We start from the raw sequence: 141,778 nt of genomic DNA, 5'->3' as shown, positions 1-141,778 counted from the left end.
GCAACCTGGGGTGTACAACCTCAAATATTAAGAATAGCAGAACTCGCTCTATGCTGCTCCATGGGAGAATATGGACTGCCCATTGGTCACGAGTCCATCCATGCCCTCAACAAGACCTGCCGAATTATCACTAAGACCAGCACCGACAGAAAACAAGTTAGCAATGGATGTGTGGTGTAACATTCAGGTGGGCTTTGCAGGTGCTGTAGCCCTTAATGTGCTGCTAGTCCAGCACAGGGGCCACTCACCCCATGTCCACGTACAGTGACAATTTGCAAGTGGTGATTAACATAACTTTAAAAGAAAACTTGAGTAATTAACTCCTTCTTTGCTTGGAGCATGTCTAGCCATTGTCATTTTCATGGAATGAGACATGCAAAGCTGTTCAGTTTCGACAAACGTTAGGGTATAACAGAAGTGAACGGTAAACTTTATTACAGTGAGTGGCTCATGGATACCTGGGGAAGGTGGCACTCTGATGGTAAATTATAAGGTGAATAGATTTTCAAAGTTCCAAACTGGGACACTTGTGTAGAATGTATGGCCCTCGTTAGTTTAATGTCTGCTTTATCTCATTGTGCTCTGACAGCGATCAGGGTGCAGAAAAAAAAAACCTTTGACACAATGAACTCCTAGGAATCCACACAGTGCTTGATGTGGACACAGATAAATGACAGTGCTGTTTGTCTTTGTCTGCTTTTTAGTCATCCTCGCCACGCTGTTCAAATTCAAAACAAGTTGTTAATGAAGCTTTTCTTGTCAGAGTTTTGATTGTGCTATTATTCATTTATAACATGAGGGGATTATGGGGTTTCATGCCCCTTCTACATGTATCATGAGGATGCTTGTGTCAGCAGAGCAATGTCTTATTAGGAGGGCAGACTGTTCAAACGGCGACATTTTGATATTCTTCAGTCATTTATCGGGACGCGCAGCCTGAAATTGGGACTGTCGCTGTCACTGGGATGTCTGTAGTAAATTATACTGACTGTCATGGTCATCCAAGGGAATGACAGTCTCGACAAAATAAATGTTGGGGTGCCAATCCAGCCATCCCTCTTTACTTCAAAGAAAAACAAAAGCAAATGCTTGGTGGTGTCAAAAAACTGAACAAAATAACTAATTCTCGCGGTATCTCCAGGTTATAGAGGAGTTCCGCGTCTCTAGTCATTTGGGGCCTCATATATACTGTAAATGGTGCGTACACATAAAAATTTTGTGTATGCTGTTTCCATGCACACATTGAGATGTATAAAAACTAAACTTGGTGTAAAGCTGCACACATTTTCACTGTAGCCCCCCTCGCCCCCAACTTGCATACGTACTTTTCTGCTCAGTTTTGCAAACTGGTGGCACCTTAGCATTAAAGCAGTGCTGCTGTTTCTGTGTGTTCTCCCTTTTTTCAGATTCGCACATTGGCGCAGGATTTATCAAGTATATCGAAATTAATTGCATATTTTTTACAAATGTAAAGCACTTGATTGTATTCATTCTGTAACAATATAATGGTGCACAGAATGGCCAAACTATTCCAAATATCATAGCTGGTTTAGCGTTGTTACTCTCAGTGCACCACTCAGAGTATTTTAACCCATTGTATCTGTGCGTGGAATCACAACTGGTTTGACATTTATTACAGAACTAATATGGTGCCAATTGGTTAATTGGAGAAAGAAAATGGAAGGACAGGGACTGGGGGTTGGTACGTTTGATAGACACAGTACTGCTGCATTAAATTATTTCATCCAGGGTTGCGCACATCCCAGCAAGAATCTTGCAGGAGGCAGGAACAATCCCTGGACAAGGCGCCAGCTCATTGCTACCACTGCGCCACCATGCCCCCATGTTTGATACATGTTTTAATGCATTTCATCATGAAAATGATATCAAGGATACATCTTAGTATTGTAATATCGTGAATATAATGTATTCTGTGTGGTGATCACTGGCTGCGTGCTCATGTCAGTGAAAGAGAAAGCCTATTTAAGAAGCACATACTGTTTCACACACATAATATACACAGAATGCGAAGCATTTTACATGCTACTTTAATTATGATGGGATTTAAGAAACTAGTAAATGAAACATCAATTTTAGAGATGATGTTTACGATGGTCTACTTTAATGACAAAATAAATTATGAGATTAAAGTGGAGATTTTGAGATTAAAGTCTGCATTTTGACCTTTTTTTCTGTCTTTTTTCTTTTCTCTGTACCCTAATACGCTTCCGTATGACACTCAGACAGTGGGCTACGACTCGCCTTTTCACATCGACGTTAATATCTGAACACTTCTTTTTTATTTCAGCACTGTGTGACTTTCTGAACTTGAACTTTTGAGTGTCATTCCATCAGTTTCCTTTTGTTGCTCATACCACTGCCTAAGCCACCAAACAGTTTGTTTTTCCTTGACTCCACATCACTGAGTAGGACCTCCACTTCATATTCAGTGAAATTATTTTTTTTTCCATGTGCTTTTACCATTGTCTTTTAGCAAAACACCAAACTGAAGAGGCTATTTATATTTATTTGCATATTCAAATACACAGTGGCGCAGTGGTAGCGCTGCTGGCTCGCAGTTAGGAGACGTGGGTTTGCTTCCCGGGTCCTCCCTGCGTGGAGTTTGCATGTTCTCCCCGTGTCTGCATGGGTTTCCTCCGGGCGCTCCAGTTTCCTCCCACAGGCCAAAGACATGCAGGTTAGGTGGACTGGCGATTCTAAATTGGCCCTAGTGTGTGCTTGGTGTGTAGGTGTGTTTGTGTGTTTCCTGCGGTGGGTTGGCATCCTGCCCGGGATTGGTTCCTGCCTTGTGCCCTGTGTCGGCTGGGATTGGCTCCAGTAGACCCCCATGGCCCTGTGTTCGGATTCAGCGGGTTGGAAAACGGATGGATGGATGGATATTCAAATATGTGAAATTCTGGGAGGAGTTTGGGTGAGGCTGTAGGCGCATGCTCGTGCGTTAAATGTGACGTTCATTGGGATTTATAAAGGGGAAGTGCATGGAACTTGGCATATGCACAGTTTTAATGCATCTGGATTGTTTTGTGCGTACTCACATTTCTGTCTTAGTCCGTATACCATGTTTTAGTGTGAACTCTACGCACAGTGTTATACATGAGGCTTCTGGTCATGAAGTGACACCTCTGTCTGGGCAGTCATGCTTTTTTGGCCATAGGACGGAAAGGGGCAGAGTCAGTTGCCCTCAGTGGGCAGTTTCTCAGTACTATGGAGGAAAAAGAAGACACATACACAGAAGGAAGACTACATACCTGGAGGGTGACTCTCTGACACTCATGACACTTTGAAATAATAAATCATTCTAAACTGCAAATAATGGAGCTGTTTGGTTGGTTTAGTGTAAGGTAAATAATAAGTAAATAATTATTTGCTATGTGCACAATGGCTTACACACCAGAAGGCACCTCATTCATTTCTAGATAAAGTTCTTATTCTCCATACTTGCATTTCATACTTTTATGGTTAGGAAAATTATTTAACTTACCTGTTACAACTTAATGCATCCAGTGGATTGAGATGCTGATGCACTGCTTCTCTTCAGTTTGTACTCAAGCCACTGGAAAGACTTCAGAAAGCAGAAACAATCTATGGATGTATATGTTTCCCTGTACACATCCATCTTGACTTGTCAATGGAGGACTATTGTCCCATGTGCGTGCAAGTACTCACTGACAACAACTTCCTATCCATTTACGCAGTGTGCTGGTGCTTCACTAACTTGTACTGAGGATCTGTTTGCCATCAGTAGTGGCTATCGGAGGTGAAAAACAGGAATATATATAAAATATACAAGTTGGTGTAACCACTGTCAAGGTAAAATTGAACTAATATGTAGATGAAGTTCCAGGGAATGTTTTAAGATAGATGAGCGTGCAAAGTTGTTAATGCTTTTCAATGGGAGAACTTTAAAAATTGTGTACGTCGCAATATCTCAATGAAAAATGAACTGTCTTAAGAAAATTGCGTTGTAGAATAAGTGTTTCAACAAAATTAGTCCACAACAGATGAGTTGTTTCACATGGAAAGACCGACGGATATGGGCTACTGCAATAGGTGCTTGATGCGATTTAAATTGGAACACACCTAAAAACTCACATTTTAGTAGGAATGGCATGAGGTGATACATAAAGAGAAGTAGCAGCCAGTAATGAACATTTAAAAGCTTCAGAATCAGATATGCACCCTACCTGTAAAACGGAAAATTGAAGTCAAGTCATTGACGTGCTTTGATGGCACCATCGAAAACTCCCAGGTTTCACCTGGACGGGAGAGAACTACATTCCTCTGTAACTGGATACTTTCATTTGAATGTCTTTCTCCTGGCCACTGGTTGGTGTTGGGGTCACGAGGTGTCATCTCATTTTAGAAGATAGGGTCTTCTAGCAATTTCAATCCTGAGATTGTGGTGAAGCACAGATTTGTTAACTTGCTTTCAGAGGGTGGCAACCCTTTATAGTACTAATCTTCCAACATGCACTGACCCCGCTGACTTTTATTAGCACAGGTAGGAGAACTCATTAGTGGTCTGCTTCAATACTTATTCCCTATCTCTTTTCAATTAATTGTGCACAATATTTTTGTTTTTATGGATTGGAATGTTAAGATTTTTTTGGCTGTGTCATTTTGCTGAGTTAATACCAATGCCTGGCCTAAATATCATGTATATACTTGAATTGGAAATATGTGAGAAAAGGAGAAAAAAATTGACACCATGAATACTTATTCCCCTCGGTATTTGGATGTGAATCTTTGCTTTCAATAACTGGTGTGACCCTCTTGTGCAGCGAGAACTTCAGCTAGACATTTCTTGTAACAGTTAATCAGCCCTGTATATCAGCTTGGAGGGATTTTCTTCTATTCCTATTTACAGAACTGCTATAGCTCAAAGATATCAGTGAGCTTCCTTGCATGAAATGCTTACAGTACACATTTCTATAGGACTAAGGTCAGGACTTTGAGTTGGCCATTCAGTAACGGCCGACCCCTCACCTAGCCGGCAGCTACACTACCAAGACCTGTGGCCTGGATAAATTACTTACATATACCAAGCCGTACCTCTAACAAATAATATTTTCCCCTCAATCGACGGTGAATCATGAGCACACAAAAGCAGGTATGTCAAATAAGTGAATAAATATATTAAATGAAACAATAACAAAATAATACTGCACATTCCCCACGTAGAAAATATATATATATATATATATATATATATATATATATATATATATATATATATATATATAGATATGTATATCCCTCCACCAAAACAGCAACGTTAAAAGACCATATATACAATAACAAACCCTCCCTTGCCCTTGTAACGTATAACACACACAACACAAATAACAATGGATGAATAATGAAATGACAATGATTGTGAGCTTGAGTCTGGGTATATTACTGTCCTGAATACGGATGACTGGTCAACAAAGAATGAATGTGTTTGAATCTCCCGGAAAAATGGAACAATCTCACCATGTTTCCTCGGCATTTGGTGGATAATGAAGTCCAACCCCAGGGTCTCTGGTGATGATTGAACTGATGTAAATACAATGGAATGAAAAACAAACTGGATACAAAGCACGATGTGAAAAATAGCAGGTAATGGTGGTTCATTGTCGTAAAATGAAATCTCCGTTTTTCTCCTTCCTCCTCTCTTTTCCCTCCTGATCGTTTAAATAGTAAAGAGCCGGACGTAATTGATTGTGAACAGGCGCTTTCCATCTTGGGGCTGTGGTCTCTCTCCCTAATCCGTCCCCTCTGTATTTACGGGGACAACATTCATTGACACACACATTATAAACAGCAAACAGGAAGATGGAAACAAAACAAACTCAGCACATACATTGAAAACACTATTACTATGTAGCCCCGCTACAATTCTAAAACATGAAATGTCTTCTGCTTTAACTATTCCTTGGTAGAATGAGTTTTGTGTTTAGGGTCGTTATCTTGCTTCATGACGAAACTTTCTCTTGAAAAGATTACCAGTTCATTTGAAGCCTGCTGTTTGAATCAATGGGGTGACAATGAGGTGTGAATGTGGGGGATACTGCCCTGAAGAACATAAGTCTGGGTCTTCACTATCAAAGTCTTATTTTCACCATACAGGTTTGTGGAACTGTGTCATGGCTCGATCAAAAGAGATTCCTGAGGACTTTGTGGATGCTCACCAGGCTGTAACCTTATATTTGAGGTCATAGTTATGCAGAAATGGAGAAAATTATAAAAAGATGTTAATGCTCACCAGGTTGGAAAAGGTTGCAAACCCATTTCTAAAATGTTTGGATTCCCCCAGTCCACTGTCAGGTAGACTGTGTACAAAAGGAGCAAATTCAACTCCAGGAGTGGTGGACCACAATAAAGATCAATCCAAGAGCAAGGCGTGTAATATTCTGGTAGGTCACAAAGAACCTCAGGATCATTTCTAAGGAGCTTAAAGCCTCTTTTGCATTGACTACTGATATTGTTAAAGAGCCCAACATCAGGAGATCACTGAACAATAATGATGTGCATGGCAAGGTTAAAATGAGACAGTCACTGCCCTCCAAGGAGAATGATGCTGCCCATTTAAAGTTTGCTAGACCACATAGTAAGCCAGAAGTTCAAAAGAAGACATTTTGGCTTGAAGGAAAAATGTTATGTTTGACAAAAAGCAAACATTGCCATCCAGCATTCTAATTTTATTCAGTCTGTGAAACATGGTGATGGCAATATCATGGGTTGGGCCTGCTTTGCTGCTTCTGGACCAGGACAGGAAAACATCAGGGCATTCCTCCTTGAACTGTAGCTTAAGAGAAAATAGACTAGTCAGCCAGACACCTTCCTTAGAAACACAAGTCATTCTACCAATGAAGAAAGTTCATGTTTTGGAAAGGTTGAGTTAAAGTCCTGACCTTAATCCTTTAGAAATATTCTGGAAGTACCTGACACAAGAAACATTCCCATAGTTGATGCAGTTTTACAAGGAGGAATGGCAGGAAATTCCTCCAAGCCAATGTGCAGGGCTGATCAACAGTCACTGGAAACATCTAATTGAAGTAATTGCTACACAAGTGGTCACACCAGTTATTGAAAGCAGAGATTCATACATTACAATGATTATTTCATCAGAAAAATAAATGAACACGTATAATGTGTTTGGGTCATTTGTTTCATTGGGTTCTTTTTAGGTAGTTTGTAGGAATCTGAATACGTTTGAGGTCATAGTTATGCAGAAATGAAGAAAATTCTAAAAAAGATGTGAATGCTCACCATGTTGGAGAAGGTTGCAAACCCATTTCTAAAAAGTTTGGACTCCACCAGTCCACGTTCAGGTAGATTGTGTACAAATTCCCTTTCCAGGAATGATCCACCAACAAAGTTCACTCCAAGAGTGAAGCTAATTCAACATGCAAGAAACAGTTTCTTTTCACACCATGATGTCGACTTTTGTCGACAACCATCTCGAAAGTCGTTATGGTGCAGCACTGATGACATTTGTTCAGTTTTTGAATGAACCTAACCAGCAATAACAAGAGACATTCATATTCTTTTATTTACCGATGACATATTTCTCTAAGGTTTTCATGTCTGCCATTGCACTGCCCCACAAACCTGAAACAGAAAAAAAGGGAAGAAAATGGAGATCATGATTTCTGGACTCATTTCCCTTTGCAATGTAATGACTTTTTATTTGTTAACAGGTTACAAGCAGATAGAATCAGTGCAATGCACCCACATCTCTTTTGCTTTTGACAGATTTCATTTGGCTATGCAGACTGAGGTTGGACAGGTTGATTCCTGAGTACCTAATTCAGATGATTAAAGGCTGACATCTTACCTTGCAGCAAATACATGCTTGGTTCAGGATGATACTCCTTCATTTCCGACCCCTCAAATTTACTCCCAAACATCTTGGTTTCAACAAATGCTCCATAACTTGGAAACCCGCATTCATACGGTGTAAATTCAAACCAGATCTCTAAGAGAGGAGAAAAAAAAGAAACAAGAAGAAGAAGAAGAAGAAAACAGAAAAACAATTACTAGATGGTTAGTGAGGATTCTGTTAACTGGTGTTGCCCAGATGTTTGGCATTGGTGCTTGATGCTCCCTCTACCCCAATAACATTACTTTATTTCCAATTATGCCTAATGCTCTTGGATATTCCATATTTACATACTTCAAGAAAAGCTTCCAACGGTGCATTGTTGTGTAGGATACTGTACTATAAAATATTCAGCTGAGCAGTCACTAAATGTCACCTCTGCAGGCTGCAGTTACTTGGCTTGTACTTTAGTGATGGTAATGAGGCTTACAAGCAAAAAGAAAGCAAAATAAATTATTTTTGGGTTGTAGGTAACTTTTCCTTGAATATACGTATAGTGTTCCCCACAACCATGGATTGTCCACTTGCAATTTCAGTTATCCACATTTTGAAAATACTGCATAAAAAAATCAAGACATTAACTGTGCACCCACCTGTCGTACAGCATTTAGCATGAATGATGCCAATGTCCGCAGTTTTTGATGTCACCCACTCCAGCCAACTATCCAACCTCCCTCTCCCTGTTAGTTTTATCAAAATATCCGAGGTGATTTTCTTTATACAGTAACCTTACCCGCACCTACAAAAGTGTAACCAATTTTGTGAAAACCGCAGTTTCCTTGTTCCAACTCGAGGCTGTGCATAGCAGAAAAGAAAATTCAGAGAGGGCTTGCAAGCAGCAGTGATAGCAGGTCTGTGATGTCTTTAGATCTCCGGGGGCTACACGGGTCAACATGTGATATGGGTAGATTGTTGAACCCCATTCGTTATGGGTACAGGGGCTAGCAAGTGTTCCTTACGAATAAGTAATTCCCAGTAAGTGTAGGTCATACGTTCAGTGATTACGCCACTACCCTCTGTATACACCACCTGTCATTACTACTGATTGAATGGTTTACTGAGCTCGTCAGATTGGCTCTGCCGCTGTCACTCATGGAGTGAATAGAAGCCAATTAAACTTGACTAAACAGAAATTAAAAAGTCGAAACAAGTTTTCTGTAGGTGAACGTGCACAAGGATCATTACCAAGTTTTGAGAGGAGCGAGAGCAGAGGGCTGATTGTGTCCATTTGATCCCATCTCCCCACGCCAGTCCTCCTCCCAAGCCTGCATGCCACCAGAAGCTAACCCCATTTTTCCCATAGGATCAACACTTCTTTAATACCTGCACGCAGTCTTTCAGGAACACAACCACCATGGATTGACTACATATAGGGTTCACTTATCTGCAGGGAAGCATGGAAAATGGGGGACTATTGTATATTAAAGAGAGATTCCACATTTACTTTTGAGACTTAAGTACAGGGCGGCACGGTGGCGCAGTGGGTAGCGCTGCTGCCTCGCAGTTGGGTGATCTGGGGTCCTGGGTTCGCTTCCCGGGTCCTCCCTGCGTGGAGTTTGCATGTTCTCCCCGTGTCTGCGTGGGTTTCCTCTGGGCGCTCCGGTTTCCTCCCACAGTCCAAAGACATGCTGGTTAGGTAGAATGGCGATTCTAAATTGGCCCCAGTGTGTGCTTGGTGTGTGGGTGTGTTTGTGTGTGTCCTGCGGTGGGTTGGCACCCTGCCCGGGACTGGTTCCTACCTTGTGCCCTGTGTTGGCTGGGATTGGCTCCAGCAGACCCCCGTGACCCTGTGTTCGGATTCAGCGGGTTGGAAAATGGATGGATGGATGGATGGACTTAAGTACACTTAATATGAGATACAGTACTTTAAAACTTGTACTTGAGTAGTTTTTCTCATGTGCAAATGTTGCTTTTTCTTGAGTCACTTTCCAGAATGGCACCTCGACCCATATCGTTGGGTACTTTATACAACACTGTCACCCACTTAAGGTAACAAATTCAAGTTCTGTTAGTAAGTCACATTGCACCACTTTATAGATGTTTTGTAAGTGTTATTAAAGGGACCACGTCCAGGGTCCTGTTACAGTTACAGTATGTTACTAATTGATGCATTATAGACAGACAGTGCCTGAATTTAAGAGAAAATTGTGTTTGAAACTGCCTTGCAGTTTAGCAGGGTCATCCTAACATTGCTACCATGTCACTTAAATTAGTAAGATGAAATCAGTCATAACATTTCACTTTATATTTTGCTTTCTTGATAACAGTTTATATTTAAGCTGTCTTATTTCTTTAAACCAAGTATCACCCTTAACACCTAATAATGAACTGTTTTGGGACCTTATATAATACTTAATAGCAGAGGTGTGTTTCTTGTCCATACCATTTATCTCTATGCTGATTGGTGTGTTTGAAATGGTTTGTACTCCTTATATATAAATGAAAGTAACTGATACAAGGAAGCTTTCTGTTAGATTTCTTCAGTCTGCCATGATGTATTTCACTGGTATGAGGTAGCTCAACCTGTAATATGTTAATTAAGGACTTCAGCATTTGTAGTTCATATATATACTGATCTGAAGTTTTATCATTGCAAATTATACAGACAGGTGTTCAAGCTAAATTATACCCAAGAACCATAATCAAAAAGCAAAACGTCAGGAGCTGCGAAGTCAAATTACGAAATAATGACAGCAAATGTGCAAAGTTTTTATCGAAACCTGTCAAAGTCAGATAATTATGGTTCTGTCATTCTGATCTATTGCTTCCTTAGCGTTACATTTATCACCCAGAAAAATTAGCCAAAAATGTTGAATTTTTTCAACAAGAAAAAGCATTATTACGTATAACAGAAACATCCATCCATCCATTTTCCAACCCGCTGAATCCGAACACAGGGTCACGGGGGTCTGCTGGAACCAATCCTAGCTAACACAGGGCACAAGGCAGGAACCAATCCCGGGAAGGGTGCCAACCCACCGCAGTAACAGAAACATGGAAACACCAAAACATAACATAAATACAGTAGGAATGTCTGACTAGTGTTCACTGCTGAGCTGATGCACACTTAGTACACGTCCTTTGTGTGACATGTTTAGAGGCATTCAAAAAACAGTCCAATATTGCAATCGTCATTTTGTCCCTTCTTATGGCGCTATTGTTGATTCCTTTTGCCAGGACAATCCCAGAGTGAGCACGTCCTCAGATGTCATGGGACTGTCAAAAATGACGCAACAGGATTAAAGATAATCAAAGGGAATATTTCTTCATCCATCTACACAGATTCTAAAACCATTTAAACTTTGCTAACAATTTTTCTTTGTTTTCTTTTTCCAGTTTTTAAACTCCCTGTGATCTTTATTGACTTAAATTTTGTTCTCGCGATTCTTGGCTTTGGTTATTGAGAGTTGTTCTCCTGGATTTGACCCTCACTTTGCTTTTTGGACTATGCCCTTCTTGTCCAGTCGCCCTCTGAAATCTTTTGTCCACTGAGCATGACAGACATAAGGAAATAATTAAACCAAATGCATTGAATTTTTATCAGAATCTGTCAAATTCAGATAATTATGGTTCTGTTGCACCAATTTATAAATAGATACATGAATAACGAGATACACGTAACTCCCTGACTCTCTGGCTGTCGTGAGACATAATTACTGCAATTTGTAGGTAAAGGAAACAAACAAATGATTTGAAAAATAATTAAAACTTCTAATTATTCACAATGAAAAACATGAGACAAGTCAAGAATCATTTCACAAAAACAATAGGTAATAAATTAAAAAAAAAAACACACCATGTTCTCATTCAAATTCTATGACTATGCTGACAACTGAGTTATTGTTTAGTAAATATTTAAAATAACGGGAATATTTGCATGCCAGGATACTTCATGACGTATATTGAATCACCTGGGTGTTTATTCTTCTTGTCACAGTCAAAGTACTCCTTATTGATAGCGGCATACACCGGGTAAGGATTGTGCCCATTCTTGACGGCTTCTTGCTGCTTTGAAAGTTTTTGATTGTGTTCCTGCAAATAAACATGAGATTTTATTCTTCTGTTACAACCTGTCCACGTTGTTGCACATGAGTGATCACATTTAAATTAACTTGAGTGGAAATGTAAATGTATTTTCTATCCACATACAATAAATAGGTCAGTGGAAAAGACGAAAGAATTGTGTTCAGTGGTGACAGCAACCCAGTATGCCATGGAATGGTGGGCAGTCCTGATACTTGTGTGGCTTCAAAATGTGAGCGGAAGTATTGTGCCGTATCTCAGTCATTGACACGTCACATCTGGCATCATGCAAAAACACTAAAGGTCTTTACAGCAGTGTGCCATGTCTCCTTCTTTTCACCTTTTTGCGTTGGAGCCGTTTCGAACACTCAGTTTCTATTCTAACTACAAGTTAGTTGCTCTATGTACTATACAGAATGAAATTCCTTTTAAATAGTATTAAATCTTCAGTTTTTATTATTTCACAGCATGTCCTGTGTTTTCTGATGGGGTGATTCCTTTAAGTCTTGTTTGGGGATCATCACTGGACACATTTGCATGCATAATTAGCCATGTAGTGTGCTCTGTCACAGCACAGGGATCAGTGTTATATATCTGGAGGCAGTACTCCTAATATTCCCATTATGGCCAACTAATGTACCCCTCAAATAAAACCACTGCATATTTCTCATGTATTTATTTATTTATTTTTTATGCATGTGAGATGGAAATTTGACAGTGTTTCTAAACGTTTGAAGCTTTGGGTCCCATTTTTATCTTTAAGTTTACTGATGACCCACATACAGCAATTGAAGAACCGGGGAGTGGGTTGATTTGAAACGACCACAAGTGGAAGAACGCGGTTTCTCATTGTAAAGAGACAGTTAGAGATATTACTCAGAGCTGTCAAGTGCTTCACTAGCTTGTGACTAAGTGATTGCCACGTTGTTGGCAACAATATTACAATATGTATGCATGAAAGTGTTGCGCATGCATGTGATGTCATGCTGGGCTTGTGAAGCACCATGGTTTGCTTGGAAAAAAAAATGTTCACCTAAGCAGCCACACGTCCAATTCACAGGAAATTATTTGGCAAACACAGAATATTTGCTGCAAAAAAATGCTTTGGTGAATTTCACCGATCAACAATATTCGCCACTATGAAAGAAATCCAGAAACAAATAGCAGGAGTCTCTAGATACTGTAACAAAAAATGAGTACAGGAATTTGGAAGACGCTCAGGGCCAAGTGTGTTGCGTCTCAAGTGGTGGCTAAAATGGATTTGGTGTAAATTGTATGATAAGTTTTTATTTAATCATTTCTGAGAATTTCCCCTCGTTTACAAAGGGCACCTTACATTTTGTGTGACAGATACTTTACACCAACATCATAATGATAACAAAACGATTACAATCGTATGCCTTAGCACATTCCATTCCAAGTTTATGATGTCATAGGCTAACTGTTAAACTTATTGGGTGAAAAGGAACACCTGTCCTGGAATGACAACCCTGATCAGCAGAAATCAACGATATCAGGTCCACCACAAGTGCAAAGAAGTAACTCTGTACTGATAACTGAATTCACAGCAAAACGTTTGATTTTCACTTCAAAGAAAAAAGCGTATTTTAAATTGTGTAGCAAATGAAATTTGCACTCTTAGCACACTCACTTTTAGCTTGTTTGTATCCTTGTTTTCTCAATGCAAAAGTGAAGGAAAAATTATTCTGGTGCAGAGATCGGAAATAGGGGACACAGCTACTTACCTGAAAGCACTTTGGAGGCTCTTCCCCGTGCTAAGATCGATTTGTGAGTATCTGGAAGGATCCTGGCTTGGATGGGCTTATGGCACTAATGCATAAGAGCACCAAGGATGTTACTTCTGATCCCAAAAAAAGGAATGAGAGGCAAAAACAAAGTGCAGTGCACGAGGCAGATGAGAAAGCATCAAGTTATATGGAAGAAACCATGAACGATGTGGGTGGCGGTAACAAAAATATCTCTTTTGACTGTGAATAACCATCCATCCATCCATTGTCCAACCCGCTGAATCCAAACACAGGGTCACGGGGATCTGCTGGAGCCAATCCCAGTCAACACAGGGCACAAGGCAGGGAACCAATCCTGGGCAGGGTGCCAATCCACCGCAGACTGTGAATAACCCTTAGGGAAAATATCCCTTCCTTTTTGCCTCCATAAAACTAATTTTAGTGAGTTTTGCATAGCCCAATAGTGAAATGGTGGACAAAACAATTTTCGCTTAACTGTATGCGAAATGTAATTTAGTTGTTTCAATAATTGCTATGTGCAATAAGATCAAAATTTCAAGAAGACACCAAACATGTTCATGGCAGAAGTTACCTTTCCAAGAACTCTGCTAACCACCGTTCCCCAGAGGTCTGTGGCTGAGTAGTCTTCCTTGTAAGCAGCTGCCTCCAGTCTTTTCAGGAGATGATCTTCTCTCTTGAGGACATCGATGATATCATCAAAATCAAAATTCGCATCCTCAAGGTTACTGCAGATTTGACTAATTGTGGCAGCAAAGTCACTGGACCATTCCACATTTTCGTACAATGAACTGATTGTCCTGAAGAATACAAAAATTGAAGTGAAAAGGTGAAGGTTATTTGTGCAATGAAAACAGACAAATGATTTGCCTTCTTCAGGCATAGGATTGTAAGTCAAAAAGCAGGCTACACAGAAAGGGGAGAATAAAGCTGCTAAGATGAATAGTGCTGTGTTGACATGGACTCACACACACCATGAGCCATCTCAGTTCATTGATTTGCATTGTGGTAACAGACTGTGGCTAGGTGTAAACCCATGACATCTGGATTACAACAGCCTTCAGAAGCTGTTTCTTATCAGCTGAGCTAAAAGATTCTCCTGGCTTTGCCCGAGCAGTCTCTGGTTCTGTACACTGCAAGTGCTGCTCAACCCTCACCATCCTGTGCAGCACCCTCACCACATGCGCAGAAGACAAGAATAGGCGTGAACTGGAGAAGATGAAGGGAGTGATCAAAAAGTCAGCTGGTTATTGACTCCTTGAGGAATGTGTGATCAAAGTTTGACCGTGAAGTTAGCTTCTGTTGGCCTCATTAGAGGTCAGTGTGGTTTGATTAGGTGTTTTTGATTTTTCACACATTACTTTTGAGTTACTGTTTGCATTCATGTCATGTTTGTGGTAACATCATTTTGATGCTTTTTGTCAGATTCATTTCACTTGTCTTGGTGCCAGTTGGTTTCAATTATAATGGTGGTGCCCATGCTGTTTACCTGTTGTGTGAGTGGCTGCTACTAGACCTCAAATGTCAATGTGATGCCATTGTATATCAGCTATTTGAGATGTTGGTGCGGTATGCAGGGTGTCCTAGCGATTAAACACATGCAAAGCCTGTGTGTGTGCTGTCTGTGATCATGGCTTTTTATTTATTTATTTTGGATAAGGATCTCCACTTTGGTCTGACTATTGCATTTTGTTCTGTTTATCTAGGTACAATTTTCACTTAATTACTTGATTTACTTTACTGGTTTTGCCAACTCTCTGGTGTTCAACCGTATCTAGTAAGCTGACTATTGGTTTGCTAATCCAAAAAAAAAAAATCTCTTTTATCTCTTGAACTTCGTTTGGCCAAAAAATATTCAGTGGTTCAGCTTGCCCATCAATCTGATCCTCACACAAGTTCTGTTCTATGGTAGGACTTGTCAAGTCTTTGGTCTTAATGGCTCAAATATTCTCATTTCATTGATGTTTTTTCCGTAATTCACAATTTCACTTCAATTAAACAAGTATCACTTCTGTTGTGATTTTGGTTCTTTTATTGTTCAATATTTAAATCTCTGTATAATTTTAGTTATTTTAGTCCTTTCCTGTGGCATTTTGTATAATTTTATTGTTATTATAGTGATGTGACAGCGGCCTTTCTTGAAAGGGTTTCTCCTGTGGTTTTCAAGTAGGCAAAGACACGTTATCTGTAGTGACGATGTCTGCTGCTAGTCACGTTCAGATATATTCACTGCATTTAAGGTCATCACATTAACCCTACGCATTACAAACTGCACTATCTGTCTATCTGTCTGTCATGTAGTGCCCCTTATGTCAAGCATCTATCAGTTATGTAGTGCACAGCCTATCTAGCTATCTATATAGTGTTTCTTTACTGTCTATCCAGATATATGCTGTCAGTTATATTACACATTTCCTATCTTTATAAACTATAGTGCCTTTCCTGTCTATTTTATAATCTGTGGTCAATTATACAATCTATCTAGATATCTATCTATCTATCCATCCATCCATTTTCCAACCCGCTGAATCCGAACACAGGGTCACGGGGGTCTGCTGGAGCCAATCCCAGCCAACAAAGGGCACAAGGCAGAAACCAATCCCGGGCAGGGTGCCAACCCACTGCAGGACACACACAAACACACCCACACACCAAGCACACACCAGGGCCAATTTAGAATCGCCAATCCACCTAACCTGCATGTCTTTGGACTGTGGGAGGAAACCGGAGCGCCCAGAGGAAACCCACGCAGACACAGGGAGAACATGCAAAATCCACGCAGGGAGGACCCGGGAAGCAAACCTGGGTCCCCAGATCTCCCAACTGCGATGCAGCTGTGCTACCCACTGCGCCACCGTGCCGCCTCTATCTATCTAGTTATCTGTAATATAGTACCTTTCTTGTCTACAGTATAGAACCATCAGCTAAAACATTTACATTTATTTATTTGGCTGACAACTTTATCCATGGTGACCTACAAAATCTGAGATACAATTAGTTGCATTTCTGTTTGTTTGTTTTCTTTTTCCAATTGGAGAACATGCAGGTTAAGTGATTTGCTTATTGTCACTCAGTGTCAGTAGTGGGATTACAGATTGTATTTTCTTTCTATTTTTCTATTATGTAGTGCCTTTCTGGTCCATCTAGCTCTTACCTATCAGTTATACAGTGCATTTCCAACTAGCTATTGATGTATTCTATAGTGCCTTTCTTGTCTATATAGCCATCAGCGATCAACACATTTGATTGTCTGTTATATAGTGCCTTTCTGCTCTGTGTAGTTTTCCACATTTCATATGATCTACATACTGTAGTGCCTTTCATATCTATCTATCTATCTATCTATCTATCTATCTATCTATCTATCTATCTATCTATCTATCTATCTATCTATCTATTATATAGTGCATTTCATAATTATCCCACGCTTTTATTTTATGAGTGATGTATGACAGACTTATTTTTTACTTTTTATTACACTTTTTAACTTAATATAAACGTAGTTTTTAAAAAGTATTTTTTATATATATACAGTATATTTTTTGCTTTGTTCTCTCCTCCCAGACATCGAACCTTACTTTATTCTTTGTTATTTAGTATTGCCTAATCTTATAATTATTTTTTATAAACTTTCTTCATCTTGTAAATCACTTTGAGCTACATCATTTGTATGAAAATGTGCTATATGAATAATTGTTGTTGTTGCTCCATTGCCCCACCAAACCCACTGTACTGATGAATCAAAAGAGTAAAAGCAATTGATTGACTTTAACACGGAAATTACAAAAGAGAATTAAATCAGTAAAGTGAATCGTGCTGCCCATTTCTAATCTACATGTGGAATTTTAGCAGCACACCAGCGCCCTCACCAGGTGGATCCTGACACTCCGCAGAGGTACGTCACACAGTCCAGCAATCCCGCCTCGAGGAATCCTGACATCGAGCCCAGAAAGCTAATCATGGCACGGAGACCCCCTCCAGAGCCCAGGACAGCAACAGTGGGCACCTGCCATGAAAATGGAAGCAGTTAGGGTTCAAGTGTTTGAAATAAATGGGATTAGTTCATCAGAGGACATCTAAAACAAAAGTCTGAAAGAATGTTCATGCCAGTCAAATCTTCAGGATTTCTACAGATTCTCTTACAGAATTTTACTTTGGCTGTTGCTTTGACTGTACAATCATATTTGTCACCTCCTAAAAATATGCAATGAAAAATATGTTTACAATTCTGCAAGCATCTTAGAAATAATAATGGGATGCCTTAGGGATTTTGCAGTTGTCCTGGAGTAGAAAATCATCAGTTTTTGAACTTCAGGCTTCTTATATTAAGTTTTCATTTTTACACAGACAAACCAGAATGGAGAATTTGCAGGACTCTTAATAGCAGTTTGGCTACAGAGGCAATTTACAATGAAAGAATTTCTCTCTCACACATACTTCCTGTATTGTACTATTAAATTATAACTTCAGTTCATCTGTTTCAGTTGGTTTATAACTGTATCTCTATTCATTAGTTTAAGTACCAGACGCCACATAACCTGGGGAAGGAAAGAAGTGTGAGGTACGGAAAAAAGGTCAACAGGCGTTGAGCAGAGACATCCATCATAAGGACAGCCAGCCAGCCAATCAAATGAGTGGAACCCCGCATGTGCATTTTAACATAAATATGGCATGTCCAAGGGACAGTAGAAGGTGACAACAGAAGGGCAAAGACAGAGGTAGCAATGGAAGAGATTTGATCTCAACATAGGAGAACATAATCTATGAATAACAACAACAGCTAAATCAAAATCCACCCAGAACAACATCCCCACCTTGACATCTCTGATTTTCAGTAAGCGTTTCTAAGATTTTTTATATCCAGACTTTGCTATATGTGTTATCTGTTATACCTTTCTTTTATTTGGTATTTTTATACATTAATAAATGCCATGTTGCTTTTATATTTTCTATACTTTGTCTTTTCTTTAGAGTGATTGAAATAATAAGAGGGCACCTAGTGTGGGGAAGATTGCTGATTTCATGGCCATGGGGTTAATTAAAACTATTGAGGTAAATTCTCAATAATTAGAACAATTGCATTAAAAGTAAGACATAGTTTGGTTAGTAAGTGGCAGATGACCAAAAGAGTTGCACTTTTTTAGTGCTGGTAAATTCTTTCAGTATTTTAATAGTAAAAGAACAGTCAAGGAGGAGGTGAAGTGCATCAGGAATAGTAAAGGGGGATTAAAAGATACAAGCAGTGAAATAGCGGACATTCTAAATAAGCATTTTTCTGAGGTCTCCATAAGTGAGGAATTGGATAACCTCCCACTGGTAACAGGGACTTCTAAGGAGGCACTAAGTGATTTAGAAATTGTAGAGAGAGAAGTGCTGCTCAGATTAAATGGCTGAAATCAAACAAATCACCCATAACAGATCATTTTAACCTTCAAGTTTTTAAGGAGGCTAGAAAGTACAGATATAAAGCCTTGACATATATTTTTATCATTGTGCACTGGGGAGATTCTAAAGGACTGGAAAATAGCAGGGTGACCGGGTAGTCCAAACAACTACAGGCCAGTAAGCTTAACATGCATCACAGGAAAATTAATGGAAGGAATTATTAAGGATAAGATTGAGCAACACCTGGCAAGGACAGGAGTCATTAGGAACAGTCAGCATGGGGTCAGATGAGGGAGGTCATGTTTTACTAACATGCTGGAATTCAATGAGGAGGAAACAGAAGTGTAAGATCAAAGTGGAGCATGTGATATTATTTATCTGGACTTTCAGAAAACATTTGATAAAGGCATCAAACTAAAAGAAGTGGGAGTTCAGGGTGATGTTTGTAGAAGTAGATAGCATTCAGAAACCATTTAGAAGGCAAATAGAATGTTGGATTATGTAGCGCCCTGATGTGTGGAGTACAAATCCTTCTGAACACTGTCGGGAAGTTGACGGTGTAGAGCAGGGGTAGGCAACGTCGGTCCTGGAGTGCCACAGTATGTGCAGGTTTTTGTTCCAACCCAGTTCCTTAGCGAGAACTCAATTATTGCTGATGAAGCACATATTGCTTAAGTGACATTTTAATGCTTCATTTTAGTGGTCTCGCTTGTTAAGGTTCTCCAACCTTAATTGCTTGTTTCAATCTTAAACTGCTGCATTCAGTGTTTTAATTGCTCCTTATTAGCAATAAGATGTAAAAGACAAAGCAGCCAGCAGTTCTCCAGCTAGCTTTTTTCTAATTACATCTGTGTGTGTTCATCATGCACGGTTTGATTTAATAAAACACTTAATAGGAAAATGTGACAGACTGAAAATGATCTGTTTTAGGCTTCAAATCATTTGGATGATATCCTTGGAAAGGAAAAAAATCTACGATATAAAAGCCTTACATTGCACAGACTAACAAGCCATAAAATTAAATAAGGTCTGAGATTGGCAATGATTGGTTTCTAATTAAGCAATTGGGTTAAATGAAAACCTGTAGCCACTGCAGCTCACCAGGACCGACATTGCCTACCCCTGTTTTACATCTTATTGCTAATAAGGAGCAATTAAAACACTGAATGCAGCAGTTTAAGATTGAAATAAGCAATTAAGGTTGGAGAACCTTAACAAGCGAGACCACTAAAATGAAGCATTAAAATGTCACTTAAGCAATATGTGCTTCATCAGCAATAATTGAGTTCTCGTTAAGGAACTGGGTTGGAACAAAAACCTGCACATACTGTGGCACTCCAGGACCGACGTTGCCTCCCCCTGGTGTAGAGTCCTAAATCTTTCTCATAAAGCAGACCCTTGATTTTCAGACCTCCTATTGTGTTTTCAAACCTAAAAGTTTTACTTCCTATGTGTAATACTTTACATACTTTACATTTACTGACATTAAACTTCATCTACCACAAATCTTCCCAAGTTTGTCTGCTGTCCAAGTCCTTCTGTGATGATTTCACGAATTCCAAATTATCTGATAATCCACCTATCTTGGTGTCATCTGCATACTTAACCAACTTGTTACTTTTATTCTTGTCAAGATTGTTTTTGTTCATTAAAAACAGCAGCGGCCCCAGCAATGACACCTGCTGGACATAATTTTTAATATCACTTTATAGCTCAACCCTTTGCTTCAAGCATTTAAACCAACTTGTATTAACTTCTGTCACAAAAGTGCGACTAGGAGCGAGCTGCGTGGACCAAGTGAAGGTAATCATCCGCCAGGCCAGGGGGTGGCGGGGTGCTCTAAACCCTTTTCTGTTATCTCTGTAGGCCAAATACGGGAAAACCTGCCTGGTTTAACAACACTTCCTGTTCTGGCGCCCAGACGGACGTCACTTCCTATTCCGGTCTAATGACATCACTTCCAGTTTCCAGTATATAAAACCTCCCTTCTGTCAGATCAGTTCAGTTCATTCTGGGAACTCAAACAAGCAACATCGTTGTGTTAACTTTAACCCTTTTGCAGCCAGGAACAATATTCAGGTGGCTGCCCCGAACCTTTTTCAGTATGTTGAGACTCATTCTTTTAAACTTCACACAGTGTATTGATTGTCCACTTCTTTTTTTTCTTTTGATTACTGACCTTTCATGTGGGGCCTTCTCCAAAGACTTCTGAAAATCAAGACAAATGATCTTACAGGTATATGCACTTCTCTGATCATCTGCTTTTTTGCTTCCTCATAGAATTCCAGTATATTAGTGAAATGCAAACTCCCCCAAGTAGACTGTTTACTGTTGTTGAGGTATCTAAGTGCTCAGAGGAAAGCCCACAGGGTTAGGGGGGAAATATGCCAATTCAAACTCGGAAAGCTGAATCCTTAAAACCACTCCATAATAAAAATATGAAGATTATTAAAGGTCCATAATGAGGCCAAAAACACTACATGAGATGTTTGGAAAGGCCTTCAAATATTTCTGGTGGTTGTCCATCTCTTCTTACCTCACTTTTGGAGACACTTCTTCCCAGTATTTGTCCCAGGGCTTGAGCGGCCTGCATCTTTCGGGCGTCTACTGCACAGAGTTCTCCATCAGAAAGGTGACTTGAGAAGCGCACCTGTTGGCTAAAATAGGAGAAGACTTCATAAGGAATCTTGAAGCAACAATGGTGTGAAATTATTGCAAGTTCGAGTGGGAATGTGAAAAAAGAACACTTGGCATGTTTGAGATATTTGTTATTCAATTTATGGGAAGCGGGTAACATTTGGGAAACTGTTTTCTTCAGGCACCAAACAATGGCATTAAATTAATGACCACCTTTTTTATACAGTCATGTGAAAAAGTATTTTCCCCACTTTGGAAATTGTTGACTTTTTCAATGTATTTGAACAGGGAATCAGTAGATCTGCATTCAAACAGTAGTAGCAGATACAGTGCCTTGCAAAAGTATTCATCCCCCTTGGAGTTTGTCCTGTTTTATTGCATCACAACCTGGAATTAAAATGGATTTTTTGGGGGGTTTAGCATGATTTGATTTGCAACAACATGCCTACCCCTCTGAAAGCGCATAATATTATTTATTGTGACGCAAAGAATAATTAAAACAAAAATAAACAGAAATCCTGAGTGCGCATAGGTATTCAGGACCAAAAGTATCTCCTTTGTAGAGCCCCATTGTGCTGCAATTAAATGTCTCTATTACCTTAGCACATCTGACCTCCATTAATCACCATACCCGACATTTTCACCCATTCCTCAAGGCCAAAACTGATCCGACTCCATCAAGTTTGGTCGGTTGTGTGGGGGTCTTCAAATCATGCCACGGATTCTTCGCTGGATTGAGGTCTGGGCCTTTCCACATCATTGAAATGTTTCTCTTTAAACCACTCCAGTGTCGCTTTAGTAGTATGTTCAGGGTCATTCATTGTCCTGCGGGAAGGTGAACCTTCATCCCCATCTCCAAACTCTGGCAGACTGAAGCAGGTTTTCCTCAAGAATTGCCCATGTATTTAGTACCATCCATCTTTCCTTTAATCCTGACCAGTTTTCCTGTTCCCACAGAATGATGCTGTTGCCATCATGCTTCAGTTTAGGAATATTGTTCTCAAGGTGATGGGAAGGTTTGGGTTTGCACCACACATGATATTTCCGATGATGGCCAAAAAGTTCAATTTTAGTCTCATCTGGCCAGAAAACCTTTCTTGTTTGGGGAGTCTGCCACATGCTCTTGGACAAACTCAAAATGCGTTTTCATGTTTTTTTTTCTTTAAGCAAAGAACCCTGCTCTATGGAGTGTTAGGTTAATTAGTAAATGAAAATGGCATTGCTGTACCCTACAATGCACTAGCTTTCCATCCAGGATTGGTTTCTTTCTTGCAACTAATTAGAACACTCTAGACGAGAACAGGCCATTCAGCCCAACAAATTTCGTCAGTACGATCCACTTATTTCTTCCAAGAAAACATCAAGTCGAGTTTTGAAAGTCCCTAACGTCTTATTGTCTACCACACTTATTGGTAGCTTATTCCAAGTTTCTATCGTTCTTTGTGTAAAGAAAAACTTCCTAATGTTTGTGTGAAATTTACCCTTAACAAGTTTCCAACTGTGTCCCCGTGTTCTTGATGAACTCATTTTAAAATAACAGTCTCGATCCACTGCACTAATTCCCTTCATAATTTTAAACACTTCGATCATGTCACCTCTTAATCTTCTTTTGCTTAAACTGTAAAGGCTCAGCTCTTTTAATCTTTCCTCATAATTCAACCCCTTAGCCCTGGAATCAGCCTAGTCGCTCTTCTCTGGACCTTTTCCAGCGCTGCTATGTCCTTTTTGTAGCCTGGAGACAAAACTGCACACAGTACTCAAGATGAGGCCTCACCAGTGCATTATAAAGGTTGAGCAGAACCTCCTTGGACTTGTACTCCACACATCGCGCTATATATCCTAACATTCTGTTAGCCTTCTTAATGGCTTCTGAACACTGTCTGGAAGTCGATAGCTTAGAGTCCATTATGACTCCTAAATCCTTCTCATAAGGTGTACTCTCGATTTTCCGACCGCCCATTGTGTATTCAAACCTAACATTTTTACTTCCAATGTGCAATACTTCACATTTACTGACATTAAATTTCATCTGCCACAAATCTGCCCAAGCCTGTATGCTATCCAAGTCCTTCTGTAATGATATAATGGATTCCAAATTATCTGCTAATCCTCTTATCTTGGTATCATCTGCAAACTTAACCAGCTTGTTACTTATATTACTATCTAAATCATTTATATATATATTAAAAATAGCAGTGGCCCTAGCACTGACCCCTGTGGAACACCACTCTTAACATCAGCCAGTTCTGATGAGGTTCCTCGCACCATCACCCTCTGCTTCCTGTGTCTGAGCCAATTCTGCACCCATCTACAAACATCACCCTGAACTTCCCCCTCTTTTAATTTGATGCCCAACCTCTCATGTGGCACCTTATCAAATGCTTTCTGAAAGTCCAGATAAATAATATCATAAGCTCCACTTTGATCGTATCCTTTTGTTGCCTCCTCATAGAATTCCAGCATGTTAGTAAAACACGACCTCCCTTTTCTGAACCCATGCTGACTGCTTAGAATAACTCCTGTCCTTGCCAGGTGTTGCTCGATCTTATCCTTAATAATTCCTTCCATTAATTTTCCTGTGATGCATGTTAAGCTTATTGGCCTATAGTTGCTTGGATCTGCCCTGTCACCCTTTTTATATAATGGGATGATATTTGCCATTTTCCAGTCCTTCGGAATCTCTCCAGTGCGCAGTGACTTCCTAAAAATATGCGTCAAGGATTTATATATGTACTCACTAGCTTCCTTAAGAACATGAGGATAAATATTATCTGGTCCTAGTGATTTGTTCGATTTCAGCTTATTTAATCTGAGCAGTACTTCTCCCTCTACAATTTCCAAATCCCTCAGTACCTCCTTAGTAGTCCCTGTTACCTCTGGGAGGTTATCCACTTGCTCACTTGTAAACACCTCAGAAAAATGTAAGTTTAATGCATCCGCTATTTCACTGTCTGTACCTTTTAATTTCCCTTTACTATTCCTGATGCACTTGACCTCCTCCTTGACTGTCCTTTTACTACTAAAATACTGAAAGAATCTCTTAGGGTCTTCTCTCACCTTATCTGCTATATTCCTCTTGTGGTGCCCGGCGGGTGTCCATGCCCGGCCGGGACGCCTAGGAGGAGTGGAGGAGGGCTTGTGCCTCCTCCAAGACACGAGGGGGCGTCCTCCCTGGTGGCTTTGGGGACCACGGGTACGGAGCTTAGAAGCTCAACCCTGTAGGGGCCCGTGGTCACCGCCAGGGGGCGCCCCGATGCCTTGGGAACATTGTCCCTCAGTACTTCCGCCACACCGGGAAGTGCTGGGGGGAAGAGACTTGAGGGCACCCGGTGGACTTCCGGCTTCTCCTTGGGAGCTTCCGCCACACAGGGGTGTGGCTACGGAAGTCCTGAGGATGCACCTGGAGCCCATCCGGGGCACATAAAAGGGGCCGCCTCCCTCCAGTCAGGAGCAAGAGTCGGGAGGAAGAAGACGAAGCGTGGTGGAGAGGAGTGGAGGCGGACAAAAGACTTGAAAGGCATTGTGTTGTGGCCAGGACATTTGAAGGGGTGATTGGTGCTTTGTGCACTGGGTTGTGCACCTTTATAGAAACTATTATGAATAATAAACGTGTGGTGGACGATAATATGGTGTCTGTCTGTCTGTGTCCGGGCTGCGTATCACAGTGGCATAGTCGGCAGGAGGCTGCACTTGGTTCAAGGTGCGGACCTGTATTTATTAAACATTCTGTGAGCAGCCCGGCGCAGCAGCGGCACCCCCACACGTGCCGCGGGAGCGACGCAGGCACAACCCCGCGGGAGCGATTCACCTCACGGTTCGCTACCGGTTCCTTCAATGGCCATGTTCTCCTGGTGCGGGGAGAACAACAGGGACGTCGCCGGAGTGCAGCGGGCTCCAGCAGGCACACTGTCGCCGACGACGGCCGGTTCGGCAGCGCGGCGAAGACGGCGAGACAGGAAGGCGAGTCCCAGGAGGTGAGTACCCTGCCCAATGGCGTTAGGCCCCGTGGGGGCAAGTTTACCTTTTGTGCTGCAGGCAGGGGCTACCTGGGACTGCGTCAGTGGCAACGTAAAGCCGTGCCTCAGGCTGTCGACGGCGCCGAGGTGGCAGTAAGCAGTGCCACGAGAGAGGAGCCGCTGCAGCTCGATAAGCAGCAGCAGCCGCTGCTGGGATCCAGGAAGGCACGTCGCCGCATCAGGAGACAAGGAAACAGCCAAAATGGCCGCGGACCGGAAGCCGCTCCCAGAGACTGGTCCGGGATTGGGCGGTGTGTCTGACGTGTCCGCCAATGATTGGATGGAGGCGGGCACACAGAATGTCAATCCCGGGCTGAGAAAGGACCCGACGGGGCCGGTTGGAAGGACCCCCAGAGAGCAGCCGGCGGATTTGCCTGAAAAAAGGTAAGGCAACCGCTGACTGGCAATCTGTCTTTGCTCGCGGCGCTGTGTGAGTTGGAAGAATGCCTGCAGCCCACAGCGTCGTTATTTCAGGTATTACGCGTCCTCCGAGGTCGATTGCAGGAGCTGGAGATGAAGGCGGCCGCGACCCTGACGTCGTTGCGACAATGGACAGATCGGCGCGGCGCTGGAGGCTTCAGCCGGAGGGACGCTGCGGGAACGGTAAGCCAGACCGCCCCCGTAAATAAAAAGGGAGATTCTACCGATGGGGACCGTGATATTAGTGATCGGGACTGTGTCGGTAGGTCTCCGACAGTGGATGCTGCGGGGCAGGCTGCGCGCGTGGTGAGGGGAGTAACAGTGAGAGAACAGGGCGGACAGGGGCTGACAAGTGCCCTGGGTCCTAGCCCCGACGCCCCGAGCCCGCGGCAGTCTCCCGTCGCTCTGCATGGACGCAGACGGGAATGGGGCTGCACGTTTGTCATGCGCAGACTCAAACCGTCAGGGCGTCCAAGAGGGAAAGGAGGGATCGAGGGCTGAGTGCTGATTCCTCCAACAGGAAAGGATGTGCTGCTGGGTGCGCACATCCAGTTAAGGGCCACTCCCCTGAGCCAGTGGATGGGAGAGAAAAGCAGGCGGTCCCGTCAGCCAGAGGGACACGCAACCCGCGGAAAAGGGTCCGATCAGGCAAGTTCCGGGGTCCTTGTGAAAGGGGGGAGCGCTGCCAGTGCGTGGCGCAAAGGGACACCAGAGAAGGGTGTCCAGGCAGCGTCTCTGCCCCTATGTTTCTGTCTGTTGCAGGATGGGACCCGGGACAAACAGTAGGACCTGCTTCGTGGGAATCTGTCCCTCATCAGATGGACCGTCTGGCCGGACGACACTTCGCTGGCAATGGGGCAGCCTCTCAACCAGCGGAGGCTGCGAAGGCACGAGCGGCACTGAGCAGAGGGGCGAGGAGATCTCGGAGGGGGTGCCGAAGAGGAAAGTTCCAGGGTGCTGGTTTGGACCCTGGATGGAGAGTTGGACCCTCTTCGGGGTTGACCCGCCCTAACGGGGTGTGTCGCTCGGACCAACGGGTCTTCGCTGGCAATGGGGCACTGTGGTGCCCGGCGGGTGTCCATGCCCGGCCAGGACGCCTAGGAGGAGTGGAGGAGGGCTTGTGCCTCCTCCAGGACACGAGGGGGCATCCTCCCTGTTGGCTTTGGGGACCACGGGTACGGAGCTTAGAAGCTCAACCCTGTAGGGGCCCGTGGTCACCGCCAGGGGGCGCCCCGATGCCTTGGGAACATTGTCCCTCAGTACTTCCGCCACACCGGGAAGTACTGAGGGGGAAGAGACTTGAGGGCACCCGGTGGACTTCCGGCTTCTCCTTGGGAGCTTCCGCCACACAGGGGTGTGGCTACGGAAGTCCTGAGGATGCACCTGGAGCCCATCCGGGGCACATAAAAGGGGCCGCCTCCCTCCAGTCAGGAGCAAGAGTCGGGAGGAAGAAGACGAAGCGTGGTGGAGAGGAGTGGAGGCGGACAAAAGACTTGAAAGGCATTGTGTTGTGGCCAGGACATTTGAAGGGGTGATTGGTGCTTTGTGCACTGGGTTGTGCACCTTTATAGAAATTATTATGAATAATAAACGTGTGGTGGACGATAATATGGTGTCCGTCTGTCTGTGTCCGGGCTGCGTATCACACTCTCCAACTGTCTTTTAGCCTTCCTGATATCCTTCTTAATGGTTGCCCTCATGTTCTCATACGCTCTACAATTCACTTTGCAGTCATTAGTCTTATATGCCTTATAAAGCAGTTTTTTCCTTTGCAACTTCTTTTTTAAATCTTTATTAATCCACCGTGGAGTTTTTTTTCGTTTCCTATTAATTCCAAATTTAGGTCTGTATCTGTCCTGCATTACATGTAAAACATTTTTAAACCTGTTCCACTGCTCCTCAACTGTCTCCACACTTAAAAGCTTATCCCAGTGTATCCTACTTAGACTTTGTTGCATCTGCTCAAAATTAGCCCTACCAAAGTTCAACTTAACAAATTTAGTCTTTGCATCTGCACTCTTACAAAATACTGAGAATTGTATTACATTATGGTCACGTGACCCTAGTGGCTTAATCACCTCTACACCCTCAATTCTATCCTGATTATTACAAAATACTAAATCCAGACAGGCTTCACCCTGTGTTGGTGCTTTAACATGCTGTGTTAAAAAACAGTCATTGATTACTTCTAAAAACTCCTGCTCTTGTACTCCGCCATCTGTAAGGTTATCCCAGTTAATATTTGGATAATTAAAGTCCCCCATGACTATAATATCTCCCTGTAAACTTGCCTTTTTGATATTACTAAAAAGATGTGTGTTGAAATTACTGTCTGAATTGGGTGGTCTATAACACACTCCTAAAATAAGACCCCTTTCCCTAATATTTTCCAGGCAAAGCCACATGTCCTCACTAAGATGGGGCTCATCATCCAACTGAAGAAGACTTACATTTAAATCCAGCAACCCCACCTCCTTTTCTGTTCTGTCTCTCCTTCCTAAAAAATGTGTATCCCTTTATGTTACACTCATCCCCATCTTTGTTATTTAGCCAGGTTTCCGTTATTGCTATAATATTATAATTATGCTCTGCTACATATAACTCCAACTCACTTACCTTATTTTTGATACTTCTAGCATTAAGACAAGCTATTTTTAATGTATTACTCCTTCTACATTTAAATGTTTGCTTAGAATTTACATTACTATGCATTCTTGTTTCTATACCATTGTTTGTTCTTCCATGTATAGATCTAAACCTGGCCTGTCCTAAACTCCCTGCCCTCCCCCCCCCCCCCCCCCCCCCCCATTCCCTAGTTTAAACAATCCTCGACTAGCCTACACATACGCCTCCCCAATGCATTGGTGCCCCTCCAGTTCAGATGTAACCCGTAACGGCGGAACAGGTCCCATCTGTTCCAAAAGGAGTCCCAATGCCCCATAAACCTATACCCTTCTACCCTGCAACAAGATTTGAGCCACGTGTTAAGCCTTCTAATCTCCTCAATCTTACCTGGACTGGCACGTGGCACAGGCAGAACTTCGGAGAAGACTACCTTGTCAGTTCTGCTCCTCAGCTTAGCACCTAACTCTTTGAATTTGGATTGCAGAACTGACAGACTACCCTTATGTATGTCATTTGTTCCAACTGGATCCACCCCCGCTCTGGCCAAGAGCCTATCCACCCTTCTAGGGAGGTCCCCCACCTGTGCTCCCGGAAGGCAACACACCGTTTTAGGTCTTTTCAGATGTAAGTCTATCTTCGACTGACTCCAAGATTGTGGTGGAGCCATTTTTGAGTCTGAAAGACAGGAAGAGTGGGGTTCAGGTGGTTGGGAGATATAGGGCATTCAGCAAGAAGTCACAAGTTATAATATCCATGACTTTCTTGGAGTCATTGATCGCTGGTTCCAGCAAACACCCCTTTTCTTCCACAGATCAAATGCCTGGGAGCATAATAACCACTCTGGATCAAAGTACCACTCCCTGTACTGCCTCGTCTGCTGGTCCACTGTTAGTCTGTACCTGACCAAGACCTCTCTTCTTAAGGTGTCATAATTCAAGGGGGCTTGCTTGTCAAGCTCATAGTAAGCGCACTGAGCCTCCCAGTGATGTCTGTAGCTGTCTGCTCTTAAACCAAGAGATAAGTTTCAATATTATCATTAGGATGAAGCAGTAACAGTACTGGGGAGGGTCATAAGGCTCTCACTTGTTGTTCTGTTTCGTATTTCAGTGGGATGCATCCATTGTTCACCCTGTACCCATAGTGCCTGTACTTCGGCTGTGAGGGTAGTCACGGTTGTTGCTAGGTCCACCAGTTCAGTTATCTTCCAGGTGTAGAAAATCCTGCCAACTACGCCACAGTGATGAAGACAAAAGAAACAGATAAAGAGTTGGAGCAATGCAGTGATCCCCTTATAAATGGCAATTCAAAATGTAATTGTAAAAGCAAGTTTTAGATCATTCCAGAAGTGAGTGTATCTTTGACTAACTCCAAAATGGCAGCAGAGCTGTTTTTCAGTCTGGAGGGCAGGAAGAAGTGGTTTTAGGTGGTCAAGAACTGAAAGTGACATCATTAGTCATCTCAGTCTCTTCTTTAACAGAGGGAGGAAAAGAAAAGTCTTTAGGCAACAGTGCAAACCCCTGGTTGGGAGTGTAATTACATTTATATGAGCTCTAACATTGTCTCCCAAGCGCACGTGGGTGACACTGGGCAATGCTGGGTACTTTAGCTAGTGTAAAAAAATAATTTAAAATGCAAGGTGACATGCATAGTAAACGGATGGTGAAACAAATGAATTATCAACAAGTAAAAGTTACATGTCAACCGTCAAAATAAAAAAAAAATAATGAAAGGACACCTCATTTTTAATGTACCACCTTTTTCAGATTCAAAAACTGATGGACGGATATTATAATAGCTTGGAGGAATATTTTGGACAAAATAAAATAAAAAATAAATATGCAAATGCATAAAAGTACAGTAAAATGTGACAATAAATTGTAGTGGCACTGCCTAAATTAACTACAAATCCCAGCAGCCCTTGTACTACTTTGTCATTGGTCAGCTTCATTTGTTGCTGCTGGAGTTGCAGAGAGAAATAAGGTATGGGGCGAATTTTAAAGGTGCACCAGTAGATGCCAGAAGAAGAAGGTCAATTGTCCATCTTTTGTGTTTCCACACTTCAACCCTACCTTTAGATTTCAAATCACCCATTGGATTGCAGTTTGTTTGTGAATTTATGTTCTTGGCCTGTGCTTGCTTGTTCATCATGTCTGGTAAACATCTTCATCTGGGCTACGCTTCCATTTTTGTCCAACTGGAACTCAGTAGGACAAAACGTTCATAGCTTTCAGGAAACTGTTCACTTGGCATCTCATTTTTTTTTTTTACCATCATCACATCTGTGAAACAGGGTTTATTGTATCTCTTGTAACTGCTTGGTGCTTAATACTTTGTTGGGTGTTGTTTGTCTAGTGTTTATTAATTATCACCATCTGGAATCTGGATGGGCTTTTGCGCACACACTGTTAATTTAATAATTGTCTTTTTGCCTTCTTTATTATTTAATTATGCTATTATTAGTTCATTTGGGTGGCTGTTTTATGTAGCTGTGTATGTGAGAAGGACTTTCAAGTCACAGTGGTTATGGGAAACTTCAAAACACAGCAAGAGAGGTAAGAATGGGAAGCTAAACTTGTGCTAAAATTTAACACATTACAACATGGTTTAAATAGAGACAAGAGTTTTGTAACCAGATATGAGGATTGTTTACATCTCTCTGACTGACCCAGACAACCTCTCTACAGAACCACATTGTATTGAAAAACTCATCAAAAACTTCAAAAGACTTTGTTGAACAGCTATCTTATCCAAAGATCTTGACTAGACATTGTTCTCCTCTCTTGCTAAATGAATTTCAGCTTGGAGAGATCTATTAATTTTGTATGTCTAAGATATCTCACTTAAAGGTATTCCAATGCTGTATCTGTCCTAGTGTCTATATAAACACAGAGAATTTCAGTGTCTGTATTACATCTTGCCTGAAGAAGGAGCCATAGTTGCCTTGAAAGCTTGTGTATTGTGTAATCTTTTCAGTTAGCCAATAAAAGACGCCATTTTGCTTGACTATTCATTACATCCATAATGGCTAACATAGTACAACACCCTAGTCTTATAAACTTAGACCGTTTCTAGAATAACAGGACTTTTCTTTTACTCTTATAATACTTAGCACCACACATGATTGGGCTGTATTTTTTTAAATAAATGAATATGTAAAGAATTGTTTCTCTTTTGTTTAGAAGTTACACATTTTCAGAATTTTTATCACACTGTGCCCAATAGGTTTGCCATCACTGGTGTAGAGCATAACCATATAAAAAATACATCTATCCAATGTTACTTACATTGCATCATACTGTTCTCTATTGCATCAAACTGTTCTTATATATATATATATATATATATATATATATATATATATATATATATATATATATATATATTGTGATGGACGACCGGCTACAGACTCCGGTCGCCACCCCCAGGCCGCCAGGAGGAGCCCTCCGGATAGCATGATGGTGCCCCGAGTTCCAGCAGGGCCTCATGGACTTTGTAGTTTTTATACACAGCCCTGCTGGATACCTTGGGGGCCACCAGGAGTCGCTGTAAGGGGGCTCGTGGGCTCTTATGTGCCCTATAACCCGGGAGTGCGTCATCATCACGTGACCGGAAGGAACGACGTGCTCCCGGGGTGAATAAAAGGACTGTTTACCCTGACCCAGAAGGAAAATGGACTTGTGGGTTTGGCCAGGAACCACTTCCGGGTCAGGGGATATAAAAGGACTATGGGAAAGCCCAGACACTGAGTTGAGCTGGGAGGTAGGGTGGCAAAGTGTCTGGGCGAGGAGGATTGTTTAGTGAGAGAGAGAGAGAATTATTGTGTTTATGAGTGTGGTGTGGAGAGTGCTTTGTGCACGATTTAATAGTAAAATAAATACTATTTATACTTTTACCTGGTGTTCAGAGTGGTACCTGAGGGTTCAAGAGGTGGACAAAGCCTCTATCTGTCACAATATATATATCTCGAAGATCATGTGTTAAATAAAGCTGATGTCAATTGGACTTGCCTCAGGACTCCTATTAATTTTTTGTTGTGAGTGCTGCCCTGCATAGAGATACTTACCTGAGACACAATATGATGGCAAGTAAACAATAGCAGAATCACTACCACATCCCAAAGTGGCCTCGATTGTCAGGCTTCTGCTGGCGACATAAAGTCAGGGTAGGGAGGTTCTGTCTTCAGATCATTACCCTGGTCAAAAGACACCTCCATTCAATCTGGCTTTTATGTAAGTAACATATAAATGTTAATGTTTTGAGCAAATGCACTGTCCTTACATACACCGTCCTTTGTATGTAAGAGCTAGATTGAATGTTATTTACCTATTTACCTTTATTTAAGTACTTACTTCCTACAGCATAAAGTCACAAGTAGAGTGCAGAGCTTCCCATGTACATATACAAAGTACAGTGATGGCAAAAGTGCATTCTTGCTCGATGTAGAACCGTTGTCATTATCTGAGTTTACCTCTGTTATAGTGCGTCTATGTGAAAACAGCAGTATCAAATGCATGGGGGGGCGGGGTTGGGATCGAGAACACGGCTGAGAGAATAAAACTGAATAAAAAAAACCCAAAGCTAACCCTTACAAGTATCATAAATTACACCGACTGTTACAGACTGGAATCAAATGTATGTTTTTATTATAAAATAGTAAGAATATGAGCAGCCCACTTCTCAAAACGGACTTGTCGGGGATCAAACCCGTGAAGTTTTGATTACCAGTCAACAGTTGATACCGTTGCGCCACCAAAGAGGTTGTAGCAAATGCGTGTCAATGTCGCACCCTAATGCACGTTCTTTTTCTGCAGTTATATTTTTGAATATAAGTGCATTTGTTCTGTTATATTTGTACCTTTTGTGAAAGTGTTTCTTTGATATTTGGACTTCAGGCTTCACACATTATACACTTCATGTCTATATTTTGTCAATTATTACTAAAACATGAAAAACTTTTCTGTTTTAACAATGTGTTTACATAGATCATTGTAGACATGGAACACACATGAAATGCAAGTGTTCCAAATAACAATCTAGTATTTATAAAAGGTATCATTTTGACTTCTCACTCTATACAACTCTAAGCAACTGACATGCAAGTAAACAGACTTGAGCTGAGAAAACTGTGTGGGGTCACAGGACAAAGGACGCTGATGGAGAAGTGCGAAGCGACTTAAGGTGGGACCAATCTACGAGTTTTTTCGTAGGCTCTGGTAATTCGATTGTTAAGAACCTTTTTCAGCTGCCATTCTCTGATGAGGTCTGTAATTTTCACAGAGTAAACCAAAATGTTAACGTTGTTGCTTTACACAAATAATGTTGTCCTCTTTGCCTCATCTCTGGCTGTGACCTTCAGCAAATGTTTGAGCAATTTGCTGCCGAGTGTCAAGCAGCCAGGGATCAAAAATCAGAACAGTTCAAATAGGACTAAGCTTTTCAATTGAAGACAGGACCCTTGACCGATAAATGAGGGAAGGACCTCAAAAAAGAGGTGAGACTAATTCAAAGGCTTAATCCTGAATTAATGTTTTTCATCTGCATGTTCCAATTTTCTAAAAGTATTTATTTAACAATATTTTAGCAAAAAATTGCATGTGTTTTGCCTATTGCAAGCATGCTACTGGATGGATTATATGACATGAGTAACATAAGATTTTAAATCATATGCTGTTGTCTGGCATCTGGATATCTATGATGACTTTCTATTAGAAATTTTGTTATCTCCATTCCCAAGAAAAACATGAGATTAAAATATAAACCACATGATGTAAAAAATTCTATAAAAAAGCATACTTTTTGACTGGAGTGTTACTTTGAATTTGTAAAGTGAAGCTTGGAATCATGAATCACCCTATACTGTACTGTATATTGTTCCTATTCCTGCTCGGGGTTTTTCTTTATCGTCTATGTATTTAACTCCAATCCAGATGCGATGAAGCAGTCATTTGGTTTTATTTGGATACGTTGTCATGCGCATGCACTTGGAAAGCAGCTAAAGGGCTAAGGTGATGGTAGTTACATGCTGAACCAAGAGTTGACACTGTGCACTAATGCCTTTTCTCTTCCTCCCACTGTAGAAGTAGTGGTTGACAGGCACATCCCTAAATACATCACCTCTGGTTCCCAACTGCCTGAACCTGCCTCTTTCTGCCCTCCAGATTGAAAAATGGCTCTGGTACCGTTTTGGAGTCAGTTAAAGATAGACATCTGAAAAGTCCTAAAACTTGCCTTTTCAATTGCCAGTTATACGTGGATCACTACAGTACCCCAAATCTTTGTCTGTTTCTTCTGTCTTCATTACAGTAGCATAGTCAGCAGGATTTTCTACAGAATGGAAGACTGGCAGTCATTCCACAGCTGACATGACTTCCATTGTCTGCCCTTGTGGATCCGCCCCTTCCTGCCTGGATCCCATATGACCAGAAGGTCAGCCATGCTTAAGTTAATTCTGACTTTGGCTTCCATCTGAAAAGAAGTCATTGCTATCTTTGTAAAAATTCTTTTTTTATTATTATTATTATTTTCATTATACAGGCTCACGGACATGCCCACAACTTTTTTTTGTCTTGTTTTTGTCAAACCTTGTTTAGTGTAACATTTATTGAGCAGCAATCCATAAAAGCTCATTCTATCTGAAACTTTGTCGTCTTGTTTCTCCATGAAAAGCATAATTACGTTTTTGGAATAAGTAACACATAAACAAATATTTTTGAGCAGAGAATCCCTATCAGTTTATTATAATTCATTTGAATAAAACAAAACCAAAAGCACAAAAATTGAAACCAAAAATCAGATGTAGTCTTAATGAACATCCCAGAGGTTTTCCTTCATCTATTGTAAGTTACTTTCAATGGCTTTCAATTCTTTTTGCCTGGGGGAAAAAAACAAAACCTTATGTTACTGTTAAGAATCCAAGAATAAGACTGAATTTAAAAAAATTGTTCAAATGACATGTTGATATAGGTGAGGAAAAGTAACATCTTTTACAAGTACCATAAATTTACACAGGATGTTACAGACTCACATCAAATGTATGTTTTTGTTATATGATGATAATAATACTACTACTCAAAGTGCTAAATACAGAGAAGATACAAGATTTGAACCTATTACCTCACCACTGCTAAATGGTAGCTTAATCACTGTGTCTTTTGCGCAAATCCGTAACGGAGCAGCGTTACTGCTGTGACAAGTGGTTGAAAATGAAATGCACAAATACACCATCCATCCATCCATCCTCTTCCGCTTATCCGAGGTCGGGTCGCGGGGGCAGCAGCTTGAGCAGAGATGCCCAGACTTCCCTCTCCCCGGCCACTTCTTCTAGCTCTTCTGGGAGAATCTCGAGGCGTTCTCAGGCCAGTTGGGAGACATAGTCCCTCCAGCGTGTCCTGGGTCTTTCCCGGGGCTTCCTCCCGGTTGGATGTGCCAGGAACACCTCACCAGGGAGGCGTCCAGGAGGCATCCTGATCAGATGCCCGAGCCACCTCATCTGACTCCTCTCATTGCGGAGGAGCAGCGGCTCTACTCTGAGCTCCTCCCGGATGACTGAGCTTCTCACCCTATCTTTAAGGGAGAGCCCAGACACCCTGCGGAGGAAACTCATTTCAGCCGCTTGTATTCGCGATCTCGTTCTTTCGGTCACTACCCATAGCTCATGACCAAAGGTGAGGGTAGGAACATAGATCGACTGGTAAATTGAGAGCTTTGCCTTCTGGCTCAGCTCCTTTTTCACCACAACAGACCAATGCAGAGCCCACATCACTGCGGACAAAGCACCAATCCGCCTGTCGACCTCACGCTCCATTCTTCCCTCACTCATGAACAAGACCCCGAGATACTTGAACTCCTCCATTTGGGGCAGGATCTCGCTACCAACCCTGAGAGGGCACTCCACCCTTTTCTGGCTGAGGACCATGGTCTCGGATTTGGAGGTACTGATTCCCATCCCAGGTTCACACTCAGCTGTGAACCGATCCAGAGAGAGCTGAAGATCATGGCCTGATGAAGCAAACAGGACAACATCATCTGCAAAGAGCAGTGACCCAATCCTGAGTCCACCAAACTGGACCCTCTCAACACCCTGGCTGCGCCTAGAAATTCTGTCCATAAAAGTTATGAACAGAATCGGTGACAAAGGGCAGCCCTGGTAGAGTCCAACTCTCACTGGAAACGGGTTCGACTTACTGCCGGCAATGCGGACCAAGCTCTGACACCGGTTGTACAGGGACCGAACCACCCTTATCAGGGGGTCCGGTACCCCATACTCCCGGAGCACCCCCCACAAGATTCCCCGAGGAACACGGTTGAACGCCTTTTCCAAGTCCACAAAACACATGTAGACTGGTGGGGCGAACTCCCATGCACCCTCCAGGACTCTGCTAAGGGTGTAGAGCTGGTCCACTGTTCCGCAACCAGGACGAAAACCACACTGTTCCTCCTGAATCCGAGGTTCAACTGTCTGATGGATCCTCCTCTCCAGAACCCCCGAATAGACTTTTCCAGGGAGGCTGAGGAGTGTGATCCCTCTGTAGTTGGAACACACCCTCCGGTCCCCCTTTCTTAAAGAGGAGGACCACCACCCTGGTCTGTCAATCCAGAGGCACTGTCCCTGATGTCCATGCAATGTTGCAGAGGCGTGTCAACCAAGACAGCCCTACAACACCCAGAGCCTTGAGGAACTCCAGGCGTATCTCATCCACCCCCGGGGCCCTGCCACCAAGGAGTTTTTTGACCACCTCGGTGACCTCAGACCCAAAGATGGGGGAACCCACCTCTGAGTCCCCAGGCTCTGCTTCCTCATTGGAAGGCATGTTAGTGGGATTGAGGAGGTCTTTGAAGTACTCCCCCCACCAACCCACAGCATCCCGAGTCGAGGTCAGCAGCGCACCATCCCCACCATATACAGTGTTGACACTGCACTGCTTCCCCCTCCTGAGACGCTGGACGGTGGACCAGAATCTCCTCGAAGCCATCCGAAAGTCGTTCTCCATGGCCTCCCCAAACTCCTCCCATGCCCGAGTTTTTGCCTCAGCAACCACCGAAGTCGCATTCCGCTTGGCCTGCCGGTACCTATTAGCTGCCTCCAGAGTCCCACAGGACAAAAGGGACCGGTAGGACTCCTCCTTCAGCTTGACAGCATCCCTCACCACAGGTGTCCACCAACGGGTTTGGGGATTGCCGACATGACAGGCACCGACCACCTTACGGCCACAGTTCCGGTCAGTCGCCTCAACAATAGAGGCACGGAACATGGCCCATTCGGACTCAATGTCCCCCACCTCCCTCGAAGTTCTGCCGGAGGTGGGAGTTGAAGCTACTTCTGACATGGGGCTCTGCCAGATGTTCCCAGCAGACCCTCACAACATGTTTGGGTCTACCAGGACTGACCGGCATCCTCCCCCACCATCGAAGCCAACTCACCACCAGGTGGTGATCAGTTGACAGCTTCGCCCCTCTCTTCACCCGAGTGTCCAAGACATGTGGCCGCAAGTCCGACGACACGACCACAAAGTTGATCATCGAACTGAGGCCTAGGGTGTCCTGGTGCCAAGTGCACATATGAACACCCCTATGCTTGAACATGGTGTTTGTTATGGACAATCCGTGACAAGCACAGAAGTCCAATAACAAAACACCACTCGGGTTCAGATTGGGGGGGCCATTCCTCCCAATCACACCCTTCCAGGTCTCACTGTCATTGCCCACGTGAGCATTGAAGTCTCCCAGCAGAATGAGGGAGTCCCCAGAAGGTATGCCCTCTAGCACCCACTCCAGGGACTCCAAAAAGGGTGGGTACTCTGAACTGCTGTTCGGTGCATACGCACAAACAACAGTTAGGACCCGTCCCCCCACCCGAAGGCGGAGGGAGGCTACCCTCTCGTCCACCGGGGTAAACCCCAATGTACAGGCTCCAAGTCGGGGGGCAATAAATATACCCACACCCGCTCGGCGCCTCTCACTGGGGCAACTCCAGAGTGTTACAGAGTCCAGCCCCTCTCAAGGAGATTGGTTCCAGAGTCCAAGCTGTGCGTCGAGGTGAGCCCAACTATATCTAGCCAGAACCTCTCGATCACGCGCACTAGCTCAGGCTCCTTCCCCTTCAAAGAGGTGACATTCCACGTCCCAAGAGCCAGCTTCTGTAGTCGAGGATCAGACCACCAAGGTCACCACCCAACTCACACTGCGCCCGACCTCCTTGGCCCCTCCCATAGATGGTGAGCCCATGGGAAGGGGGACCCACGTTGCCTCTTCAGGCTGTGCCCGGCTGAGCCCCATGGGTGCAAGCCCGGCCACCAGACGCTCTCCATCGAGCCCCACCTCCAGGCCTGGCTCCAGAGGGGGGGCCCCAGTGACCCGCGTCCGGGCAAGGGAAAACGCCGTCCAAAGTTTTTACTCATCATAGGAGGCTGTTTTGAACCGCACTTTGGCTCATCCCTCACCTAGGACCAGTTTGCCTTGGGTGACCCTACCAGGGGCATAAAGCCCCAGACAACAGAGTCCTAGGATCATTGGGACACGCAATCCCCTTCACCACGATAAGGTGGCGGTTCGAGGAGGGGTGCACAAATACACATGAATGCGAATGTCTTTTACTGACTGATAGTGGGGCTTCAGCAACATGTCAATTGAGCAATTTCTTTTTCTTTGGTTTTATTCTTGAATAAAAGCATACTTGTTTTGTTACACCTTTTGTGAAAGTGTTTCTGGGATATTTGGGCTTCACATATCCTACACTTCACATCAAAATGATGTCATTATTACTATAACATATGAAAACATTTTATGTTTTAGCCATGTGTTCAGCATTTCTTGCCTCACATTTCCTCTGTCATTCTGTATTTACACAGATTGTTGTAGGCACAGAACACACATGAAATGTATGTATTTTCAAATCAAGATTTTTCGTTACCTATATATTTCCTTACAAATGTATCGTCAGATAAACACTTCAACACACTTCAGCTGACTAAATTGTAGCAGGCTGTATTCTGCTAATCCACACATTTGCAGAACAAAAGCAGGCTATTAGTGCAGTGATAAGGAGCTACAAGCTTCTTGGTGTATGTCAGGATAATTTAAGGAGGTCATAGACAAAGAAAAAAATCGTAAGGTTCAGGGATTCTAGTGTTAGATGGGTCAAGCTGTGAAGGAGCTCGAAATAGTCGGCTAACTGGTCAAGAAGTGACACTTCCATCCAGGCCGTTGTGCTTTTATGACCCGGGGACTGAAGGGGTGGAGTCAGTTGCCCTCAATGGGCGGTTTCTTGGCACTGTGGAGGAAAAGGAAGACAGCACACTTAGCAACATCGCCCCCTCTTAGACATGGTGGGATTACATACCTGGGAGAAACCTGGAGGGTGACCCTCTGATGCGCATGCGTGACGAGGATTTAGGATTAGGTTGTATCATTAAATTTGTTGGATATAACTCAAGAGACTACATTATGTGCTAGTGAGAATTGTGTGCAGTTCTGGTCACCAGAATACAAGAAAGACATAACAGCACTTGGAGCTGTACAGAGAAGAGCAACCAGGTGTATCCCAGCACTGAAGAACATGTTCTGCTGAGACAGACTCAGAGACTTTTTGTTCTTGAGAAAGGGAGACTGCATGGGGAGCAAATCCTGCTCTTCAAAATCTTCAAAAGCACTGAAAATGTAGTTCCACTAGAATTCTTTCAGCTTTGGGGGGAATCACACACTCACTGACACCAGTGGAAATTAAGGGAAAGTTCATATAAGACTGAAGCCAGGAAGCACATCTTTATGCAAAGAATTTTGGCAATCTGGACCAAACTACTGAGTCATGTACTGCAAAACAAAAAGTGGAAAATCGTTTATATCATGATATTAAATCTTCTTTTCCTTATTGTAAGAATTTTGGACTTATCAAAAAAAAATGTATTTACGATTATTTAGCTTACTTTAAGAAATCTTCTCAACTTTTGTTTGTTTGGTCTGGCATATTGTTGCTGAGCTGTTGTTGCCCCACAACACTTCCATCCATCCATCTTCCAACCCGCTGAATCTGAACACAAGGTCACGGGGGTCTGCTGGAGCCAATCCCAGCCAACACAGGGCACAAGGCAGGAAACAATCCTGGGCAGGGTGCCAACCCACCGCAGGACACACACAAACACACCCACACACCAAGCACACACACTAGGGCCAATTTAGAATCGCCAATCCACAACATTTCCACTTCACAATAATAGTACATACAGTTTACCAGAAAAGATCTAGAAGAGAAGAAATTTCATGTACTGACTTGTGGCAATGATGATACATCCTTCAAACCGTGCCACATTGAGCTCTTCAGTACAACTGATTTACTGACAATGTTCACCAATGGACATTGCATGGCTCTGTGTTTGATTTTATGCATCTATTACCAATGGGTGCAGCTTAAACACCTGAACTCAAGAGTTTGGAGAGATAGCTACAGTCAGGTCCATAAGTATATTAGGGCAGTAATACAATTTTCAGAATTTTGGCTCTGGGCACCACCACAATGGATTTGAAATGAAGCAATGAAGATGTGATTGAACTATAGACTTGCAGGCCTTTAATTAAAACATTGTATGAGCCATTTTTATACATGGTCCCCCCATTTTCAGCAGCTTAAAAGTATGTGGACAAACAAACAAATATAATGATCTTTTTCAAAATTTGGTTGAAAATCCTTTCCAGTCAATGATTGCCTGAAGTCTGAACCCATGGCCATCTCCAAGTGCTGGGTTACCACCCTAAGGATGCTTTGTCAGGCCTTTACTGCAGGCTTTCTTCGAGTACTGTTTGTTCGTTGGACTTTCTGTCATCAGTTTTGTCTTCAGAAAGTGAAATGCGTGTCCAGTTGGGTTGAGGTCAGTTGATTGACGGGCATTGAAGAATATTCCAGTTCTGTTTGTTGAACAGCACTTGGTTTACAGTCACAGTATGTTTCAGCTCATTGTCCATCGTACTGTGAAGTGTTGTCCTATCAGTTTTTCAGCAGTTGTCTAAATCTGAGCAGACAGTACAGTATAGCTTTGTACACTTCAGAAATAATCCGGCAACTTGACTTCCATTCGCAGTCACATATGGCCATGCCATAACACTGTCTCCACCATGTTTCACAGATGATGTAGTATTCATTTGATCATGATCCATTCCTTCTCTTCTCCATATTCTCCTCTTTCCGCCATTCCAGTACATATTGATATTAATTTCATTTGTCCAAAGAAAACTGTTCCAGAACTGGACTGCTTTTTTAAAAAACATTTTCTGGAAAAGTCTAATCTGTCCTTCCTATGCTTGAGGTTTACCAGTGGTTTGCTCCTTGTAGTAAATCCTCTGTCTTTACTTTCATGAAATCTTCTCTTGATTGTTGACATTGGTAATGATAGCTCTACCTCCCGGGGAGTGTTGGAGTGTTCTTGGTTTGGCTAAATGTTGTGAACTGGTTCTTCTTCACCAAGGAAAAATTTCTGCCATCATCCAGCACAGCTGTCTTCTGTGGTTTTCCAGACCTTCTGATGTTGCTGAGCTCACCAGTGTGTTCCTTCTCTTTAAGATTGTACCAGATAGTTGATTTGATCTCTCCTCGTGTTTCTCCTCTGTCTCTCTGATGGGTTTGTTTGGTTTTCTCAGCCTAATGATGGCCTGTTTTTACTTGCATGGACAGTTCTTTGGGCCTCATATTGAGAGTTCACAGTGATAGCTTCCAAACCCCGGACCTTCTACCTGCTTAATAGTTAATGAAATAATGAGGGACCGTCTCACATTTGGCTATGGAACAGTTTGTCAATCAAATGTCCAAGTACTTTTGGGGGGACCATGTATAAAAATGGCTGTCATTCCTAAATGGCTCATATGACATCACTGGTCAACAAGCATTTTGCTACTGGGATTCTTTCATCTGTACTTTAACAGGTTTCACTTGCTGACTCCAAATCTGAAAACCGTTTTCATCCAGCATATCCCGTTTTTTACTGGACAGTAAAGGCGTTGCATTTCAGCATTTAAGAAATAAGTTTGGTCTTGAGAAAAGTGAAGCCAAAATTAAGGATGATGTTTTTGTTGGCCCTGAAATCCGTGAACTGATGCTTGATGATGAGTTCAAAAGGAAACTGAAGCTCACTGAATCAGCACCCTCATTCGTGCGGGTTGTCCAGAATGTTCTTGACAGTCACAGAGCAGAGAATTATGCTGAGCTTGTGGAGAATATACTGAAAGTATATTAGCTTACGGGAACCAGAATGTCACTGAAGACGCATTTTTTACATTCTCATCTCGACTTTTTTCCACCAAATCTAAGCGATGTCAGAGATGAGCATGGGGAAAGATTTCATCAAGATACAAAGGTGATGGAAAACCGATATCAGGCAAAATTTACTCCAAGCATAATGGGTGACTACTGTTGGTTCATGCAAAGAGAGACGGATGGAAGTACAAGCGCAAAAGCGAGTGCCTCAGACAATTTTGAGCACACTGACCTCGCTTTAATATTAAGGTAAATTGACATAAACATGTTTTAAAGTGTCTCTGGTTTCGTCTTCTGGTTTGTTTTCAGAATAAACACATTCAAACCATTTTGGTGGGACAGAATTCAAACTCTAGATATTGTGTTGATATACTATATTGATATTCAAAAGTGTCAAAACGACAATGATGTATAACTCAAAAATCTGATGTGCTAGCTTAATTCCAATTTCATATATTTACTCAGTTTAAACTTAATAGAGAGCTGGTCTGAAGTTCCCAGTTTCTTCACTTTATATCCAGTGCTGTAGTACTAGGGTGTTGTACCGTGTTAGCCATTATGAATGTAGAGAAAAGCCAAGCAAAATGACACTTTTTATTTTATTTTTATTTCACCTTTTTTTTTAGTTAGCCAATAAAAGGTGTCATTTTGCTTGGCTTTCCTCTATATCCATTACTGTGGCATTTAGAGCCAAAGTTATGAAAATTGTGTCACTGTCCACACACCTATGGACCTAACTGTACATTATTTTGGATATATAGTTTATCCATCCATCCATTTTCCAACCTGCTGAATCCCAACACAGGGTCACAGGGGTCTGCTGGAGCCAATCCCAGCCAACACAGGGCACAAGGCAGGAACCAATCCTGGGCAGGGTGCCAACCCACCGCAGGACACACACAAACACACCCACACACCAAGCACACACTAGGGCCAATTTAGAATCACCAATCCACCTAACCTGCATGTCTTTGGACTGTGGGAGGAAACCGGAGCGCCCGGAGGAAACCCACGCAGACACTGGGAGAACATGCAAACTCCACGCAGGGAGGACCCGGGAAGTGAACCCGGGTCTCCTAACTGCGAGGCAGCAGCGCTACCACTGCGCCACCGTGCTGCCCTATATAGTTTATCTAGCCTACTAATTCCACTAACACCAAATGGAGTTTTCATTTTAACCCAAAACAGAAATAAGGCAAAATTCAAACCTTGGAAGAAAAGCTGAAATCTTGTACTAATAATAATCAATAGACCTCCATCGAGCATATGTGTCATCTGTGGGTGGTGCTTGGACTCGATTTTAAAAAAAGAAAAACATATGTGCAATGTGAAAAATTTTGTGAAAAGAGCATGGAAAGGACAATGCATACATGTATTCTTACCCTCAGTAGTACAGTAGCCCCAGAGTTTATCCTCATCGTAATTGGTGGTGATGGAGCACCACTCTTGACTGCTGGCCACTTTGGTGCAGGAGTTGTAGGTCACATTTTTGTAGATGAAGGGAAAGACACATTCTGGCCTGTCAGCAGTTCCACCAAATGTTTGAACTCCTGGAATCAGAGAAAACAATTTTGTAAAATATTTCAACTTTACAATAAATTTCTTCCATTAGTTGTCATGTTTAATTGTCATGTTATATTACAACATTAGAGCACTCTATTGAGAGCAGGCCATTCTGCCCAACAAAGCTTACCAGTCCTATCCACTTAATTTTTCCAAAATAACATCAAGTTGAGTTTTGAAGGTCCCTGAAGTCCAACTGTCTACCTCATAACTTGGCCACTTATTCCTATGCTTCTATGGGTCACTGCATGAAGAAAAACCTAATGTTTGTGTGAAATTAATCCTTAACAGATTAACTGTGTCCCTGTGTTCTTGTTGAACTCAGGTTGAAATCACCGTCTTGATCTACTGGACTAATTCATAATTTTAAACACTTTACCCATGTCATCTTTTAACTCTTTCAGGGCTGATGTCGACTTTTGTCAAAATTCAGGAGTAGAGAAGGGTAATCGGCTGTAAACTGCAACAAAACTTGTCCTTATGTTTTAGTTCGACTCTCTTTGCTAGAAGGAAAGTTACATATCTTTGTTGATTTAACCTCGATTCCCTACATGTGCATGAGTAACAAAGAGACAAACAACCTCTAAAATGGCACGGACATCTGGCGAGGGACCAAACCAAATGTGCAAAGCAAAATACTCCATGAACGTTTTATGTAATTTTGCTGAATCGGACTCTGACTTGTCAGACTCTGAGTTTGATGCAAGTGATCTGGAGATCAAAAACGAAATTGAGGTATCAGCATCATCTGATCGGTCCCCAGGTGATCATGGTGCTGAACACTTTCGTGTAGCTGATGCGCCTACAGCAGTGTTTGCCGGGAGGACCACCACTTATGATGACAAGAGGTACAAACCAGATTGTGTCACACTGTGACCATCACCGCCACCCACCTGCTGTGCGAAGACAGCCAGGCAGCTGGACCACCGTGCATTCCTGCTGACCACTGAGGTGCCCCCAATGCAGCCACTGCTACCAGAGATCCTGAACATGCGCCAACAGCACCCACAGCACATAGCAACAGATGTTTTATGTTGACTTAAGTGTGAAATCATTGCTCTGTGTGCTTTTCAGAAAACTGTGTTTTTTGGAAAAAAATAGTCAGCCCTCAAAGAGTTAATCTCCTTTTTGCGTAAACTGAAAAGGCTCAGCTCTTTTAATCTTTCTTCATAACTCATCTCCTGTAGCCCTGAATCAGCCTAGTCGCTCTTCTCAAAATACTGTGCCTGCAGTCCTAACAGCACTAACAGAATTTCAAAAGATTTCTGGTCTCAAAATTAATTTGAACAAAAATGTGCTCTTTCCAGTGAATTCTCAAGCACACAATATTAGATCGGACACCTTTCCTTTTTATCATCGCAGATCAGTTTAAATACTTAGGGGTAAAGATCACGAGTAAACATAAAGCTCTTTATCAACATAATTTCGCCATCTGTATGGAAAAATTAAGCAAGACTTGCATAGATGGTCAAGCCTTCATCTTACTTTAGTTGGAAGAATTAACATTGTTAAGATGAATATCCTTCCGATGCTTCTCTTTCTATTTCAAAACATTCCAAAATACATTAATAAATCATTTTTAAGAAATTAAATTCAACCATAAACTCATTTATTTGGAATACAAAACATCCACATATCCAAAGGGTGACCCTACAAAGACCTAAGGAAGAAGGTGGCATGGCTCTACCTAACTTTCAATTTTATTACTGGGCGGCAAAGAGACAAGCTATAAAAACCTGGACATGGACACAAATAGGTGAGCAGACACAGGCTTGGTCAGCAATAGAAATAAAATCCTGCAGTAATTTTTATCATCCTTGCTTTGTACCCCAATAAATGCAAGTCATCACCAATATACTAATAACTCAGTTGTGCTTCACTCACTCAGAATGTGGAACCAATGTAGGAAGTATTTTAAGATAGAGAAGTTTTTATCTGTGGCACCTCTGAGAACCATCTTTTTCATCCTCACAAACTTACGCAGTTTTTAATGCATTTGGGATTAAATCACTTACAGATCTGTACATAGACAACGTCTTCACATCCTACAAACAACTACACTCCAAATTTAACTTCCCAGCAACACATTTCTTTCACTACCTTCAAATTAGAAACTTTGTTACACAGAACCTGCCCAACTTTCCTCACCTCCCACCTACCTCTATACTGGAAAAAAAGTTTGATCAGTTTTGAGGACTCAAACAGCATTTCTGTAATATATAAAAACATTCTACAGTCCCTCCCTTACATTAGAGTACCGTGTGAAAAGGATCTCTCACTCAACATCTCAGAAAAGGAGTGGAAAGTAGCAATGCACAGAATTCACTTGAGCTCCATATGCGCAAAGCATGCAATTATTCAACTTAAAATTATATATCGAGCACATCTCTCACTTAAAATTGTCCAAAATGTTTTCCCGGAAAGATCCAACCTGCGAACGTTGCAATCAAGTTCCAGCTGGGCCATTTGTTTTGGGCCTGCACCAAATTAACATCATTTTGGACAAAAATCTTTGAATGCCTATCAGACAGCCTTGGTGTCACAATCCCTCCTAATCCACTAACAGCTGTGTTTGGTGGGCTCACAGAGAGGATTAAAGTGGAGAAGGACAAACAAACTGTGATTGCCTTTACTAAACTATTGGCATGTAAACTTATCACGCTCAACTGGACTCCTAACTCACCTCTTTTAAGTCAGTGGATAACTGATGTTATATATTATCTAGGGGCGGCACGGTGATGCAGTGGGTAGCGCTGCTGCCTTGCAGTAAGGAGACCTGGGTTCGCTTCCCAGATCCTCCCTGCGTGGAGTTTGCATGTTCTCCCCGTGTCTGCGTGGGTTTCCTCCTGGTGGTCCGGTTTCCTCCCACAGTCGAAAGACATGCAGGTTAGGTGGATTGGCGATTCTAAATTGTCCCTAGTGTGTGCTTGGTGTGTGGGTGTGTTTGTGTGTGTCCTGCGGTGGGTTGGCACCCTACACAGGGTTTGTTTCCTGCCTTGCGCCCTGTGTTGGCTGGGATTTGGCTCCAGCAGACCACCGTGACCCTGTAGTTAAGACATAGTGGGTTGGATAATGGATGGATGGGTGGATATATTATCTAAAATTGGAGAAAATCAAATTCTCACTTAGAGGATCAGTACAAAACGTTTTAAAAACCTGGCAGGATCTGTTAAATAACATTTTAGAATAAGCATTTAAACCGAGGAAGTGGATTCTCTCCCCTGTTTTTTTATTCGATCTAGTTTTATTTATTTAACGTACATATTTTTACTATTATTAAAGTGCCACTGTGCTGACCTAGCTCTCTTTTTCATGGGTGGGGTTGATTTATTTCAAGCCAATGTTTTTTGATTTTAATAAAATAAAAAATATAAAAAAAAGTAATCCTATCAGTGCAAATTAATATCAATGGGTTTAGTCCTAATTGATGGCCTATAAAAAGGTTTCTCATTACCATGGTGTCACACAAGATGCATTTCATGATGGGTAACAGCAAAGAGCTCTCTCAAGGCCTTTGCAACCTTATTGTTGATGGCACTGGTGACAGACGTATTTCTAAACTTCTGAAAGTTCCAGTGAGCACCGTTGGGGCCGTAATCTGGAAGTGGAAAGAACATCATTTCACCATAAACTGGCCATGACCAGGTGCTCCTTTCAAGATTTCTAACAAAGGAGTCAAAAGAATAATCAGTAGAGTTATCCAAGAGCCAAGGACCACTCGCGGAGTGCTTCAGAAAGACCTGGAATTAGCAGGTACAGTTGTTTCAAAGAAAACAATAAATAATGCACTCAGCCGCCATGGCCTCTATACACGTTCACCACATAAGTCTCCACTTCTCTAGAAAAAGCACATTAAAGCTTGTTTAAAATTTGCAGCACAACATTTGGACAAGCCAATGAAATACTGGAAAAATATAGTCTGGTCAGATGAGACCAAAATTGAACTCTGTGGATGTTGTTGCACACATCATGTTTGGAGAAGAAATGGCACTGCACATCACCCTAAAAACACTATTCCAACATGCTGTTTTCAGCATATGGTACTGGCAGACTTCATATATTTGAAGGAAGGAAGAAGGAATAGAGAAATGCACCAGGACATTCTTGATAAGAATTTGCTGTCATCTACCAGGATGCTGAAGATGAAATAAGGGGGGGGGGGTTCGGGGGGGGATATTTCAGCAAGACTATGATCCCAAACACACAGCCAAGGAAACTCTCAATTGTATTCAGAGAAAGAAAATCAAGCAACTAGAATGGCCCAGTCAATCACACAACTTGAATCCAATTAAAAATCTATGGAAAAAACTGAAGATCAGAGTTCATAGGAGAGGCCCCTGGAACCTTCAAGATTTGAAGACAGTTTCTGTGGAACAATAGGCCAAAATCACACCTGAGCAATGCATGCAACTAATTTCTCCATACAGGAGGTGTCTCGAAGCTGTCATTACCAACAAAGGCTTTTCTACTAAGTATTAAATAAATTTCAGTAAGCGTGTTCAGTACTTATTCCCTGTGTCATTCCACTTTATTACACATAACTTACTTTATGGACTTATTTGTTTTGATTTCTTTGTATGTGTGGATTACTTGGTTTGTTACTGACATTTGGTGAAAATTTCATGTCAATAGCCCCATTAGAAATATATTTACTGAGAAAAACGTTGACGCGTTCAATACTTATGTTCCCCGCTGTATCTATTATACTTGATTGCATGAATTGGTGGTTTTGGAGCAATTTTTGATGGTGTTAAAAATTGAATCCCACATGGAGGGTGAAGGTGGTTCCAGTTCTGAGTCCCACTTTAGTCAGATAAAAGGAGATTTCTTGCCCATATCACAATGATGTATGGAGATTGGTTGGACTGAAACCTGATAGCAGAAACATAATTTTATAAAGGATAAATGAGACAGGACAGGACGAGGAGATGACACATACTCTGAGGATTGTCCTGGGTTGTAGTTAAAAGAAAAAAAAGTATAATGAGAAAGTGAGAATGTAGAATGAAAGGAGCCCTGACGCCCCAAAAAGGGTTGTCTAGTGTTCAGATTTCTAGAATGGACCAGCACTGAAATAATTTTGTTACGGACCAGGATTGAAATGATTTTGTTCCTTTTGACTGCATTTTCCTTTTTGATGTATCTGAAATGACCACGAAGATTGTCTGTTGTTAACCCCCCTTCCTTAAGTCAATTTCCCATTTGTAATCTTATACAATATGGATACATCTCCAGACAACATACTGTAGTTCTGAAGAATATCGAGGGACAAGAAATCCAAAGTCATGAGCTCTGGCTTGTGACTGGAACAAATAGATTGGGAGCACAAGTAGCTGAAATGAGGGTCCTGAGCAGTGGTTGTTGGGCCACCAGTCCGTGATATCACTGAACATTTCATTCTAAATTAGGGCCATGGTGAAGAACTGCTGCTTCTCATGATAAAGAGGAGTCAGCTATGGAGATTTGGATAGTTAGTTATAATTCTCTTGGTGCCTCCCACAGAAGTTAACCGAGAAGAAGACCTGAGACAGACCCAGAGCATGATTGGGTAGGGAGGGTTGTATGTTTTTCATCTGGCCTGGGTTCACCTAGTAGTTCTTAAAAAGAATTTGGAAGAAGTTGCTAAGGAAAATGTGGCCAGGTCAAATCATGTCAGCTCAACATTATGCTACCACAGTCCTATCAGGATAAGCAGAGTGAAAATGAGGATGATTAAGAATAATGATGCTGACCATCAACATATAATTTCATATTTATCTCAATGTTGAAAATTCAAAATCAATACATTTCATTTATACATTCACAATATTACGAATCACACTTGTTCTCACCTGAAGTGGGGCAATACTTCCATCTGTTGTTATATGTAGAATCTAAAGAACACCAAGGACGACCTTGAACCCAGTTATTAGTGGTACAAAACTTGTAGTCTTCATTTTTATAAGTAAAAGGGAAAGCACAAAAAGGGACATCAGCTCCTGAAAATAGAAATATAATCTCTCATATCATATCAAAACTATGGTAATGCAGCAGCTGTTAAGTTGAATTCTAGAATATGGTGCCTTCATTCAAGTGCTGTGGAAACAGACACTAATGAGTTAAGAGATTCTTGGATGTATTTTCAGCCTCCTTTGTATGCAGAGTCAAGGGAAATGTTTTGCTTAATGTCCTAATAATAACAATAATAATAATAAATTACATTTATATAGCACTTCATACTCAACCCCACCGATGTGTAGCACCCACATGGATGATGTGACAACAGCCATTATTGTGCCAGTAAGCTCATTGACATTACCAATTAGATGGTGAAGGAGTGAGAGAGATAATTAGCGAGAAAGACCAAGCTATGGTGGGTAATTTAGCCAGAACGTCGAGATAAACACTACCCTTTATGAAAGAAGATGAGGGATCTTTAATGACCACAAACAGTCAGAATTTTGGTTTTACGTGTCATCCAAAGGACAGTGCCATTTTTACAGCACAGTATCCCCGTCACTACTCTGGGGTATTGGATACCACAGCTTAAGTATCCATGATGGCTTCACTGAGACGTCTTCCATAAGTAACCCAAACCTTTCCTATATGGTCTCCTATCCACGTACTGGTCAGGCACAAACATGCTTAGCTTCAAGTGGATGACCTGCTCTAAAGCACAGGGAATATGGCTGCTAACAAAACATCATAAAAGTCTGACAAAACCTCCAAGTTTTCCAATAATTGCCTCATTTGATTGTCCTAGCTAAAACCACTCAATCTTCTCCAAAATGGTTCCTGCTAAAACTACATAGATGGCTTTGTCTAACTTAACAGTTTACCTCATTAGTGATATGTATTAACAGGTGTTCAATGGATGTAGTAATGCCATAGGGTGGCAGCAGTATCGAAAGGATATGGAATCATAAGGAAAGGAAAAGTACAAACTAGCCATTGTCAACTACTAGGAGATTGATAATTTAGAAAGCAAGCTCAATGCACAAAACCAAAATCGTTGTTAGTCAAAACCAGGATATGTATGAACTCTGAGCCAAAAGTCAAAAGTTTTTGTCAAAAAGAAAAAAAGATTTCATAACCAGGGATCAAAATGAAGTATCTTTATATATTGTTAAAATGCTGTCTGAATCTTCATCAAGACTAACCAGTATGGCCTCTGGGATTGATATGGGTGTGAGATGTGGAAAATTGGTAGGTTTCTTTTAACAAAAGATCTAAAGAGGATGGTGGCATGGCACTTCCTGACTTTCAGTTTTACTATTGGACAGCAAATATATGCATAATAAAATCTTGGAAATTGGCAGAAATTCTAATTTACATATAGCTGGAAAGGTAAATTTGGAAATTTTGACCCCTCCTTTAACCACCATCTTATCGTGATGGAGGGGTTTGCGTGTCCCAATGATCCTAGGAGCTCTGATGTCCGGGGCTTTATGCCGCTGGTAGGGTCACCCAAGGCAAACTGGTCCTAGGTGAGGGATGAGACGAAGAGCGGTTCAAACCTCCTATGATGAATGAAAACTTTGGACGACGTTCTCCTTTGCCCGGACGCGGGTCACCGGGGCCCCCCTCTGGAGCCAGGCCTGGAGGTGGGGCTCGATGGCGAGCGCCTGGTGGCCGGGCCTGCACCCATGGGGCTCGGCCGGGCACAGCCCGAAGAGGCAATGTGGGTCTCCCTTCCCATGGGCTCACCACCTATGAAATGGGCCAAGGAGGTCGGGTGCAGTGTGAGTTGGGTGGTGGCCTAAGGCGGGACCTTGGCGGTCTGATCCTCGGCTACAGAAGCTGGCTCTTGGGACGTGGAATGTCACCTCTCTGAAGGGGAAGGAGCCTGAGCTAGTGCGTGAGGTAGAGAGGTTCTGGCTAGATATAGTCGGGCTCACCTCGACGCACAGCTTGGACTCTGGAACCAATCTCCTTGAGAGGGGCTGGACTCTCTACCACTCTGGAGTTGCCCCCGGTGAGAGGCACCGAGCGGGTGTGGGTATACTTATTGCCCCCCGATTTAGAGCCTGTTCATTGGGGTTTACCCCGGTGGACGAGAGGGTAGCCTCCCTTCGCCTTCGGGTGGGGGGATGGGTCCTAACTGTTGTTTGTGTGTATGCGCTGAACAGCAGTTCGGAGTACCCATCCTTTTTGGAGTCCCTGGAAGGGGTGCTAGAGGGCATACCTTCTGGGGACTCCCTCGTACTGCTGGGAGACTTCAATGCTCACGTGGGCAATGACAGTGAGACCTGGAAGGGCATGATTGGGAGGAATGGCCCCCCCCGATCTGAACCCGAGTGGTGTTTTGTTATTGGACTTCTGTGCACGTCATGGATTGTCCATAACGAACACCATGTTCAAGCATAGGAGTGTTCATATGTGCACTTGGCACCAGGACACCCTAGGCCTCAGTTTGATGATCAACTTTGTGGTCATGTTATCGGACTTATGGCCACATGTCTTGGACACTCGGGTGAAGAGAGGGGCGGAGCTGTCAACTGATTACCACCTGGTGGTGAGTTGGCTTCAATGGTGGGGGAGGATGCCAGTCAGGCCTGGTAGACCCAAACGTGTTTTGAGGGTCTGCTGGGAACGTCTGGCAGAGCCCCCTGTCAGAAGTAGCTTCCACTCCCACCTCAGGCACAACTTCGACCACATCCCGAGGGAGGTGGGGGACATTGAGTCCGAATGGGCCATGTTCCGTGCCTCTATTGTTGAGGCAGCTGACCGGAGCTGTGGCCGTAAGGTGGTCGGTGCCTGTCATGGCGGCAATCCCAGAACCTGTTGGTGGACACCGGCGGTGAGGGATACCGTCAAGCTGAAGAAGGAGTCCTACAGGACCCTTTTGTCCTATGGGACTCTGGGGGCAGCTGATAAGTACCGGCAGGCCAGTATGGCTTAGGTGGTTGCTGAGGCAAAAACTCGGGCATGGGAGGAGTTTGGGGAGGCCATGGAGAATGACTTTCAGACGGCTTCGAGGAGATTCTGGTCCACCATCCAGCGTCTCAGGAGGGGGAAGCAGTGCAGTGTCAACACTGTGTATGGTGGTGATGGTGCGATGCTGACCTCGACGGGACGTTGTGGGTCGGTGGGGGGAGCACTTCGAAGACCTCCTCAATCCCACTAACATGCCTTCCAATGTGGAAGCAGAGCTTGGGGACTCAGAAGTGGGCTCCCCCATCTCTGGAACTGAGGTCACCGAGGTGGTCAAAAAACTGGATGAGATACGCCCGGAGTTCCTCGAGGCTCTGGATGTTGTAGGACTGTCTTGGTTGACACGCCTCTGCAACATTGCATGGACATCAGGGACAGTGCCTCTGGATTGGCAGACCGGGGTGGTGGTCCCCCTCTTTAAGAAAGGGGACCGCAGGGTGTGTTCCAACTACAGAGGGATCACACTCCTCAGCCTCCCTGGAAAAGTCTATTCGGGGGTCCTGGAGGGGGGAGTCCGTCGGATAGTCAAGCCTCGGATTCAGAAGGAACAGTGAGGTTTTCGTCCTGGTCGTGGAACAGTGGACCAGCTCTACACCCTTAGCAGGGTCCTGGAGGGTGCATGGGAGTTTGCCCAACCAGTGTACATGTGTTTTGTGGACTTGGTAAAGGCATTCGCTCGTGTCCCTCGGGTAATCCTGTAAGGGGTGCTCCGAGAGTATGGGGTACCAGACCCCCTGATAAGGGCTGTTCGGTCCCTGTACGATCGGTGCCAGAGCTTGGTCCGCATTGCCGGCAGTAAGTCAAACCTGTTTCCAGTGAGAGTTGGACTCCGCCAGGGCTGCCCTTTGTCACCGATTCTGTTCATAACTTTTATGGACAGAATTTCTAGGCACAGCCACAGCTTTGTGGGGGTCCGGTTTGGTGGACTCAGGATTGGGTCACTGCTTTTTGCAGATGATGTTGTCCTGTTTGTTTCATCAGGCCGTGATCTTCAGCTCTCTCTGGATCGGTTCACAGCCGAGTGTGAAGCGGCTGGGATGGGAATCAGCACCTCCAAATCCGAGACCATGGTCCTCAGCCGGAAAAGGGTGGAGTGCCCTCTCAGGGTTGGTAGCGAGATCCTGCCCCAAGTGGAGGAGTTCAAGTATCTCGGGGTCTTGTTCACAAGTGAGGGAAGAATGGAGCGTGAGATCGACAGGCAGATCGGTGCGGCATCCGCAGTAATGCGGGCTCTGCATCGGTCTTTCGTGGTGAAAAAGGAGCTGATCCGCAAGGCGAAGCTCTCAATTTACCAGTCGATCTATGTTCCTACCCTCATCTATGGTCATGAGCTATGGGTAGTGACCGAAAGAATGAGATTGCGAATACAAGCGGCTGAAATGAGTTTCCTCCGCAGGGTGTCTGGGCTTTCCCTTAAAGATAGCGTAAGAAGCTCAGTCATCCGGGAGGGGCTCAGAGTAGAGCTGCTGCTCCTCCGCATCGAGAGGAGTCAGATGATGTGGCTTGGGCATCTGATCAGGATGCCTCCTGGACGCCTCCCTGGTGAGGTGTTCTGGACACGTCTAACCGGGAGGAGGCCCCGGGGAAGACCCAGGACACGCTGGAGGGACTATGTCTCTCGGCTGGCCTGGGAACACCTTGGGATTCTCCCGGAAGAGCTAGAAGAAGTGGCCGGGGAGAGGGAAGTCTGGGCATCTCTGCTCAAGCTGCTGCCCCCACGACCCGACCTCGGGTAAGCGGAAGAGGATGGATGGATGGATGGTAAATTTTGAGTGTAACTGTTCATAAGATGCAAATACATTGTCTAAATAATGATCTCTAAGTGTCTTCATCTCTAGTGTTTTCCATAAATTAAACATTTCTTTTCTGGTTATTCTGTTGTGGTGTTCTGCACCACCAGCACCACCTGATCAAACTCCTGTGTAGTCACCTATGATTCTTGAATGAAAGTGGATACCACATCCTGCCATTTATGTTAGGTAGAATATCCAATGAGAGTTAGGCGGTCTTTTGACCTGGAAGCCCTACAGATTTTATTTTCTGCAACTTAATAAGAGTTTTAAAAATTCTTTTAAAATCTTATCATCAGACTAGAGACTTGAAAAATTAAAACAATTCTACATTCAATATTTGAGGACTCTTATTTCTCTTAAATATGTGTTTATCGTATGCAATTGTGCATTATTTCATTAGTTTTTTATACTATTTATTCATTATTATTCTTATCTAAATTTAATTTCATTTCCTTTGCTTGCAAGTACTTCTTTGGCATCTTGTATAGCACATTGTTTGTTTGAAAATGTGAGTTAGAAATATATGATGTTGTTGTTACTTGAGAAAGTGAAAAAATTGATTATCATGCTTAGTGAGTCGCAGATAGGAGCTTCACCACCTCGAATATAAGTCCTGCATCAGCTCAATAATTTCAGTAACTGGAAGACGACTGGATTACTGGTAAACTGACAATAGTTACTACTGATTGGAGCCCAGAGCAGGGCAGACAAGGTTAAGACTTAGAACAGGATTTGTTTTTCATTGCAGTCCAGGCCGGTGTGGACTCATGGATTTCTGCCAATTTCCAAGATTTTATTGTCTGTATATTTGCTGCCCAGTAGTAACATTGAAAGTTAGGTAGTGCCATGCCACCATCTGTTTTAAATCTTTGTAGAGTTGCTTTTTGGATGCAAGGCTTTTTAATATTCCAAATGAATGATGTTATAATTGATTGTCATTTTTTAAAGAATTATTGTTTTATGTATATAGGGATATTCTGGAATAAATAGAATAGCTTAGGAGGCTGTTCAGTAATTCTCCTTGCTAAGTTAAGATAGAGATTGGAACATCTGTTAACATTTTGTTTGATGTTATTGATATATCATCCAAAATTTTAATGGAAGAGATCTTTATATTTACTTGTGATGGTTATCCCCAGATATTTTAACTGTTTTGATGTTTTAAACAAATAGTTATGATGGGATCACTCATTTCCCAGGGCATTATTTCACAGGTACTGAGGACAGACTTTTGACCAATAGACCTTGAGGACACAAACAAGCAAAAGTTGTGCAGCATGCTTAGTGCAGTTTTAATCCAAACAATTTAAGCAATGTACAAAGAGAGAAGTGTAAAAATTTTCTTCAAGAAATAAATGATCCACAATAAAGCAATGTTTACATAGATATTAAAATCCCTAAATGAATGAGGCTATAAATGTGTTAAAATCAAGAATTAAAACACAGATCAGCTATTTTTTCCTTCCTCTAGATCTCGGGCTCCAGTGCATCCATCTCTTTAATCTGTCTCCTCTGCTCATCCTTTTGGTCTGCTGAACAGACAAAGAGGTCGGTGAGTTTGATCAACAATCTTCGACTCTTGTCTCCACCACCATCCCTTGTCATATGTGGGGACCACCGAACCCTACTCCCTTGTCCCAGAACCATCCTTCGGTGTCCTTGGAACAGTTACTGGAGAGATCACCCACTCCTGCTCCTCTCCAATGTTCAGTAGGAGCAACTCTACACCTGGAACGCTTTTCTTCTCATGCCACACAGAGCTTTCCTGACTGCCTAGCCTCCTTTCCTCTGCAGGTGGTTCAACCTCAATTCTGGTGTATACTCTATTTCTTTGTTCTTTCTTGATTTCATCTCTTCTCTTTCAATTTCCCCTTCACTCTTGCTTGCTTGTTCCTTCAATCTCTCGCTCTCAGACCCCTTTTAACCCCATGGAGTGCAAATATGGCAAATGACCAACAGAGCCCAGATGATGGACAGCTGCACTAACTGCCTTGTGCATGTTACGCACAATTAGCAGCTTCTTTTATCAAGACCTCTGAGGCTACATAGCTTTCTTCTGACACACCTACACCTATGGAACTGCCTCACCGTTTTCATTAAAAACCCTGCACCACCACAGACCCCTGACACACTGCACCAGACATGCTAGAGAAATTACAGAAAAAATCATGCTTCAGATTAATTTTGAAAAAACAGAAATCTTATGAAATTAACCCAGAACATCTAAGACTAATATTAGAGGAAATTGTGTGTCTGATATAAAAGAACTGACTTTTTATCAATAGCACCTGATGACCCCGACTCTGTAGCTTCACTAACACAATGTCTTACTTTTGTTTCTGAATGGATGAGTAGTAATTTTCTCAAGCTAAATAAAGAGAAAACTGAATTTTTAGTGATTGGCAATAATGGATATAATGAGGTTATTAGAAATAAACTTGATGCATTAAGATTAAAAGTCAAGACGGAAGTAAAGAATTTAGGGGTAACTGTTGACTGTGACCTGAATTTTAAATCACATATTAATCAGATCACTAAGACAGCATTTTTTCACTTAAGAAATATAGCAAAAGTTAGACGTCTTATAACATTGCAAGATGCTGAGAAATTAGTCCACGCTTTTGTTTTCAGTCGACTAGATTACTGTAACGCACTCCTCTCAGGACCACCCAATAAAAGACATCAATCGATTGCAACGAGTGCAGAATGCAGCTGCTAGAATCTTAACTAGGAAAAGAAAATCCGAGCACATCACACCAGTTTTGATGTCACTACACTGGTTACTTGTGTCATTTAGAATTGACTTTAAAATACTGCTTATGGTTTACAAAGCTTTAAATAATCTTACTCCGTCTTATATATCGGAATGTCTGACATCTTATATTCCAAATCGTAACCTTAGATCTTCAAAAGAGTGTCTGCTTAGAATTCCAAGAGTTAAACTTAAAATAAGTGGTGAGGCAGCCTTCTGCTGTTATGCACCTAAAATCTGGAATAGCCTGCCAATAGGAATTAACCAGGCTAATACAGTGGAGCACTTAAAAAAACTGCTAAAAACTCATTACTTTAACATGGCTTTCTCATAACTTCATTTTAATTTAATCCGGATGCTCTGCATATTCAATTAATTATCATTACTATTCATGGTGGCTCCAAAATCCATACTAACCCCTACTTTCTCTTCTGTTCTTTTTCCGTTTTTCTGTGGTGGCGACCTGCGCCAACACCACCTAATCTAAGCACCATGATGTCCCTACATTGATGGATTAAAGACCAGAAGTCCACGTGACCGTCATCATCCAGTCCCTCCAATGAGAACCCTGATCCTTTTTAGGCCTTAGAAGAAAACTGATCTTTTTAATACTTTAATAATCAGAATCTTTTTCTCAAAAGAACAGACAAAGTTATCTTACATAGAAAATTATTCAGTTGCCATTCCCATGGTACACTCACAAATCTGTAAAACTTGTGTTAAGTTTGGGCGGTAAATATGTTTGGAAAACATACGGGGATGAATGGTGTATTTTTGTCAAAATCTCTAGTCCTTACCTGGACAGGTGCTCCATCGATTGTCTTTGGCATAATCACTTGTTGTGGCACACCACAGACCATTATAGTCTTTATTAATGCAGGAAGTATATGTTTGTCCATCATATTTGAAAGGGAAAACACAGGGAGCTCCATGAGCATTTCCCTCTACGATTGGTAAAGCTGCAGGAGTATAAACAAGAACATAAGAAAAGTTAATTATTGATGAGAACAGGCCATTCAACTGAAACTACTTCCATTTTTATTCACCCAACTTTTTTACAAATACCCAAATGAAAGTAATAAGTACTGCCATTTACTAAACTGCTTGGCAACTCATTCCATAAATGTATAGTTCTTAATGTGAAGCAATACTTGCATTTATGTGAAATTCAACTGCCGTCCATCTGTGCCCCTGTCTTCTTGTTGTAGGGCCCATTTGAAAGTAACATCATGCATTCACACAGTCATTCCATTTAAGTATTTCTATCATGCCACCTCTTAGTTTGACTCTTTCAGTCATTTCTTGTAATCCATATGCTGCAATCTAGTGGTTCATTTCTGGAGTTTCTCTAGGGCAGATGTGTCTTTTTGCACCATGCAGATGAAAAGTGGATATTTTACAGTTTAGGAACACCCTCACCACAAAATGCTATTTATGCCAACATTTTGTCTTCTTGATGACTTCTGTCTAGAGGTGGACAGTGAATAGTTTGCTAAAACTAACCAACCAACACAGGAGCGCTGCAGGGGACTGTACTTTCTCCGGTCCTGTTCAGCTTATATACATCGGACTTCTGATACAACTGGGAGTCCTGCCACATGCAAAAGTTCGCTGACAACACTGCTATCGTAGGCTGCATCAGGATTGGGCAGGAGGACCTCATCAAGGACTTTGTTAAATGGTGCGACTCAAACCAACTACACCTGAACACCAGCAAAACCAAGGAGCTGGTAGTGGATTTTAGGAGGCCCAGGCCCCTCATGGACCCCATGATCCTCAGAGCTGACTGTGTGCAGAGGGTACAGACCTATAAATACCTGGGAGTGCAGCTGGATGATAAATTGGACTGGACTGCCAATACTGATTCTCTGTGCAAGAGAGGACAGAGCCAGTTACACTTCCTTAGAAGACTGGCGTCCTTCAACACCTGCAATAAGATGCTGCAGATGTTCCATCAGACGGTTGTGGCGAGCACCCTCTTCTATGTGGTGGTGTGCTGGGGAGGCAGCATTAACACTAGAATTACCAGAGCCTACGAAAAAACTCGTAGATTCGGCCCACGTTAAATCGCTTCTTAAAACCTTTCTCACCTCTCCGCCAGCGTCTTTTGTCATCTAAATGTACTGATAAAGACAAGCTGCCAGCAGCCAGCTATTCCATCCCCCCAATGACTTAGAACGTAAACAGGCTTTTCCCAGCTCTTGCCTTGATTGATTATCTGGGAGTGAAGTGGAGTTTTAGAGTAGAAATAATAAGATTGTTATTTGAAACACACGCATTTCATATGTGTTGCATTTCTACAGTAATCTGTGTAAACACATTGTTAAAACAGAAACGTGTAATATATTCTAGTAGCAATTGACAAAATGTAGGCATAAACTATATAATGTATGAAGCCTGAAGTCCAAATATCAAAGAAACACTTTCACAAAAGGTACAAAAAAAAGCCACCGCCCAAAAAACCTGACTTAGTGTGAGACATTGACATGAATTAACTATCACTGCTTCTGTGGCGTAACAGTATCAGTCGCTGACTGGGAATCAGAAGGTCATGAGTTCAATCCTGCACAACTCCCATTTGAGAAGTGTTCTTATTTTTACTATTTTAGAATAAAAAGATACATTTGATTTCAGTCTGTAACAGCTGGTGTAATTTATGATATTTGTAAAGGTTAGCTTTATTTTTTTTAAATTCACTTTTCATTGTCTCAGTCGCGTTCAGGATCCATCCCTACCGCCCCCCACCTGACACTGCGGTTTTTACATAAAGACGCGCTATAGTTCTGCAGTGTGTCACGATACATACGACCGCGTGTTTTTTTCCCCCAGTATTGCCAGTCCCCACGTGTTGCCGTATGCTGTTTCTATTGTACTCTGGACATGCAGAGGAAAGCATAGTAAAGAGCAGTAACTTCAGCGCTATATGCAATCATCAGACACTCCCCATCTGATGCTGTTTTCACATAAAGACGCGCTAAAGCTCTGCAGTGTACTTGTGACGGCATTGTCGTACCAATGCTTGCGAACTGAAGTGTCTGCATGCACTTTTCGTGGCATTACACGTGTATTTTTTTTTTTTTTTTTTTTTAATATTTTTATTTTATTAATTTTCATTGTAATCATTCCATACAAACAGATCAATTTATAACCCAACAAATTTGAAAACAAATCAAACCCCACCCCTGAGAAGGAGAGCTTAGCTAAAAGAAAATTTCTTTAAGCTTTTTAATAAGGCAACATTAGACAAAAGAAGGGGAGAAGTAAATATCTATATAAATAAGAGATGGAGAAGGGAGTTAAATGCAATAATAGTTATTTCTCTTATTCTAAAATAATATTGATTAAATCCTGCCAAGTTTTGAAAAAATTTTGTACAGATCCTCTAACTGAAAATTTGATTTTTTCCAATTTCAAATAATATAAAACATCGGTTTCCCACTGACTTATAAGAGGAGAATTAGGATTCTTCCAATTTAACAAAATAAGTCTGCGTGCCAAGAGTGTAGTGAATGCAATCACAGTTTGCTTGTCCTTCTCCAATTCAAGTCCATCTGGAAGGACACCAAACACAGCTGTTAGTGGGTTAGGAGGGATTGTGATACTAAGGCTGTCTGAGAGGCACTTAAAAATTTTTGTCCAAAATGATGTTAGTTTGGTGCAGGCCCAGAACATAATAATAATAATAATAATAATAAATTTTATTTATATTGCACTTTATATTTTAGAACATGTGACCCAGTGAGGCAGGAGCTTGGTTGCAGCGCTCGCAGGTCGGATCCTGGCCTGGAAACATTTTGGACAGTTTTAAGCGAGACAGATGAGCTCGATATATAATTTTTAGTTGAATAATTCTATGCTTTGCGCATATAGAACTCGAGTGAATTCTCTGCTTTGCTACCTTCCACTCCTTTTCTGATATATTGATTAAGAGATCTTCTTCCCAATGTCCTCTTGGATCTTTGAAAGGTAGGGACTCTAATAAGATTTTATATATTGCGGAAATAGTGTTTGTTTCCTCGGAATTGAGCAGTATTTTTTCCAGCATTGTGGAGGGTGCAAGGTGGGGGAAATCGGGCAATTTCTGTTTAACAAAATTTCTAATTTGAAGATAGTAAAAGAAATGTGTAGCTGGGAGGTTAAATTTTGAACGTAATTGTTCAAAAGATGTAAATATGTTGTCTATATAAAGATCTCTGAGCATTTTAATCCCAAAACTTTTCCAGGTATTAAAAACTGGATATACTTGCGAAGGTTGAAAGAGGTGGTTCCCTTGCAGAGGTGCCACTGATAAAAGATTTTCCATCTTAAAATGCTTCCTAATTTGGTTCCATATTCTGAGTAAGTAAAGCACAATTGGGTTATTAGTATATTTGCGATAACTTTCATTTATTGGAGAGCAGAGCAGGGAATATAAAGAAGTACTACAGAATTTTACTTCTATTGCAGACCAAGCCTGTGTATGTGCATTTATTTGTGTCCAGGTTTTTATGACTTGTATGTTTGCTGCCCAGTAATAAAACTGAAAATGAGGTAAAGCCATGCCACCTTCTGCCTGAGGTCTTTGTAGGGCCGCTCTTCGGATACGTGGGTGTTTTGAGTTCCAAATGAATGAGGTTATTATTGAATCTAACTGTTTGAAAAACGATTTATTGATATATATTGAAATGTTTTGAAATAAAAAGAGAAGTTTAGGAAGGATATTCATCTTAACAATGTTAATTCTTCCGGCTAGAGTGAGATGAAGGGTTGACCATCTATGCAAGTCTTGCTTAATTTTTTCCATATAGACGCCAAAATTTTGTTGATAAAGAGCTTTATGTTTACTTGTGATATTTACCCCTAGGTATTTAAACTGATCTGCTATGGTAAAAGGTAGGGTGTCTAATCTAATATTATATGCTTGTGAGTTCACTGGAAAGAGTATACTTTTATTCAGATTAATTCTAAGACCAGATATCTTTTGAAATTCTGTTAGTGCTGTTAAAACAGCAGGGACAGTGTTTTCTGGGTCCGATATATATAAGACCATATCATCTGCATATAGAGAAATTTTCTGTTCCAGTCTTTCTCTGACAATCCCCTTTATCTGATAAGAATTTCGGCAGTGAACCGCCAGTGGTTCAATAGCGATTGCAAACAACAGTGGCGACAAGGGACATCCTTGTCTGGTACCACGTTCTAGTTTAAAGTAGTCTGAGCAAATGTGTATTTTTTTGAGCATGCCCATGTAGCTCAAACACAGGAACATATGTTGATGTAAAAGTATAACAAAACAAGTGCACTTTTATTCAAAACTATAACCGAAGAAAAAAGAAAGCAAGTTACAGTAGGTGGAATGCTAAGACCTGCTGATTTCCATTCTGTGCTATATAACTGTTAACATTTCAATCTGATGATTGCATAGAGCGCTGTCTGATTTAGTGTGCGCAAGAACATGCAGGTGGCCAGTTGCTGAGTGCTACAACGCACATTTTAAAAAAAGAAAGAGACAAATATATGTGACGTTTTGAAGAAATCATTTTATGACGCGAATAGTACCAATCAGAAAACATCGTCGAAGTAATGCAATATTATTTGAAAACGAACAGCGTCAGGTCGGGTGTGAAGTTATACTGGCGCTGTTTGAGTCAGATCAGAAGCTGAATAAGCTGAAAAAGCTCCTGTTCTGACTCTAAGTAAAAAAGCATGATATTAATCAACAGAAATAACCGCGATTGACATTTTAAAGTTAACGATTTACAGTGCATACCAATTTATAAATTCAATGTCCGTTTGAGGAAAAAAAAAAACACTTTCTTCAAAGCTGGGAATCGAACTCGCGTCTCTGTGGCACAGTAAGGCAGTGGTGCTCCAAGTCAGCAAACCGTCCTTATAACTTATTTTTTTCAAGATCCATAACACACAGACGGACAGAGCACTGCGTAATACAGAGACAGACAGGCAGAGATATACAAATAAGTTATAAGGACAGTTGTTCATGTTAATTGCAGTCTCAATTGTTAAAAAAATATTTTAAAAGGAGCATCCCACATGAAAATATAACGATCTCATTAACTGACAGTGCATACCAATTTACAAATTTTATGTCCGTTTGAGGTTAAAAAGAAAAAAAAGAAGTAACACTTTATCCCCAGCGGGAAATTGAACTCATGTTTGTGAGGCAGAGAAAAGCTACTCGGTCTGAGAAGTAAATCTTAGCGCGCTACGCCACGTAAACTGTTATATGATGTGTGAAGCTTTTGTGGAAGTGTTTATTTGATCTTAGGAACTCGGGCTTTACACATTCTATAGTTTATGCCTACATTTTGTAACATTTATTACTAAAATATGAAAAAGTTTCTGTTTTAGCAATGTGTTTACACAGATTACTGTAGAAACGGAACACACATGAAATGCATGTATTCCAAATGGCGATCTATTATTTCTATTCTAAAACTCCAGCAGTTCAGTCACTCCCAGATAATCAAACAAGCCATGAGCTGGGAAAACTTAGTGAACGTTCTGCGACGGTGGGGGATGGAATAGCCAGCTGCTCGCTGCTCCTCCAAATCGGCACATTTAGAAGACAAAAGAGAGGTGAGAACAGTTTTAAGGTGGGCCGGATCTACAAGTTTTTTCATAGACTCTGGTAATTCTAGTGTTAAGAAAAAGGACGCCTCACGCCTGGACAAACTGGTGAGGAAAGCAGGCTCTATTGTAGGCATGGAGCAGGACAGCTTGACATCTGTGGCAGAGCGACGGGCGCTGAGCAGACTCCTGTCAATCATGGAGAATCCACTGCATCCACTGAACAGGATCATCTCCAGACAGAGGAGCAGCTTCAGCGACAGACTGCTGTCACCGTCCTGCTCCACTGACAGACTGAGGAGATCGTTCCTCCACCAAACTATGCGACTCTTCAATTCCACCCGGGGGGGGGTAAACCTTAACATTATTCAAAGTTATTGTCTGTTATTACCTGCATTTTTATTACTCTTTAATTTAATATTGTTTTTTTGTATCAGTATACTGCTGCTGGAGTATGTGAAGTTCCCCTTGGGATTAATAAAGTATCTATCTAAAACTCTTAGGTCTTTTTATGAGTTATATGTTCATGTTTCATAACTCTTCCAAATGAGTATTATAATGTTTCACTTTCTACATGTAATATGGTGCATTCACAGATATGGCTAGGATGAAGGATGATTTCTTGCCCAGCCAGGCAGCCATAATGGAAGGACGGCGGGAGTGGAAACTTAACCTGCTGAAAACACCTTACAGTCTTCATCCTGGCTGAAATGAAGGATTTTAAAAAACTGCTAAAAACTCATTATTTTAAACATGGTTTTCTCATGGCTACATTTTAGTGTATCTCTGTTAAACTATATGTGCATTGAAGGCTCAGCAATCTGTACTAATCCCTACTATTTTCTGCTGTTCTTTACTATCTGATCAAAGCACCATGCAGTCTCTGCATTGATGGATTGAAGGCAGTACCCCAGATATCCACATGACCATCACTATCAAATTCTACCATGAGGATTGATTGAGATCATTTATGTTAGGTAGAATGCCCAGTGGGGGCTGAGTGGTCTCTTGGCCTTAGAACCCCTGCAGATTTTGTTTTTTTTTTCTCCAGCCCATGTGGAGGTTTTTTTTTTTTTCTGTCTTGGCCAACTGACCTTACTTTATTCTTTGTTACTTAGTATTACCTAATCTTATTTTTGTAGATAAACTTTTTCTTTCTTAATCTTGTAAAGCACTTTGAGCTACAACATTTGTTTGAACATGTGCAAAATAAATACATGTTGTTGTTGTTTTGAGAAGTATAATGGATGGACTGGGTAAGTATTGATGCTGTCAGCCATTCATTCCCGGTTAGGACAGTGGCCTAGGAATTGAAGTCTGGAAGCGCAGCCCTGTTGGGGTCCTTGGGTTCCACTACAGGGTGCTGCCAGGCAAGGATTGCCTTGGTTTCCACATGAAGTACTGTAAGTCGTCTCGACTCACTGATTTTATCGGTTTACTCAATACACTATCACGTGGCTGACGTGTGCTTTGCAAACGCTAGAGGCTGTTGAGAGTTTTTGGTCTTTTCTGTGGTGTGAGATTTAAATAAAAAATACACTTTGCTCTTAAAACTTGGGTTTTGGTTGCCGCTAAGGAACCGTGTGGGAATTTTTAAAGCTTTTTTTCCCTTTAGATAGTTTTTTTTTTTTTCGCCCACACAAGAGCAAAAGTAGTTGGGTGTTTGGAGGTGCGCTTGGAAAAGTTACTTGTACCTGTTTTTGTTCTTGTTATCTGTATTGAAATTAGCATCGAGGAGGTAGGGGAGAAAGCAGCAGTAACTGATATCGGCATTTGTAAGCAAATAACTGCGTCGTTCTAACAGAGATTCCTTAAAGGAAAAGGAAAAAAAAAAGGCCGCGGCTGACTTCAAAGCAGTAAAAGGCTCAGCAGTGCGCAGGTCAGCGGCCAGCGATAAGTCGCCGAGCAGGCACAAGCGGCTGTAGGAGCAAACAAGGTAGTAAAGTTTTATTTATTTTGTTTATTTTAGATTAAACAGTCCTTAGCGGTCCAGAGGTAGAACAGTAAGTGCTCGACAGCGTAAGAGTTAATTAATAAGGGGGAATACAAACAGTGCGAGTGGAGAGCTTATAAGAAAGAGGAGTGCAACATTAGGAGAAGAGACAGAGAGAAGTAAAGTTAACCTCATAGAAAGACAAATAGCAGGCAGCTGAGAGGGAGAACAGTACAGGAGCTTAAGGGGAAAAGGTGTAAAATATCTATAGTAGATCTTAGTTATACCATTTAAGTTAAGGAGCAGCCGAAAGAAGGAGAAATTTAATTAAAAAAAAAAAAAAAACTTAAGGCAGTTTACTAATCCCAAATCAAATTTTAATAATGAGGCCCGTGCAATGCAAGTCCTGTTGGATGTTGGACTTTTTAGATGATGGTTTGGAAGAGCCAGTTGTCTATGAGGGCTACATCTGCAAGAGATGTCAGCTGATCCAGCACCTCGAGTTCAGGGTCGCTGAACTGGAGGAGGAGTTGGCTGACCTGCGTTGTAATAGAGAATTGGCGGACTTGGCCCAGGTGTCCTTTAGAGAGATAGTGTGCACCCCCAAGGTGGCGCGGGAGGAGATTCCAGACCAGACAGGTAGAAACAGGTGGGTCACGGTCACAAGGCGTAAGGCAAAGGGTGCACACTGTCCGGGGGCATCAACCCCAGAATTAGAAGTGGCAAACCGTTATCATGTCCTTGCGGAGCTGGACAGTGTCTCTGATAATTCTGAGGTGATAGGCAGGGACGAGGAGCCCCAACGGGCTACCTCAAAACCAGTTCCCAAAAAGAGAGAAGTAGTGATAGTTGGGGACTCAATAATTAGGGGGATTGAAGCGCAGGTGTGCTCCAGAGAGAGAGTCTCACACGGTGTGTTGCCTTACAGGAGCACAGGTGGGGGACCTCCCTGGAAGGGTGGATAGGCTCTTGGCCAGATCGGGGGTGGATCCAGTTGTCATTGTCCATGTTGGAACAAATGACATACATAAGGGTAGTCTGTCAGTTCTGCGATCCAAATTCAAAGAGTTAGGTGCTAAGCTGAGGAGCAGAACTGACAAGGTAGTCTTCTCCGAAGTTCTGCCTGTGCCACACGCCAGTCCAGGTAAGATTGAGGAGATTAGAAGGCTTAACGCGTGGCTCAAATCTTGGTGCAGGGTAGAAGGGTATAGGTTTATGGGGCATTGGGACTCCTTTTGGAACAGATGGGACCTGTTCCACCGTGACGGGTTACATCTGAACTGGAGGGGCACCAATGTATTGGGGAGGCGTATGTGTAGGCTAGTCGAGGATTGTTTAAACTAGGGAATGGGGGAGTTTAGGACAGGCCAGGTTTAGATCTATACATGGAAGAACAAACAATGGTGTAGAAACAAGAATGCATAGTAATGTAAATTCTAAGGAAACATTTAAATGTAGAAGGAGTAATACATTAAAAATAGCTTGCCTTAATGCTAGAAGTATCAAAAATAAGGTAAGTAAGTTGGAGTCGTATGTAGCAGAGCATAATTATGATATTATAGCAATAACGGAAACCTGGCTAAATAACAAAGATGGGGATGAGTGTAACATAGAGGGATACACATTTTTTAGGAAGGAGAGACAGAACAGAAAAGGAGGTGGGGTTGCTGGATTTAAATGTAAGTCTTCTTCAGTTGGATGATGAGCCCCATCTTAGTGAGGACATCTGGCTTCGCCTGGAAAATATTAGGGAAAGAGGTCTTATTTTAGGAGTGTGTTATAGACCACCCAATTCAGACACTAATTTCAACACACATCTTTTTAGTAATATCAAAAAGGCAAGTTTACAGGGAGATATTATAGTCATGGGGGACTTTAATTATCCAAATATTAACTGGGATAACCTTACAGATGGCGGAGTACAAGAGCAGGAGTTTTTAGAAGTAATCATTGACTGTTTTTTAACACAGCATGTTAAAGCACCAACACGGGGTGAAGCCTGTCTGGATTTTGTATTTTGTAATAATCAGGATAGAATTGAGGGTGTAGAGGTGATTGAACCTCTAGGGTCATGTGACCATAATGTAATACAATTCTCAGTATTTTGTAAGAGTGCAGATGCAAAGATTAAAATTGTTAAGTTGAACTTTGGTATGACTAATTTTGAGCAGATGCGACAAAGTCTAAGTAGGATACACTGGGATAAGCTTTTAAGTGTGGAGACAGTTGAGGAGCAGTGGAACAGGTTTAAAAATGTTTTACATGTAATGCAGGACAGATACAGACCTAAATTTGGAATTAATAGGAAACGAAAAAAAACTCCACGGTGGATTAATAAAGATTTAAAAAAGAAGTTGCAAAGGAAAAAGCTGCATTTTAAGGCATATAAGACTAATGACTGCAAAGTGAATTGTAGAGCGTATGAGAACATGAGGGCAACCATTAAGAAGGATATCAGGAAGGCTAAAAGACAGTTGGAGAGGAATAGAGCAGATAAGGTGAAAGAAGACCCTAAGAGATTCTTTCAGTATTTTAGTAGTAAAAGAACAGACAAGGAGGAGGTCAAGTGCATCAGGAATAGTAAAGGGAAATTAAAAGGTACAGACAGTGAAATAGCGGATGCATTAAACTTACATTTTTCTGAGGTGTTTACAAGTGAGCAAGTGGATAACCTCCCAGAGGTAACAGGGACTACTAAGGAGGCACTGAGGGATTTGGAAATTGTAGAGGGAGAAGTACTGCTCAGATTAAATAAACTGAAATCGAACAAATCACCAGGACCAGATAATATTTATTCTCGTGTTCTTAAGGAGGCTACTGAGTACATATATAAACCCTTGATGCATATTTTTAGGAAGTCACTGCGCACTGGAGAGATTCCGAAGGACTGGAAAATGGCAAATATCATCCCATTATATAAAAAGGGTGACAGGGCAGATCCAAGCAACTATAGGCCAGTAAGCTTAACATGCACCACAGGAAAATTAATGGAAGGAATTATTAAGGATAAGATCGAGCAACACCTGGCAAGGACAGGAGTTATTCTAAGCAGTCAGCATGGGTTCAGAAAAGGGAGGTCGTGTTTTACTAACATGCTGGAATTCTATGAGGAGGCAACAAAAGGATACGATCAAAGTGGAGCTTATGATATTATTTATCTGGACTTTCAGAAAGCATTTGATAAGGTGCCACATGAGAGGTTGGGCATCAAATTAAAAGAGGTGGGAGTTCAGGGTGATGTTTGTAGATGGGTGCAGAATTGGCTCAGACACAGGAAGCAGAGGGTGATGGTGCGAGGAACCTCATCAGAACTGGCTGATGTTCAGAGTGGTGTTCCACAGGGGTCAGTGTTAGGGCCACTGCTATTTTTAATATATATAAATGATTTAGATAGGAATATAAGTGACAAGCTGGTTAAGTTTGCAGATGATACCAAGATAAGAGGATTAGCAGATAATTTGGAATCCATTATATCATTACAGAAGGACTTGGATAGCATACAGGCTTGGGCAGATTTGTGGCAGATGAAATTTAATGTCAGTAAATGTAAAGTATTACACATTGGAAGTAAAAATGTTAGGTTTGAATACACAATGGGCGGTCGGAAAATCGAGAGTACACCTTATGAGAAGGATTTAGGAGTCATAGTGGACTCTAAGCTATCGACTTCCCGACAGTGTTCAGAAGCCATTAAGAAGGCTAACAGAATGTTAGGATATATAGCGCGATGTGTGGAGTACAAGTCCAAGGAGGTTCTGCTCAACCTTTATAATGCACTGGTGAGGCCTCATCTTGAGTACTGTGTGCAGTTTTGGTCTCCAGGCTACAAAAAGGACATAGCAGCGCTAGAAAAGGTCCAGAGAAGAGTGACTAGGCTGATTCCAGGGCTAAGGGGTTGAATTATGAGGAAAGATTAAAAGAGCTGAGCCTTTACAGTTTAAGCAAAAGAAGATTAAGAGGTGACATGATTGAAGTGTTTATAAATTATGAAGGGAATTAGTGCAGTGGATCGAGACTGTTATTTTAAAATGAGTTCATCAAGAACACGGGGACACAGTTGGAAACTTGTTAAGGGTACATTTCGCACAAACATTAGGAAGTTTTTCTTTACATAAAGAACGATAGAAACTTGGAATAAGCTACCAAGTAGTGTGGTAGACAATAAGAGGGTCTTTCAAAACTCAACTTGATGTTTTCTTGGAAGAAATAAGTGGATAGTACTGGCGAGCTTTGTTGGGCTGAATGGCCTGTTCTCGTCTAGAGTGTTCTAATGTTCTACTGGAAGCAGTTCCGGGCCCATTTAAAAAGAAGCCTACAGCCACATCTTGGAAAGTCAGAGTTGGGAGGCAGCTGGTGACACTCACTGAAGAAATTGCTTATTTGACTTTCTTGTGTTGATTTGGCTGGTGCTCAAGTGGAAATGTGTTGTTAACACGTGTTTTTTAAGACTGTAAGTGTGTTGGGTGACATAGTGATTTGGGGCTCAGTGATGGCCCCTAGTGGTTACAGTGTAAGTACTGAATGCAGCTTTTGAATACTTGTGACATTTAAATTTTGCTATTTTTAACAAATTTACAAAATTGTCTAAAATCCTGTTTTCATTTTGTTATTCTGGGGTATTGAGTGCACAATATAAATTTAAATATTAGCCAAATATGTAGGGGTCTGAAGATTTTTCCACTGCCTATACCTGCATAATAGATTTGCTTTATAATAATTCCCATGTAATACCAGCCAAAAATCTCCAAAAGTTGGTGGCTTTTTGTGCTGCTCCAAGGTTATATTGGGAATGTTAGCCACGCATATAGAGTAAAATACAGTTCACCCAAGCTGCAGAAGAGCATAATTTATAACCAAAATTTTTAGCCCAGGACAAATCAGATTAAAAAAATAATCATCTTCTTAATGCACTTATTTAGGATAGGGTCTGAATACTTTCTGAATCTACTGTTTATCTATGACTAGCAAAATACCCGCGCTTCGCAGCGGAGAAATAGTGTGTTAAAGAGGTTATGAAAAAGAAAAGGAAACATTTTAAAAATAACGTAACATGATTGTCAATGTAATTGTGTTGTCATTGTTATGAGTGTCGCTGTCATATATATATATATATATATATATATATATATATATATATATATATACACACACACACGTAAACATATATAAACTGTGTATATATATATATATATATATATATATATATATATATATATATATATATATATATATATATATATATATATATACAGTAATCCCTCCTCCATCGCGGGGGTTGCGTTCCAGAGCCACTCGCGAAATAAGAAACTCCGCAAAGTAGAAACCATATGTTCATGTGGTTATTTTTATATATTTTAAGCCCTTATAAACTCTCCCACACTATTATAAATATTTCACGCACAATTATACAGCATAAACCCTTTGTATTCTCTTAGATATTAGGTAAGATTCGTTGAAATTATGTATGTAAACACAGTGTACATACAGTAAAACCTAAATATTATTTTAAAGATATCGAGCGTCTCCGATATCACATATGTTACAGCCTTTACGACAGACAGGCCACCAGCAATAAATACGTACAATGCAAGAAAAATTGTATACAATAAAATGTGTGTACAGTGACACTAAACTATGTACATGTAATAAGTATTGTACGTAAATAATTAATTATGGTTACTGACCAACAATGACACGACGACTTGTCCGATAACGATGAGTTTAATTTTACTGCACAACAAAGGAGAGCGTTACAGCTCTTCTAAAGGAGCCTCTTCAGGCGACTGTTTAGCACCGCCGTTGTTCTTCTTCCATCACTCTTCAATCCAAATCCCTAAAGCAGGTTCCATCCAGACTACTGCCTTACAACGTCCACTTGCAACTCATTTTGCGCCCTGTTTAAAAGACACTGCGGCCGTAGATCTTATATGCTTTTCCTCCTTTTTAAATAAAAAGAATCGTGGACTCATTTATGCTGTAATGGTGTCCTGCAGCGGTGTAGCCATTTCCTTCCTTCAACATATCCAAAACTTTTACCTTTTCTGCAATCATTTGCATCTTCTGTTGGCGCTTGTGCACGTTAATTCTGAATGAGTGAGATTAGTACTTTCTGGGTAATGCAGCACTCCGTCGCTGAGCCAATCAGCAGCACACAGGAACTTAACCGCATGCTCTGATTGGGTAGCTTCTCAGCCATCCACCAATAGCGTCCCTTGTTTCAATTCAAATGCGTCCCTTGTTTCAATTCAAATAGGCAAATCAACTGAGGAAGCACACGTACTGTAGACCGCAGACATCCGCGAAGCAGTGAAAAATCCGCAATATATATTCACACATGCTTACATTTAAAATCCGCGATGGAGTGAAGCCGCGAAAGACGAAGCGCGATATAGCGAGGGATCACTGTATACATATACACATCCATCCATCCATCTCCCAACCCGCTGAATCTGAACACAGGGTCATGGGGGTCTGCTGGAGCCAATCCCAGCCAACACAGGGCACAAGGCAGGAACCAATCCCGGGCAGGGTGCCAACCCACCGCAGGACACACACAAACACACCCACACACCAAGCACACACTAGGGCCAATTTAGAATCACCAATCCACCTAACCTGCATGTCTTTGGACTGTGGGAGGAATCCGGAGCGCCCGGAGGAAACCCACGCAGACACGGGGAGAACATGCAAACTCCACGCAGGGAGGACCCGGGAAGCGAACCCAGGTCTCCAGGTCTCCCAACTGCAAGGCAGCAGCGCTACACACTGCGCCACCGTGCCGCCCACATATACACATATATACACATATCTACATATATTATATATATATATATATATATATATTATATATATATATATATATATATATATATATACACACACATATATACATACATATACACACATACATACACACACACATATACATATATACACATACACATATATTATATATATATATATATATATATATATATATATATATATATATATATATATATATATATATATACACACATACATACATACACACATATATATGTATATATACACACACACAGACACATATATTTACATATCTACATATATAGACATACATATATACATACATAAATTCACATATATATATCAAAATCCCCGCGCTTGCAGCGGCAATGTACTGCTTTTAAATTTTTATTAAGAAGAAAAGAAAACCTTTTTTAAACTGGGGGTAAATATACCAATAACAATTTGTTAAGGATCTGTTTTTTTGTGAAGCTGTCTTTACACAGCTTCTCTGCTGTTGTATAAATGAACGCCATATAAGGCTGTCCTTTCTCCTTGCTTTGCAGTTCTGTAGTGTTTTATTGTTCATTTATTACGATTGTTATAGTTATTGTGTAGCTATTTGAGACTGAATTTTCTGTTCAGGTACCCATTTCCTTTATGTAATCCGCGGATTCTCCGCTATTTTTTGTTCGTTTATTACGATTATAGTTATTTATTGATTCCGTTCTTTAGCTGATTGCCTGCTCATGTAAGGCGCTCAGCTGTTTTTTTGTGAAGTAGCCTTTACACAGATTCTCCGCTTTTTTATAAATGAACGCCATATAAGGCCATGCTTTTTCCTTGCTTCGCCAAGGAAGCAGCCTTTTTATTTAATCCACGGGTTCTCCACTGTTTTATTGTTCGTTTATTACGATTGTTATAGTTCTCTTTGTATACCACGTTGTTAGTTCAGCTCTCCGGTTGTAATATGACCATGCCGTGCAAGCTTCCTCTTGAGAATGCAACATATAGTTGTACAGGATAAAAGCAATCTTGCCTCAAATCAATGGCAACCTTTTGTAGGTCTATGAACTTAATTTAAACTTTAGGTTTACACGGTGCTTTGTTTCTGAACTACCTGCACTCATGAATATGCCTGTATGCGTCAGTCGCTTCATCGTGCTGCGTTCAGTCAGTTCACGTGAGCCGCTCTCTTGTGTGATGTTGCGATGTCCACAGCTTTATTTAATGTTAGCTAAGACCCAGCAGTTAAAAGTTTCTCGCTACAGCAATTTTAACTCTGTTACAAAGTGATCCAAAGTCTCGTTTATACCTCGTGTCTTCCCATTAAACTTGTATCTCTCGAATATGGTATTGCAAACGGCAGCGGGAGCGTTTGTATAAACTTAATTTAAACTTACGGTTTACACCGTGCTTTGTTTCATATTCTTTTCCTACCTTATCAATTGTGTAATGTGTTTTTTGAACAGGTTTGATTCATCGAAGTGATCACTCGTGCTGCGTTCAGTCACTTCATGTGCGCCACTCTCTTGTGTGATGTCGCGATGTCCATGGCTTTATTTAATGTTAGCTAAGACCCGGCAGTTAAAAGTTTCTTGCTACAGTAATTTTAACTCTGTTACAAAGTGATCCAAAGTCTCGTTTATACCTCGTGTCTTCTCATTAAACTTGTATCTCGCGAATATGGTATTGAAAACGGCAGCGGGAGCGTTTCTATAAACTTAATTTAAACTTACGGTTTACACCGTGCTTTGTTTCCCTTATGAATATGCTTGTATGCGTCACTCGCTCGCTTCTTATTGTTTCGCTGCCTTTGTTCACAGTCAGTTCACGTGATTGCATGGAGGCGTGATGACGCGATACGCAACTCCACCTCCCACGGCCATTGAGCTGCAGTCTATTGCAGTATATGGACAAAAAAGAGGTTCCAGTTATGACCATTACGCGTAGAATTTCGAAATGAAACCTGCCTAACTTTTGTAAGTAAGCTTTAAGGAATGAGCCTGCCAAATTTCAGCCTTCCACCTACACGGGAAGTTGGAGAATTAGTGATGAGTGAGTGAGTGAGTGAGTCAGTGAGGGCTTTGCCTTTTATTAGTATAGATGAAGACATCAAGACACTTTTTAGTTCATTACTGATAGCTTTGTTTTACACATTTTGTTGCCTGATGATTTACATGAATAGTTAGACATGGCCTGTCCTAAACTTCCTGCCTTAACTGTCCTAGTTTAGACTGTTCTCAACTATAAATCCATCCATCCATATTCCTTACCTGCTTATCCAGAACAAGGTTGTGGAGAAGCTGGAGGTTACAAGCAAGCATTGGGTGCAAGACATTAACAATTCTTGGATGGGGTGTCAGTCCATCACAGGGCACACTCACACACCTAACAATGCCAGTTCACCCCTGTATATTTTTGGACTGTGGAAGGAAACCTGAAGCAGAACATACAAACAGGCTATGCAGAGAACTTTTCAATATGTCAGGGCCCATCGGGTTCAAATGCAAGCCTTGCCTAGTGGTATTGTGTATGTGCCAACTGGTGCTTCAATGTCCCATACCCTCTGAACTACGGCCCAGGTAGCACTTCAGAGAAGACGACCATTACATGAGTCGTATGCACAGTAAACAGTCACACCATACAATGAAAATTTTACTCTGCATACTCTCCCAGCCACAAATATCCATCCATCCATTTTCCAACCCGCTGAATCCAAACACATGGTCACGGGGGTCTGCTGGAGCCAATCCCAGCCAACACAGGGCACAAGGCAGGAACCAATCCTGGGCAGCATGCCAACCCACCGCAGAGCCACAAATATACACAAATTAAATACAAAACAGTACAATTAACATGATAAAAGTCAATAGAAAAGAATAACAAATATCCCATAAATACAGAAATGCAATGTAAGCATATATATAATACAATACAATACATTTTATTTTTGTATAGCCCAAAATCACACATGAAGTGCCACAATGGGCTTTAACAGGCCCTGCCTCTTGACAACCCCCAGCCTTGACTCTCTAAGAAGACAAGGAAAAACTTCCCAAAAAAAACCTTGTAGGGAAAAAAATCGAAGAAACCTTGGGAAAGGCAGTTCAAAAAGAGTGCACATACTGTGAGTTGTATGTAAAAATATAAACGAGACAGTGAAATTGAAACAGATAATTAAAAAAATGTTAGTTCTGTTCCTAATCCAAGTAACAGTTTAGTTGAAGTCGGTTGTGCAAAACTGGCAGACCACCCGGCTACCCTTGTGAACGGCCTAAGTCTTGAAGTAGATAACAACTGAACTCACGCCAGCTATTTCACAAACTTATTTTGGATGTCATGCTATTCACACATAAACCCACACCACTCTATAATTATTAGATAGATAGATAGATAGATAGATAGATAGATAGATAGATAGATAGATAGATAGATAGATAGATAGATAGATAGATAGATAGATAGATAGATAGATAGATAGATAGATAGATAGATAGATAGATAGATAGATAGATACTTTATTAATCCCAAGGGGAAATTCACAATATAATTAATTAATTAAAAAAAAATACAATATATATTATATACTTATTATTGAAACCCTTGGAACTGTCTTTCATACTTCCTGCAAAAATTAAATAAACAACTGTATGGGACAAAAGCCTTCAAGAAAAAGACAGACATGACTCCTATGAAAAGTTTCTGGAGGACTCACCCACATCTGCACAGTACGCCCATTTGCCATCTCGGTCGTAGTCACTGGTCACAGAGCACCACTTCTTGTCACTGTCTTCTTGGGTGCAGGTGAAGTACCATTTCCCTTTGTAGACAAATGGAAAGACACACTGGGGGCCAGCCGTTCCATTCACTGCCTTAATACCTGCATCCAGGAAAAAGCAACAACGAAATTTATGGCAAGTTTGATACTTGGCCAAAGTAGGCTGTATTTCCTATGAAGCCTTAGATCTTTTAGGGTCTGCAGCACTATGCTGTGGATATTTTATTAGTGTGTGGTTGCGTTACCAGTGTGATTTTATTGCTGTGGCATGCTGGGTGCAGCATGAAAGTGGCAGACATTAAGAGGGTAAACAAACTAAATCAGAAGGCTGGATCTATGGTAGGAGAGAAAATGGATGGCTTGGAAACTGTGGCAGATCAGAGAATGTTGTGTAGACTTCAGTCAATCATTGCAAATGCTAATCACCCACTTCATTGTGTTGTGGTTGGACAGAGGAGCGTTTTCAGCAGTAGACTGACCAGCATAAAGTGCTCCCCTGAACGCCACAGGAAATCCCCCCCATTGCTATCAGAATGTATCAGACTCCTCTTCTGGTCAGTCATCCACACTATAAGCTGTTTCCTTTTTCACTAAACACTTCCCAGTACATTTTCAACTACTTAGATATGCAATAACTTGTCTGTTTCTAGCACTTGAATAACTTTTTGTCAGAATGTGAAATATTTTCACTTAACATGCAATATTATTATGAGAAATACTTCGAGCTCAGTATGCTATTACTGTCTAGTATACTAGAGATTATATAAAATACTCACATGCATAGTATTTCATTGTACCTGCAGAGCTAGTGAATGATGATTTACTTTACTTTATTTTGATATTTATATTCTATGTATATTTTTATTGTACATGCTTATTTTTTACACTTGATCTTAGTGTTAGTTGTGCCTTGTCTACATTTACAGTTGTAAAATTAAATAATTTCCCTCAGGATTAATACATTTTTCTGATTCTAATAATGCATGTAACCCACATACTTTTAAACTCAATTCAATCTACACTTGTTCACATCCCAGTGCAGGAATGCAGTACGTTTTATTAATAATATGACTTGCTGCATATTTTCCGCATGAAGACACAGTAAAGCACACCATCATGCACATTGCTGCTTTTTTCCATTGGAAAACTCTGTACATGTTCTCCTCTGCCAAGACCCAAGGATCTTTAATGACCACAGAGAGTCAGGACCTCAGGTTTTACATCTCATCAAAAGGATGGCACCATTTTTTATAGCACAGTGTCCCCGTCACTGCGTTAGTGCTTTGGGTTCCACCTTCAGACCACAGGCTAAGCGTCCCCTGCAGGTCTCCTCAAGACGTCTTACAGCAACAACCCAACCTTTTCCTAAATGGACCGAACATGCTTAGCTTCAGGTGGATGAACTGTTCTAAAGCACAAGTGGTATGGCTGCTCATTTGTTTCGCACATTTTTTTGTAAAGTGAAAACACAGAGTTTTGCTGTGAATTCAGTTTCTTGCAATGAATTTTGTTCATCACTAATGATGAATGAACTATGAGTTTTAGACTTCCTGCTTCAGTAGTGCAAAACAAAAACAACAAAATGAATAAGGGCGGAAAGCTCCTTGGCCAATGTCCTGCTTGGTACTCACATACAGTAATCCCTCCTCCATCGTGGGGGTTGCGTTCCAGAGCCACCAGCGAAATAAGAAAATCCGCAAAGTAGAAACCATATGTTTATATGGTTATTTTTATATTGTCATGCTTGGGTCACAGATTTGCGCAGAAACACAGGAGGTTGTAGAGAGACAGGAACGTTATTCAAACACTGCAAACAAACATTTGTCTCTTTTTCAAAAGTTTGAACTGTGCTCCATGACAAGACAGAGATGACAGTTCTGTCTCACAATTAAAAGAGTGCAAACATATCTTCCTCTTCAAAGGTGTGTGTGTCAGGAGCACAGAATGTCACATAGATAGAGAAAACAATCTCTAGCAAACAAATCAGTGGTGCTGTTTGGCTTTTAGGTATGCGAAGCACCGCGGCACAAAGCTGTTGAAGGCGGCAGCTCACACCCCCTCCGTCAGGAGCAGAGAGAGAGAGAGAGAGAAAAACAAAGTCAAAAATCAATACGTGCCCTTTGAGCTTTTAAGTATGCGAAGCTCCGTGCAGCATGTCCTTCAGGAAGCAGCTGCACACAGCCCCCCTGCTCACACCTCCCTACGGCAGCGCAAGAGAGAGAGAGAGAGAAAGTAAGTTGGGTTTCTTCTCAGCCATCTGCCAATAGCGTCCCTTGTATGAAATCAACTGGGCAAACCAACTGAGGAAGCATGTACCAGAAACTAAAAGACCCATTGTCCGCAGAAACACGCAAAGCAGCAAAAAATCCGCGATATATATTTAAATATGCTTACATATAAAATCTGCGATGGAGTGAAGCCGCGAAAGGCGAAGCGCGATATAGCGAGGGATCACTGTACACCTATTTATTTCACAATTTAGCTCTACTTATTTGTGAAAACCCTATCCCTTCTCCTCCTTAGATCCATCAGAGTATTCTAACCCTTGGGATATTGATAATGATACTGGGGTCTGGACCTTCCAGTTCCTGAGCTCCATTTATAACTTTTCTTAATCTTTTAACTTCTATTTACAAGTCAGACTTGCTTTTTAGGTGACTGGTATACCACTTTCTTCTCCCGTTCCTTCCCACCATCTTTATAATTTTCTTTTCTTTCTTTCCCGCATCATAAAACAAGTGGTAGCCTGTTATGCATTCCTTTGGAAGACATGCAGTATGGTGTAGTGATTAAGGCTTTGGACTTCGAAACCCTGAGGTTGTGGGGTAAAATCCTTCTTCTGAGACTGTGCGACCATCAGTAATTCACTTCACCTACCTGTGCTCCAAAAGAAATGTAACCAATAGTCTCTCAAATGTGGTAAGTCACCTCAGATAAAGGCATTGTTCAAATAAATTAATAATAATAATAAGTAATAAGGCATTCTACAGGCCCTTATCTATAATTTCAATCTGCTAGTGCAATCTTTACTGAGTCCCTCCTATCTCATGGAAATCATTTTTTAAAAATATATTTTTTTTCTGCTAAGAACCCAAACTATCAGCATACTCAGTTCAAATATGTACATTGTTTATATTTTACCGCTCCTAAGTGCTATGCCATGGGTCTGACTGTGGATCCTAAATGTCATCTTATAACAAAGAAAGCTCATAGTTCATTTTTACACATGTTCTGGGATTGCCCACCGGTTCACACTTTCTGGTCTTCTATGTTCAACTTTCTGTCATCTGTTCTTTCTCCTAATATTCCCATAGTACCTCAAATATTTCTTTTGCTAGACCTTTGTACAACTTATTTTTGTATACCACTCTTCATTGATTGTAGGCCTTTCATCTCTTCCCCTTACGATTATCCAGCAGAGGTTATTCTCTTAAGGAGCAATTACTGCAAAAGCAACATTAGCCTCTCCCTGGAAACCCACCGACTCACTTACTTTTAATTTTTGGAAAATTTCTTTCCATAATCTTCTCTTCTCAAACTCTCCACAGTATGGACCAGTGGGTCACAAAATTGACAGGTAGGATTCAGCGCCGAAGCTGATTCAAGATTTTATGGCGGTTACCTGGCTGAGCCAACATTTACTGTTGATATTTTACTTTTCCATTGTCAAATGATTTTTTCTCCTTCTTTCCAATGGAGACTATTTATGGATAGTGTCCCGTGCTACTCTAGGTGACAATTGCATCTGGGTAACAATCGCAATCTATCTGATCTATTTCTATATAGTATTTGGTGTATTTGGGTGGGGGTGTTTACAACTTTGTTGATTTTCTCAAAAGTTTTGTTCTTTGATCAATTTCTGTATTTGATATTTTGTATGTATGGGACTTTCAACAAATAGAATTGCAGACCCGGCATATATTTATATTTAAATCCAGAGGTGGAAAGTAACGAGTTACATTTACTTGAGTAACTATTTTAAAAAATTGTACTTCTAACAGTAGTTTTACTGCACCATACTTTTTACTTTTACTTGAGTACATTGAGAAGAAGAAATGCTAATCTTACTCCGCTACATTGGGCAACACTTGAATCGTTACTTTTTTTCCATTAGATAACGCTATATTTTTGCCAGAGAGAAGCCGCCAATGGAGCTACTGCATGACTGTTTCACAGACGTAGTAACAGTAATCACAAGACTCCGTTTCACCAATCAGATGTAGCAACAATAATCATATGGCTCCATTTCACAAATCAGATGTAGCCATGCAGTTACATGACCACACACAAACTGTGGTGGCCATAGACACAGAATTACTAGACGCTGCATGACCAGCAGCATCGTACGTCAATGTTGCCGCCATATTGCGAGTGGCACTGCTGTGGAGTGAAGTAATGGATAAAGATGCCTCACACATGTGCTGTTTGGGATTGTACAAACCACTGTAAGCTCCAAACCAGATCCCGGGGAATTACATGTCATAAGTAAGGCTAAACAATTGTTTTGGTTATATTTGGCCATTAGTAAATCCCATTTTATAATCTTAACTTTAGCTACGCCAGACTAAGCTAGCAAAGCTATGCATTTATGTGCTCAAGTGAGCTTCCAAACAACATTTTGGCTAAATGTATTTAGTCACTAACTATGTAGATTGTTGTTAGCTGTTAACATTTCTCAAACTTTGAAGGTTTCACAAAGAAATCCACCCCAGGAAGCAGTGGGAGGTAGCCCTTAGACGGGATTTTGAGAAAGCTGTCCTGTGACGTGTGCCGTGCTAGTTTGGTAACAGATGCTGTACCGGCATCATATGATCAAAGCTACCACTTGCTCACATTAAAAAATAAAGGAGGTCTGATGATTCCTTCTGAGGGTCCAGTCAAGGTAGTCAAGGTAGATTAGTTTGTTTGGGCTGAGATTGGTTCAGATGATGTGTTTTTAATCAAGGAGCACATTGAGGAAACACAGTTTGAAATTGACAACCATCGTTTTATGCTCATGTCTTTAGTTGTGTCTGTCTTTCACAAACTAAGGCTGCACCATATTGCCAGACTGAATACTCTCAAATTACAGAGTGGCAACACACGGAAAAAGCTATGGAAGACAGTTCTGTTTCAAGTATTTTAGATCCTATCCTGTAAATGTTTAAGTAACCACATTGTGTATGTGTTTTAGAGAGAGAGGGTGAGATTGAGAGAGGAATGAGTGAAATGTTTTCAGTAATTTTTAAGCCAATTTGTATATAATAAAATTGTTTATTTTTGTGATTGAGTGGATCATTTCACTGTTAAAAGAAAGACCAGACTGCCAGTTGCAGTCTTACTATTTTGACTTTCAGAAATTGGTCAAGTTTTCGTCTCAATAATTAATAATAATAATAATAATAATACATTTTATTTAATAGGTGCCTTTCTTAGCACTCAAGGTCACCTTACAATAAAATTAAACAACATTAGTAAAATTAAAACAAGAGAATGATAAATCAAAAAGCGATAATTAGAAAACAAACAAAGATAACTGACAGTAACAGTGCAAAATTCACAATTGATATGCTAGTTTTAAAAGATAAGTTTTGAGGGCAGTTTTAAAATGTGTTATTGAATTGAGCTGACGTATATGAGAGGGAAGAGAATTCCTGAGTTGAGGAGCACTACAAGAGATGCTCGAGCTCCCATAGAACAGAGTCTGACGTGTGGTACAGAAAGTCGAGCTGCAGATGAGGATCTGAGTGAGTGAGAGGAGTGCAAGTCTGTAGGAGATGAGCGAGAATGGGAGAAGCAAGGCTGTGGAGAGCTTGAAATGTTAAGAGCGGTATTTAGTATTGTATTCTGTAGTTAACAGGGGGCCAATGAAGTTGAGAGAGAATAGGTGTAATATGTTCAGTGGAGTTAGAACAGCAGGTTATTATCCTGGCAGCAGAATTATGAAGAAGTTGTAAGCGATGCATACGTTTTTGTGGGATGCCAGATAGAATAGCGAGGTGACTCAGGCATTAACCAATACTTCAGTACTGTGTTGCGTTAGAACAGGACGAAGTCTAGAAATGTTTCAGAGATGGAAGGAGGTAGTCCGAGAAATGTTACTTATATGGGAGGAATTATTTAATAATATAACATTTCCATTATTAGTGTATAAATGGATATAAATAATTGCATTTAAACGATTCGTCAAAATCTGTTGTATGTAAACGATACTGCTTTAAACGTTATTGTTTTTTCATCAGAAAACCCGGTTTCCATGTCTACCTGTATTAGTTTAAATGGCACTTTTGCCACTCGCAATATGGCAGATGCGCTGACGTATCGTGTCGACTGGGCAACACAGTGAATGTGGCGTCTGCCTATATATGTCTATGGCGGCGGTTTAGCAGTACAAACTCCTCACAGACAGCAGACAGGGAAAGAAAGATTACATGAAAAATGAGAGCCAACTCCTGCTGAAGCTTAACCATCACTTCACTGAGTGAAGAACAAGCACGTTTTAACCAAACATGCACAAACACAGACAGTCAGGGTAAAGTGAGACTTCTTGTACGTGCACAAGCTGCCTTGTTCTAATGTTATTTTCTATCAGCTGTGCTATTTGGAGGGCAAGAGAATATGCAGTATTATACTGTCAGTGTACAGTATATCTTGTCACTGTAAGCACTTTGCACTGTTCAAACATACATGTTACCTACTGTAGGTATTGGCTTCAAAAGCTTTGCTGTGAAACACTGAGATTTGGGACTTTGTGTTATTTGTGCATTTTTATTTTGTAAAGATGTTATTTATTTGTTCTCATTTTTTTATTTTATTTTTTGGAAATAGCAGAATTTGCACATTATTTGATATTTTTGTCGGTCTTTTATTTCTAAAAAATAAATCATTTATTATGATCAAACAGTTACTCGGTATTTGAGTATTCTTTTCACCAAATACTTTTTTACTCTTACTTGAGTATTTTTGATGACTACTTTTTACTTCTACTTGAGTAATATTATTTTGAAGTAATGCTACTCTAAATCAAGCTACAGATAACTTCAATGTTCCAAACCATTATTGAAACCTCATCCCTGAACACCAGACCACAGTTACATTTTTGTAATCAATGCAATGTGGCTCCTGGCACATTCTGAAGTGACTGGCTGTTTTGCAGTCCAGCAATACTGAACATACTGACATCTTTCATGTTCTTTGTCCACTTTTGCTTCTGTTAGAAGCTGTCTCAAGTGATGTGGCTTGTGCTGTTTCACTACAGCTCCTGTACCTTCACTTTTAACCTTTTCCTTCTCATTTGATCTCTTGCCCCTCTAAAATTCCCTGCAAAGAACATTCATGATTTGATGGCATCAAAAGTGTCACTGTGCTCGGCCTTACTCTGTTGTTCATCATTTGTCTCCCTGTTGCATCTCGTCGAGTCTTTCTCTGACTCATCATCTGCTCTTAACAACAGGGAATATTTAAAGGGCTTCCTATACTGATTAACTCTATAAACTCATAAATACTTAAATAATGGGCAAAACAATAGAAACACAGCTGTACTGACACCTCTCTGTTTTTATGTCCACTTTTGCTTCTGTAAGACGCTGTTTCAGGTGATGCGACTTATGCTGTTTCACATTGTGTAGCTTCTGCAGCTGCTGGCCCCCTTCACCTTCAATGTCCTCCTCGTCTGAGCTGTGCCCCTCTACAATTTCCTTCCCACAACATTCGTGATCTGATGGCATCTGAAGTGTTACTCTGCACTGCATCGCACTTTGACTCATTCGTAGGCTTCCTATGCTGATAAGCATCCATGACACGTCTTTCTTTATCTCTTATCTCTCTAAACTCATAAATGCCTAAATAATGAGCAACGTGATAAAAACATGGCTGTAATAACTCCTTCTATGGATTGTGTTAGTCCACTTTTGCTTCTGTAAGAAGCTGTTTCAGGTGACATGACTTATACTGTTTCACTCTGCGAGGCTGCTTCCTACCTCCACGTTTATTTTCCAGCTCCTTGTCTGATCATTCTATGATCTGATTGATTCAGAAGTGTCACTCAGCAATGTGTCTATCTCTAACTAGTATCTGCTATCAATGACAAGGGCTCTTTCAATGGCTCACTGTATTGATAAGCATTTCTTTTCTTATTTCTTACCTCTCTAAACTCGTAAATGCCTACATAAAAAGTAAAAAGATGCAATGAACATATAAAGATACAAAGAAATCCTAAAAAAGCGCATTCTGTTCAAATCCTTTTTTGCAAACACAACACTTAAAATGTGCAGGAGTAAAAACTAACACTTCACTGCTTCTAGGGCTTCTAGCGACCCTATACATTTTAAGCAAATAAATGATCATAATAAAATTACTTTTAACTATTTTAACATATTTTTGGTAGTAAATTGCTACAGATGAAATGAATGAGACATATGTGGGGAACAGTGACCCCATTTAGTTAGATAGATAGATAGATAGATAGATAGATAGATAGATAGATAGATAGATAGATAGATAGATAGATAGATAGATAGATAGATAGATAGATAGATAGATAGATAGATAGATAGATAGATAGATAGATAGATAGATAGATAGATAGATAGATAGATAGATAGATAGATAGATAGATAGATAGATAAGCACACATACAACATAAACTTTTTACTTACCTGAGGTTGGGCAGTAGCCCCAAAGTTTATCTTCATCATAATTTCTTGTGGTGGAGCACCATGGCAGTTGACGGTTTTCATCGTAGGTAATGCAGTGTTTGTAGGGTTTTCCCTTGTAGGTGAAAGGAAACGCACAGGGTGCACCATTGGCATTCCCACCTGTTGTCCTAAATTCAGCTGGAGAGAAAGATCAAACAATGAGTGGCTTTCAGAATTTAGTGAGGAACAACTCAAAACAAGGAGAACACCAACAGCTCTAAAGTAGCTCATTAATTCCGTTGCTCAACTGTTGTACATTTTTGCTGAATTACAGTCATGTTTGGAGTGGACTTTCATTTTGCAGGAGCCTGGATGGGGGTCAGTTGGGATGAATGTGTCCACTTAGGAGTCTACAGTTTGTCAAATGCAAGAAAACACTCAAAAACACTCTACAAATCTGCATATTTACAGGACCATTTCTCTTTTTTGACATTTGGGTTTTCCAATACAGGAAATCAGCAGTTCCCTTCACTTTTTAAACATTTTTTTCTGCTGCAACATTGTGCTAAAATCATTGAATATGTTTTTCCTCACATTAAGCAACACTCAATATCCAAACTCGATTTTTGAAATTTCTGCAAATGTATTAAAATTCCATGAAACGGCTGCATGGTACAAACTGAGGAATTATTGGAAGAGAGCCATGGTAGATGAGGTGACCATGAACCCAATGGCCAGTCTGGCAAAGCTCCAGGGAGATCTGTGGAGATCAGCGAGAGAATCTTTCAGATAGATACCCACCACCGCAACACTCCATCAATCTGGGCTTTATGGCAGAGTGGCCAGATAGCAGGCTCATCTCAATAAAAGACACATGGAAGACCACTTGGAGTTTGCAAATGGCCCCTAAAAGAAATGAGATTCTTTGGTCAGAAGAAACCAAGATTAGTGTGATTTCTGAAGGAGCCATTCAAACAATGTATCAAGAAGGTGGCTATTTTTCAATAAGAGAGACTGGAAAGGGAGATGAAACAGGGTTCAGTGAAAGCAGAATGGAGCAAAGTAAAGCAATATCCTTAATGAAAAACTGCTACAGAGCACTCTGGGCTGCAGACTAGGCCAAAGGTACACCTTCCAAGAGAACAATGACCCTAAGAACAAAGCAAGGATAACACAGAAGCAGCTCATGAACACCTCTGGGAATGTCCTTGAGTTACCAAAATAGAGCTAGGAGAGATCTCTGGAGAGACCTGAAAATAGCTGTCCTGTCCAACAATGATTTCCATTCAACCTGACAGATCTTGAGAAGATCTGTAAAGAAGAATGGCAGAAAATCCCCAAATGGCTACAACTAGGACTGGACAGTATGGAGAACATTGATTAATATCACATAGAAGTGGGGAAAGATGAAGAGTAACACAGTGAAGAAAAAGAAGATGAAGATTTAAAAAAAATCCTGTTTTCACTATGCCCCTCAAGGGTATTGGATGTTGTTTGATGAAGGAAAAATAAATTTAAATGATTTTAGCACAAAACAGCAAAATAGCAAAATGATTTTGAAAGGATCTGAATTCCTTCTGAAAGCACTGTTGTAAAAGTAGTCACTTAAAATTGATGAAGAAAATTTGAGAAAACATTTATAAACGCACAATAAGAAAGATCTACTTAATACTGGTCAAAAGTTCCAAAGCTGCAGTAAAGTGGCTGATTTATTTCACAGGCACTTTTCACACAATGTTTAAACTGATCTTTGTAACTCCTCTCCTCAAGAAGCCGACTCTTGACCCATCTCATGTAGGTAAGACCTGTGTCTCTCCTCTCCTTTCTATCCAAAACTCTGGAATGTGCTGTCCCTAACCAATTCTCTTCTTTTCTTCTACAGAACAGATTGCTCAGTCCTAATCAGTCAGGATTCTAAAGGGAACGTTTCACGTGTATGCTTCTACTGACCATTGTTGATACAGTATGTTACAGCATGCTAGAGCTACCAGTCTATCATCTGTTCTCATCCTGCTACTGTAGATCTCTCCCCTGCCTTTGACACAGTCAACCACAAGATCCTGCTATGGTTTGAGTCCTATCTCTTTAGCAGATCCTACCATGAGTCCTGGCGTAGAGAGTGGTCAGGCATGCATAGGGGTGCCCCAAGGATCGGTGCTGGGCCCTTTCCTCTTCTCTCTCTACACCTCTTCACCAGGCCCTATCATTCAGTCCTATGGTTTCTCCTATCAGTGCTAAGCTGATAATACACAACTCTACCTATTGCACCCTCCAGAGGACCACACAGTATCAGCTAGAATTTCTGCATGTCTCACTGATATTAGAACCTGGATTAAGAAACACCATATCCAGCTCAGCCTGGCAATGATGGATCTGCTTGTTATTCCAGCTTGTCCATCTATTCAGCACTCCATCTCTGTTCAGCTTGGTTCATTATCATTAACTCCTTTACCAAGCAGGTACATAACCTCGGGGTGATTGATGATCAGCTGTCCTTCAGGGATAATATTGCTCTGTTCTCTTAGTCTTGTGGATATTGTACAAAGTAAATCTATAAGATCAGACCATATCTGACAAATATGCAGAATATCTCCTGGTCCAGGCTCTGGTCTTCTCAAGGCTGGACTACTGCAACTCTCTGCTGGAAGAAGCACTGGCATGTCTCACCTAGCCACTACAGATGATTCAAAATACAGCAACACATCTGGTATTCAGTCTGAAGAGGTTGGCACATGTCACTCCTCCATTCAGACCACTACACCGGCTTCCTGTAGTGGCACATATTAAGTTCAATTCCTTGATGCTTGCCACAGAGTATTCAGTGGATCTGCACCTAAATATATGGAGACACTTGTGAGGTCTTATGATTCTTCTCGACCATTCAGATCTGTTGGTGAATAGTATGTGGTGATGCCACCTCTGTTTGGTATCAAATTTCAGTCCAGACTCTTTTCATGTGTAGCTCCTGACTGGTGGAATGAGCTGCTCACCTCCATTTGAAACTCTATCTCCCTCAATGTGTTCAAGGAGCCCTGGAAGATTCTCTTGTTTGGCAAATATCAGTTGGCTGTTAGTTTCATCAATCTAGGCTTTGTAACTCGCTTATAATTTGTTTGGAGTTTTTCACTTATGGCAATCAATTTTGCCATCTTGCCCTGTCACACTTGTTCCCAAACATTCCCCAGACTGATGTTACTTGATTATGTTGAAACCTTTTCTAAGCCACTTTGGATCAAAGTGTCTGCTAAGCAAATAAATGTAAATTAAATCTGAGTAATTTCAATTAAGCATGAATTTGTACCAAAAGATAGTTAAAAAAAAAAGTAAAAATAATTGAATAAAAAACACACACACACATAAATGACCTCATTGTGCTATGTATGTGGCGATGGTGACCTCCCTGATATTCTCGATATTTTCATTTCAAAGTGTATGAATAATTACAAAGGTTTCTTACATTTAGTTTCACAGTAACCCCAGAGCTTCTCTTGATCATAGTTAGTAGTTATGGAGCACCAGTCTTCATGGCTGTCCACATTGGTGCAGGAGTTGTAGGTTACCCCCTTGTAGATAAAGGGAAACACACAGTCGGGTCTCTCTGCATTACCGGAAAATGTCTGAACCCCTGAAATCAAAAGACATAATGCAAAGTCATTGGTGTGCAACTTTCAAGAGAGAAACTGGCATAATTTCACATCTTGGGGATGCCACCGACACAATTCAACACTCCTGTTTGTTTCAGATGATGAAGACAAGAGGGTTTGTCCTCATAAACCGTGGTGTCACTGAGTGGCAACATGTTGCACGTTGAGTACCACATGCAAGACAGAACTTCACTGTACTTGGCATATGTGACAATAATCCACCTTAATATTAGGATAAGTGTCTGAGAGTCTGTCTGTGTGTCTGTTCGGTTACTGTGTATCAGTCATTCCAAAAGTTGGCTCATCACAAACATTTTTAGTAATAAAATGCATTGCATGTGTCATTCCAATAATTGACACACCACAAACATTAACACTCCTTTTATGAATTCCATGCCAAAAAAGAGACACGTGCATTACATTTCTCATTCCAACAGATGATGCATTACAATCAGTAACACTGCATTTACGAATACAATACCAAATAGTATATAACAGAGAAGTGTTCATTGTAAATGTTACTGTTGAGGTCTATGTTGATTACTTAGATGTCAACCCATCTTCGACGGGTAGCAGAGCTAGTAACCCTATGAACCTATTAACATCCATCCATCCATTATCCAACCCGCTATATCCTAACTACAGGGTCAAGGGGGTCGGCTGGAGCCAATCCCAGCCAACACAGGGTGCAAGGCAGGAAACAAACCCCAGGCAGGGCGCCATCCACCACAGGGCACACACACCCACACATCAAGCACCTGCCAGGGACAATTTAGGATCGCCAATGCACCTAACCTGCATGTCTTTGGACTGTGGGAGGAAACTGGAGCACCAGGAGGAAACCCACGCAGACACGGGGAGAACATGCAAACTCCACACAGGACCCGGGAAGCGAACCCAGTGTCTCCTAATTGCAAGGCAGCAGGGCTACCCACTGCACCACCATGCCACCCCCTATTAACATTGACCATGTTATTTATTTAGCACTAAAACTGTAAACAGGTATTTTTTTCTTTTTAAATATTGTTTTTTTCTTGACTCTGTTTCACATTAATATGCCTTCCCTTCCTCACATGTTTCTTTTTCTGGACCCCTCGTCCCTCTCTTTTTAACTTTTATTCAGCAGAGGCATTTTTTTCGAGGCACAACAGCTGCAAAGACATTTTTAACTTATTACTGGAAATCTGATTATTCTGTGTCCTTTGCATCTTGGTAAGCCTCACTTTTTAGTCTTACTCTCCTAGACCTCTCAGGAGGTGGAGATCAATATGTCACCCATGTCATATGTTACAAAATAGCATGCTCTAGTAGATAGTGGATAGTGGAGTCAGATAGCCAGAAGTTGCTGTTGCTCTTTTCTTTCTGGTTCTTAAATCCTGACTCGGTGAGGTCTGACATTTGGGCTGATTCTCCCTGTTTTATGTGTTGATCAGGTTTATATTTTTACTAATAATCACTGCCTTTATAATTGTTTTCTTTTGACTCTTTATTTTATGAGAAACCATTATTTCTATTTCTCAATAATTTTATTTAAACTTGTGAAATAAAATTGAACTGCTTGTAAGCTACTAAGAGTTAAAAGCTGACAAAGCTGTTTTGCTATTACAGCAGGTTATTCATACAGGTGTCTGTCATAAGACAGGGTGCAGTACGCTGCAACTTCCTCTTTCATAAACAGATCTGTTAGACACAGGAAAGATGACCTTTCGTTCTTTAGGGGTCCTCTGACACGTACACAAAAAAGAAAGGGTTGGCCGATTTGCGCAATATAAAATGAAATGCTTAGATGCTGTTTCATTAGTAAGGGGCAGAGAGGGAAATAACTATAAAAAAGTCCGACCAAAAACAGAAATGTGCTCTTCTGCTTTGCAAAGCATGAATCCTATGTACTGTGGAAGAAATTTATGAATACAGACACCACCCCCCCACCCAACCCCACTGGAATGCCCCTATCTAAGAAATAAAACACAGGCAGGAGAAAGCGTCAATCGCTATTCTTTATCTAAATCTCAGAAGAGGTAACAAGTGTATTATATGTTAGCCACATGTTAGTCACATTTCTACAAAGGAAAAATGTCCTCAGGCTATATTTATACAATTCATTGATTAGGTCACTTTTCTTTAAAAGCAATTCATTACAGATTTACAAAACTTTTAACATTGGTTACACCTAGTTGTTAACAGGATATGGCAGATGTTGATACCTTGATGACCACAATTTGATTGATAGTCCTGTTTGTTTACGATGTACGTGACTTTTTGAATGTATATTTTTCATTTTGAGGAGCTGTGTGAACCTCAACAAGAAGGAAAAAGAACAATTGCCTATATATATATATATATTATATATATAATATATATATATATATATATATATATAATATATATATAATATATATATGGTTGAAAATAGTTTTACTGTCAAATAATGGAAAGAGTACGCGACACGTGTTTCGCCCTAATTCTGGGCTCATCAGGCGTACACACTCACTGCACTCCCTCTCGGGAATTGAACCTCGGATGTCAGCACTAGAGGCGAAGCCCCTAACGTTGCGCCATGGCGTGTGGTTCGTTCATTTGACAGCATGTAGAGCAGGGTGATTACATTCATGGCATTTGTAGTCTGAATCAAAATCTGATTGTATGGGTGGTTACCTATACGGTTATGCTTGAGGTAACCACCCATACAATCAGATTGTGATTCAGACTACGAATGCCATGAATATATATATATATATATATATATATTATGAATCCAGCTAGGTACAAAACAGGAAACAGTATTGTAAGAGAAAGGTTATACCATAAATATAGCACTTCTCTTAAGGGGTTATATAAAGGACAAGAAATACATTTTATCATAGTGAATAATAAAATAACAGCGTCAGCTTTTAAGCATAAGCTCAGAAGGATATGAGACTCAGACACATGCCAGGTGCACACATAGAGCAGGATTCAAATTTAACTCTTACAGTACTCATCTGTGCCTGAATAAAAGCTGATTGATTGAACTACTCCTGTCTTTCTCAGAGATCTCCTTCCACAAACTTTAATAAGATCACAAAAAAAGAATACTGGTAGTATGCCTTAGTAATGACTTCAATTAATTAAAATTAAATAAAATATGTATGTGGAAAATTTTAAATACTTCTTAATTTTTCTTCATCAAACATAAAAACACTGGCAGGTACACATAATTTCTGCTAAAATGTTAGGAAGTGAGTCTTGAAATTTATCATAAGGAATTTTGTAAATGTTTTTAATTTAGGAAGTTTTAAAAGAGAAACTGATGAAGTTTGGTCAACCATCAGCATCGCTCACACAAGCTCACATCGACATGACGAATGCCTTCATCAGAGAAGTCCAGCGGATTATGTCATCAGCTCTCGCTGCACATTTGGTAATCAGCTATGGATCTGCACACACTGTAGTGTATGATGACTTGGAATACCGAACATTTTGCACAAGATGAGAACCCCAACAGCTTACGGCTTTGCACAAGTCAATGTCCTTTGGTGAATTTCAGCAGGATTCACTCCCTCTGGCAAAAGAAATCTCACTATGGCACGTAGTTCAGCAATGGTGCAATCCCACAGTGGAGTCTCCACGTGCATTTGACGTTGGCTTCTACTACAGTAATGGTAGAACGGTGCGCTGTGAGTGTTCAAGACACCCATAAGCCATGTCAATGTGTCCTACTGCATCAGCTTCCTTACACTGTGATATTTTGAAATTTCAAATTGCCTTTACTTTTTGATTTAACCTCCTATTAGTATTGTCAAGTGTACAAAATTTGGTTAAACCCATGTTCTATACCAGAGAAAACACTTACTCCTGAATTCACATAATGAGTTGACCTTCTCTGGGGGAAGACGCATATCAGGTGATATCACCATTATCTTTTATTCCAAAAAAAATGCATAATATATTTAAAAAAAATATTTATATACAGTGGTGTGAAAAACTATTTGCCCCCTTCCTGATTTCTTATTTTTTTGCATGTTTGTCACACAAAATGTTTCTGATCATCAAACACATTTAACCATTAGTCAAATATAACACAAGTAAACACAAAATGCAGTTTTTAAATGATGGTGTTTATTATTTAGGGAGAAAAAAAAACCCAAACCTACATGGCCCTGTGTGAAAAAGTAATTGCCCCCTTGTTAAAAAATAACCTAACTGTGGTGTATCACACCTGAGTTCAATTTCCGTAGCCACCCCCAGGCCTGATTACTGCCACACCTGTTTCAATCAAGAAATCACTTAAATAGGAGCTGCCTGACACAGAGAAGTAGACCAAAAGCTAGACATCATGCCAAGATCCAAAGAAATTCAGGAACAAATGAGAACAGAAGTAATTGAGATCTATCAGTCTGGTAAAGGTTATAAAGCCATTTCTAAAGCTTTGGGACTCCAGCGAACCACAGTGAGAGCCATTATCCACAAACGGCAAAAACATGGAACAGTGGTGAACCTTCCCAGGAGTGGCCGGCCGACCAAAATTACCCCAAGAGCGCAGAGACGACTCATCCGAGAGGTCACAAAAGACCCTAGGACAACGTCTAAAGAACTGCAGGCCTCACTTGCCTCAATTAAGGTCAGTGTTCACGACTCCACCATAAGAAAGAGACTGGGCAAAAACGGCCTGCATGGCAGATTTCCAAGACGCAAACCACTGTTAAGCAAAAAGAACATTAGGGCTCGTCTCAATTTTGCTAAGAAACATCTCAATGATTGCCAAGACTTTTGGGAAAATACCTTGTGGACTGATGAGTCAAAAGTTGAACTTTTGGAAGGCAAATGTCCCGTTACATCTGGCGTAAAAGGAACACAGCATTTCAGAAAAAGAACATCATACCAACAGTAAAATATGGTGGTGGTAGTGTGATGGTCTGGGGTTGTTTTGCTGCTTCAGGACCTGGAAGGCTTGCTGTGATAGATGGAACCATGAATTCTACTGTCTACCAAAAAATCCTGAAGGAGAATGTCCGGCCATCTGTTCGTCAACTCAAGCTGAAGCGATCTTGGGTGCTGCAACAGGACAATGACCCAAAACACACCAGCAAACCCACCTCTGACTGGCTGAAGAAAAACAAAATGAAGACTTTGGAGTGGCCTAGTCAAAGTCCTGACTTGAATCCAATTGAGATGCTATGGCATGACCTTAAAAAGGCGGTTCATGCTAGAAAACCCTCAAATAAAGCTGAATTACAACAATTTTGCAAAGATGAGTGGGCCAAAATTCCTCCAGAGCGCCGTAAAAGACTCATTACAAGTTATCGCAAATGCTTGATTGCAGTTATTGCTGCTAAGGGTGGCCCAACCAGTTATTAGGTTCAGGGGGCAATTACTTTTTCACACAGGGCCATGTAGGTTTGGATTTTTTTTTCTCCCTAAATAATAAAAACCACCATTTGCAAACTGCATTTTGTGTTTACTTGTGTTATATTTGACTAATGGTTAAATGTGTTTGATGATCAGAAACATTTTGTGTGACAAACATGCAAAAGAATAAGAAATCAGGAAGGGGGCAAATAGTTTTTCACACCACTGTATATATATATATATATATATATATATATATATATATATATATATATATATATATATATATGTAATCTTTATATATAATATGCTGCCGTGGCTGTCCGTTTGTCTGTCCAGGATTTTAAATCACCTATAGCTCACAAACCCATTGACCTGAAATTTGGTACACATACTGTATATTACATGACATCTACTAACCACTTTCGGGGTAATGACTGACCTCCAAGGTTATTGTACAATCAATCTCGGCAGCAGCCAGCAGGGCAGCCATGTGGCGCATGCCTACAGGCGCCTTTCCCATTCCCTACCACCTTCGTCTTCCCCTGTGTCTTCATATCTTAATTCAATCTTGAGGCAGATTGAAGACTTAAGTGCCAGCTAAAGTGAAAAACTAAGGAAGATGTACTAAGTAATTGCAACACAAACACTGACTTAATCAGTTTTAATGCGAAGAGAAGAAGCGGGCCGCCAGGGTGGAGAACAGAAGAGCAGCTCAGGAAGCAGCAAGCACATCAACCTCTGAGCAAACGAATGGTAAAAGTACAGAGGGAGTTTATGAAAACTAGGAATGCTCAAGTCAAGTCTATTCACTGCATGTTATCATTATAGCAGTGCACCATTACAGCATCACTGTATCTTGCAAGGTCAGTCAGTCAGTCATTCTCCAACCCGCTATATCCTAACACAGGGTCACGGGGTCTGCTGGAGTCAATCCCAGCCAGCACAGAGCACAAGCCAGGAAACAAACTCTGGGCAGGGCGCCAGCCCACCGCAGATGTTGCAAGGTGCTGAAAAATATTGTAAAATATGCAAATTACTGTTGGTTTGTATATTACAAAATATTTTCCAGAAATATAAAAATATATTTCTTAATTTAGTTAAAAATAGTAGGAATTGCATACTGTAAGATACATTGTAGAAAACTATTGCAATATGTTTTTTATACTGTAAATGCTATTTATAATATACTGTACAATATATTTTAGAGGGGCAGCCCGGTGGCGCAGTGGGTAGCACTGCTGCCTCACAATTAGGAGACCCAGGTTCGCTTCCCAGTCCTCCCTGCATGGAGTTTGCCTGTTCTCCTCGTGTCTGCGTGGGTTTCCTCCGGGCGCTCTGGTTTCCTCCCACAGTCCAAAAACATGCAGGTTAGGTTGATTGGCAATCCTAAATTGTTCATAGTGTGTGCTTGGTGTGTGGTTGTGTGTGTGTGTGTGTGTACGCCCTGTGGTGGGCTGGCGCCCTGCCTGGGGTTTATTTCCTGCCTTGCGCCCTGTGTTGGTTAGGATTGGCTCCAGCATATGTTGTGAATTTCCCCTTGGGATTAATAAAGTATCGATCTATCTATCTATCTATATAGTGCCTTTCACATCTATCTATCTATCCATCTATCTATCTATCTATATAGTGCCTTTCACATCTATCTATCTATCTATCTGTCTATCTATATAGTGCCTTTCACATCTATCTATCTATCTATCTATCTATCTATCTATCTATCTATCTATCTATCTATCTATCTATATAGTGCCTTTCACATCTATCTATCTATCTATCTGTCTATCTATATAGTGCCTTTCACATCTATCTATCTATCTATCTATCTATCTATCTATATAGTGCCTTTCACATCTATCTATCTATCTATCTATATAGTGCCTTTCACATCTATCTATCTATCTATCTATCTATCTATCTATCTATCTATCTATCTATCTATCTATATAGCGAAATGGATGGATGGATATATTTTAGAGTTTATATTTCAAGATATTTGACATTTTTTATATTGCAATAATTTAAAGCTGTATTAACCTGCCATTGAAAATATTATCCAACAAATATTTCCTAGTTTCTGATACTGAGACACATTCTACACCAAGTTGTACTGTGATTCAGCTCAAAAAAATGAACCAATTATTAACAGAGTACAAGTAAATTGGAAGCCTATGTTGATAGGAATTATTGTGTTAGAAGCAACCGATCATTTCCCTGTATTGTTGGGCCTCTGTTTTTAGGATGTATTATGTATTATAGGAGTGTCCAAAAAGGTTGCAACCTGATTAATCCAATACAACAGAAATCTAAAAGGTATTCCAGAGCAACCATTCACTATTTGAGGTGTGGATTAAAACAAATAACAAAACAAATCTATTGCTCGTTAAAATTCTTTCTGCTTCATTTGTTTGTGGATCGAACTTTTGCTTACATCCTGGACATTTTTTCGTACTATTTGTTTTGGCCTTGATGCTTGGTTTGCTTTGATCTCCCTGTTTTGACCAGTTTTCATTTCAAACCTTCTCCTGGTCACTCCAAATCTCATCTGCCCTGGCAAAGCATCCGACTTGAACAACTTTTAGTGAGATACAGGGAGTTGAAAATACATTTGAATCACTGGGAAGAGGTTTCACATTTTTCCAGGTAATCAGATAAGCCGTGAATGATCTGCTGTGGGTGTTGAAAAACAGTATATTGATTTTTATTTATTTTTTTGGATTTGATAAACTTTTTTATTCCCAGAGGGGAAACTGTCTTTTTGCAGGACACCTGTGGGTCAGAGTCCAGGGCCAGCTATTGTATAGCACCCATGGAGCAATTTTCAGGCTAAGGGCTTCGCTCAATGGTTCAGTGGAATAGGAACCTTTCTGGCAGTAATGGGATCTGAACTCGAAGCCTTCCAAACACTAGCACACAGCCTTAGCCATAAAGTCATGTCTTATATGCAGCATATTTGGAAATGTGTTTGTTACAATATATTAAGGGAAATATATGTTTTCTTATATTTCAGACATAATCTTTAAAATATATATTTGAACTTCCATGAGAACCACTGACACATGGAATAAGCTACCAAGTAGTGTGGTAGACAGTAGGACTTTAAGAACCTTTAAAACTCGACTTGATGTTATTTTAGAAGGATTAAGTGGATAGGCTGAATGGCCTGTTCTTGTCAGGATTGTTTTAATTTTCTAATGTTCTAATTTTACATATCTGTGATGTTATATTGAAATATTTCTCTTTGTATTTTATGTGTATTTTGTAATATATTTCAATTTTATAAAGGTAAGACATCAACTTCCATCATCCTCATTCTGTGGTCATCACCAAGCCCTAAAACGTTATAGATCTAACCTCAGAGGAAACATAAAGGCTTTTTACTGGATCATTGTTAGGGGTGTCCTGTTATATAACACCATAACCATATTTTTCAAATGATTGTACTGCATGTAAAGACAGCAGAAAGAAAGCACTTACAAGTGAAGACAGTCAAACTCGGAAAGGTTAATGAGAGTGACAGTACACAAGATCGAAGGATTCCATTGTGGGAAAAACTATAATATGGTTGAGACTGAGGAACATGTAAAACTAACGTGAAATGTCTAAACAAGAATCATGCAAACAAATTCAGAAATGAATGCACACATTATGGAGACCCTCTGCTCTCACCTGAGGTCGGACAGTGTGTCCATTTGTTATCATACTGGGTGTTGAGAGAACACCAGGGTCGTCCTACATTCCAATTAGCGGTGGTACAGAAGTTGTACTCTTTATTTTGGTAAGTAAAAGGAAAGGCACAAGATGGGACAGCAGCACCTGTCAAGAGACATGGAAAGATAATGTTAAGCACAGAATTAATCCATCGGAATAGCTATCTGCTTTTTGATTAAATAAGGATATAAATTACAAAACCAGAAAGGCCATTGTGTTTCTAATCCTCATGTATGTCCATTTTCTGCTACTTTGATTTAACTGGCTAGAACTTCACTCAATATTCATGTCCCACCCCTCAAAATAAAGGTCAGACATTATTCTTTCTGAATATGTTGTACACACACAGTATTATACAGCAGAATTCAGTAATTTATGTAATTGTTTTCCAAAAAATGCACTTTGAATCTTATAGTTATGTTCATAGGTGTTGAAATAAACTTCCAAACACTACAAAAGTGTCAATGAATATGTGAGGAACACCCAGGGAAATAAAATTATGAAATACCTACAAGTAATAGTTCTAGTTTTATTATTTTGAAACAGTAGCAAAAACAGGATTCTTTTTCTCTGCTTGTTCTGATTTCAAATAAGTTTCCAAAGGAACCCCTGCCCTGTGTAACATTTTAAAGGGCAGATCTTACACTACCAGAATATACAGAGTTGGTAAAAAAAAGTATACCATTTATCCAAAATTATGGCACCAATAGTTGTAAGATGCAAAAACATCTTTACAATAAATAAATACAATTCTGAAATATAGTAAGTGGGAAACATAGAGAGTGGAACTTTACATCTTGCCTGAAGAAGGGGCTGGAGTTGCCTCAAAAGCTTGCATATTGTAATCTTTTTAGTTAGCCAATAAAACATGTCATTTTGCTTGACTTCTCACTACATTCATAATGGCTAACCTAGTACTTAAGAAAGACAGAGAAAGAACTAAATAATGGAAAGAATAGGAAGATCGAGCTAGCGTAGTGGAAGGGAAGAAGGGCGGTTGGTGGCCTGCAAGGGAGCGAGAGGAATGGTGCTCCAAGGGTGGGTTGTTCCCAACGAATAACATGGAGGAACTGATGATGAAGAATCACAAGAACCTACAATTTTCACATCATCATCTTGATCACTGTCATTAGCATCAAAATATTCATCTGGCAAAAAAATCAAGTTGTTTCAAAACATCAGCAACTTTATATATTTCTCACAATGGCAGCACTATGGTAGGTAACTGAGACATGGCAGCGGATATCCCTAGCATGCTGGTTGCGTCTACATCGGACATTTAGTGAATAGCCATAGAATTGTTTTTTTTGGTTTGTTTTTTTTTTTTTTATAGCAAACGCTTGCAGAAAAGAGTGTTATAAATAGACAAGTGCACAGTTATGTTGTTGCGTCCCCACAATTAGATTTTGGAGCACTTGGGATCAATTTGATGAGATAGCCAGTCCTGGACAAAAACAGTCATTTGAAATCGATGCCACTTGTAGATGAATTTCCTTACAGTGGAATGATTAATTTCAAATTATTTGGTGATTTTTGAAACCCCTTGTTAGACTCCTAGGCATCCACATCCTTCTTTCTGAGGGCCTTATAGAGCACTTTTGATCTTGGCTTGATGACACCAAACATATCAATAGGAAAGAGAACACCAGATCCTTGAAATTTGTTGTTTGAATAAGAGAGGATCCCCTTAATACTCCATAAGGAGGTTCTAATCATTTGCATATATGTCTGGAATACCCATTTGTAATTTTCTGGATTTGAGGTGGTGATAAATGCAGGGGTGGGCTATTGCCATTTAATAAATCTGAATTTTTTTGCACTTAGATAATGAGTGTATAGATCATGTAATTTTGATGTGTCATTTGTTCACATACTGCGGTGGGTTGGCACCCTGCCCAGGATTGGTTCCTGCCTTGTGCCCTGTGTTGGCTGGGATTGGCTCCGGCAGACCCCCGTGACCCTGTGTTCGGATACAGCGGGTTGGTAAATAGATGGATGGATGGATTTGTTCACATATACCACCTTTATCTGTTGGTACTGTCTGCATGAAGATCTGATGTTTGCCAGTTAAAATATGTTGAAAAAGTCAACCATTTCCATTGGGGTTCTTCCAATATCTCATGACTGTAAGTCAGACCTTTCTTCTGTGTTGTGAACACAAAACATGGTAAAGGGGAAACATAAGGAACGAGCTCAGATTAGAACTTGAGTTTTACTGTCCAACACCGCCAGACAATAGTGAAACCCCTACTGTCAAACACCTTCTCAGCTCTCTGAGCTCAGAGTTCAGCTCCTTACCTGGACAGGTGCTCCACTGAGTGTCTTTATCATAGTTGCTTGTTGCTGCACACCACAGGCCCTCAAAGGTTTCGTTAATGCAAGATGTGTATGTTTGTCCTTGATAGATAAAGGGGAAAACACAGGGGGCTCCGTTGGCATTTCCACCAACTGCTGGAAGACCTGTGTGTAAAATTAAAAATAAATTGATCAATTAAATTAAATAAAAGTAATACATCACAAACAAATATGTGTACAAATGAAAATATCCATACATTAATCCATTTTCAAATACACTTCCAATTTGGGGTCACAGGATGCTTAAGCCAATGAATAAATAAAATGAAATACAGTAATCCCTCGCTATATGGCGCTTCGCCTTTCGCGGCTTCACTCCATCACGGATTTTATATGTAAGCATATTTAAATATATATCGCAGATTTTTTGCTGGTTCGCGGATTTCTGCGGACAATGGGTCTTTTAATTTCTGGTACATGCTTCCTCAGTTGGTTTGCCCAGTTGATTTCATACAAGGGACGCTATTGGCAGATGGCTGAGAAGCTACCCGGCTTACGTTTCTGTCTCTCTTGCACTGACTTTCTCTGATCCTGACGTAGGGGAATTGAGCAGGGGGGCTGTTCGCACACCTAGACAATACGGACGCTCGTCTAAAAATGCTGAAAGATTATCTTCACGGTTGCTATCTTTTGTGCAGCTGCTTCCTGAAACGACATGCTGCACGGTGCTTTGCATACTTAAAAGCTCGAAGGGCACATATTGATTTTTGATTGAAAAACAAACTCTCTCTCTCTCTCTCTCTCTCTCTCTCTCTCTTCCTGCTCCTGACGGAGGGGGTGTGAGCTGCCGCCTTCAACAGCTTTGTGCCGCGGTGCTTCGCATACTTAAAAGCCAAAAAGCCCTATTGATTTGTTTGCTTTTTTTCTCTATCTCTCTGACATCTGCTCCTGACTTGAAGAGGAAGATATGTTTGCATTCTTTTAATTGTGAGATGGAACTGTCATCTCTGTCTTGTTATGGAGCACAGTTTAAACTTTTGAAAAAGAGACAAATGTTTGTTTGCAGTGTTTGAATAACGTTCCTGTCTCTCTACAACCTCCTGTGTTTCTGCGCAAATCTGTGACCCAAGCATGACAATATAAAAATAACCATATAAACATATGGTTTCTACTTCGCAGATTTTCTTATTTCGCGGGTGGCTCTGGAACGCAACCCCCGCGATGGAGGAGGGATTACTGTACCCACAAAAGCTTCTATATTAGGCCAACCTGCCCCTCCTATGGATTATAACTGACTTTTATGTAATGAAAACCTGTCATCTCCATGCAATGTTAAAAGCCAAATTTACACCTAAGGACAAATAAAGTTCTATCTATCTATTATATAGTCTCTTTCATATACATCTATCTGTCATTCTATCTCCATGTTGTGCTGAAAGCCTTCTATTGATTTTGACCCCAATGCATCCCATAAAAAGTACAAACACTGCATATTTCTAACATGTGTGCAGAGTTATGAACTGAGAGTCGTGAAACACTAAAGTCCTAACCCTAAACACTTTCAGAATCTCACTGGAGCAGATTTACCATGAAACCCTGGCTAGATATAAAGGTAAACGCGGGATCTTTACAATAAATAAATAAATAAAAAGGCTCTATTACAATGAAGCTTCAAAGAGCACAAACAGGCAATTTACCAGTAAAGGAAGTCCTACTTGAACAAAATTCCAATACAGTAATCCAAGGCAAGGTCAAAAAACAGAGGACATAATTACAAGACACAGTAGAATCACAAGAAACGCTCACCAGTCCCCAGCTCATTCAAGATGAACCACCATGAGCTGTGGGAAACCCTTGCCTTTACATTGCCAAGGACAAACCCTGGTGGTGATGGGCAGGTGGTCCCACCTCTTATGGAACCAGTCAAAAGAAATGAGGCACATAACAAAGTCTTAGAGAAGAAATCAAAAACAGTACATAATGCAAATAATCAACAAAATAGTATTAACATAAATTAAAAAATCACAAAAATGAACAAGATGGATATAATACAAGGAAATGAACCCCAGCCAGGGGAGGGACCCTGGCTGAAATGTAACATGCAAGGTAAGTTGTGCTGCCAAGACAAACAAAATGATCACATAATTCAGAAAATTATAGGCTTACTCTTGTAAAAGTATTTGTAAATACTTTTGAGCATGCAGCTTTTTATAGTTGAAAATTTGACAATAAGTTTGCATACACTGTGTTCACAGATTAAAATTCTCAAAAAAAAAATTCATGTGGCCATAAAGAGTAGTCGAATGACCTACTGGCATTAGAGCAGTAAGCCCACTTCTGGTCCTCATCGTAATTACTGGTCACTGCACACCACTTCTTGTCTCTGTCCTCGTTTGTGCAGGTAAAGTACCACTTTCCTTTGTAGACGAAGGGGAAGACACACTCGGGACCTGCTCTCCCATTCACTGCCTTAATGCCTGCATTGAGGACAAAAACAAAAAAGAATAGTTTGATAGTAGGCATGCGCGCAACAAGGGAGGAATCATAAAGCATACGGGTATGGACAGCATGGCATGAAAACCTGGAAAAACCAATATATTGATAAGCTATAAAAATTTGGACTGTAAATTTACAGTAAATTACTGGCTACTAATTATATTACTTTTACGGTACTTGACCGTATCATATTTGTGTATATTACAACAAAAATACTTTGCAGTGCCTACACAGAAAACTGGCCCACAAAAAATTAATTTGATGTAGCACTACGCTACTGTCGATTTACAGTAGTTTCCTGATTTTTTTACATGTTAACTGTAATAGTACATCAAATTAGTAGCCAGTAATTTACTACAAAAACAATTTTAGTTAAAAGACTAGGTAACAACAAGAAACAGTTAAATGACTTACAATTGAGGTACCAATCACATTGCCATCAGACGTACAGATCATCACTTTTATTCACTGATACAATGTCAATGTTTAGTAAAACTGTTTCATGTTATCAGATAAAAAAGGATTGGCTGTGTTTATGATGCTGGGTATGTAACAGGTTCACCAGTTTATCCAAAAAAAACCACCATAAATCATCTTCCATATAATAATAATTGCTTACATTTACATAGCACTTTTCTCACTACTCAAAGTGCTTTTCATAGTGGATCTGCTCTTACCACCACAAGATCCATCACAACCTGGCCTGTTGATTCCTCTCTGCAGCTGCAGGACTGCTTGAACAGGACTAACTGGGACATTTTTGAAAATCCAGACCTGGAACTCTACACCGACAGTGTATTGTGTTACATCAAAACCTGCATTGACACTGTCACAGTGGAGAAACGTATCCATGTCTATCCAGAAGCCCTGAATGTCAAGAGAGGTTCAACGGATGCTAAAGGAAAGGAACACTGCCTTTATATAGATAGATAGATAGATAGATAGATAGATAGATAGATAGATAGATAGATAGATAGATAGATAGATAGATAGATACTTTATTAATCCCAAGGGGAAAGCAATTTTTAAAGTAATAAATTTATCTCTACAGCACAACACGGTCCAACCTGAAGAGAGGCATCAGAAAGGCTAAGAGGGACTACAGGAGAAGGATTGAAGAGCACCTGGACAGTAGTAACAGCAGGCAGGTTTGACTGGGAGTCCAGCACTTTACCAACTACAGGAACAGCCATGGAGCTGCCTCAATGGCAGTGGAGATTAACCACTTTTTTGTTCACTTTGAGGTGGAACTACCAGAGGCAGCTGTCACACATGCAGCAGCAGCTCACAACAACATCACCCCCTGCCTTAGGGTGGAGGAACACGAGGTGAGACGCTCATTCCAGGCTGTCAATCCTAGGAAGGCAGCAGGTCCCGATGGTGTCCCTGGACGTGTGTTGAGAAACTGTGCAGAGCAGCTGGCTGGGGTCTTCACAAAGATCTTTAACCTGTTACTGTCCCAGGCTTCAGTTCCTCCCTGTCTGAAATCCTCCATCTTACTCCCTTTACCAAAACAATCACCCATAACCTGCCTGAATGACTATCGGCCAGTAGCACTCAGTGTTGATGAAGTGTTTTGAGAGACTGGTCCGGAGTCATATAATGTCACCTTTGATGCACACCAATTTGCTTACAGGGCTAACAGGTCTACTGAGGACGCTGTTACTGCTGCTCTCCATGCTACCCTGTCCCATCTGGAGCACCAGGGGAGCTATGCACATCTCCACTTTATTGATTTTAGCTCTGCTTTTAACACCATCCTCCCTCACAGATTGGTGTGCAAGCTGTTAGCCCTGGGACTCCCGTATTCCACCTGTCTATGGATTAAAGACTTCCTGACAGACCGCACACAAAGGGTTAGGGTGGGCCCTCACATCTCCTCGGCCATCAGCATCAGCACCGGCTCTCCTCAGGGCTGTGTACTGAACCCCCTGCTCTTCACACTGTACAAACATGACTGTGCCCCCACCCACCACAGCAACACCATCATCAAATTTGCAGACGACACCACTTTGGTGGGGCACATCTCTGGGGAGGATGAATCCACCTACAGGGATGAAGTGGAGTGGCTGACAACATGGTGCACTGACAACAACCTGCTCCTGAACACAAGTAAGACCAAAGAGCTTGTTGTGGACTTCAGGAAAAAGAAAACGGACATCAAACCACTCTACATTGAAGGGGACTGTGTGAAGATGGTGTCAAACTTCCGCCTCCTGGGAGTCCACATCATGGACCTGGGGTGTGAAAACAGCTGAGCTGGCGAAGAAGGCTCAGCAGAGGCTTTATTCCCTGGGAGTCCTCAGGACAAATAACATCCCCCAAAAACTGCTGTTGTCCTTCTATCGCTGCTGTATTGAGAGTATCCTGTGCTACTGCCTCTGTGTTGGGTTTTCCAGCTGCACAAAAGTGCAGAGGAACACACTTCAGTGTATCGTAAAGATGGCCCAGCAGATCATCAGCTGCTCTTTACCCTCTCTGGATGAACTGCACAGCTCTCACTGCCTCAGGAAAGCAGAAAATATCTTAAAAGACTTCTCACACCTCCTCACACCCTGCTAATGACATCAAGCAAAAGATAGAGGAGCATCAAAACAAAGACTAACAGACTGAATAACAGTTTCTAGGTCACTGAATGCCACCTCATCACCTCCAATGTAGCAGGACATCTTGTGCAATAGTGTTTCATGTGAAATTAAGGTCTTATGTTGAATGTTTGTGTTCTACCTCATTTCTTCTTATTCTTTTTTATCTTTTTGTAATTATATTTATTTATATTTTGACACTGCAGGGACTGCACCTAATTTCATTGTATTTGTTACAATGACAATAAAGATATTCTGATTCTGATTCTGACTAGATCACCACTAACGTATAGCATCCACCTGGATGAGGCAACTGCAGCCATTCTTGTGCCAGTATGCTAACCACGCATTAGCTGTTAGGTGGTGAAGGGGTGAGGGATAGTTAGTCAGTTAGATACAGTGGATGATTAGGGGTCCAGAATGACCAAGCTTGTGGTGGGCAAATTGGTCAGGACATTGGGATACAACCTACTTTTTATGAAGGATGCCCAGAGACCTTTTATGACCACAGAGAGACAGCACCTTGATATTATGTTTCATCCGAAAGACAACACCATATTTACAGCACAGTGTCCCCATTGCTGCACTGGGGCATTGGGATCCACTTTCAGACAGGGTAAGCGCTCCCAGCAGGCCTCACCTACACCTCTTCCAGCAGCAACCCAAGCTTTGGTCCGCATTGCCGGCAGTAAGTCGAACCCGTTTCCAGTGAGAGTTGGACTCCGCCAGGGCTGCCCTTTGTCACCGATTCTGTTCATAACTTTTACGGACAGAATTTCTAGGCACAGCCAGGGTGTTGAGGGGGTCCGGTTTGGTGGACTCAGGATTGGGTCACTGCTTTTTGCAGATGATGTTGTCATGTTTGCTTCATCAGGCCGTGATCTTCAGCTCTCTCTGGATCGGTTCGCAGCTGAGTGTGAAGCGGCTGGGATGGGAATCAGAACCTCCAAATCCGAGACCATGGTCCTCAGCCGGAAAAGGGTGGAGTGCCCTCTCAGGGTTGGGAGCGAGATCCTGCCTCAAGTGGAGGAGTTTCTATCATCTCGAGATCTTGTTCACGAGTGAGGGAAGAATGGAGCGTGAGATCGACAGGCGGATCGGTGCGACGTCCGCAGTGATGCGGGCTCTGCATCGGTCTGTTGTGGTGAAAAAGGAGCTGAGCCGTAAGGCGAAGCTCTCAATTTACCAGTCGATCTATGTTCTTACCCTCACCTATGGTCATGAGCTATGGGTAGTGACCTAAAGAACGAGACTGCGAAAACAAGCGGCTGAAATGAGTTTCCTCCGCAGGGTGTCTGGGCTTTCCCTTAAAGATAGGGTGAGAAGCTCAGTAATCCGGGAGGGGCTCAGAGTAGAGCCGCTGCTCCTCCGCATCGAGAGGAGTCAGATGAGGTGGCTCGGGCATCTGATCAGGATGCCTCCTGGACGCCTCCCTGGTGAGGTGTTCCAGGCACGTCCAACCAGGAGGAGGCCCCGGGGAAGACCCAGTACACGCTGGAAGGACTATGTCTCCTGGCTGGCCTGGGAACACCTCGGGATTCTCCCGGAAGAGCTAGAAGAATTGGCCGGGGAGAGGGAAGTCTGGGTATCTCTGCTCAAGCTGCTGCCCCCGCGACCTGACCTCGGATAAGCAGAAGAGGATGGATGGATGGATGGATGGTTATTGATGGTTCTTTACTGTACATAATATAAAAATATACTCTTTGTCTTGCGGTTTACTCCTCATATATCCAGCCCCATATCTGAGCATACGAGAAAGTCTAGGGGAGACCATTCCTGATTTTTAGATATCTGCTTTGTGGTGACAGGGTTTACATTGAGGAGAACCCAGAGTGACAGAAGACAAACCAGAAAATGTGGCAGTGCTACGATCTTTACATTTTTGTTTCTCACAGTGTAAAGGTACAGTGAGGCTGTACCTGTACTTTTCTGTGTCATTGTGATTTTAGAGCAATACAATAATTATTCACAAAAACAGTCTTGTGCGGTAAAACAATTAATTGATGCTGACACATAAATAACTGCTTGAATGTAAGTTTATGTTGATTTAATGAAGTAAAATCATTGTTTTGGCCATTTATTGTATTACAAATTTTGACTTTTGATGCTCACTATTAGTCATAGCTGCTGCCCTAACAATTATGATGCTAGCGGTTACGTTTTTTTTCTTCCATTTCACAATTAAACTTCCTCCTTTCAATAATTTCGTGTTCCAAGTTTGTTTCTTTTGTTTTCCGTTTTGCAAAGCAGTCTGGCATCTCCATGTTTGCTTCTCTCTCAGTCCTTCACATTGCTTCCCTGTTGTTGTTTCCCTTCAGTCTCAGCTTTTAAATACCAGCTGAAGATTCACAACTTCAGTTGAGCACACCCTGACTAGAGCTGCTGATTAGCTGTGCATACTGCATCTTTGTGGTTGGTCATTAGTACTAAAACATAAGTAATATGATATTTATAATCTGTTACTAACCACTTGCCTGCTCTCTTTCTCGGTATTCTCATGTGGCACTTGGTGCCACAGCCCTACTTCCAAGTTATTTGCCTGCCTATGGAAAAGTCATCTCAGATAAAGGAGCACTGAAATCATCAGGTAGAAGGGTCCTTTCATCAGATTGGCTGGCCCAGCACTGACTCAGTTGTGGAATGGCCAGTAGGGCTTGTTGGTTGAGGTTTTCAGGACTCTGAACAAATCTGAATCCTATTATGTGATATCATCTATCCTTTCATTCTGTTTTATAGCTTGTACTATTATTATTGTACTATTGTTTTATATTCCCGAGGTGGCCATCAAGCTCTGTGAAGAAAATTACTTGTGTTCTGTTTTGTGTGTTGTATTTACCCCATTTTCTGACACTCATTGCGTACCCAACCTACTTGGAAAGGAATCTCTCGCTCTCTCTCTGAATTGACTTTCCCAAGATTTCTTCTGTTCTTGTTTTTTTCTTTACAAAGGTTTATTTGGAGATTTTTTTCTTTTCTTTTTAGGGAGTCAAGGCTGGGGGGAGGGGGGGGGGGGCTGTCAAAAAAACAGGGCCTGTTATGGCCCATTATGGCACTCCTTGTGTGATTGTGGGCTCTACAAAAAATACATTGTTGTAGTTATTCTGTCTGGGCTCCATCTCTGCTAAGTTCATTTTAGCCTCTCACTGGAAATCTCCTGACTCACTGTCTGTAAACTTCTGGAAATTTTGTTTCTTTACTCTAATCCTACTTGAACTTTCAGTAGTACAGATCAATGGTGTGGAAAATTAATTTTAGGGTAACATAGCCTTTCATCTTAAAGAAATAGCATCAAGGGTTGATAAATGTCAGAAACCTTTGCAGGCCTATCAGGAAACCAGATAAAGGTGAAGTAAACAGCAAATTGTACTGAAAGATGACTAAGAAATCAGCAGATGTCCTGTAAACAACAGAATGAACAGTTGTGATATGCACAGAAATTTCAAGGATGGTGGCTGAACTCAAGGGAAAAACGAAGAACTACAATATTATATAATAAACTTTTATTTTATACTAGTTGTGTAAGCCCGTGCTGTAAAAAGCCTGGGCTCCTAGAAACTATTGAAATTGTCAGAAAAAAAATTGAAACGCAGAGTCGGCGGTTTTATTTTGCAGACGTGCTCACCCCCCATGTTTATCGGCGGCTAAGCGAGTTTCTCTTTCGTTTGTCTTTCCTCAGTGGTTTCACTTTGGAGACGGAGTCACTTTCTTTCAGCTTCATGCTGTAACCTCGTACTTCTTTCTTTTTCTGACTCGTTAACTTCGAGCCGCCTTACCAGCACTTTGAGCTTCATGCTGTGGCCTCACACTTCCAGGTCAGATAGACAGACACACACACTACCACACAAAGATGTTTATATATAAGATAAGTTGTTTGGGTGTAAACCAACAAACCAACCAGAGCAAATGTATGCATTGATTGAAACTGTATGTAAATTCAGTAGTTTATAAAATTAATCTCTATTCTTTGCTTCTCTGATCATTCTGACCAGGCTGTAACAGGCTGCTTTTGAAGAATGCTCTGTGTAAGGCATTTTGCCGAAGAGTAATTAAATGATACCATGAACAGCTTTTCTCCTGCCTGATTATGGATTTGTCCTGTTACAGGATGTTTCTTTCTTTATTAAGATGTTAAATTTCTACCACAATGGATCAGCTAACTCCAATATAGAGAAGTGGAAAGCTGCTGTGCACTTGGTTCAGAGCTGGTTGACCTAGCGATCCATGTCACATCACTAATCTTCATTTCTAATTCTCCCCTTTTGCTTTCTCTTCAGGGGTTTGCTGTGTCTTTCTGGTTTTTCTCACCAATCTGTGTGTGCATCAGTAGTTTTTAGTCCAATATAGAGCTCTTTTCACAGGGAATTTACAGGATTTGGGTAGCAATAAGAGTAAATGTAGGATCTGTATTTAAAAAAATTAAAAAGGCTCTGTTACACTCTGAAGCTCTGAAGAGCACAAAGAGGAAATTTACCAGCAAAGAAAGTCCAAGTTGAACAAAATCTCAATACGGTAATCCAAGGCAAGGTCAAACACAGAGCAGAAGTTTAAACATCCAGAAAAGAAAATAAGCCAAAGGCACAACAAAATGCACAAGAATCACTCATCACTCCCTAGCGCATTCAAGATGAACCACCAGGATCTGTGGGAAACCCTCGCCTTTATAGAGCTGAGGGAAAACCCTGGTGGTGATGGGCAGGTGGTCCCACCTTTTATGGAACCACACAAAAGAAACTACGCACATGACAAAGGCTTAGAGAAGAAATCAAAATCAAGAAATAATGCAAATAATCAGCAAAGTAACATTGACATAGGCTAAAAAACATAAAAACGAACAACTAACTGAACCCCAGCCAGGCTGAAATATAACATTCAGGGAAAGTTGTGCTGTCAACACAAACAAAATGATCACATAATTCAGAAAATGATAGACTTACCCTTGTATGCACAGACATCTTTGTAAATATTTGCAGATAATGTGTTCCTTTTTCAAAATTCCTATTTTTTTAGTGATTATTGAACTTAAAAAAAGATTTGATCACATCAAAAAAAACGCTATACCACATTAAATGATTTTCAGTCAAAAAGCTTCATTTACATAATCTAAGTCAGTCGGAGGCAGTCTGCTCCCATGAAGCAGATCCCCTATTGTGACATCCTCAATGAAGTCTGTGACTCGGTCAGATAACATCAGACAGGTTGGATTTTGTCTTTAGTCGTCGGTGGGGATGCTGTGTGCAGAAGATCTGACAACCAATGAATGTTCACCCAGAAGTACAATGCATAGAATGAAGTGATTAGGAAAAAGGAACACACGTATTTTGAACATCACAAATAAAGGAGAGGCTTGCCATTCTGACATCTTGTTTTTATATTCTAAAACTGAAGGGTGGAAAGAAAAAAGGGCTGAGACTGCAACTGAACTCAATGTACCAGTTAACCCTTCGTACCGCGCCAACTCCACCAGGCAGCACAGGGGCTTTGGACCTCACAAACAGAAGAGATGCCTCTCTGCCTAATATCTTGTGTATTACATATCATGGCAGAATGGAAAACAGAAAATAAAAGGCAGAGATTGCTGCTGATCTCACCCTTTGTACAGTGCTGCTTCAAGCAGCACATTATTGGCAATTATAACAAGGCGTAAACACGACTGAGCTGGAAGATCAATGCTGAGTTGATAGGGTAGAAAGGGGCAGCAATTTTCAGTAAACCGGTAACAAGATCAGTGACTGTGGTTGGCCAATCTGACATATCCCACAACTAGAAGTTACATAATATAACATGAACTTTAGGTTCACATCACAAGTGATCCAATAACATGATAAAACACAGATGTTCTTCACCAAATCATAAAATAGCTTCAAAATAGCAGAAGAGACTGAAACAAGCACTCAAGTGCTTACCTGATTTTGGGCAGTAGCCCCACTGTATGTCTTCATCAAAATTACTCGTGGTGGCACACCATGGCAGCATCTGGTCATCATTATACGTAATGCAGTAGCTGTAGGACTTTCCCTGGTAGACAAACGGAAACACGCAGGGGTTACCCTTAGCATTTCCACCTGTCGTCGGAGTCGCTGTTAAAGACAGAGAGAGCGAAGGAGAGAACAGTCAGGGCTTTGTAGATAACAGTAACATTGTCTCCTTAATGAAAGAAATGGTGAGAATGTAGTTTGTTTTAAAAATGCTTAAAATCTAAAGCTTTCAATATCTTTATATCTGTTTTGTTTTTAATTTGACCCACTTACCTTCAAAATTCAAATTGACCATTTGCAGTCTCAGGCTTGGTTACTCATAAATGATGTATTCCTCTCAGCTGTGTATAATTTAAAATATGCTTATTGTTTTATTTAAACTTCTAGACTTTTTCTTGCACAGCCAAGTGAAAAAGTAAGTTGAAAATTGTTGACTTTTTCAGAATATCTGGTTAGGCAAACATCAGGGGCCTTGTTTATAAAAGTTTGCATGGATCTGAATGTAAAAATATGTGCACACCAAAAAAACAGTAAAATGAGCATACCTAAAACTAAAAAAAAATAAACATAAAAACTTATAAAAAAAACTTTATAAAATTATAAAAAATGTCTGTATGCACATTTCTATGCAATTTACCATTTATAATTCACAATGCCTACTGCATTCACCTCCAATGTATGGAGCATACTAATCAACTCATACATCTCAATACATTCGCAATTAAGAACTTCATTGGCTGGTAGACCAGCGTCCTCCTAACAAATGACACATTAAATTGACATGGTGTATTCATTCTCAGAACTTAACAAAAATACAGACTTGTTATGTGGAAAAAGTAATTCCATCCCTACATTCATCACCACTTCAAATCTATTAGATTAGAGTCAGATGTTCCAGATGACATGCCAATAATTTGAACCTCTTTGTAGAGTATGCAGATGGACCTTACTGCCTTAAATTAAAATGCAGATATTGAGGGTCTGGTGTTCTCTTTGGTATTGACTTTGTTGTGTCCTCATGCCAAAACCAAAAGAGCTCTCGGATGTCCTCAGAAAGAAGGTTTTGGATGCTTATGAGTCTGGCAAGGAATTTGAAAAGACCATGAAATTATTTGAGATGAATCGCTCCACTGTAAGGAAAGCATCTACAAGTGGTGTAGATTCCAAACGACTACTATTTTGTCCAGGATCGGTCGACCCAGCAAATTCAGCCCAAGAGTTGACCATTTGATAGTAAAAGCCGTCTCCAAGAACCCCAAAATTTCACAGCAGGATCTGCAGATAAATCTTGCAACAGCTGGTGTTAAAGTGCATGTATCTATCATCAGAGGGATATTGGACAAATTTGACAAGCATGTGAAGTATGCAAGGAGAAAGCCTTTGCTGTCATTAGAGCAATGCTAAAGTTTGCCGTTGAACGTCTAAGGCAAAGAACAGACCTTCAGGAACAATGTGCACTGGACAGATGACTTAAAGACAGAATTCTTTGGCCACATTAACAATAAACATGTTTGACAGTGTTTCTGGAGAAGAACCTCATATCAGCTGTAAAACATGGTGGTGGAAATGTTCTGGTTTGGGATTGCTTTGCTGCATCAGGGCCTGGGCCGCTGGCAGTCAACAAGTCAACTGTGAATTCTTCATCATATCAAAGTGTGCTTAAAAAGAATGTGAGGCCATCTGTACAGAAGTTGAAGTTGAACCAGAAATGGACCTCTCAACATGATAATGATCCAATTTACACTAGCAAAACCATCAAGGAATGGCTTCAAAAAGAAGAAATGGACTGGTCTCTTCAGAGTCCTGAACTGAATCCCATTGAAATGCAGTTAGGGATTTGAAACTGATAGGACATGCAATAAAACCCACAAACATCTTGCAACTGAAGGAATTTTACATGCAGGAATGTTCAACATTTTCAGAGACTTGTTGGCAGTTACACAAAATGCCCACAAGAAGTCATGTCTGCTTAAGAGGGCAATTGCAGCTTCTGAGGCGAATGGTAAACTTACATTTTCCTTAGTAGACCTTAACATCTATTGAAATTTTAATTGAAGAAGTGATTGAAAAAGTACATTTTTCAAATATATAGCCTTTATCTGTAGGCACCATCTGCATGAAGATCTACAGTTTGCCTGTCCATTTATGCTGAAAAATTCAGTTTCCATGGGGTGTACTTACTTTTTCACACCAGTGTAGCTAAAGTGCAATATAAATCATTAATTCCTTTTTTCATTCCAAAATTTATTGTGAATGTACCCATTTTATATAGCGTATTTTATATAGTCTGCTTCAATAAAAAAATTAATAAAAACATGTTACTTGTCAAAACACTTGGAGCATCTGTCGTTTTTTATTTATTTATTTTTTTTTTATGACTTAAATGGAAAAAATCTCAAAAGAGAAAGATATTAGTCAATTGACAGACTTAGCGAGTTTGTTATGAAGATTACACTAAGCTTATAGGGCCTTCAGAAAGTCTTCAGACCCCTACACTTACTTCATATTAAACCTAAATAAAGCTATTAGAAGAGCTAAAAGGGCTCATGGAAAGAAAATAGAGAGTCATTTTCAAGATTACAGGAACAGAAGATTGTGGCAGGGGATTAAATCTGTGACAGATTACAAAACAGTTTCTTACCCCTGTGATGATAGCTTCAACTTCCTGAATGACCTAAATAAGTACTTTGGATGGTTTGAAGCATTGAATGATACATCACCAGTGAAGGCCACCCCTCATCCTGATGAGAAGGCACTGTGTCTGGAACCGGATGATGTTCTACGGACTTTGAGGAGAATTAATCCAAGGAAAGCTGCGGGACCAGACCAGATACCAGGTTGTGTACTCAAAGGATGTGCGGAGCAGCTGACACATGTCCTTACGGATATATTTAACATCTCTCTGTGTCAGGCTGTTGTGCCATCTTGCTTTAAAACCTCAGAAATCATCCCAGTTCCGAAAAAACCCATAGTCACAACCATGAATGACTATCGCCCTATAGCCTTAACATCAATAGTGATGAAATGTTTCGAGAGGCTGATCAAGGACCACATTACTTCTGTCCTACCCTCCTCATTTGACCCACTCCAATTCGCCTTCCGCTCCAACCGTGCCACAGAGGATGCCATATCTATTGCACTCCATTTTTCATTGGAACATCTGGAGAATAGAGACGCTATGGTCCGCATGCTGTTTGTTGATTTTAGTTCGGCTTTTAATACCATCATCCCTCAGAATTTGATCAGCAAACTGGGCCCATTGGGACTGGGCATACCTCTGCAAAACTGGATATTGGACTTTCTAATGGATAGGCCACAGTACGTACGAGTAGGAAAGAATAAATCAGATACCATCTCCTTGAGCACAGGTTCTCCACAGGGGTGTGTTCTAAGTCCCCTCCTCTTCACGCTCATGACCCACGATTGTTGTGCCAAGTTCAGCACAAACCAAATTATTAAGTATGCGGACGACACAACAGTGGTGGGTCTCATTCGAGGTGATGGGGAGGGGGATTACAGAGAGGAGGTGAAGTCATTTGTGGAATGGTGTGATAAAAACAATCTGATACTGAATGTCGAAAAAACAAAAGAACTGGTGATCGACTTCAGGAAGAAACAGCTGATACACATCCCGGTCTACATTAAGAACACTGCTGTGGAAATTGTGCAGTCTACTAAGTTCCTGGGAGTTAATGTGACGAACAACCTCACCTGGTCCCTGCACACCTCCTCCGTCATCAAGAAAGCTCACCAGCGCTTGATCTTTCTGCGGAGGCTAAAGAGGGCCCATCTCAGTAAGTCAGTCCTCACCATTTTTTACAGAGGGACCATAGAGAGCGTGCTAACCTGCAGCAGCTCTCTGTGGCAGGAGAGCTGCAGCGCTTCGGACTGGAAAGCACTGAGGAAAGTGGTGAGGGCTGCGGAGAGGATCATTGGAGCCCCATTGCCAAATGTACAAGATTTGGCAAAACAACGCTGTCTGGCCAGAGCTGTGCGGATTTCTAGAGACCCAACTTATCCTGCCTCTGAACTCTTTTCCCTCATGCCCTCAAGCAGAAGGTACCGCAGCCTGAAATGTAGAACTACCAGGTTTAAAAACAGTTTTTTTCCTACTGCCGTTCGTCTTTTAAATGAAGCATTCTAGTATTTTATTGTAGGCTGATTTTAACTATGTGTTTTTATTAATGTCTTGTGCATCGTATTTTCGTTCTGCAGCACATCTTGGATGTTCTGCTGAATGACAAATAAAATTGAATTGAATTGAATATTGCAGCCTTGTACTAAAATCAGTTCAATTCATTTTTTCCCTCATCAAGCAATACTCAACATCCCAGAATGATAACGTGAAAATGGGAGTTTAGAAATTGCTGCAAATTATTAAAAAAAAACAATAAAAATACTAAATATCACATTGACACAAGTATTGAGTCTTTACTATGATGCGTGAAATATGGATCAGGTGCACCCCATTCTATCAGTCATCACTGAGACTTTCCTACACCTTGTTTGGAGTCCACCTGTAGTCCATTCAATCCATTAAGAATGGCACACAACTGTCTATAGAACGTCCACCAGGTGAGCAAAAAACAAGCCATGACATCAAAGGAACTGCTAGCAGAACTTAGAGACAGGGCTGTGTTGAGGCACAGATCTGTGAAAGGCTACCAAAAAATTCTTGCAGCATTGAATGCTTCCAAGAGCACAATGAGATCCATAATTCCTACTGTAAATGGAAGATATTTGGAACCATCGTGAATCTTTCTAGACCTGGCTGCCTGGCCATTACACCACAATCGGTGAAGAATGGTGATCAAGAACCTGATGGTCATTCTTTGGCTGAGCTTCAGAGAATCTGTGCAGATAATGGAGAAACTTCCAGAAGGAAGTCAACTAATCTGGGCTTTATAGCAAAGTGGGCAGATGATACAAGGGAATCCATATGGTGCTTCAAAAAAGGCACCAGAAGGACTCTAAGATGTAGATGAAAACCTTTATATAACACTTTTAGCCTATTAAGATTTTAAGTTGTGTTGTCTTTTGCTGTAGTCTTCTGCATAGGATGAGATCATTCTGGTATGCGGAACCCAAGAGTGTCTCCAACCTTGGATTGAAATACCATGTATCTCTTTATGTATCCCAATACAGGGTGATCTAATATGTCATATGTGGACCTATTTATATTAGAGTAGCATGTTATCAGATATACAGTAAGTTAAATGTATTTCTGTGTATTCATACACTGTAAGGACTTTGCCTAACAAAAGACTGTTAGTGTAGTGTGATTGCACATCAAGAGTTACTTCTTATATAGGGTGCTCTGAAGTCATTTTTGTTAAATACATTTTTTATGCTTGTATATTGCTGGAATCTAAAGAATCTTATGTGTGAGTGCTGAAGATTTTTCTCCTATATGCAGACCATGAGAAACACAATTCTCTGGTCTGATGAAACCAAGATGGAACTGTTTTGCTTCATTTTTAAGCTTCACATCTAGAGGAAAACAGGCACCCCTCATCAGCTGCACAATACGATTCCATTGGTGAAGCATATGAGTGGCAATATCTGGGACTGGGAGAGACTAGTCAGGGTTGAGGAATAGCTAAACCAATCAAAGTATAGAGATAACCTCAATGGAAACCAGCCTTGGAGTGCTCTGGATCTCAGAATGGGATGAAGGCTCACCTTCCATCAGGACAAAGTAAACATGATACAGGAGTGTCTAAAGGACAGTTCTATGAAAGTCCTTGATTGGCCCAGCTACAGCCCAGATTTAACACTAGAATTACCAAAGCCTACGAAAAAACTCGTAGATCCGTCCCACCTTCAATCGCTTCACACCTCTCCATCAGCGTCTTTTGTCCTGTAAATGTTTCGATAAGCAGCAAGCAGCCTACTATCACATCCCTCCACCGCCGCACAGTTTTCTCAGCTCAAGTCTGTTTACCTACATGTCAGTTGCTTAGAGTTGTATAGAGTGAGAAGTCAAGCAAAATGACACTTCTTATAAATACTATATCGTTATTTGGAACACATGCATTTCATATTTCTGTAAACACATCATTAAAACAAATGTTTTTCATGTTTTAGTAATAATTGACAAAATGTAGACATGAAGTGTATAATGTGTGAAGCCTGAATTCCAAATATCAAATAAACACTTTCATAAAAGGTACAAATAAAACAGAAGTGCAATTCTATTCAAGACTATAACTGCAGAAAAAGAACCCGCGTTAGGGTGCGACATTGACACCCATTTGTTACGACTGCTTCGGTGGCGCAACGGTATCAGCTGTTGACTGGTAATCAAAACTTCACGGGTTCGACCCCGGTTGAGTCCGTTTTGAGAAATGAGCTGCTCTTATTCTTGCATGTGTTCCAAATAACGATATAGTATTTATAAAAGGTGTCATTTTGCTTGACTTCTCACTTTATATAACTCTAAGCAACTAATGCGCAGGTAAACAGACTTGAGCTGAGAAAACTGTGCGGCGGTGGGGGGATGTGATAGTAGGCTGCTTGCTGCTTATCGACACATTTACAGGACAAAAGACGCTGACGGAGAGGTGCAAAGCGAATTTAAGGTGGGACGGATCTACGAGTTTTTTCGTAGGCTGGTAATTCTAGTGTTAAAATCAACCCTGTAATGGACCGGAAGCCAATGAAGGGAGGCTAAAACTACAAGTAAATGCTAAAACTAATGGAAATTGTCATCTATGCAAGATGAGTGGTAATGTACTTGCTGAAGTATAGCCAGTATTTAACTTAATATAGAGAAAGAATATGACTTTTTCTTCAGGATCAACAATCATGATATTAAATATTTATGCAGGTTTACTTGTTCTTAGCAGAGCAAATGTATATAAGGTATTCTGTTTGTCATATGCATGTTAAATTGGTTAATAATAATTCATTACATTTATATAGCGCTTTTCTCAGTACTCAAAGTGCTATCTACACAGGGAGGAACCGAACCCACAATCTCCTTACTGCAAAGCAGCAGCACTACCACTGCGCCACCTGTGAGGACTGGTTGTATTGACATGAGAGTATCACTGTTGTATTTTCCTAATGAAGACAAAAAATGATATACTGTATACAGTAGATGTATAGTACATGATGTATGGTTTGGAAGAAAAATGAGCATTGCATGAAAAGTCACAGGAAAACATTGCACAATTTCACTAATATATATATATTATATATATATATATATATATATATATATATATATATATATATATACAGTGCTCAGCATAAATGAGTACACCCCCTTTAAAAAGTACGAATTTAATCAGTAGCTCAATGAACAAAAGAACAATGTCCAAAATTTTCACAAGGCTGAGTTTTATTGAAAACTTGTTAAACTCCATAACATGAAATTAAGGTTAATAATATAACAGATCACAAAATCTTCAGTTTCACTCAAATTGGTTGAAGCAAAAATGAATACACCCCACAACAAAAACTACTACATCTAGTATTTTGTATGACCACCGTGATTCTTAAGGACAGCACCAAGTCTTCTAGGCATGGAATGAACAAGTTGGCGACATATTGCAACATCTGTCTTTTTCCATTCTTCAAGAATGACCTCTTTTAGAGCCTGGATGCTGGATGGAGAGTGATGCTCAACTTGTCGCTTCAGAATTCCCCACAGGTGTTCGATTGGGTTCAGATCAGGAGACATACTTGGCCATTCAATCACCTTCACTCTGTTCTTCTTCAGAAATGCAACAGTAGCTTTAGATGTGTGTTTTGGATCATTGTCGTGTTGGAAAAGTGCACGACGACCAAGTGCACGGAGTGATGGCAGCATCCTCTCCTTCAGTATAGAGCAGTACATTGTTGAGTTCATGATACCATCAATGAAATGCAGCTCCACAACACCAGCAGCACTCATGCAGCCCCACATAAGGACACTGCCACCACCATGTTTCACTGTAGGCACCATGCATTTTTCTTTGAAATCCTCACCTTTACGACGCCATACAGTTTTGAAACCATTAGTTCCAAAAACAGTGATCTTTGTCTCATCACTCCAGAGTATAGAGTCCCAGTAGTCTTCATCTTTTTCAGCATGGGCCTTAGCAAATTCTAGGCGTGCTTTTTTGTGCATGGGCTTTAGGAGAGGCTTCATTCGTGGACGATACCCATGCATGCCATTCCTCTGCAGTGTGCGCCGTATTGTGTCACGGGAAACGGTCACTCCAGTTTGGCTTTCTACTGCTTTAGCTAACTGCAGTGAACTTGCATGGCGATTTTCTTCAATCCTTCTCATCAGAAGACGCTCCTGTCGAGATGTTAACTTCCGTGGACAGCCTGGACGTCTCTGTAAGATTGTTGCACTTCCATCTTTCTTAAATTTTTGGATCACTTTTGCTACAGTATTTTGACTGATATGTAAAGCTTTGCTGATCTTCTTGTAGCCCTCACCTTTTTTGTGTAAAGTAATGATTTCCTTTCTCAGATTTTTTGACATTTCTCTTCCACGTGGAGCCATTGCTGACAGCATGAAATGGGAAGGGCTTTTCTTTGTTAAGTAATGCCCTTTTATAGTCACCTGTCTGCTGGACACCTCTTAAATGAATCATTAGACTCACCTGTGGTTGAATGCCTGTTAATTGGACTTTTGTAGTCTTAAGTGTGGCTTTTCTCCTAAGACTATAATTGGGGTGTACTCATTTTTGCTACATGGGCTTGAATGAATTTGTTAGGATAATCACTTTTTTGTGTGTGCAAATTAACAAATGTTGTTTGCAATCAATGGCCCACATTTGTGGGAGTATTTTGTAGTACAGTATCTCATAGACAATGTTGATACTGAAAGGAAACTAAAGGTTTTCTGACAAATGTAGTGGGATGTAATCATTTATGCTGAGCACTGTGTATATATATATATATATATATATATATATATATATATATATATATATATATAAAGAGAGAGACAGAATATATATATTGTGAGAAATGGCCAGCAGTTTATCCCGGCCAGCACCCCCCGGCCGCTAGATGGAGTCCTCCCTGCAGCATGGTGATGCCCCGGATTCCCGCAGAGCATGGTGGGAGATGGAGTTCTATTTCACAGCCCTGAAGAGTGCCATCAGGTGACACTTCAGGGAGACACAGGGATTTCTATTTTCCCTATAGCCCGGAAGTACTCCCTAGTCACGGGGACGGAAGAACTGAAGTACTTCCGGGCTGAAGAAAAAATAAGAGTTTTCATCTGACCCAGAGATGCTATGGAATCATATGTACTGAAGGACAGAAGCACTTCCGGGTCACGGACTATATAAAGGATTATGGGAAACCCAGTGGGGAGAGCCAGCGTTGGGAGGAAGTATGACAGAGCTGCTGGGTAGAGAGGAGGATTTATTGTGATTATTGATTATTGAATTGTGTATTGTGGAGGTGGAGGTGCTTTGTGCACATTACTGAAATCATTAAAAAATATTACAGGGACTTTTACCTGGTGTTTGGACGTGTTGTCTGTGGGTTATATGGGGCAACAGCGACCCCTAATATGACAATATATATATATATATATATATATATATATATATATATACATATATGGTAATATTCAGGTGTTTGGGGCAGAAATACTGTAGGGCTTAGGTGTTGGCCTGATTCTATCCCTCCCTCATTTTAAAAGTGCAGTGGCTTCATCGCTTTGCGTGCCTGCTTTGTTTGTTGTGCCACCATGCACTTTGTTGCTTTGAATTAAATGGAGTTGCCTGGTTGGCATCCCAACTATTCCTTTGGACTCCTCCAGCTTTCTCAAGCAATTACTTTAAAAATCAAGAGGAGTTAACTGGCAGAGAAATTTTAATTTAAATTTGATTAATTAGTCCTTATCTATTCATTTCTGTTCCTGTCCCAAAATGGCAGACACTTCTTCACCTAATAACTATATACCAGTGGCAGTTTCAGGTCCTCACTTTTATCACCATGAAATACACTCTTTCAAAGGGGTGCAATTAAGCAGTTTGTAATCCTTTTCTTTTCTATATATTACAAAAGAAAATAAATAAATTGTACCTTCTGTCTTCTTAAAAGCATTAAAGAGAAGCAGTGACAGGGTCAGAATCCTCATTTTCGTTATTGTACAGAGTATTTAATGTGGTCAAGGAGTCCAGTTAGATTGTGGCCCTATAGTGGAGAAAAAACAAAGGGACTTTCAAATCTATGAACATAATGCAGATTTCACTGACTGACTCACATGTTATTACCTGTTTATTTAAAAATCTGAAATTTGACAGGATGGACAATCTAGGGCAGTAGGTATCCATTAAGAAAACATATTCTGACATGTCAAAAACAAACCCTACAATAGAAAAACAAAATACCCCCAAAATTTCAAAAATGATTTGACTGATTTGATTGAAATTTAGTGAGGTCATAGAAAAAAGAAAACCAGCTGACCCGTAGGTTTTAATTTGTTGATCATTTTTTTTATTTGTCGATATCTATTAATATTATGCTAGCTTACATAGTCTGCATGGCACTGATGCAAATGAAGGATGCAGCAGAAGTGACTGGCAACACCACTAACTAATAGGGTGGACAGACGATTGAAGAAGAGGCAGGCGATGTCCTGGACAGTGTCACTCATATGCAGGCACGTCAAAGGATCACATTCTTAGCTAATCTGAGGTTTGCCATACCTCCCCAGGGTGAGAGGGGGCACTATTGCTTATCATGTGGTCTGCTTTTCTCTCCATAGTCTGGAGAGGATGTCCAGTGATGGCAGCTGACTCCGCTCCTTTCAGTCAACACCCCCTAAAAGAAGGTGTCACAGCATGATATGGGTACAGGAAAACTGGTCAGGATGGAAGGAAAGATGAATGGCATAAAATACAGGACAACTCATGAAGACAACCTGTTTGAGTCTGCCAGAGCCACACAGCGGATTTGCAGTTTGGCCCTGAGGAAAGGAAGAAAATCCCAGTGGTTAGATGAGCTAAGCTAATAGAGACATTCAACAAAAGACTGGCAGCTGGATTGGCAGCAAAAGGGGGCTCAACAGAGCATTGACTTTGGGGGGTGAATACCTACAGTATGCACACTCAGAATTTCTGTTTTTTTTTTTTGTCTTAATTATTTTTTGTGTAAATGTCATTTCTTAGTTACATAAGAATCATAAATGTTTTACTAAATAAGAGTGCATAATCTATGGGTGGTTCCTATAACCTCCAAAAGCTGAATTGAATTGGTATATTCTCGCTATTTCTAACTTCTCTGACTAACCATTATTCTCAGTTAGTGACCAGCCTTGCCATGTGTAAGGTGAAGAGGGCACACGATTTTAAACCAGGCCATTTTTGCCTTGTGTACCTTGTGAGCGTGTTGTGTGCTAAGTAACATGTAGGACAAAGCACTTAGTTGAAAGTGCTGCGCCGTACATTTAAAGCGTACAGAAGAAGAAAGTAAGAATCTTTAAGTATAGAAATAACTAAAGCTTTACAATAAAAGCTAAGTTCAGAGAAAATACATTTTTCTTTTTTTTTTTTGCCTTTAATTTTACCTGTGTAACAACTTTTTTCTTTATTCTTATGTGGACTGTTTGCTTTGATATTTTCAGTAAATATTTTAAAACAAACTTTTGGATTGAATAAGGAGACCCGTCTATATTCGCTTCCCGGGTCTTTCCTGCGTGGAGTTTGCATGTTCTCCCGGTGTCTGCGTGGGTTTCCTCTAGGTGCTCCGGTTTCCTCCCACAGCCCAAAGACATGCAGGTTAGGTGCATTGGTGGTCCTAAATTGTCCCTAGTGTGTGTGCTTGGTGTGTGTGTGTGTGTGCCCTGTGGTGGGTGGACTCCCTGCTTAGGATTTGTTCCTACCTTGCACCCTGTGCTGGCTGGGATTGGCTCCAGCAGATCCCCGTGACCCTGATTTAGGATATAGCAGGTTGGATAATGACTGACTGACTTTTGGACTGAGAGATTTCTTTCAGCACATGTTTTTCCCGTGCTTGAACTCGCCTTCCACTCCTGCAGCTACAGTTTGTGTCGCACTTTCAAAGTGGTAGGCATGTTGTGTCAATCCAATGGTGCTAATACCCCAAAAATTTTATTTGAATTCCATATTGTAAGGCGACAAAAAGGGACAGACACCATTGCAAGGCTCTGTACATTGGACTATAATATCAGTAGCTGAAATGCTTATCTCTCTATTATTAAAAGAAAATCCTTGGAGAGAAAGATGGGAGACGAGACGTGATCTTCACATGAAGATCACGGAAGACACTTAAAAGACCTGCGTGACGAAAGAGATTGGCCACAGAGTGTCTCGCAGGGACCTTAAACATGAGACTTTGTGCCAAGAGATTGGCGTAGAACATGAGATTCTTGCAAGACATGCCCTACTTACAACCAATATTAAATAAGACCATGGGCAGCAAAACACTCAGTCGTGTCAAGGATTTGAGCACACACAGATCCAGGGCTCTCAGCACATATAAAGCGTATAAGGACAATATGTTATAGATAAAATGTCGACGACTAAGCGAAGAAGAAACAGCAGTGAGGAGAAAAGAGACTCAAAAGCGTTGGAGAGAAAAAAATGCAAAAAAGAAAAATCGAGGTGCAAATTCAGAAAATAAGGAAAGTAATAATCAGCCCGGAACAAGTGGAATTGAAAAAAGCACATCCTATTAGTTTTGGTTTTTTTGTTTTGTTTTTGTTTTTTTTTTTCTTTATTTCGCCTTATACAATTTTCTTGTATTAGGAATTTGTTAGTTTTCGCATACCCCTTGGGGTCAGAGCGCAGGGTCAACCATTGTACAGCGCCCCTGGAGCAATTACATGTTAAGGGCCTTCCTCAAGGGCCCAGCAGAGTAGGATCTCTTTTGGCAGTGATGGGAATTTGAACCGGCAACCTTCAGGATACCAGCACAGATCCTTAGCCTCAGAGCCACCACTCTATTGGGCTTAGAATTAAAAAAGACAAAGAGTAAAAGACAAAGTAGAACTTCATAAAGGCGTTCAAAAATGTTGGCTCTATACACATGCTGAGCAGGTTAGAGATTATGAAAGAAGTGGAATTTGAAAGGCTCAAAAAAACGGCGCGATACAAATGCAGAGAAAGTTAAAGAATATGAAAGCAGGAAAATTAGAAAGTATCAAAAAAAAAAGAAAGTAAAGATCGCAGTGGCACAAAGAAACGGAAATGATTACTCAAAAAAAGGGAAAATAATCACCACGGACCAGGTGTCTTTGAAAATAAAGCAGGACAAAGCGAGGAATGGAGATTGAATATACAGTATGGCCAAGGGCGATATGTCAGTATATAAAAATTGTAAGGCTTTGAAGTTTAACTCAGAGAATTTCAAAAACTTTGTTTTACCTCACATGCATTTATTGGTTACTTTGCAAAAAAAATGTATTAACTGCTGATGATGAAGATCGTTTTGTCTGTGCTGAAATTCCAAACAGAGAAACCTATCCTGCATTATGGCACAAAGTCATTAAACACACGTCTCACGGACCTCATTTAAAAAGATTCAGCATTGTTGGGACTCGAAAGATTCCAAATATTGTTTTTAACGAAGTTCTGAAATAAAAGTGAAACTAATGAAATAGCAACAATTCAAAGTAAAAAAATCTTAAAAGTGTGTATCCGGGAAACCAAACACGGGGGCTGGCGAGCGAAGCGAGCAGGGGGCAAAGACCCCTAGTTGTGAAAAAAATGCCTCTAGATATCAAAAGTCATTTGGGGCTATTTACTAATATTGATGTTTAATATCAACCAAATATACTGTTTACTTCTAATAATAATAATTATTAATAATTATTGGTCTCTATGGACGCTCCTTAATTTTGTAGTTCACAGGAAATTATCCGCAGGGGGACAAAATTTCAAAGATGCCAATGGTTGGAACAAAAATCTGTAGTCAAGGGGGTCCCTGGGACTGCATCTGGGAGCCCCTGCATTAGAGCAGAGTTTCTCAGACTCGGTCCAGGGGACCCCAATGGCTGCAGGTTTTTGTTCCAACCAGCTTCTGTTTTTAATTGGATTCTTGGGCTAATGAAGTGAGTTGTAATTTCCCAGATTCTGTGTTTTGGGAACAATATAGAAATTAGAAAACTATGTTTGGTAAAAAAAAATATTGAAAATGTACCAAGCAGTTATATGGGAATAATGTATTTTTTTTTGTCTCTTTAACAATATTTTTATCTTGATTTTCATTCTGCTTTTCCAGGTGTTCAAATTGTTTAATTAATCCATTATTTACTAATTATTGGGTCTGACGCTAAAGTAGCAGCCTTTCATGATGCAATGTTGTTTGTCTGGTTTGTCTGCTCTGCTAGTTATTAGTTGTCATTATTAAGATAAAAGGAAGGAGGCAAACTGCACAGAGAAAGGGAAAAATACCACAAAATCACAAAATAGAGTTAAGCATTTAAATCTATAGCAAATGCAGAAATATTTCTAAATGTCTTACAAATATAAAAATCAGGCTGCTGTGCTTTTCTGAATGTACAGTAGAATGAGAGAATAAAAAAAATAGCTAATTAAATGCTATCAGTTGTTGTCACTGATTAGGAATCCGGTTGAAACAAAAACCTGAAGCCACTGTGGCCCCAGGACCGAGACTGAGAACCAAAACTGGTTCCCCTAAGACAGGGGTCTCCAACCCAGACCCTGAAGTGCTACAGTGGCTGCAGGTTTTCATTCTAACCCTTTTCTTAATTAGTGATTAGTTTTTGCTGCTAATGAACTCTTTTACCTTCATTTTAATTAACTTGCTATTTAAGATTCAGCCCACTTAACTGTTTCTTTTTTTCTTAATTAGCTGCCAAACAATAATGAGATGCAAAACGAGTGAGACATGGGGGGTATTTTCCGTATGTCACTTAAATCACCCGAGATCAGATGCCTCATCTTGAATGAGTTAATGCCGGTTAAACTCATCTGGGATAAGTCGGTTTTTCAAACACAGCCGTGTAGTAGATTAGTTTAGCTGGATCTAATCATCCGAGATGAATGCTCGCACCCGTGCTGATTGAAAAGCCCATATATATTGAGTCTAGAAAACATGATCAGCAAGGCTTTGATAGGCTGTAACAAAATGACGAAAGAACGGGCGCATTTTTTTTTCCACACAATCGGAGCAGGACCTTTTATTCGAAGGACATGAAGAATTTTAAGATTTAATATGCACAAGGGGTAACACTGCAAAAGCAGCCCAACCCAGAAAAGACAGCTAGCAAAAAGTGGCCGACAAATTAAACGCTAAGTAGTGTGCATTGTACTTACTGAATACAGTGTTTCATTTCCTATGTGTCAGATTAATTATTATTTAATATGTCATAATTCCAGATCAAACGTGAGCACAAGGAGAACATGGGAACAGGTTAAAGTGAAGTACTTCAAACTGGTAAATATTGGTACTGTATATAACTATTTAAAGAATTGTTGACATAAAGAATCATATATAATATAAAAAGCAAAATGCCCATCGCCCTGTTTCTGAGGGCATCCCACGGGGAAGCTCCTCCTCAGAAGCAGTGGCAGGATGCAGTGGTCACTTCATTTCAGGTAAAGGATGGTCATTGCATATATTTGTCCTCCATGTGTGCCATAGGTCTGTTCCATATAGCCCTCTTTTTTGTTTGGTCAATTGCAGGGAATGTCATATCCCTAGAACCTGTGTCTGACCAACGAGATATTGATGAAGATCAAATATTTGATGAAGACACTGTGCCTGATTATTCGGATCTGCGTACGATTCAGTGCCCCAATCACATTTGGATATCCTGGGTAATGAGAATGTTAGGCTGACTGTGAGATTCTTCATGGAACTGTGGGTGTTTTTGCCTGTTTATTACCTACCTGTAATGGCATGAAACGCCTCTTTTATTGTCTGCACATGCAGGTGTCCAGGAAACACTATGAAAACCCGAAGGAAATATTTCAGAGCCAAACAAATTTTATGAATTGCCTGGCAAACTGCACTTTAAGACAGATTTTCCGAATCGCCAACAGTATATAAAAAAAGTGCCGCTTGCAAAAAACCTCAAAGCAATGCCTACTGTCTGTGTGGTTGTGAGAGCCCGACTTCGCAGAGTTTGACTTCGTATATAAGGTACCAATAAATCTTTGAGGTACAATATTCCCCCTCGGCTAAAACGGTATCTTTCGAAAAGAATTTCCTCCGTGAGCAATAAAGGATCTTGCTGATCACGCAAAACCCTCTCTATATGAAATTCTGTTCTTGTAATTTGCGCACCGATATCAATTGGTCGCTCATTCATGAACGGCGAAGTCATGACTGAATGAATTCCATGCGCGGACACTGATTAAGTGTGTGAGCTAATCCTTGCTTACATCGAACAAACCTGCTCCGAGCAGGTTTGAGGATTTGGATGTGTTGCTATGACAACACATCCAGCGAGAGTTTCAAAAAACCGACAGATCCAGGATCAGGCCAAATTGTCAAAAATTAGGCCTACATTCGGCTAAATGAGTAATCCACGTACGAAAAATACCCCCATGACCTGCTCACCTGTGTTCATCATACAATACTTGAAAATAAAGAAAGGTGAAGGTCTCAATAATGTGATCTGCTCAGGTCCACCAAACGTTTGGACGGTGCTCTTAAAAAAAAAAAAAAAAAAAGAAAATCAACTGTTATGGAAATGTCTGCTGTGCCAGAATGAGAACAACAGCAAGACATGGAATTTAATAACGGAGTGTAATTAACAATAATCAGTTTCTAATTAAGAAACTGGTTGGAGTGAAAACGGTTGGAGTTTAAAGTTCTGAATTAGCAGGTCATCTGTTTGCTCACTTCACGTCTTATTTCTATTTTTAAGGGAAAAAAGAAGCAATTCAGAGAATGGAGTCTTTAAAAAATGTTGAATGGAGGGAGAAAAACTTAGCAGAAAATATATGTCACAAATTGAGAAAAAGATTAGAATAAAAACCTGCAGTCATGGCCGCACGTCGGAACCGGAGTTAGAGACCCTTGCCCTATGACAGGGGTCGGCAACTATGGCTTGGCACACAGAACAATTTTCAATGGCACTCTGATTGAATTGAAATATAGTAAATGAAAATTATATTTTAATAACAGCGCACGCCTTCGTGCCGTCACCTACGTTTTGCGCATGCGACTCAAATGTAAAGTTAAACCATATGTTCAGTGCAAGCTACGGTACGTTAAAACAAACCTCTTGTTATTATTAAGTAATATACTGCCCTAAAATAACGCATAAAAGATAAAAACTGGATGTTCGCTCTTTTCAAGACTCTTGGACGAATGAATATGGATTTATACAACAAAAGGATCGTTGTGTGTGTGTGTGTGTTATGCTGTGAAAGTGTCGTGTGTCATACGTCAAGTGTACAAAGATATTATCAAACTAAACATCAGTCCACGTTTAAAAACTCTGATGAGAAAAGTGAAGCTATAAAAAGGGCTGTTTCTGGCTTTAAGAAACAAACTACTTATTTTATTCAAATAATTGAAACCAAAAATAAAGCCACCGAATGCAGTTATACAATTGCTTCGCATTGATGGATTAATAGCTCTGATCTATACTAATTAATAAAAGGCAAAGCCCTCACTGACTCACTCATCACTAATTCTCCAACTTCCCGTGTAGGTAGAAGGCTGAAATTTGGCAGGCTCATTCCTTACAGCTTACTTACAAAAGTTAGGCAAGTTTCATTTCGAAATTCTACGCGTAATAGTCATAAATGGAACCTGTTTTTTGTCCATATACTCTAATGGAGGAGGCGGAGTCACGTATCGCATCATCACGTATTACGCCTCCTACGTAATCACGTGAACTGAAAACAAGGAAGAGATTTACAGCACGAGTCAAACGTGGGAACGAAGGTAAATGACGTTAATTGTTGAGTGTCTTTTAATACTGTGTAAACATACATATTAACACATGTGCAATTAAACGTGTGCATTTACGGGGTGATTTCTCAGGCTTAAAAGCTCGCCTTTTATTAAAAAGGTAAATGCAAACTCTTTTCATTCTGAAGGGCACAAACCACGTTAGATTTCAGCCGTTAAACGCGCAAAAATGTCAGTACACCAGATAAATAAGCGCAACATATTATCAGTTGTATTGTATGCTTACAATACATATAGAAATGTGTTAATCGTTAACTAATATTATGGGATGGTGTTTTTCGACTCACGCCTTGATTTAAATGATTGCATGTCTTGGTGGGTTTGCGTAGCTTATTGTCAATATCTTTACACCTCTTTTTAAGACTTAATTTAAAAAGGTTTTCTTTTCTTCTTAATTAAAATTTAAAAGCAATACTTCACCGCTGCGAAGACCCTCTAGCGCTGACGTCCGAAGTTCGATTACCGTAAGCGAGTGCAGTGAGTGTGTACACCTGATGAGCCAAGAATAAGGGGGAAAGACGTGTCGTGTACTCTTTGCATTATTTGAGAGTAAACTATTTTCAACCATTCTATGATCTGCTTCTCACAACTGAAGGCACCGTGGCTGATGTTACCTGACTTGCTACCCAACCATAAGCGTTACCTGGTAGGTAACCACCCACTCACTTCACTCCCTTACGGGAATCGAACCTCGGACGTCAGCGCTAGAGGCGAAGCCCCTAAAATTGCGTCACGGCATGTGGTTCATTTATTTGACAACATGTAGATCGGGGTAATTACATTCACGGCATTCGTAGTCTGATTCACAATCTGATTGTATGGGTGGTTACCTACCAGGTAACGCTTATGGTTGGCCAGCAAGTCAGCTCGAAGTGATCACTCGAGTGAAGGCAGCTCCACAAAAAAACAGATCCTTAACAAACTGCTACTGGTATATTTTCCCTTAATTTAAAAAGGTTTTCTTTTCTTCTTAATAAAAATTTAAAAGCAGTACTTCGCTGGTGTGAAGCGCGTGGATTTGAGCGACTGACGCATACAGACATATTCATGAGTGCAGGTACTTCGGAAAGAAAGCACCATGTAAACCTAAAGTTTAAATTAAGTTCATAGACTTACAAAAGGTTGCCATTGATTTGAGGCAAGATTGCTTTTCTCCTGTACAACTATACGTTGCATTCTCAAGAGTGTGCTTGCACGGCCTGGTCATATTACAACCGGAGTGCTGAACTGACAACGTGATATACAAACAGAACTATAACAATCATAATAAATGAACAAAAAAAAAAAAAAGCGAAGAACCCTTGGATTTAATAAAAAGGCTCCTTCCTTGGCGAAGCAACGAAAAAGGAAGACCTTATATGGCGTTCGTTTATAAAATAGCAGAAAAGCTGTGTTAAGGCTGCTTCACAAAAAAACATATCCTTAACAAATTGTTATTGGGATATTTTCCCTCAATTTAAAAAGCTTTTCTTCTTAATAAAAATTTAAAAGCAGTACTTCGCGGGGATTTAGATATAGATATATATCTATGTATATACTAGCAAAATACCCGCGCTTCGCAGCGGAGAAGTAGTGTGTTAAAGAGGTTATGTAAACATATATATACATATACATATATACATATATATACATATCTACATATCTCGGACAACAACAACATTTATTTATATTGCACATTTTCATACAAAAAGTAGCTCAAAGTGCTTTACATAATGAAGAAAAATAAAAGACAAATAAGAAATTAAAATAAGACAACATTAGTTAACATAGAGGGCGGCACGGTGGCGCAGTGGGTAGCGCTGCTGCCTCGCAGTTGGGAGATCTGGGGACCTGGGTTCGCTTCCCGGGTCCTCCCTGCGTGGAGTTTGCATGTTCTCCCCGTGTCTGTGTGGGTTTCCTCCGGGCGCTCCGGTTTCCTCCCACAGTCCAAAGACATGCAGGTTAGGTGCATTGGCGATTCTAAATTGTCCCTGGTGTGTGGGTGTGTGTGGGTGTGTGCGCCCTGCGGTGGGCTGGCATCTTGCCCGGGGTTTGTTTCCTGCCTTGTGCTCTGTGTTGCAAGGGATTGGCTCCTGTATTTAGGATATAGCGGGTTGGATAATGGATTGATGGACATTTGTATGCATAGACCCATTTGCCCGTTGTCGTTTTTTTTCTTTCTTCAGTAATATTTCAGCAAACCCGGAGCTTGTCAGTTCAAATCCTGGTACTGACACCACTGTGTGACCCTGAGGAAGTCACTTCACCTGCCTGTCCTGCAAGAAACAAAAGTAATGTAACAAATTGTACCTCAGATATTGCAAGTTGCTGGAATAAAGGCATAAGTCAAATAGATAAATATGTATTATACACATAGGGACTATTCATTTATTTTCAGTTAAGTCATCTGCAGAAAACCTTTATAAATGAGGGTTTCTCCTTTTTAGATAGTGCAAACTGTTTCTTCTTCATTGACGTTTTCTCTTGGAGAGCTTTTTTCATTTCATTGAAAATTAAAGCAGCAGCTGCCAAAATATGTAGCTTTCTTATTAATTTTTCAACATTGTGTAAAATAACGTTATAAAGTAACATAAAAGGTTTAAATACTGGTTATCCTTTTACACTAAAATATTACTAAAGAGATACAAAAAAAGTAAAATGCATATGTTGTTTTTCTTTAAGGAGATTAAATATTACTGAAGAAAGAAAAAAAAAAAACTAAAACAGCCAAATGGGGCTATGCATACAAACTTAAAAGGTTTAAATAAAACAGAAATACAGTCATCCCTCACATATCGCGGGGGTTACGTTCCAGAGCCCCCAGCGATAAGTGAAATTCCGTGAAGTACCTACCTATATTTATTTTATTTATATATATTTTAAGGCTTTATAAACCCTTCCCACACTCTTATAAACATTTCCTATGCTCTTAAACACTTTCTACACTCAACACCGCAGAGCAACACTACACGCAGCGATCAGACGTTGATGCGTCTGCCAGTCGCTTTGTGAAGAGGGGGGTAGGTGAATGCACATTAAGCAGAGGTGGACTTTGTGCTGCTTCTGCCAAAATGCCTGCTTGTCGCTTTACGCGTTCTGAAGGAGGAGAAGGAGTGTGTGTGTGGGTGTGTGAGGGCTGAACGCACGTTCGCTCAAACCCCCCTCTCCTGCCACTTCGCGTTGTGAGGGGGGGTGTTGGGAAGCGGGCTTGCTGAATGCACGCTAAGGAGAAGTGGACTTTGTGCTGCTTGTCGCTCTGCGTGTCAATAAGCCTGTACAGCAGCTGTTTTCCTGTCTCACTGCCTTGTCTTGCATGAACTTGAAATGTTTTATAATAGAGAGATGTTACTTATATCCTTAGTCCGACATCCACATATCATATGTGTTAACAAAGTGTGTTTTATAAGTTTACATGTGTTTAAAGCGTGTGGGATGGGTATTTTAAGGCTTAAACTATAAAAATGTTTATTTATATGGTCTTTCTATATCACGGATTTTGACCTATCACTGATGGGTCTAGAACTAACTTCCGCAATAGGCGTTTCGCGTGATTACGTAGGAGGCGTGATAATGCGATACGCGACTCCGCCCCCGTCCATTACAGTATATGGACAAAAAATAGGTTCCAGTTATGACCGTTACACTTTGAATTTCAAAATGAAACCTGCCTAACTTTTGTAAGTAAGCTGTAAGGAATGAGCCTGCCAAATTTCAGCGTTCCACCTACACGGGAAGTTGGAGAATTAGTGATGAGTCAGTCAGTCAGTCAGTGAGGGCTTTGCCTTTTATTAGTATAGATTATATATATATATATATATATATATATATATATATATATATATATATATATATATATATATATATCCCCATCTATATATATATATATATATATCTATATATATCTATATATGCATATCTATATATCTATATACATATAGATGTATATAGAGATATAGATATATATAGATATATATGTATGTATGTCTATATATATATATGTAAGCTTATAAGTACTGCCTTACTTCTCTTTAAGAAAGGAAGATGTAATGATACTTGATTTAAACGATTTCATGTCTTGCTAGGTTTGCGTAGCTTATTGTCAATATCTTTACACCTGTTTTTAAGACTTATTGACTGAAACGGGCTTTCACGAAAAAAGTTACGGCTTTGCTACAGGATACACCCTCCACAAGTTAAGGAAGTAAAAATAAAAGTATATATTTCTGTTTTATTTAAACCTTTTAAGTTCGTATGCATAGCCCCATTTGGCTGTTTTAGTTTTTTTTTTCTTTCTTCAGTAATATTTAATCTCCTTAAAGAAAAACAACATATGCATTTTACTTTTTTTGTGTCTCTTTATTAATATTTTAGTGTAAAAGGATAACCAGTATTTAAACCTTTTATGTTACTTTATAAATTTATTTTACACAGTGTTGAAAAATTAATAACAAAGCTACATATTTTGGCAGCTGCTGCTTTAATTTTCAATGAAATGAAAAAAGCTCTCCAAGAGAAAACGTCAATGAAGAAGAAACAGTTTGCACTATCTAAAAAGGAGAAACCCTCATTTATAAAAGGTTTGCTGCAGATGACTTAACTGAAAATAAATGAATAGTTCCTATGTGTATAATACATATTTATCTATTTGACTTATGCCTTTATTCCAGCAACTTGCAACATCTGAGGTACAATTTGTTACATTACTTTTGTTTCTTGCAGGACAGGCAGGTGAAGTGACTTCCTCAGGGTCACACAGTGGTGTCAGTACCAGGATTTGAACTGACAAGCTCCGGGTTTGCTGAAATATTACTGAAGAAAGAAAAAAAAACAAAACGGGCAAATGGGGCTATGCATACAAATGTCCATCCATCCATTATCCAACCCGCTATATCCTAAATACAGGAGCCAATCCCTGCCAACACAGGGCACAAGGCAGGAAACAAACCCCGAGCAAGGTGCCAGCCCACCGCAGGGCGCACACACCCACACACACCCACACACCAGGGACAATTTAGAATCGCCAATGCACCTAACCTGCATGTCTTTGGACTGTGGGAGGAAACTGGAGTACCCGGAGGAAACCCAGACAGACACGGGGAGAACATTCAAACTCCACGCAGGGAAGCGAACTCGGGTCTCCTAACTGGCACCTTTCACTGCGCCACCATGCTGCCCGCATACAAACTTAAAAGGTTTAAATAAAACAGAAATATATACCTTTATTTTTACTTCCTTAACTTGTGGAGGGTGTATCCTGTAGCAAAGCCCTAAGTTTTTTCATGAAAGCCCCTTTCAGTCAATAAGCCTTAAAAACAGGTGTAAAGCTAAAGTTGCAGCACAGCTATTCAATTACACTTGCCTAACGCCTCTCCTAAGGGGACATACTGTGGGATCTGGGCATCCGTCAAAGCACCAATCACAGGCCCGATTAGAAAGCGGGAAGCTGTGATTTGTCGTCTCCCTCTCATGTAACAATCACAGCCCGTGTTACAACGCACTATGTATGTATGTACTGTATATATGTAGAGGATGGATGGATGTATATGTGTGTGTTTATATATATATATATATATATGTATATGTAGATATGTGTATATATATGTTTACGTAACCTCTTTAACACACTACTTCTCCACTGCGAAGCGCGGGTATTTTGCTATATATGTGAATGTATGTATGTATGTATGTCTTTATTTATATTATATATATATATATATATATATATATATATATATATATATATATATATATATATGTAGATGTGTAAATTTGTATATGTATATATATGTATATGTGGATGTATATATGTATGTAAATATATGTATATGTAGATATGTGTATATATGTATATGTATATATATGTTTACATAACCTCTTTAAACACACTACTTCTCCGCTGCGAAGCGCGGGTATTTTGCTAGTGAATAATAAAGAATGATTAATCATATTAGAATTCTGTCCTGCGGTGGTTTGGCACTCTGCCCGGGATTGGTTCCTGCCTTGTGCCCTGTGTTGGCTGGGATTGGCTCCAGCAGACCCCCATGACCCTGTGTTCGGATTCAGCGGGTTGGATAATGGATGGATGGATATTAGAATTTTTGATATTTTTTTCTTATTCATCCATCCATCCATCCATCCATTATCCAACCCGCTATATCTTAACTACAGGGTCACGGGGGTCCGCTGGAGCCAATCCCAGCCAACACAGGGCACCAGGAAGGAAACAAACCCCGGGCAGGGCGCCAGCCCACCGCAGGGCACACACACACCCACACACTAGGGACAATTTAGAATCGCCAATGCACCTAACCTGCATGTCTTTGGACTGTGGGAAAAAACCGGAGTACCCGGAGAAAACCCACGCAGACATGCAAACTCCACGCAGGGAGGACCCGGGAAGCGAAACCGGGTTTCTTAACTATCAGACTATGTAATTTATAATTTGTCATACATGTTTTAAGACATGTGTTGAAAATTTAAATTTGACAAAAGATTCTTTTCACATAAGATCCTATGTATTTTAAAATATCGAATGACCAATAATATACGATCAGTTTAAAATGGGCATCAAAAGTTATGCCCATTATAACCGGACGAATTTTGATACTATATATAACAAAATTGTTAGAATTATGTCGGCACGTGGAATAACAGTGTAACATAGGTTCGGCATGACACCGCTGAAAGGTTGCCAACCCCAGCCCTATGGCATCGCTCTGAAGAACTGCAGAGGCACCTTTTTTTTACAACGACGTAGTCGGAAACCCCCCTACGGGAGCCCCAATCTCCTTTGCGAGACCGTCTGTGCTCAACTTTACTTTTGAGCGGCGTTAAGTGTAATCAGCGGCTTTTCATAAGTCGTGAGGAGGATTTACAGTCTGGATGCAAAAAATAAAAGAGAGAGAACAAGAAGAAGTAAACACGTTGCTACTTACCTTCAGCCCAAGCTACAGGTTACTTGATTCGCAGATCCAAATGTCCTAGCCGCGCTAATTATATGCACTGGACTGGGGTGGGACAACCCGGAGAACATTAACGCCCAACGCCCGGCTGATGTTTGGACTTCCAGTTCAATATTCAATAAAAAGGAGGTTTACGTTTTCCTGCCCTGATAACAGTCTTCCGCCTAATTTTAGAGATAAGTCCCGTGGTCACAATTGGCCGCGTAAGACAATAACAAACAGATGTAGGGGAGACTGGGGACGGTTGCAACACTTTTTGCATTCCTCTCATTTACTCAGAGACTGTTTGGACTACACCAGCCAAATTTGTATACTATAAACTTACAACTGTCTGCTAATTACCCATAGTACTTGTAGTTAATTATATTTTACATACAGGGCCGCTGCTGGCCAAATGGGTGCCCTAAGCAGAAATTTACTTTTGTGCCCCCTCCCCCAAATATTAGTTAGGCAGCCGTAACAGAGGTGAGGGTGCGCGCGTCATCACGTGTGATTAGCCTACTCTGCGTTCACCGTAAAATGCAATATATATACATTTATATTTTTGTTTATTTGTATATGTATATTATTGATATTAATTTATTATTATAATATATAAAAACGATTTTTTTTGAGCAGCTGGGATGGTGCCCCCCTGGGAGTTGGTGCCCTGGGAGTTGGAGCGGCGGTACTGTTTACATATACTACACAATATTGATTTGAACTGAAGAAGTCAGATGTTGCAACACATATAAGGGACGGTTGCAACATGTTAAACATATATTAAATTTCAATAATTAACCTTTGCTTTTTCTCTGAACTTGCATAGTACTGTGTAAATCTACAATTATACAATAATATTAAAGTAGATTTTTATTCATATTGAAAGTTCTGTATTTTTATGTCACACAGGATTTTTTTAAAAATGCATTTATTGTCCAAACATGGACAATAAATTTAAAACATGTCAAAAAATATTGAATACAAAGTGAATTTAAAGTCACCCCAACAATTCTACTGGCTCTCAGGATAAATCTGCCAGTTACTAGAACAATTCTAATATAATTCTTACTAATTAACAGTATTTAAACATACATTTATTGTACAATATTAAGAATATCAAATACAACCCAAATAAAGTTGCACAGATATCCCTAAACAGTGGCTAATCACCCCTCATATAAAGTACCCCACATCTATACTGACTAACAGTAGAAATCTGCCAGTTAGAAGAACAATTTTGGGAACTGGCTTCCAGTGAACCTTTCTGCAAACGACAAGAACAAAATAATGCAACTCTTTTAGTCAGATTGACAGTTGTGGGTATGGAGTAACCAAGTGCATTGATTGTACAAGCTAGTGTGACAAGTGTGCCTCTTTCTGCTGAGGTAGCTGCACCAACTTGCCTGTCACCACGTCTTGCCACAACCCTGTCGGGAGTTTGAACAGTTGTTATCCCAGTTTCATCCATGTTCCATATGTTTTGTGACTGAAACTTGTGTTTGTCCAAAACCTGGCTTAAATTGTTAAAAAAATTGTTAACATTTGTTTCATTAAAACTGGTTGCCCTCGAAAGGCTTGTGGCTTGAGGACGTCTTATTGAGAGAGTTGGGTGCCGTTTTAAAAAACCATTAAACCAGTCAACACCAGCCATACAGGCCTCATTCCACTGTGAGGGAAAGTTGCACTTATAGTGAAAGACGAGTTGAAAATGCAAGCCTACGAACCTAAAATAAAATGTTATAAAATGTAAATAGTTTTTATTATCTTTCACTTTTTACCGATATTACCCTAACCCTCTCACCCTCTTACTCTCTTTATACATTTCTGTTAATTTCTCTTACCTCTTTAGGATTTAACCCATAATGTAAGTCTGCTGCCCTTTGTAAATACTGTTTTAGACTCCTCTCTTGGTCTTCTGAGAACACTCTTCTGATGGTCCAGTACCCTGCACGTGGTAACTTATCTGATCCCTCACTTGCAAGCTTCTCTCTTTTCTTATGGAATCGAAATAAGGTGGTATGACAGATGGAAAAGTCCTTGGCGACTGCCCTAACTGTCCTGCCCTCATTCCTAATTACGTTTAAAGCTTGTTCCAAAATTTCGAGGGGAACCCCTCTGTTAGTAACTCTCTTCCTCACTCTTGGCATACTGGAAAAAACAGAACATTATTTCTATTTTTAGATCCATAAACTACAGTTAAGCTGTATAGCAGTATACTTCGGACTTAAACTGAAAAAAAATGTGCTGATTCTGAACTAAAAATGTTAAAAAGTAATGATATGTAGTCTATTTCAATATGGCTGGTTGGCTTGGGGACGGTTGCAACAAGTTGTTGCAACCGTCCCTGACCTGCCAGCCATGACAGAACACCATGTGCTAGCTATTCAAAGAGTCAGGGAAACATGCTAACAATACTTTTTAAAAGTCAACACCACAATGATTTGAACTAGGTATGTTTTGATTAATTAAAATAAAAGCTATGGACAGTAAGTCAAAAAAACAACTTGAAAAAAAAATTACTTTCATACCTTAAAAGCAGTTATTTTTCAATAAATGCAGCAGCAGATGATGAAACTGTATAGTTTCTCTCTGGTGGAGAGAGGGCCTAACTGAGCATGTGCAGTATGAGTATCACTTGCATGTGAATTTCCCCTTGGGATTAATAAAGTATCTATCTATCTATCTATCTATCTATCTATCTATCTATCTATCTATCTATCTATCTATCTATCTATCTATCTATCTATCTATCTATCTATCTATCTATCTATCTATCTATCTATCTATCATCAGTCTAGCATGTTTCTAATTGAAGAAATAAGACTTGTTGCAACCGTCCCCAGTCTCCCCTATTGTATGATTTGTGTGCTTTGTCACCGCTTACAGTACATTGGAAAAGAACACCAGTAAAATACAAAATGTTTTCACAAGATCAGTAATCAGAAATAAGTGAACATTTGGAGTGAAGTATAAAATTACAGTAAATGAAAAGATGAACACACGCGCAAATCGAACAGACAGTAGATATTTACAGCGCCCACCATAACGTTTGGGATAAAGACACTTTTGTTCTTGATTTCCCGTTTTCCTCCACAGTTTAAAATTACAAATAGGACAATTTCGCTGTGATTAAAGTGCACATTGCAGAGTGAGATTTGCAGACATATATTCAAATCACCTCAAATGAAAGTCCGCAATGAGCCCTTTAATCACAATGTCTGAAAAGTTTGATTTGTAATTTTAAACACTGGTGCTGAGGGGGAAATCAATAAAAAGTGTGTCTTTGTCCCAAATATTGTGGACAGCACTGTACATGTGTGTATGTAATTTTTTTTATAGGTATCTCTTCTGGTGTCTGTCCACCTGGACCCACCTGGAAGCACCCAAAAACAGAAGCTTCACCATCTGGGCACAGTTCTGTTTTGAACTCATGTCATCAGAGATGACTCCGCAATCATACTTTGTTTTTTCTGCTGAAACCAATTATATACGGTGGCCAAGATGGCACTCAAACTCTTTATTGTTGTCCTTTCTTTCTGTTACTATATATGTATTTGTCACACACATGTGCATGGGAGGCAGCAAAATGGCTTGAAAGGGGGTAATTCCATACCAGAATTGAATGACTTTCAGCTTTAATTCCAGAGGTTTAACAAAAATATTGCATAAGGTGTTTAGAAAAGACAGACATTTTTATGCATGGTCCCCATATTTTTAGGGACTTTCCAGTCAATGACTGCCTGAAGTCTGAACTCACGGTTATCTCCAAGTGCTGGGTTACCACCCTAGTGATGCTTTGCTAGGCCTTTACTGCCACTGTCTTCAGGTGTTGTTTGTTCAGTTCACTTTCTGCCATTAGTTTGGTCCTCAGCAAGTGAACTGCACATCCAGTTGGGTTGAGGTCAGTTGATTGACTTGGCCATTGAAGAATATTCTACTTCTTTGCATTGAAAAGCAATTGGCTTGCTGTCACAGTGTGTTTTGGCTCATTGTCCATCATACTGTGAAGTGTCGTCCTATCAGTTTTGAAGCATTTGGCTTAATCTGAGCAGACAGTGTATCGGCCTGCACACTTCAGAACTCATTCTGCTATTTCAGCCAGCAGTCACATCATCAATAAACACCAATGACCAACTTCCATTGACAGCCATGAATGTTCAGGCCACACTTACTTACTTGTCTGAACTTATCATGACTTACAAACCTGAGCACACATTAAGATCTCAAGGTGACGGTCTGCTTATGGTTTCAAGGATTAATAAATAACAATGGGAGGTCAAGCTTTTAGTTACAGGGCCCCTAAACTGTGGACTGGTCTGCCTGCTACTATAAGAGATGTCCCTTCAGTCTCAGCTTTTAAATCCCAGCTGAAGACTCACTACTTCAGTTTAGTACACCCTGACTAGAGCTGCTGATTAACTGTACAGACTGCATCTCTGTTGTCAGTCATTAGCACTAAAACATAAGTAACATGATATAATTGGATACTAACCCTCACCTATTCTGTTTCTCTTCTCTTTACTCAAATGTGGCATTTGGTGCCACGGCCCACCTGCCAAGTTGTTTTGCCTGCCTAAGGTAAAGTCATCCCTGATGGAGGATCACAGGAATCATGGGAAAGAGGGGTCCTGTCATCGGATTGGCTGGCCCAGCGCTGTTTCAGCCGTGGAATGGCCAAATGGGGGAGGCAGCTTGATGGATGAGGTCTCCAGGAGTCTAAAATTATCCAAATCTTATTATGTGATATCATCTACTGTTAAATTCTGCTCCGTACTTCTAAAATTTTTATTTTTTTTTTACTATTGAGAATTTATTCTGGGCAGCACGGTGGTGCAGTGGTAGCGCTGCTGTCTCGCAGTAAGGAGACTTGGGTTCGCTTCCTGGGTCCTCCCTGCGTGGAGTTTGCATGTTCTCCCCGTGCCTGAGTGGGTTTCCTCCGGGTGCTCCAGTTTCCTCCCACAGTCCAAAGACATGCAGGTTAGATCGACTGGCAATTCTAAATTGGCCCTAGTGTGTGCTTGGTGTGTGTGTGTGTCCTGCGGTTGGTTGGCGCCCTGCCCAGGATTGGTTCCCTGCCTTGCGCCCTGTGTTGGCTGGGATTGGCTCCGGCAGACCCCCGTGACCCTGTATTCGGATTCATCGGGTTGGAAAATGGATGGATGGATGGATGGATGGATTTGTTCTGTTCTGTGTACTGTATTGTATTGTATTGACCCCCTTCTTTTGACACCCACTGCACGCCCAATCTACCTGGAAAGGGTCTCTC

The 141,778-nt window shown here is 40.7% G+C and overlaps 2 protein-coding genes across 2 annotated transcripts; both read right to left on the bottom strand.

Annotated features, from left to right (window-relative positions):
• Positions 1-3,155: 3,155 nt before the first annotated feature.
• LOC127526994 (cytosolic phospholipase A2 zeta-like) lies at positions 3,156-22,347 on the bottom strand. The gene is made up of 8 exons (XM_051924288.1): positions 22,331-22,347; positions 21,599-21,719; positions 17,547-17,683; positions 14,252-14,477; positions 11,800-11,920; positions 7,844-7,984; positions 7,564-7,617; positions 3,156-3,223 (listed from the first exon to the last, which is right to left on the bottom strand). Exons 1-8 carry the CDS (start codon positions 22,345-22,347, stop codon positions 3,156-3,158), a joined length of 885 nt encoding a protein of 294 aa, XP_051780248.1.
• Positions 22,348-35,466: 13,119 nt separating this feature from the next.
• On the bottom strand, positions 35,467-136,667 carry LOC114644336 (uncharacterized). Its single transcript, XM_028792475.2, has 13 exons — positions 136,504-136,667; positions 121,757-121,867; positions 111,644-111,817; positions 102,972-103,136; positions 100,663-100,824; positions 98,323-98,469; positions 89,139-89,306; positions 85,703-85,879; positions 77,004-77,168; positions 58,818-58,979; positions 50,394-50,540; positions 44,382-44,549; positions 35,467-35,631 (listed from the first exon to the last, which is right to left on the bottom strand). The coding sequence occupies exons 2-13, from the start codon at positions 121,809-121,811 to the stop codon at positions 35,618-35,620; spliced, it is 1,704 nt and encodes a 567-aa protein (XP_028648308.1). The 5' UTR covers positions 121,812-121,867; positions 136,504-136,667; the 3' UTR covers positions 35,467-35,617.
• Positions 136,668-141,778: the final 5,111 nt, after the last annotated feature.

The sequence above is a fragment of the Erpetoichthys calabaricus genome, chromosome 3 (assembly GCF_900747795.2).
Source record: "Erpetoichthys calabaricus chromosome 3, fErpCal1.3, whole genome shotgun sequence".
NCBI classification, from domain to species: domain Eukaryota; kingdom Metazoa; phylum Chordata; class Cladistia; order Polypteriformes; family Polypteridae; genus Erpetoichthys; species Erpetoichthys calabaricus.
The sequence above is the reverse complement of the archived record's forward strand: the minus strand, read 5'-3'. Positions and strand labels throughout refer to the sequence as shown.

Bases quoted from the DNA above. Each gene is read 5' to 3' on its own strand.
- LOC127526994 (XM_051924288.1), bottom strand. The intron at 14,478-17,546 runs GTGAGGGCGCTG...TGTATTCTTCAG, and splicing joins GGAGTGTCAGGATCCACCTG to GACAATCAGTTCATTGTACG. The intron at 7,618-7,843 runs GTAAGATGTCAG...TTTCTGTTTCAG, and splicing joins AAGCATGTATTTGCTGCAAG to GTTTGTGGGGCAGTGCAATG.
- LOC114644336 (XM_028792475.2), bottom strand. From the start codon at position 121,811: ATGAGGATTCTGACCCTGTCACTGCTTCTCTTTAATGCTTTTAAGAAG. The intron at 100,825-102,971 runs GTAGGTCATTCG...TTTTACACACAG, and splicing joins GGCTTACTGCTCTAATGCCA to GTCTTCCAGCAGTTGGTGGA. The intron at 50,541-58,817 runs GTAAGGACTAGA...TTCTATTTTCAG, and splicing joins TCGATGGAGCACCTGTCCAG to GAGCTGATGTCCCTTTTTGT.